The following is a 144,179-nucleotide window of genomic DNA, read 5'->3' as shown; positions in this document are numbered from 1 at the left end:
AATTTGTAGGCCATTTTTTTTATAGGCCCAACCCTTCGGACGCTACAGACGTTTTCATGAGAAGACCAATTTCCGTGATGTCTCCTGGTCCACCTTCCACCGCAGATGCAGAAGGCTGACATCGGCGGATGCGGTATATTGAGACACAGCCCATGCAAAAAACATATCTAGCTTAAACTGATGGATTTTGATGAGCATTCATTTATTATGCTAATTCGATTTCAGCGGGGTGCAGACATCGACTCTAGGGGGACAGATTTCTTTGTCCGACAAGTTGACGTGTTTGGCACTTCAGAGTCAAGAAGTGCGGCTGCGGGTCCGGACTCTGCGCACGCTACGAGTTTGTGTCACAATAGGAGGAGAAAGGCAACTCTAGGTCGGTGTCCTCTTCAGCTTCCCCTCCTTAGAAACGGTCTTGTTTTGAAGAATGTTGTCAGAATCGTATTGTGGACTAACAGCATGAAACTACTAGAGAGTGATATCGAGATGTTAGGAACAGGAAATAACAAATACATATGTTATTAACTGACAGCTATAGTGCTTGCCCGTTTGTAGTCCTAAAAAATAGAAATGAGTTACGGTTTGTTCAGCCATCCCTATGGGGAAAGAATAGGGTTTTGGGATAAATGCAGAAAATAAGGTCTGAGGTTAGTTAACACAGGTTTAGGAGATCTTATACGTTTTGTTCTATGAGATAATGTCCGTCAGTTAACAGGACCTTAATGAATAATGAAGCCTTTATGTGCTTTTTCTGATTACATAAATGCTTAAAAATTCAAAATTGACATTAGCTGATGAATAATTACATCATAAAACAAAAGTATAAGATAACCTATACCTGTGTTTAACACAGGCCTTATTTCGGTGTTTATTATAAAACTGCATTAATTTCCATATAGGCTTTGCCCATCAAACCATGGCTGAGTTAGTGCCTACAAAAAGCCAGGCAGACTAACGTTAGTTAACTAATTAATTTGCTAGCTATCATACAGTAGGCATATAATTAAGAAATACGACACGAGGGGGTGTGGTATATGGCTAATATACCATGGCTAAGGGCTATTCTTTTGCACGCCGCAAAGCGGAGTATTGGCCATATACCACAAACCTCCGAGGTGCCTTATTGCTATTATAAACTGGTTACCAACGTAATTACAGCAGTAAAAATACATGCCTTGTCATACCCGTGGTATACGGTCTGATATACCACGGCTGTCAGCCAATCAGCATTCAGGACTCGAACCACCCAGTTTATAATAATAATTATATAGTTAATATAAGTAGACATGCAATCATAATTGACTGTAGCTCATGTAAAGCACCTACAAGCTACCGGTGGCTGAAAACACAATCGTTGCGGGATGAACGAGTGAGGAATTGCAGGGCAAGGGCGGTCCATTTAAAATTCATTCCTTCCTCCCTCGCACTGCAAGTGTAAACTCGTCAGACGTCATGATAAGTCATCAGAGGTGTCCACTTGATTTGAAGGCTGAGGGTATGTCTTTTAAGCGTTTGGAATGTAACCAGTGTATTGAACAGCGAATGTGTAGGCATTCATAGAACTACGTCACTGTATAGAACGGCGAACGTGTAGCCAAAAACTACAAAGCCCACATGGTAGTGGTACACAAGACGCTGTCTGATGATGCTGCTTTGACAAAAGAACCCACACCCCTCAATACTTACCACAGCCACAAAGTCATAAACCCCTCTATTTCTACAATATTCATAAAATCGGATTTTAAACCTAACCTTAACCACACTGCCAACCTTATACCTAACCTTAAATTAAGACCAAAAAGCACATTTTTGTTTTCATGAATTGTTTTGCATATTTTGGACTTTGTGATTGTGGTAACTAGTGAAAGCCTTAAATCATCCGGAAAAGGAACGCTATTGAGTGAGTTGAATAGCTATTTAGTATTTGCTTTAAACGTTAGTATCGTTTAAATTAATCTGATAGCCATTACATTGGTCAATTATTTAAATGCATGTTGGTTTTGTTCATTCACAACATATATATATTTCTTCAAGAAACATGCCACTGTCGTGGCGGTTTTGCACCAGTTCACGTTAGCTAGCTAGCGTTATTAGCCTTTGATGGCAGTCGGTAGATAAAAGGCAATAGGTGAAATTCTTGCCACTTTGATACTTTCCTCATAGCAGGGAAATAGCGTTCTGTTTAGTAAGCTAGGCAGATAAATGTCATTACTTAATCATTATTACCATATGCTTATTTGCATTCGCCTTAACAAGATACTGACAGCTAGCTAACTCCGTTTAATTTGTGTTTATACCGGTAACTTTGCTGCTTGTTAGTTAACTAACGTTACAGGATCTTGCTATCAGAGCCAAAATGTGCAAGTCGAAGATCTGAATTAAAATTTTGTTGAATGACAGTTTGCAATACATTTTCTTCTGATTTGTTCTCCTTCAAAGCTGTGAAGTTGGCCTACTTGGTGATGGTGGGGTTGTGAGGACCTGGACTACAAGGAAGGCACAAAAGACGACAGGCTGGGAAGCTCTGAAACAACCATCATGCTCAGGAACTGCACTGTCAATGTTAAGGACATTACTGCAAAGCTGTCAAGTGCTCATTGACTAGCTGACCTCTTATAGGGCCCTTATCCCCTACTTTTCGACTTCACGAGTAGACACACTAACAAATGCAGTAAGAGGGAAGTAATATTCACCCACAAACAGACACTCTTGAATTGAAAACATGGTGGATAACCGCTACGCTACGGCCCTGGTCATTGGCTCTGTTCTGAGTCTGCTGGCCACTGTCTATCTCTCCATTGCTGTGGGAACACAGCACTGGTACCAGTACCGAAGTCCGCCCGGCAACCATGAGGCCAGCAATGCTTCGGAGCTCCATGAGGACTTCATCAACGGGGAGTTTGATGAAAAGACCTACAGCGACACGCTGTTCCGCCTCAACGGCACACTGGGGCTGTGGTGGAGGTGTGTGCAGGTGCCAGGCAAGTCATACTGGTTCAAAGAGCCTGGTAAGAACCTACACACACTAGAGTGGAGGAGCGGGGTCACTGAACACATGACTAAGTCACATTGGTTAAAAGCGTCTGCTAAATGGCATTTATTATATTACTATATATTATTATGATTATATATAAATATATTATATTTATTACAGCGTTCATTGCAGGTGTTGGTACAGAAAGGGTGCGCTGGATACACAGGTGGACCAGTTACACATAGCTGTGCCAATCAGTGTTAAACACCATGCTAATATTGTATTATAAAATAAAGGCCTCCTTTTTTCTGATACCCACACAGGAGCAACACTGGGTTTGATAATTGTATATATATTTGGTGCTTACTTCCAATGAGCCTGGGGTTCAATATGATCGCAGGTTGTCGACAATGCAGCTTTTTAAAGGTAATTTCTGATTGAGCGGACATCTGCAGCGTTTAACCGTGAATGCAAACGTGTGAACATTGCCTTTAAAAGCTGCAATGTCGACAACCCACATCCGATTGAATCCCGGCCTAACTCTCTGTCTCTTCTCTTGTATTTTCAGATCCTAAAATGGTAACACAGTGTGTGAGCTTCACTCTGCCTCAACAGTTTGTACCCAAGTACAAAGAACCAGGGAATCACAACACTGGGGAAGACCTGCTTCGGACATGTGAGTCTTGCCTTGCAGCCACACACACATACAGTGCCTTTGGAAAGTATTCAGACCCCTTGACTTTTTCTAAATTTTGTCACGTTACAGCCTTATTCTAAAATGGATTAAAAATAATAATAATAATCCTCAGCGATCTATACAGAATAACCCATAATGACACAGCGAAAACAGGTATTTAGAATTTTTTTGCTAAAAAATGAAATACCATATTTACATAAGTATTCAGACCCTTTGCTACTAGACTCGATATTGAGCTCAGGTGCATGCTGTTTCCATTGATCATCCTTGATGTTTCTACAACTTGATTGGAGTCCACCTGTGGGAAATTTAATTGATTAGACATGATTTGGAAAGGCACACACCTGTCTATATAAGGTCCCACAGCTGACAGTGCATGTCAGAGCAAAAACCAAGCCATGAGGTCAAAGGAATTGTCCATAGAGCTCCGAGACAGGATTGTGTCGAGGCACAGATCTAGGGAAGGGTACCAAAACGATTTCTGCAGCATTGAAGGTCCCCAAGAACACAGTGGCCTTTCTTAAATGGATTAAGTTTGGAACGACCAAGACTCTTCCTAGAGCTGGCAGCCCGGCCAAACTGAGCAATCGGGGGAGAAGGGCCTTGGTCAGGGAGGTGGGACCTTATGGTTACTCTGACAGAGCTCTAGAGTTCCTCTGTGGAGATGGGAGAACCTTCCAGCAGGACAACCATCTCTGCAGCACTCCACCAATCAGGCCTTTATGGTAGAGTGGCCAGACGGAAGCCACTCCTCAATAAAAGACACATGACGGCCCACTTGGAGTTTGCCAAAAGGCACCTAAAGGCTCTCAGACCATGAAAAAAAAGATTCTCTGGTGTGATGAAACCAAGATTTTACTCTTTGGCCTGAATGCCAAGTGTCACGTCTGGAGGAAACCTGGCACCATCCCTACGGTGAAGCATGGTGGTGTCGGCATCATGCTGTGAGGGTATTTTTCAGCGGCAGGGACTGGGAGACTAGTCAGGATTGAGGGAAAGCTGAACGGAGCAAGGTACAGAGAGATCCTTGATTGAAAACCTGCTCCAGAGCGCTCAGGGCCTCAGACTGAGGCGAAGGTTCACCTTCCAGCAGGACAACGACCCTAAGCACACAGCCAAGAAAACGCAGCAGTGGCTTCAGAACAAGTCTCTGAATTTCCTTGATTGGCCCAGCCAGAGCCTGGACTTGAGTCTGATCGAACATCTCTGGAGAGACCTGCAGCAACGCTCCCCATCCAACCTGACAGAGCTTAAAAGGATCTGCAGAGAAGAGCGGGAGAAACTCCCCAAATACACATGTGCCAAGCTTGTAGCGTCATACCCAAGAAGACTCAAGGCTGCCAAAGGTGCTTCAACAAGTACTGAGTAAAGGGTCTGAATACGTATTTAAATGTGATATTTCTGTTTTTTATTTTTCATTAATTAGCCAAAATTAGAATAAGGCTGTAACCTAACAAAGTGGAAAATAGCCAAGGGGTCTGAATGTTTTCCTAAGGCACTGCACATACACACAATGTATAAACATACTGTAGTTCAAACAACGTTCACTACTTTTATTTAGTTTAAGTTTTATAAAACATGTATTTTTCGTTTTTATATTATTTAGAATCCGTTTTAGTTTTAGGGACAGAAAGTAGACTATGTGTGGGAGGCTAGGAAATGCATCAGGTGATGGGTCAGGTCATAGGTTAGGTTTAAAGGTAGACTCAACGAGATGACATAGATGCACGAAGTTAACAGTAGTAGTGGGTCAATTTCCTCAACAACCAGCAGCATTAAAGAGCGAGGCTAAACTTCTCAGCTGTTTTAGTCCCGTAGCTACCACGTTGTAGAAGCGTGAAGTGCACCCGTATACATGCACAGCTACTTTGTGTTAGAGCGAAGTCTTGCATCACGCTCCTTTCGTTGGATGTGATCGAGTAGTAAGGCTAACAAAGCCGACTGTTCGATGAGTGAAGTCTGGGGAGGTGCATCTGTGACATTAGTGGTTTTCAAACAGCAAGGCTCAGATCAACATGATGGCAGTGTCAACAGCCTTCCCTGTGGCTCAGTTGGTAGAGCATGGTGTTTGCAACGCCAGCATGGTGTGTGCAACGCCAGGGTTGTGGGTTCGATTCCCACGGGGGGCCAGTACAAAAAAAAATACAAAAAAATGCATGAAATGTATGTATTCACTACTGTAAGTCGCTCTGGATAAGAGCGTCTGCTAAATGACTAAAATGAAAAAATGTAAATGTAACATAGCTGCGATTGTTTATCTTTTTTTTTTTCTTTATAAATGTTGAAATGAACTTTCTAAACCCCCATATCACACACTCAACAGCAGAAAACATAGGCCTAACTTGTACAATGAATTGGTTAGAGAGGTCTCAAAGATCACTTTGATTTGTATCCCCTGTTCTGCAGTTGCACCTCTGACTTCACTCCTCGACTTTCGTCTACAGTCGGTTGCTTGAACCTTACCACTCAAACCCAATCTGTGACCCACCAGATTCAGAAGCTTGAAAACCCTGTTAGATTTATTTTCCTAAAATTTAGAGAGAAAAAAACACTGATCTTTTTTTGTGTTCTTTTTGGAGTCGTATAATTTTAGTTTTTCAAACAGGTTTGTTAATTATTTTATTTCAGTTTCCAGATTAGTTTTAGTTTGTTTTCATTTACTATAATAACCTTGGTTCAAACTAAGTGTTTCATAGAAATGAGTTGGAAATTTGGTGATTTGTTATTGTTACTGACAGGCATGTGATCTCTTTCCCTTTCTCTCTCAAGCAAACAGACACACAGCCACGCATTCGTAATAAACATTGGTTTGGCATTACAAAGCTCTTTCTTCAGATATTGTTTATCTGTCTACGAAACTATAAAAATAACTTTATTTGTACTGCACTTTTCTGACATTTCTAAATTGGTTTCTCTCGGTGTCTGAGCAGACCTGTGGAGGTGCCAGTTCCTGCTGCCTCTGGTGTCCCTAGCTTTGGTGTTCCTCAGTGGGCTCATCGGTGTGTGCGCCTGCCTCTGCCGCAGCATCACCCCCACCCTGGGTGTAGGAGTGCTCCACCTGTTGGCAGGTTTGAGAACTACATGGATAATCACAATGCCTCTCAACTCCCTTAATCTCACCACACACACAAATTACACCCAACAACACATGTAAAAAGTACTAATGAAAGCTAGGGGATTCATGAAAGTCAAATGTACAATTGAATGAAGTTACATTCATTGTTGTCCTTCCCATCCAGGTCTATGTTCCCTGGGCACAGTGTGCTGCTTCCTGGCTGGCATGGACCTGCTCCACAGGGTCTCAGTGCTTCCCAAAGGTGTGGACGGCTCCCTGGGCTGGTCCCTCTACCTGGCCCTCATCTCCTCACCGCTGCAGATGATGGCGGCCGCCCTCTTCCTGTGGGCCGCCCGGAGCCACCGCCAGAACTACACCCGCATGACTGCCTACCGGGTGGCCTAAAGAGACTGGGGTTTATTTTATATGTCAGGGTTGCTTTCAGTAAGAGCATAACGTTTTGAAATGGAAAATGTGAAGTTGTAGTGTTTCCAGTCACATGCAGACTCCAATTTGTAGAAGGTGAGATTGTTTCTATGAAATGGCTACGTTTCTAAAAATTTTACAAACTGCATGTTTTACTGAATGTGACCCTAAACTAATCCTAAATGGCAGTCTACACAACAATGATTTATACTCCTGAGGGGTATCCTACGAAGCAGACTTGAGTAGTTAGCAAGGTAACTTTGGTCAAGTCCGAGTTCAATTCGGCATACGAAAGTGGCTCACCTTTTAGCCAAATACGTACATTTCTATGGCAACGAACCCTAAAGAACTAACCTGCTCCGGGGCAGACTAACTTGCAGCTAACTCCACTTACCCTGAATAAAATGACTGAGCCTTGAGTTGAGGACCAATGGAATCAGATTCCCCTCTATCAACGATTGCGTTGTCATCCCTTTCATTTGAGGAAGACGAATGATTTAATCAAATGTTTTGTTGGTGTAAAAAAGAAAAAAAATGGTATTTCTTTACACATTTAGTAATGACCAAATGCATTTCAAACTTCAATGTAATGTAACACTTTTGTATATAACGCCCTAAATATTTTGGGGGGGATTGGAGTGGGAAGAAAGTGCTTGTGCGTTGACGAGCACGCCAAAGACGGCATTCACGAGAAGTAATAAAACAAAGATGGCTGGTTAATTTTGGAAAACCCTGAGTAGTTTTAGCTTGCTTCGTTGGACACCCCTCTGCTCTTGGAAGGCCTTTGTATGTTTGCGTCTGTCTTAGCCCAGCGCCAAAGCTGTTAAAGGTCCTGATCTGGGTCTCGTTCAGGGGGGTGCAACGTACTGAAACATTGCGAATAGAAATGTGATAATTAGAGCTGACATTTCTTACTCGTCATGTCAGAGTATCTGAAGGCTCCACAACGTTGCACCCTACTGAACACAACTCGAGTCATTTTGTGCCGGGCTGGGACAAAAGCCTGCGCACTTTGGCCTCGCCAGGACGAGGCATGAAGAGCACATGGTGGCCCAATGATTCACTCTGTAACAGCTACGCATTTAAAGTGTTGTCGTCATGACAATCCTCCCCGTTACTATACCTGAATGACAGATTTTAGGGTGACAACCTTCACAACACCTTAACTACACCCCACAGGGTGGCCTAAACAATCACTCCACCTTAAGCACAACTGTTTGACAGCTGACACTAGCCAATAAAACCTCAAACGAGACATCACCTGTATAAACGTATCCTAAGAGATTCATAGAGACAAGTGGTCAATTTGATTTGATTTTGCGATTAATTTGTCCCCAGCAGCACATACTGTACGGGCATCAGGTAAAACAAAACCTGTGGTTGATTATGAGAAGGTGAGGTGCGTTTTATGTTTTTCTTGAAACCTTTTGTTTGTATGTGCATCTTTAGCGATGCTTTTTTTTTTATTCAAGTAAACAACAGTTGGAGTCATATTTTGCCTTTGCTTCTGTTGCCATCTCTACCATTTATGAATGAAAGCTTTTTGCATCACTGCATGGATGGATAATCCTAGCCTTTTTTGTGGGTTTTCCTAAACTACATTTTTTGTTGTTGTGGTTTTGTATTATGCTATCTATAGCGCGTTGTAGTGACATGACCCCATTTGCCTACATTTAATTTTTTAAATTTTATTTCAGCAGATGACAATTTCCTGCTTAATTTTGTCATATGTTGATTGAATGTCACTTATTGGAATGTAACCACTTCTTTGCCATTGTCATCCATATTTGTTAACTTAAACTTTTTGAATGTAAAGACATTTTGTCCTGTGTTGTTTTGACGCCACTATAGCTAACCTGTGTTTTGATCTTCCTCTTGATGTTTATGATATTTTTTTGGTTATGTTGAAGTAAGTGTAGTTACAATACTTAGGTTTTCTGAAGCCTACAGTGTTTTGAAGCCTGCTTGAAACTACCAATGACAAGACAACTGGCACTAACTCCAAGTACGCTTGGTAAATGAGCACTCAACAGATACGGTTTACTTGGACACATTTTATGAAGGGTGTTTAAATGTGTTGAAACACCTTATGGCTTTTGTGTTTTTATATGTCACTATACCTAAAGCACACTGCTTAATTTTTTTCCATAAGAATAAATTAAACCTTTGCTGACCTCCGGTCTGGTCTGAGTGTTAATATTGTATGTGCGTGAGAGTGTGTTTTAAATAATTAAATGGTGTGTGTGTAACATGAGGAAAGACCACACCTTAAACAATTTACATCTCCTTCCCTCTTGACAATCAAACAATTTACAACTCCCATTCGCCAATCAATGGCTGTATATACTCACCCATTCCAGTTCTTGTTATCGTGATCTTTGATAGTGTTCTGCATCCCTCCACCACCCATCTCCTCCCTTCTCTGCTCTTCTTGTTTTTTCCAGGATACATTAACTTTGCTGAGAAGCAGATACCACCAGGACTCTCACCCCAAACACTGTCTTCATCTCCCGATACCATAACGTCCAAGAAACCATCCTCCCGAACCATCACGCTCTTTCAACCATTCCGAACCATTATGCTCCTTTAATCATCCAGGGTTCTTCTCGATGCTGTGACACTACCTCTGACGATGCCTACCAAGACAACCACCTATCAATCATCCAACTTCATGCCAAACTAAAGCTGATTTTTGCATGACGACATTCTGCGTTGATACACTACATGACCTACAGTATGTGGACACCTGCTCGTTGAAAATCTTCCAAAATCATGGGCATTCATTTGGAGTTGGTCCCCCCTTTGCTATAACAGCCTCCACTCTTCTGGCAAGGCTTTCCACTAGATGTTGGAACATTTCTACGGGCACTTGCTTCCATTCAGCCACAACTGCATTTGTGAGGTCGGTCACTGATATTGGGCAATTAGGCCTGGCTCGCAGTCAGTGTTCCAATTCATTCCAAATGTGTTTGATGGAGTTGAGGGTAAGGCTCTGTGCAAGCCAGTCAAGTTCTTCCACACCGATTTCGACAAACGATTTCTGTATGGACCTCACTTTGTGCACTGGGTCGATGTCATGCTGAAACAGGAAAGGGCCTTCCCCAAATGTATGCCACAAAGTTGGAAGCACAGAATCGTCTAGAATATCATTGTATGCTGTAGCATTAAGATTTACCTTCACTGGAACTAAGGAGCCTAGCCCGAACCATGAAAAACAGCCCCAGACCATTATTCCTCCTCCACCAAACTTTACAGTTCGCACTTTGCAGATTCGTCCATCGGACTGCCAGATGGTGAAGCGTGATTCATCACTCCAGAGAACGCATTTCCACTGCTCCAGAGTCCAATGGCGGCGAGCTTTACAGCACTCCAGCCAACGCTTGGCGTTGCACATAGTGATTTTAGGCTTGTGTGCGGCTGCTCGGCCATTGAAACCCATATCAGGAAGCTCCCGATGAATAGTTATTGTGCTGAAGCTGCTTCCAGAGGCAGTTTGGAACTCGGTAGTGAGTGTTGCAACCGAGGACAGACGATTTTTACTCGCTATGCGCTTCAGCATTCGCAATCCCGTTCTGTGAGCTTGTGTGGCCTACTACTTCGTGACTGAGCAATTGTTGCTGCTAGACGTTTCCCCTTCACAATGACAGCACTTACAGTTGACAGGGGCAGCTCTAGCAGGGCAGAAATTTGACACACTGACTTGTTGGAAAGGTCTCATCCTATGACGGTGCCACGTCGAAAGTCACTGAGCTCTTCAGTAAGGCCAATCTACTGCCAATGTTTGTCTATGGACATTGCTAGCTGTGTACTTGATTTTATATACCTGTCAGCAATGGTTGTGGCTGGAATAGCCAAATCCACTCATTTGAAGGGGTGTCCACATAATTTGTAAATATAGTGTACCTTTAACCTTTTCCTGCATTAAACTATCTCAAAGGTGTCGTCTGTACGTAGAACATTTTTAAATGGAGCAATGAAATGCAACATTACATCACTATGAAGACAACTAATTAAACAGAAAATGTACATGTTTAATTGAAATACTAGGTTATTGCATTGAACCATGCATCCTTTCACATACAGTATTCCTGAGGATATTTGGTGATGACTAAAAACAATAGAATTAAAAATCAATTGAAAATGAGGTTAGACTAGTCAGTGCTTCTTAAGGTTCTGTGCGTGTTTTCCCTTTAATTCTCCCGCTCTTCAAATTGTCTCTTTTCCTCCCCCTCTACCTTCATCAACCTTTCTTCACTTGCAAGGGGGGGATAGTGAGTGTCATCTTTCGTGCCAGGTGGAATGCAATACTCTTCTCATAGTATGCACACTCGTTCACAAAGTAGGGATGGAGGACTTCTACCCCTTCGTACTTCACTATCTCCCCAGAAAACATCAGGAACATGGGATCTCCCGGATGGAGGAGGCAGAAGTCACGGTCCTGGTGAGAAAGATTCACATCAGCATGCTTTGCATTTAGATAATGTACTAGGTCTATGCTGTGAAGTTATACTAAAATGAAAACAATGCCTTCCAACATGGAGAAAGTTATCATTTGTTTTGTTTTGTTTTAAACCTTCTAATAGTGGGGAAAGCAGAATGTTGCTTGAGAGTGATCAGTGTGCATAAGTAGTAGATTGAGAAAGTCTTCCTATTGGGAAGAAGGGAGTCCTAGTTGGAGGAAATTATCAGATTATGGAGACTAGTGAAAGTAACAAAGTGAATGGTAATTGGCTTTCAGATAACAATCCAATAATGCAATATTTTAGTAATTTGAAGAAGATTAAGCATTGGGATTGATATTAAATTAGAGGCCGCTCACTCTTCAAGGCCTGGTCCACTGCTCTCATGTTTAAGTCATCTGTTGTTTGTGATTTAAGATAAGCTTCCTGTGGAACAATAGCTGCCAGTACACACTGAACTCAAACAGGCTGTAAGAGACACAGTGTGGAAATTTGGGACATTTTGTACACCATTGTATGTCAATGCAACAGGTCAAAAAAGATTAAGATTACATGAGAGTTGTTTACTTTAGAAGGTGCCCAATTCAGCTTTACGGGACACCGTATCATCTGATGTGTCTGAAAAGTGCAGCGTGCTATTCAGGTAGGATGCAATTTTGTATTTTTTTTGTATTTTTAAGAATTTATTTTATCTTTACTGCATATCATTGTTATTATTGTAGGCCTATTTATTCATCTAAACCAATTCTTGAAATATGCTAAATGTGTTTTGTTTCATCCTGCTGAGACATTTATGTTGGCTAAATTAAGTTTGATCGGTCTTTTTAATTATGTGCTCTGTATTTAACTTAAGATATGTTAGAAGTAACTTTTGTAAAATAAATATCATTAGCCTATAGCTGTAATGTGTTGAGTATGGTAGGCACTAACCTTTCTTGGTCATTTCTGCAATATAGACTGTTTAAATCTTCTGTGAAGGTTTTGTTTCATTCTGTTGAGCCATTTTCTTTGGCCAAATTAAGTTCCAACTGTAATGTTGTGTCTGCCTTGGTATAATATTCTGCTCATATTTTCCCTATAAACAATGGCTTGACTTACTTTTGATATTGCCCTAATAAAATGTTGAAACGGTGTGGCTATTAACCTATTATACTGCAGGCCTATGATATTAAGGCAGTCCACTACGGCGCTCCAACTGACTCTGACAGTTGAACTTGAGGTGAGGAAGAAAGTTTTAGGCCTACCAGAGTTACTCCTATAATCTAACAATATAATGTTTATCTTTATAAAAAATATTATAATAGAAAAACAACGAATTAGCCTCCTGTACGCCTATATCTGTATAGCAGACACAGTAGCCTGACGCAGTATCTGACAAGGACAAAGAAATGCATGTCGGTGTCGTAGCATGCCGCCAGCATATCTCTCTCTCTCTCTCTCCTCTCTCTCTCTCTCTCTCTTTTCTCTCTCTCTCTCTCTCTCTGGGCTCTGGGGCTAGGCTTAAGATTCTCTTCCTTTATATCTATTTTTAAATATTAATATCATATAGTGGACACCTAAGCCTATACAGTGCCCTGATGCATTTAGCGTACAAACCTCTGACAGCTGAACCGTGAGGTGGACAATTATTGTTTTAGGAAACTAAAAAACAAATAAAACAATATGCTATGAAGTTTTACTTATGCTAAACATGGAAACAAAATGAATAGAGTTTTTGTCATTTGTTATAGGCTGTTTTTAAGGACATGTAAATGTGGCTAATTTGGCCATTATCCATAGTTTATTGTTTGCGTTGGCTGCGTGGGTGGACACTCTAATTGGTTAAGCACCCAATGCATATGGACTACCGGTAAATTTCTCAAATGTCCGATTAAATAAAAACCTTCCCAACTACTTGTCCAGCGTCAAATTGTCATAATCGGAAACCCTGATATGTGTATACTGTATACAGTATATAGTATAGACTACACTAGGGTACAAAATAAACTTCCCAATGACACTGATTCACCCAATGATGAAGGTGAAGCATAGGCTACTCACTGGTGATGGCCGATGAGCTCGTGACAATATCTCAAGATAAGCTACTTTGAAAAACAGTGCTGTTCACTCAGAATCACTCAAAAGTTGTTTCGAATTTTTCAGCAGTAGGCATTTACTTTTCAAACGGTAGGCCTACGTTTTTCTCAAAATTGTATTTTGAAATTTGTGAAAGGCAAACTGGCAGCTGCAACCAACCATAGAAATACAATCCAAAAATGACAGCTCCCACTCATGTCAGAACTGGCAGCCATTGATAGTGTACAAAACTTAATCCACAGCTATTTTTTAGAAGCTAGTTATCCTCTGTCGCTAAATTATACACTCTGGTTTAGTATTTTGAATGATTTAATTTATGTCTTTTCAGACAGGAGTAATATAACTTTAGGAGAAAACATTTTATTTTTGTTGCCTAATTATGGCAAAAGTATTTCAATTTATCAGGGGGTGCTGCAGCTGATTCCAGCAGCTATGCATTGAAGGGTTCATTTACAGGACTTTAACCAACTGCAGGAAGATTCAATTATATACAAGGGCAGAAGGTTCCTGAACCTGTAGTTGGGGATGTATGGCAGCAGTGATTTGATTGGTCTCTGGGTCTCTTGGGTAGTCTACACTCTTCACGAAGGTGTACACATCGTCCACCTCGCCACCTTCAAAGGCACTTCCTGGTAGAGATAAGATGAGAGATGGTTTGTAATTGGTTAATGACTAGAATAGAATCGAAAAATGTAATTTCTCTTGAAAGGAAACTTGTCTTGATACATACATATACGTTATATACAAGAGCACAGGCCAGTTATAGTACACAAGATAGGAAAAAATATGCAAAATACAATAACCACAAATGCCATAAAGACTAACAGCATAGTGTTGAATGGTAGGCACTTGTGCATGAAGAAAATCTAATTGTATCTGTTCCTGGTACGTGGGAGCTAGATGCTTGTAGGTATGAATGATGTTAATGCTATTCTTGTTGTTGACCAAGGCTGTAGGCCAGGTAGCGATGATCAAGGGTTGTTGTGTATTCTGTGTGTAGGGGATGTGAGGGGTCAGCAATGTTTACGGTCGATGGGAGTTCAAGTACCAGAGTTGAAGCACTGGACCCAATCTAGTGTCTGGTCGACTGCCTCCTTCATGATGTTGAAGATGTCGGCTCTGACCACACCATGGGGTTGAGGTCCCACCTCTATCGCTGTGGAGTGACAGCATTAGAATGAACACATTTGTCATGTAAATGTTTCCTATGAACACATAGCACAAGCACAAACACTTACAGAAGCCATGCTTCCCCAGGGAGTCCTGAGAGTAGGCATCAGCTAGTGGTAGATCCAGCAGGATAAACCTCACTGGCGCTGAGGTTATCTTCCTCTGAGAACACAACAGATTAACACTTTACACTCCCATATAACCCAGATTATAGCAGTCAGATGAAGCCCTTCTCCTCATAGAAATCAGGTCAGATGGTGCATGCACATCCCCTTTAAGACAGACATAGAGTCATGTTGAAATTATACTCCAATCAATCCAGCCAGCTAAATTAAGTTTCCATCCAATTGGGAACAGATTTTCATACGAATATTCTAAAATCTGCATTAAGAAAATATGCCAATTTTCCCACCAGTGGTGTGTTTCCACTAAATTAACTTGTTGAGGATAGAAATGAGTGCGTGATGTACTTTTTCGCAATGTGTTTCCATCACATTCTCAACTCTAAAAAAACTGTTGCGTGAAATAGCAAATGTTCTTGGCACTCGCGCTCTAGCAAACCGCAGCGTACAACAGCTCGCAGATACACTGCGGGTAGGCTATGTGGGTAGGCTAGTCTACATTATAAGATTATTATGGGTAAGAGCAAGAATGCTTTTTATTTGTCAAATGGCAGTCAAGCATCGATCATCATGTCACCAGAATAAGGCTCTCGATATTTATTGGAAAGGAGCATCAAGCACTTTCACCATCTGTAACCTAATAAACTCTATAGTTTCCCGAGTCGTAGTGGGAGGACCACACACCATATCACCGTGTGACTCCAAGTTGACTTATACATGATGGTTATTATATCAATATTTGCGCATTAAAGGTGTTTGTAGCGCCATTTCTTTACTATCATAACACATTTTGACACAAAAAGATCCCACCATATCGAATGAACATTGATAAATTGTACCGAAACGTCCTGTTTCCATCGCAGGTGTCATGATTATTTTTTTTTACACAGTGTGACTTTACTCGCATAAAAACTGTGGATGGAAACGTGGTTAAAGACAGCAACAGACAGAATAATGTCCTTCCCCTTCCAGACAGCAATGCTTCCAACCAGCATATTGTCTCAATGACAGTAACAGACAGATTAACCATCCACTTTCCCTTTAAAACAGATTTATTTTTATTTTATTTCACCTTTATTTAACCAGTTAGGCTAGTTGAGAACAAGTTCTCATTTACAACTGCGACTTGGCCAAGAATAAAGCAAAGCAGTTCGACCCTTACAACAACACAGAGTTACACATGGAGTAAAACAAACATACAGTCAATAATACAGTAGAAACAAAAAGGAAAAAAAGTCTATATACAGTGTGTGCAAATGAGGTAAGATAAGGGAGGTAAGACAATAAATAGGCCATGGTGGAGAAGTAATTACAATATACCAATTAAACACTGGAGTGATAGATGTGCAGAAGATGAATGTGCAAGTAGAGATACTGGGGTGCAAAGGAGCAAGATAAATAAATAAATACAGTATGGGGATGAGGTTGTTGGATGGGCTATATTACAGATGGGCTATGTACAGGTGCAGTGATCTGTGAGCTGCTCTGACAGCTGGTGCTTAAAGCTAGTGAGGGAGATATGAGTCTCCAGCTTCAGAGATTTTTGCAGTTCATTCCAGTCATTGGCAGCAGAGAACTGGAAGGAAAGACGACCAAAGGAGGAATTGGCTTTGGGGGTGACCAGTGAGATATACCTTCTGGAGCGCGTGCAACAAGTGGGTGCTGCTATGGTGACTGGTGAGCTGAGATAAGGCGGGGCTTTACCTAGCAGAGACTTGTAGATAACCTGTAGCCAGTGGGTTTGGCGACGAGTATGAAGCGAGGGCCAGCCAACGAGAGCGTACAGGTCGCAATGGTGGGTAGTATATGGGGCTTTGGTGACAAAACGGATGGCACTATGATAGACTGCATCCAATTTGTTGAGTAGAGTGTTGGAGGCTATTTTGTAAATGACATCGCCGAAGTCGAGGATGGGTAGGACGGTCAGTTTAACAAAGGTATGTTTGGCAGCATGAGTGAAGGACGCTTTGTTGCGATATAGGAAGCCGATTCTAGATTTAATTTTGGATTGGAGATGCTTAATGTGAGTCTGGAAGGAGAGTTTACAGTCTAACCAGACACCTAGGTATTTGGTAGTTGTCCACATATTCTAAGTCAGAACCGTCCAGAGTAGTGATGCTGGACGGGCGAGCAGGTGCGGGCAGCGATTGTTTGAAGAGCACGCATTTAGTTTTACTTGCATTTAAGAGCAGTTGGAGGTAACGGAAGGAGAGTTGTATGGCATTGAAGCTCGTCTGGATGTTAGTTAACACAGTGTCCAAAGATGATCGATCTTAATTCCCTCGCACGCAAACAAAATAACATAGAGAGCCTATTTGATGGCCCACATTGGGGGCTGGCAGTACAACTAAGAACAAGAGGACGTTGTTCTTAGTTGTACAAAGATCAGGTCTTGGATCAGTTTCCCTTGTCCTTGATCCTCATTTTATTTAATTGAATTGAAACTCTGGTCACCTGGATTTGTCTATAGATGTGCAGGATGACCCAGTCTTGGTCAGAGTAGGAGATGAGACTGAGGCCCATGTTGGCTGTGGTGTTGTGGAGATCACACACCAGGTCCATGGCCCCCATGCTGCCCTTGGGCCCCAGTAGAGTGTTCAGCTCCTGGGCTCGCCTCATCTCGTACGGAGTGGCGTCCGTCACAGGTGAACTAGGGAGGGAGAGAGAGGGGGAGGGGTGTGGAGAGTGAGAGAGAGAGAATGGAGACAGAGAAAGAGAGAGTGGGAGTGGGAGAGGCAGAAACAGAGAGTGAACGAGTGTGCATACTAGAAGAAAGGTGTATCGCCTTGGCATGGGAGAATGTCAACTACTCATCTTTCCTGGTGAGAAACTGAGAGGAGGAAGTAAATGCCACCAACTCTTTGGGATGTCATCCCTTCAGCTCTGTAGGGTTGAGTAAATCTTGAGTATCAATAAGTACTAAGAATGAATATGAATTATGATATAGTCCCATAAATGCAAAAACTTTAATAGACTGTTCAGATAAGTAGTGGCCTTGGTAGCCAGGCACATAACAGCCCAGGCTGCAAGGTTCAGAATATTCCAAAACAATATCCAAAGTTATCTGGAAATGTTGCCATGACCACATTGTTAATTTACTGACTCCACGGTGGAGGGATATATTATTTGGAAGCTATCTTGTGTATGCTTCCTTGTCTCTTTACAATGCATCGTAAGATCTCATCTTTGATTCACACAGTTCACACCTGAATAGTTAATTTGCCAACAGGTCCGTACTTGTTAGTGGTAAGAAGATAGGATACATTTGTAGTTGTGGTGAACTATCCCTTGATGGATCACACTGATTGCATGTGTAGTTTCATTTGTGCTTATGGCAACCTTTACCTGAGTATGGCGTCGGTGAAACAACGATTGAGGTCCACGTCAGTGTATCGTTTGCACATTTGGACAGCACGCGGGTTGGATATGACTGTGGTCAAGGTCGCCGACCCTACCTTCTCTATCTTCTGCCTCTGCAGCTCCCTCACCAGATACACGCCCGACATCTCGTTGCCATGGGTGCCACCGCAGAGGGCGACGCGGGACTGCGCTGGGAAAGAGACTGGCTCCATCTGCTGGCCAGAGAGCGATAGAGCGAGCGAGCGAGCGAGCGAGAGAGAGAGAGAGAGAGAGAGAGAGAGAGAGAGAGAGAGAGAGAGAGAGAGAGAGGAGAGAGAGAGAGAGAGAGAGAGAGAGAGGAGAGAGAGAGAGAGAGAGAGAGAGAGAGAGAGAGAGAGAGAGAGAGAGAGAGAGAGAGAGAGAGAGAGAGAGAGAGAGAGAGAGAGAGAGAGAGAGAGAGAGAGAGAGAGAGAGAGAGAGAGAGAGATATAGTAAAATAATAACCAAAGTGTAAGCAAATAGTAATCTTTGAGCTCTCTATCCCATTACTCATTACCGGGGCCATGGTAATGTGGTGAGCAGACATTTGCCTCAGCACTTTTCACCAGTTCTGATTTATTTTTATGAACTTAATGATCTGCTGATGAGTATTTTTGTCTTCTCATACAGGAGCAATAAAGGCCTAGTTCATTGTTAAAACACATTTTTTATTTTATCAGCCAGTGCTGCAGCACCCTCAGCACCCCACCCTCAGCACCCCTAGCTATGAATGCCATACATTGTTAATCTTTCACTTAAACAGTGGGTATAAACCAGAAAAATACGTTTTAGGCTAGGCCTACTGTAATTCATTACAGTTTTGTGGTTTTCAGCCAAAATAAATCACCTGGGGCAACATTACAGCAGGCTAAACTTGCCCGGCTGCTCAGTTCACTTGCCCCAGACAAGGTTTACCTGGTTACAATCAGGAAGAAAATAAAATTGAACCACCACTCTGGGACCTGTGGTGCCACCTCTGCTCATTACAGGTACAAGAGTCAGACAATGCCCTAAATAACCCCAGAGGCCCTAAAGGTATTCCCGGCCATTATGTTCACAGTCTACTATGGACAACTCTCTGCAGTAAGACCATTACTTATTCTGGTTCCGATGTCCCCTGGGGTGGTTAAGTGATTCTTCATGGGCTCCTTGGTCCAGGTTTACTGTATGAACTGAGGCTTGGTAGGGTTAAGTTAATTGTTTAGATTTGAGTTAAGGAGCATTGTTAGCATCCAAGCTGTTTACCATTAACCATGGTTGCACTAAAACAGATTAGATACAGACATTTCTTTCTCTCTCTCTGCAAATGCTGTTCATTAACTTTGAATGCACCAACCTTTACAGTTTTCGCAAGCTAGTGAAGGTCGGCGTTGTTATTTGAAACAATGGGTAGAGGAGAGTGGGGTAAGTTGAGCCAAAGGGGTAAGTTGAGCCACCGGTGTTTCTAGGAAACCATACACAAAATGAACAGTTTGACCAAGTATTTAGGAAGAGGTCATAATTTCATGGAGTCTGTGAAGGAAGAAACCACATGGAAAAAGTTAGTTTCAAAAAACGTATTTTTACCAAGTAAAATAAATGTTTTGTGTTAAAGGTTTCATGACGCAATAGTAGATCATTTTAAGATTATTCTATTCATCAGTTGGGGTCTCTATAAGCTTCAATATGAGGTCCGTAAACCTAGCATGAAATGACCATGGGGTAAGTTGAGCCATTGACAAGTTGACCAAATTTAAGTGTTTAGTTCCTATGCGTAATCCAAAGCATTATCACTGGGATATGAGGTAACAATGAGTGTTAAACGTGTTACAATTGTTTGTTAGGTGTTAAGCCTGTGTTAAAAGATACTGAAAATGATTAAAAGACAAAAAAGTGATTATGTTGAATTGTGTTTGGCAAATAAAGATAAATATGGTCTTAAAAAGGTAGTGGTTATATTTCATTCAGTACAGAAATATGTAGGTGGCTTAATTTACCCTGTCCCACGGCTCAATTTACCTCATACCTGTGGTAAATTGTGCCAGGAGACCCCTTTTTTTGGACAAACTGTTTTCAAAACTGTAATGTTTACATGAATTCAATTAAAGTTGCATTTAGGTAACAACCATTGTAAAACTGTTCTATGCAGGAAACTAAGGCCTGACCTAATAGCTTCTATTCATTGTATGTTACTTATCCACAGTTTAAAAATTTGACTCAGGTTTCTGTCTCTATCTCTGTCATACTCTTATCTCTGTCTTTCTCTGTCCGTCTTTGTCTTTCTCCATGTTATTCTCACTTCCCCTCACTCTAATCCCAATCTATCATAAATTATTCTACTCATCAGCTGCTCACCAGGACCTTGATTAGCTGAATCAAGGTTAGCGCAAAAGCCTACATAACCAAGCTCTCCAGAATGGTTGGCCACCTGTGCTCTAATCTATAAGTGGCTTCTCCTAATGTATTTTGTTGCATGGCACACTATGGAAAAGAACTGTGAATAGAATAAAGCTATTTTCATAGAGAATGGTGTTTCTCAAATGTTCTATCATAAATATATAAAATGGCTCTCAGAGCTCATATTGTATAAATCCATCATGGTGTCACCATACACTGACAACAATGTTTACATCCTGAACTTTAACCCTCTGTCATATAACGTGTCCTGAACTTTAACCCTCTGTCATATAACGTGTCCTGAACTTTAACACTCTGTCATATAAACAGACCCACTTCGTTTGTCTTCCCTGTGCCAGAGAGCAAGGGAAATCTAAATTCTGGACAAACAGGCAAGCAGGAAATGTAACAGCTGATATACCAGTATGTGTTTCCGGCCACTCAGTTTCTGCACTTCAAGGCACACATGTAGTATGTATACAAAACACCCCTCCCACAAACTAGTGTGCAGTCACACACAGACACCAGACACCACACTCAATCATTAACATCCAAAGGAATCCATATGAGAGACAGGTAAGAACTCTAGACATGGTATAGAGAAAGGTGTAAGGCTAGCAGTCTTACCGTGTGGTGAAGGGGAAAGTTCCTTCCCTGGCTGGGACTACAGTCTCCCAAGTTATACTGAGCAGTCAGCAACCTTTGAACTTTTCAACTAGCCCGCCCATGCGTGAGCCAAATTTCACAATCTGTAAACAAAGCAAACCAGGCACTACACCAGGACTTTTCAATGCCAGAGGCAAGAAAGACCTGACACACACACCACGCACACACACACACACACGCACACACAACGCAGACCACGCTCTTAGAAAATACTCAATTTTCACAGACGGAACTTTCTTTGATCTATCCCTCCCTTCTTTCCTTTCCCCTCTTCCTGGTGCCTCCTGTCCGTTAATGTTATTCTCAGATCAGATTTCAGTTAGCAACATTTATGATGTAATAGGAACTCCCTCTGCTGGTCCTAGACCACTGCAGTACGAAGTACTGAGTCTCCCAGAGAGAGAGAGAGAGAGAGAGAGAGAGGGGGGGGGTAAGACATTGATTGTGATCTGAGCCATCATCATACATTTTTCATAAGTTGTTAGGTGCAAGGTTTGTGGGGGGAGAGGAAGGAATGGATGAGAAAGAGAAGGTTAGTGGGGGGTGGGGGAAAGGAAGGGATGGATGAGAAAGAGAAGGTTTGTGAGGGTGGGGGAGAGGAAGGGATGGAAGAGAAAGGCCAGTTTCTTGGACGACTGCAGTGCCATACCAAAATGCAAAGTCAGCAATTGACGTATCTTAATCTACTGGTGCTTGTAATTCATAGCTTTTTACTATTTAATTACCTTTTTAATGTCCTTTTGAGTAAATACTTGCTAATGTCTATACCGTAAAAGAAAGTTTTTCCAAAACATATACTTTCCCTGTGTCAACTAATAACATTCTAAAGTGGGTGTGTTGTACCTCTAATGCTTTCTTAATTTTCTTCCTCATTGCCCTCCCTCTTCGCCTGTTTTGTCCTCCTTTTCCATCTTCCTTTCATCTCCACCACTCTCTCTCTCTCTCTCTCGCTCTTTCTCCAAAGCTGTAATTAGCCCACTAATCCTGTTGGGTCAGTCAATCACAGATAAGACTCAAACAGGACAGGAGAGACTAGGAGCAGAGGTGGCAACACCGAGATCTCTTCTTCATGATGTAACTAAGTAAAACTCCAGAACCTACTTGCAGTAGGAACCTTATGGGTTGCCCTATTGCCTGGGGCAAGTGAACTGAGCATTTAGGAAAACAACAAAACTGAAAAGAATTCCAGTAGGTCTAGCCTAAAACTGATCTTTCTGGTTCATCCCCGTTGTGTACGTGAAAGTGGACAATTTATGGCAGCCGGGCAAGCTGAGCCTGCTCTGTGGTTGCCCTATGGAAAGTGAAGAATTGTGGTTGACCCATGGAAACTGTGGTTGACCCATGGAAAGCACTTTGTTTTCTTTGTAGACGTGCGTCATGCCCGGCCCGCGTAACCTGTGATTTCCATGAATCTAATTGGTCTGGACACACACACACACACACAAATAGAGTCAAAGTTTATTGATCGTGTACACAGATTTGCAGATGTTATAACAGGTGCAAAGAAATTCTACTGCTTCTAGTTCCAACGTGCAGTAACAACACCTAGCAATACAAAACAATACACACATACAAGAGTACAAACAAAGAAATTAAGAAATATCAGAAGGAGCAATTTCAGAGTCTGGAATAAAAATAAATAAACATGGGACAACATCCCTGTGGAACGTTTTCGACAAATTGTAAAGTCCATGCCCCAACAAATTTAGTCTGTTCTGAAAACAAAAGGGGGTGCCTACTCAATATTAGGAAGGTGTTGCTAATGATTTGTACACTCAGTGTATATATACAGTACCTGTCAAAAGTTTGGACATACCTACTCATTCAAGGGATTTTCTTTATTTTTACTAGTTTCTACATTGTAACACATATGGAATCATGTAGTAACCAAAAAAGTGTTAATCAAATCAAAATATATTTTACATTTAAGATTCTTCAAAGTAGCCACCCTTTGCCTTGATGACAGCTTTGCACACTCTTGGCATTCTCTCAACCAGCTTCATGAGGAATGCTTTTCCAACAGTCTTGAAGGAGTTCCCACGTATGCTGAGCACTTGTTGGCTGCTTTTCCTTCACTCTGCGGTCCAACTCATCCCAAACCATCTCAATTGGGTTGAGGTTGGGTGATTGTGGAGGCCGGGGCATCTTTGACTGGGCTGAGCGGGAACTGTGCTTCCTCAGAGGTAGGGAGGCGAGCAGGTCAGAGGTGGATGAATGCAGTGCCCTTGTTTGGGTGTAGGGCCTGATCAGAGCCTGAAGGTACGGAGGTGCCGTTCCCCTCACAGCTCCGTAGGCAAGCACCATGGTCTTGTAGCAGGTGCGAGCTTCAACTGGAAGCCAGTGGAGAGAGCGGAGGAGCGGGGTGACGTGAGAAGGTTGAACACCAGACGGGCTGCGGCGTTCTGGATGAGTTGTAGGGGTTTAATGGCACAGGCAGGGAGCCCAGCCAACAGCGAGTTGCAGTAATCCAGACGGGAGATGACAAGTGCCTGGATTAGGACCTGCGCCGCTTCCTGTGTGAGGCAGGGTCGTACTCTGCGAATGTTGTAGAGCATGAACCTACAGGATCGGGTCACCGCCTTGATGTTAGTAGAGAACGACAGGGTGTTATCCAGGGTCACGCCAAGGTTCTTAGCACTCTGGGAGGAGGACACAATGGAGTTGTCAACCGTGATGGCGAGATCATGGAACGGGCAGTCCTTCCTCGGGAGGAAGAGCAGCTCCGTCTTGCCGAGGTTCAGCTTGAGGTGGTGATCCGTCATCCACACTGATATGTCTGCCAGACATGCAGAGATGCGATTCGCCACCTGGTTATCAGAAGGGGGAAAGGAGAAGATTAATTGTGTGTCGTCTGCATAGCAATGATAGGAGAGACCATGTGAGGATATGACAGAGCCAAGTGACTTGGTGTATAGCGAGAATAGGAGAGGGCCTAGAACAGAGCCCTGGGGGACACCAGTGGTGAGAGCGCGTGGTGCGGAGACAGATTCTCGCCACGCCACCTGGTAGGAGCGACCTGTCAGGTAGGACGCAATCCAAGCGTGGGCCGCCCAACTCGGAGACGGTGGAGAGGAGGATCTGATGGTTCACAGTATCAAAGGCAGCAGATAGGTCTAGAAGGATGAGAGCAGAGGAGAGAGAGTTAGCTTTAGCAGTGCGGAGAGCCTCCGTGACACAGAGAAGAGCAGTCTCAGTTGAATGCCCAGTCTTGAAACCTGACTGATTAGGATCAAGAAGGTCATTCTGAGAGAGATAGCAGGAGAGCTGGCCAAGGACGGCACGTTCAAGAGTTTTGGAGAGAAAAGAAAGAAGGGATACTGGTCTGTAGTTGTTGACATGGGAGGGATCGAGTGTAGGTTTTTTCAGAAGGGGTGCAACTCTCGCTCTCTTGAAGACGGAAGGGACGTAGCCAGCGGTCAAGGATGAGTTGATGAGCGAGGTAAGGGAGAAGGTCTCCGGAAATGGTCTGGAGAAGAGAGGAGGGGATAGGGTCAAGCGGGCAGGTTGTTGGGCGGCCGGCCGTCACAAGACGCGAGATTTCATCTGGAGAGAGAGGGGAGAAAGAGGTCAAAGCACAGATTAGGGCAGTGTGAGCAGGACCAGCGGTGTCGTTTGACTTAGCAAACGAGGATCGGATGTCGTCGACCTTCTTTTCAAAATGGTTGACAAAGTCATCCGCAGAGAGGGAGGAGGGGGGAGGGGGAGTAGGATTCAGGAGGGAGGAGAAGGTGGCAAAGAGCTTCCTAGGGTTAGAGGCAGATGCTTGGAATTTAGAGTGGTAGAAAGTGGCTTTAGCAGCAGAGACAGAAGAGGAAAATGTAGAGAGGAGGGAGTGAAAGGATGCCAGGTCCGCAGGGAGGCGAGTTTTCCTCCATTTCCGCTCGGCTGCCCGGAGCCCTGTTCTGTGAGCTCGCAATTAGTCGTCGAGCCACGGAGCAGGAGGGGAGGACCGAGCTGGCCTGGAGGATAGGGGACATAGAGAATCAAAGGATGCAGAAAGGGAGGAGAGGAGGGTTGAGGAGGCAGGATCAGGGGATAGGTTGGAGAAGGTTTGAGCGGAGGGAAGAGATGATAGGATGGAAGAGGAGAGAGTAGCGGGAGAGAGAGAGCGAAGGTTGGGACGGCGCAATACCATCCGAGTAGGGGCAGAGTGAGAAGTGTTGGATGAGAGCGAGAGGGAAAAGGATACAAGGTAGTGGTCGGAGACTTGGAGGGGAGTTGCAATGAGATTAGTGGACGAACAGCATCTAGTAAAGATGAGGTCAAGCGAATTGCCTGCCTTGTGAGTAGGGGGGGAAGGTGAATGGGTAAGGCAAAAGAGGAGATGAGTGGAAACAAGGGGACAGAGACGAATTAGTCAAAGGTAGACGTGGGGAGGTTAAAGTCACCCAGATCTGTGAGAGGTGAGCCATCCTCAGGAAAGGAACTTATCAAGACGTCAAGCTCATTGATGAACTTTCCAAGGGAACCTGGAGGGCGATAAATGATAAGGATGTTAAGCTTGAAAGGGCTGGTAACTGTGACAGCATGGAATTCAAATGAGGAGATAGACAGATGGGTCAGGGGAGAAAGAGAGAATGTCCACTTGGGAGAGATGAGGATTCCAGTGCCACCACCCCGCTGGCCAGATGCTCTCGGGGTATGCGAGAACACGTGGGCAGACGAAGAGAGAGCAGAGTTCGAGAGAATCTGTAGAGAAGAATGGGAGAAACTCCCTAAATACAGGTGTGCCAAGCTTGTAGCATCATACCCAAGATTATTTGTCCTCCTGTTCAATAAAATGGCGCCGGAGAAGAAGGCAGACGCTTTACGTGTCCCCAACAGATTGTGATTTTTGTTCGTTTTTTTGCGTTGTTTGTAACTTGTTTTTTTTTTACTTATTTTGAACATAATGTTGCCGCTACCGTCTCTTATGACCGAAAATAATTTCTGGATATCAGGGCTGCGATTACCAACCACGGACTGGAGGAATCCTTTTTTCCCTTTAACGAGTCTGACGAGCCCGACAAGAACAATATACTGCTTTCTCAGGAACAGGCCCAGATCCCCATGATTTGCGTGAAGATGAGGCGGAGAAAAAGGGGCCAGAGGGCAGGCTGCCTTCTGAGAATTCGTAGGCGATCTAATAAACCGCCACATCCTTCCATTCTGCTAGCAAACGTGCAATCTTTGGAAAATACAATCGATGACCTACATGAAAGATTAAACTACCAACGGGACATTCAAAACTGTAATATCCTATGCTTCACAGAGTCGTGGCTGACCGACGACACTATCAACATACAGCTGGCTGGTTAAACGCTGTACCGGCAGGATAGAACAGCGGCGTCTGGTAAGACAAGGGGCGGCAGACTAGGTATTTTTGTAAATAACAGCTGGTGCATGATATTTAAGAAAGTCTTGTCGTGGACGAATCAGAATTAGTTAGGTAACATAGATAATTAAGATGTTTTATTAGTATAATATGCTTATTTGAGGTACTTGTCATTAGAAAGTGTCCATTGGACTCTGGTGTCTTTTCAGTTGCACGTCTACCTTAGCTGGGGCTCAGACACTTGGGGTCCAGAGAGGGCAGAGGTCAGATTTGTCATCATGGGAATGTGTCTTTACCTATTTCTTAAACCATGTGAAGGGATGGCGTGATTAATGGGGAACCAATGACTTGTCTCCACAATGTCTGTGAGCAAGTCACTCCCTCCTTTTCTTTATTGTGGGGAGGATTATGGCAGTAAATGGACCCTTGTATGTCCTCTCTTAGATCTCACACTTATCCTGGGATATTATATGGCCTAGAGGCTCACTCCCTCCAGTGAGCCTGTCCAGGAGTGGGGTCAAGAGGGGGTTTGCTTGAGATGGGAGTATCTAGAGTTGACAATTGATATATGCCATTGGATGAAATAGTTCTGTTCAATACCGTACCAGGGAGGGACGGTTCTAAGGAGACCAGATACTGGGCTATACCATTAATCCTGTTGACATAGCAGTTACTGTCTGATGTGTTTTATTGATATCTGTCATACAAAACTTAACCTTTGTGAACTGTTACTAAGTATCTGTGGTTTGTCAATGTACGTTGAAGGGGGTGTATCGTTGCTATAAAAAATCCCTGTAGCCATTCTGTAATCACCTTGTTCAATGATTCATTTGAGAGAGTGCATTATTGGGGGTCAAGAACTTTTGCAAAAGTATCTTAATTAAGTATTAAAGATGTAGTTTTAACTCGGACTGGTGTGTTTGTAACTCCTCATTTGGTAATGCAGAAATTAGCCACTACAGTCTCGAGCTATTGCTCGCCTGAGGTAGATTATGTCATGATAAGCTGTAGACCACACTATCTACCTACAGAGTTTTCATCAGTATTTTTCGTAGCTGTTTACATACCACCACAGTCAGAGGCTGGCACTAAGACAGCATTGAATGAGCTGTATTCCGCCATAAGCAAACAAGAAAACGCTCACCCAGAGGTGGTGCTCCTAATACCCGGAGACTTTAATGCAGGGAACTTAAATCCATTTTTCCAAATTTCTTTAAATGTGCAACCAGAGGAAAAAAAACTCTGGACCACCTTTAGTCCACACACAGAGATACATACAAAGCTCTCCCTCACCCTCCATTTGGCAAATCTGACCATAATTCTATCCTCCTGATTCCTCTTTTCAAGCAAAAATTAAAGCAGGAAGCACCAGTGACTAAATCAACAAAAAAGTGGTCAGATGAAGCAGATGCTAAGCTACAGAACTGTTTTGCTAGCACAGACTGGAATATGTTCTGGGATTCTTCCGATGGCATTGAGGAGTACACCACATCAGTCATTGGCTTCATCAATAAGTGCATCGATGACGTCGTCCCCACAGTGATCATACATACATACCCCAACCAGAAGCCATGGATTACAGGCAACATCCGCACTGAGCTAAAGACAAGAGCTGCTGCTTTGAAGGAGCGGGACTCTAACCCGGAAGCTTATAAGAAATCCCGCTATGCCCTCCGACGAACCATCAAACAGGCAAAGCGTCAATACAGGACTACGATCGAATCCTACTACACCGGTCGTCGGATGTGGCAGGGCTTGCAAACCATTACAGACTACAAAGGGAACCACAACCAAGAGCTGCCCAGTGATACGAGCCACCCAGATGAGCTAAACTACTTCTATGCTCGTTTCGAGGCAAATAACACTGAAACATGCATGGGAGCACCAGCTGTTCCGGAAGACTGTGTGATCACTCTCTCCATGGCCGATGTGAGTAAGACCTTTAAACAGGTCAACATTCACAAGGCCGCAGGGCCTGACGGATTACCAGGATGTGTACTGAGAGCATGTGCTGACCAACTGGAAAGTGTCTTCACTGACATTTTCAACCTCTCCCTGTCCGAGTCTGTAAAACCAACATGTTTTAAGCAGACCACCATGGTGCCTGTGCCAAGAACACTAAGATAACCTGCCTAAATGACTACCGACCAGGAGCACTCACGTCTGTAGCCATGAAGTGCTTTTGAAAGGCTGGTCATGGCACGCATCAACACCATTATCCCAGAAACCCTAGACCCACTCCAATTTGCATACCGCCCCAACAGATCCACAGATGATGCAATCTCTATTGCACTCCACATTGCCCTTTTCCACCTGGACAAAAGGAACACCTATGTGAGAATGCTATTCATTGACTACAGCTCAGCGTTCAACACCACAGTGCCCTCAAAGCTCATCAATATGCTAAGGACACTGGGACTAAACACCTCCCTCTGCAACTGGATCCTGGACTTCCTAACGGGCCGCCCCCAAGTGGAAAGGGTAGGTAACAACACATCCTCAACACAGGGGCCACTCAGGGGTGCGTGCTCAGTCACCTCCTGTACTCCCTGTTCACTCATGACTGCACAGCCAGGCACGACTCGAACACCATCATTAAGTTTGCCGTTGACACAACAGTGGTAGGCCTGATCACTGACAACGATGAGACCTGGCCGTGTGGAGCCAGGACAGCAACCTCTCCCTCAATGTGATCAAGACAAAGGAGATGATTGTGGACTACAGGAAAAAGAGGACCGAGCACACCCTCATTCTCAGTGGAGCAGTTTGAGAGCTTCAAGTTCCTTGGTGTCCACATCACCAACAAACTAACATGGTCCATACACATCAAGACAGCCGTGAAGAGGGCATGAAAAAACCTATTCCCCATCAGGAGACTGAAAAGATTTGGCATGGGTCCTCAGATCCTCAAAAGGTTCTACAGCTGCACCATCCTGACTGGTTGCATCACTGTCTGGTATGGAAATTGCTCGGCCTCCGACTGCAAGGCAATACAGAGGGTAGTGCTGAACGGCCCAGTGCATCACTGGGGCCAAGCTTCCTGCCATCCAGGACCTCTATACCAGGCGGTGTCAGAGGAAGGCCCTAAAAATTGTCAAAGACTCCAGGCACCCTAGTCATAGACTGTTCTCTCTGCTACCGCATGGCAAGCGGTACCAGAGCGCCAAGTCTAGGTCCAAGAGGCTTCTAAACAGCTTCTACCCCCAAGCCATAAGACTCCTGAACACCTAATCAAATAGCTACCCAGACTATTTGCATTGACTCCCCCCCCACCCTTTTACACCGCTGCTACTCTCTGTTGTTATCATTTACGCATAGTCACTTTAATAACTCTACCTACATGTGCAACTAACCGGTGCCCCAGCACATTGACTCTGTACCGGTACCCCCCGGTATATTGTCTCGCTATTGTTATTTTACTGCTCCTCTTTAGTTACTTGTTACTTTTATTTGTTATTGTTATCCATATTTTTTAAAACTGCATTGTTGGTTAGGGGCTCGTAAGTAAGCATTTCACTGTAGGTCGACACCTGTTGTATTCGGCACATGTGACTAATAACATTTGATTTGATTTGATTTTGATTTGACTCGAGGCTTTCATCACTGCCAAAGGTGCATCAACAAAGTACTGAGTAAAGGGTCTGAATGCTTATGTAAATGTAATATTTCAGTTTTTTTATATTTATAAATTTGCCAAATTTGATAAACTGTTTTTGCATTGTCATTTTTATTTGTATTTTTTTATTTCACCTTTATTTAACCAGGTAGGCTAGTTGAGAACAAGTTCTCATTTGCAACTGCGACCTGGCCAAGATAAAGCGTAGCAATTCGACACATACAACAACATAGAGTTACACATGGAATAAACAAAACATACAGTCAATAACACAGTAGAACAAAAGAAAACAAAAAGTCTATATACAGTGTGTGCAAATGAGGTAAGATAAGGGAGTTAAGGCAATAAATGGGCCATGGTGGCGAGGTAATTACAATATAGCAATTAAACACTGGAATGGTAGATGTGTAGAAGGTGAATGTGCAAGTAGAGATACTGGGGTGCAAAGGAGCAAGATAAATAAATAAATACAGTACGTAGGTAGATAGATGGGCTGTTTACAGATGGGCTATGTACAGGTGCAGTGATCTGTGAGCTGCTCTGACAGCTGGTGCTTAAAGCTAGTGAGGGAGATATGAGTCTCCAGCGTCAGAGATTATTGCAGTTCGTTCCAGTCATTGGTAGCAGAGAACTGGAAGGAAAGACGACCAAAGGAGGAATTGGCTTTGGGGGTGACCAGTGAGATATACCTTCTGGAGCGCGTACTACGAGTGGGTGCTGCTATGGTGACCGGTGAGCTGAGATAAGGCGGGGCTTTACCTAGCAGAGACTTGTAGATAACCTGTAGCCAGTGGGTTTGGCCAACCAACGAAGCAATGGCCAACCAACGAGAGCGTACAGGTCGCAGTGGTGGGTAGTGTATGGGGCTTTGGTGACAAAACGGATGGCACTGTGATAGACTGCATCCAATTTGTTGAGTAGAGTGTTGGAGGCTATTTTATAGATGACATCACCGAAGTCAAGGATCGGTAGGATGGTCAGTTTTACGAGGGTATGTTTGGCAGCATGAGTGAAGGATGCTTTGTTGCGATATAGGAAGCCAATTCTAGATTTAATTTTGGATTGGAGATGCTTAATGTGAGTCTGGAAGGAGAGTTTACAGTCTAACCAGACACCTAGGTATTTGTAGTTGTCCACGTATTCTAAGTTAGAGCCGTCCAGAGTAGTGATGCTGGACGGGCGAGCAGGTGCGGGCAGTGATCGATTGAATACAGTGCATTTAGTTTAACTTGCGTTTAAGAGCAGTTGGAGGCCACGGAAGGAGAGTTGTATGGCATTGAAGCTCGTCTGGAGGGTTGTTAACACAGTGTCCAATGAGGGGCCAGAAGTATACAGAATGGTGTCGTCTGCGTAGAGATGGATCAGAGTATCACCAGCAGCAAGAGCGGCATCACTGATGTATACAGAGAAGAGAGTCAGCCCGAGAATTGAACCCTGTGGCACCCCCATAGAGACTGCGAGAGGTCCGGACAACATGCACTCCGATTTGACACACTGAACTCTATCAGAAAAGTAGTTGGTAAACCAGGCGAGGAAATCATTTGAGAAACCAAGGCTGTCGAGTCTGCCAATAAGAATGTGTTGATTGACAGAGTCGAAAGCCTTGGCCAGGTCAATGAATACGGCTGCACAGTAATGTCTCTTATCGATGGCGGTTATGATGTCGTTTAGGACCTTGAGCGTGGCTGAGGGGCACCCATGACCAGCTCGGAAACCAGATTGCGTAGCGGAGAAGGTACGGTGGGGTTCGAAATGGTCGGTAATCTGTTTGTTAACTTGGCTTTCGAAGACCTTAGAAAGACAGGGTAGGATAGATATAGGTCTGTAGCAGTTTGGGTCTAGAGTGTCACCCCCTTTGAAGAGGGGGATGACCGCGGCAGCTTTCCAATCTTTGGGAATCTCAGACGATACGAAAGAGAGGTTGAACAGGCTAGTAATAGGGGTTGCAACAATTTCGGCAGACAATTTTAGAAAGAGAGGGTCCAGATTGTCTAGCCCGGCTGATTTGTAGGGGTCCAGATTTTGTAGCTCTTTCAGAAAATCAGCTATCTGGATTTGGGTGAAGGAGAAATTGTGGGGGCTTTGGCGGGTTGCTGTGGAGGGTGCCGGGCTGTTGACCGGTGTAGGGGTAGCCAGGTGGAAAGCATGGCCAGCCATAGAAAACTTCTTGTTGAAATTCTCAATTATAGTGGATTTATCAGTGGTAACAGTGTTTCCTAGCCTCAAAGCAGTGGGCAGCTGGGAGGAGGTGCTCTTATTCTCCATGGACTTTACAGTGTCCCAGAACTTTTTTGAGTTATTACTACAGGATGCAAATTTCTGCTTGAAAAAGCTAGCCTTAGATTTCCTAGCTGCCTGTGTATATTTCCTAACTTCCCTGAAAAGTTGCATATCACGGGGGCTATTCGATGCTAATGCAGAACGCCACAGGATGTTTTTGTGCTTGTCAAGGGCAGACAGGTCTGGAGTGAACCAAGGACTATATCTATTCCTAGTTCTAAATGTTTTGAATGGAGCATGCTTATTTAAGATGATGAGGAAGGCACTTTTAAAGAATAGCCAGGCATCATCTACTGACGGGATGAGGTCAATGTCATTCCAGGATACCCCGGCCAGGTCGATTAGAAAGGCCTGCTCGCAGAAGTGTTTTAGGGAGTGTTTGACAGTGATGAGGGGTGGTCGTTTGGTCGCAGACCATTACGGATGCAGGCAATGAGGCAGTGATTGCTGAGATCTTGATTGAAAACAGCAGAGGTGTATTTGGAGGGTGAGTTAGTTAGGATGACATCTATGAGGGTGCCCGTGTTTACGGATTTGGGGTTGTACCTGGTAGGTTCATTGATAATTTGTGTGAGATTGAGGGCATCAAACTTAGATTGTAGGATGGCCGGGGTGTTAAGCATGTCCCAGTTTAGGTCACCTAGTAGCACGAGCTCAGAAGATAGATGGGGGGACAATCAATTCACATATGGTATCGAGGGCACAGCTGGGGGCAGAGGGAGGTCTATTGCAAGCGGCAACAGTGAGATACTTGTTTCTGGAAAGGTGAATTTTTAGAAGTAGAAGCTCGAATTGTTTGGGTACAGACTTGGATAGTAATACAAAACTCTGCAGGCTATCTTTGCAGTAGATTGCAACACCGCCCCCTTTGGCAGTTCTATCTTAGCGGAAAATGTTATAGTTAGCGGTGGAGATTTCAGGGTTTTTGGTGGTTTTCCTAAGCCAGGATTCAGACACGGGTCAGACATCCGGGTTGGCAGAGTGTGCTAAAGCAGTGAGTAAAACAAACTTAGGGAGTAGGCTTTTAATGTTAACATGCATGAAACAAAGGCTTTTGCGGTTACAGAAGTCAACAAATGAGAGCACCTGGGGAGTGGGTGTGGAGCTAGGCACTGCAGGACCTGGATTAACATCTACATCACCAGAGGAACAGAGGAGAAGTAGGATAAGGGTTCGGCTAAAGGCTATACGAACTAGCCGTCTAGCACGTTCGGATCAGAGAGTAAAAGGAGCAGGTTTCTGGGCACGATAGCATAGATTCAAGGCAGGGTGTACAGACAAAGGTAAGGTAGGATGTGAGTACATTGGAGGTAAACCTAGGCATTGAGTAATGATGAGAGAGATATAGTCTCTAGAGACGTTTAAACCAGGTGATGTCATCGCATATGTAGGAGGTGGGACAACATGGTTGGTTAAGGCATATTGAGCAGGGCTAGAGGCTCTACAGTTAAATAAGACAGTAATCACTAACCAGGACAGTAATGGATGAGGCATATTGATATTAGAGAGAGGCATGCGTAGCCAAGTGAACATATGGGTCCAGTGAGTGGTTGGGCTGACTGGTGACACGGCGATTCAGACAGTTAGCAGGCCGATGCTAACAAGCTAACAGTGGGGTATTATGGGGTATTGTGTGTAGATTGATGAGGGAAAGATTTTTTTGTTGTATCCATTTGAGAATAAGGCTGTAACGTAACAAAATGTGGAAAAAGTCAAGGGGTCTAAATACTGTATATAGCACTGTATATAGCATATACACTGAGTGTACAAAACATTAGGAACACCTTCCAAATATTGAGTTGCACCCCCCTTTGCCCTCAGAACAGACTCAATTCGTCGGGGCATGGACTCTACACGGTATCGAAAGCATTCCACATGGATGCTGGCTCATGTTGATGCTTCCCACAGTTGTGTCAAGTTGGCCAGATGTCCTTTGGGTGGTGGACCATTCTTGATACACAGGGGAAACTGTTGTGCGTGAAAAACCCAGCAGCGTTGCAGTTCCCAACACAAACCGGTGTTCCTGGCACCTACCCCCATACCCCTTTTAAAGGCACTTAAATCTTTTGTCTTGCCCATTCACCCTATGAATAGCACACATACACAATCCATGTCTCAATTGTCTCAAAGCTTAAAAATCCTCCTTTAACCCATCCCCTTCATCTACACTGATTGAAGTGAGTTTAACAGGTGACATCAATAAGGGATCATCGTTCTCACCTGGATTCACCTGGTCAGTCTGTCATGGAAAGAGCAGGTGTTCCTAATGTTTTGTACACTCATTGTATGCCATTTAGCAAACATCCAAATCGACATACATTTATTAACATCCCATTGGTGAGACTAATCTCTACACCTCTACACCTCTCCTACACAGTTCTATAAATGAGGCAGGTCAAAGGCTAAGGTAACAACCTCTTACCAGCCATTCAATTCCAACTCCATTTTCTCCCAAGGCTAGCTATCGTTCTCCCATGATAGATAATTGTATTATGCATTGGAAAAAGAGGGCAAGAGAGGATAGATCGACATTGTGCATCCTAATAGTTTTATTTTATTGCCTTTTTAGGGCTTTTGTGTAAAGTATAGGAATGTGTGAGAGATTTGAACTGTTCCATCTTTCCCTTTCAGAGAATGGAATGTAATAGAATACTATACAATAGAATAGCTTAGATTTTTCTGTTGGGCCGGTGTGTGTGTGTGCGCCTACGTGTGTCTGTGTGTGTGTGTGTGCGCGCAAGTCACCCCACTTTATTTCCACACCACCAGAAGATGGCCCTTTCAGCTCCCCATAAGTAATCCAGCTAGGAAGGAGCGCAGACAGTTATATAACTCATTAAAAGGGGCACATCAGGTGTAATCCTGCCTAATTGCCAGGGGAACCCATCAGGTGTAATCCTGCATAATTGCTAGGGGAACCCACCAGGAGAAGGGGAGAGAGAAGCCTAATTGGCATGACTCCCTCTGCAGCGAACACCTGTGGTCGGGAACATTAATGTCTTAACATCGGTGTGGCGTCATCTTTTCTACTTTTTATACCGAGCATGTGGATTAGTGGATAAAAGGCACTTTCCCACCTGCCCCTGTGAGTGTCCCAAATAGCACCCTATTCCATAGTGCACCACTTTTGACCAGAGCCCCCAAAGTTATGCACTATAATGGGAATAGGCTGCTGTTTGGGATGAAGCCCCTCTGTCCTTTCCACGCTGCTTAGGTGACACAAATGAGGATGCATGGTGGTTTGGATGCTGTTGAATACCGAGGGGGCTGTGTAGTTTTCAGATAATGTAACTTTTATTACGAGATACAAGGTAATAAGTCACAATGGAGCAAGAACTCCAAAGCTGAAGCTTCAAAAATACATATTGGTTTGGTACCTTGAAAGTTAAATTGATTGTTTTGAATGAGTGCATTAGGATCATAGAGTCAGTCCATCCCGAAAAGGTTGACATAGGCCTATTGGGAACTGTATTCATTTTGGTGGTAAGGCCTTGGCAGATCCATCTATTGAAAATCGATCGTGGGAATTAAGAGAGTTATTTAGGGTAAAAACAACACATTTTGGAGATACTAGACACATTTATCAAATATGACTGTTTAATAAACTTAGTTAATAAACTTATATTTTCAATACTTTGATCACGGAGATGTACCATGAGTGAAATTAACGACTCAGTCAATGGAGGCAACAGATGCGGCAGGCCTTTAATCAGTGCCTGATGCGTGCCTGTCGTTCATCATGATTATGTAAGGCATTTATAAGTGACTCGCCATCAAATTCCATGCTTGCCATATGTTTATGTCTCATTTGTATGAAAGCGTAGCTGAATGATCTACAGTTCAAGTGAATGACAGGTTGTTATTAGAAAGGGGAGTGGAGTGTGACTTGAAGAATTTAATGGAACACCACCTGATCGATTCCCTACGCGCAGCGCACGACTCAGCGCAGTCCATCCCTTTGGATCCTACTGCTGCTCAGAGCTCTAGGATACGTTCACTTATGCGTAGCAAAACAAAGGATAATCTCTGTTTCCAAAGAACTGTTCGAATATTATCTGTAGCCTATTTAAGTAGTACTCTATCATATAGATCAGAAGTTCCGCGCTCTTCAAGTGTCAATTATTTATTGGAGTTGTCACTAGACATTTTGTTACGACTGTCTCCCAAACGCGTTGTCCCTGAATTGACGGGAACAGCAATATAAATGAAGAGGGACTTAACGTGACCGTATTGAGCAGAGCACTTTCGCGTTTTGGTGCGCTGCGAAGGTGTGTGCCAATTCAACTGCTGCCACCTCCAGGCATTGAATCCAAGTAAATATCGTCAGGGTGACTAGAGGAATGGCTGCGGCAAACAACGGATCAAACACAACTAGGACCTTTACAAATCAGTTCGTACAACCGCCTTGGCGCATCGTGCTATGGTCGGTCGCGTACAGCCTTGTGCTCGCCGTGGCAGTTTTTGGGAACCTGATAGTGATTTGGATCGTATTGGCGCACAAGAGGATGCGGACCGTGACAAACTACTTTTTACTCAACTTGGCTTTCTCTGACGCCTCAATGGCCGCGTTCAACACGTTGATTAATTTCATATATGCTGCTCACGGCAATTGGTACTTTGGAGAATCATACTGCAAGTTCCACAACTTTTTCCCAGTCACAGCAGTGTTTTCAAGCATCTATTCAATGAGCGCAATAGCAGTCGACAGGTGAGCTCTGGAGACATCAACTTCAATTTCATACATTCTATTACATTTGGTGAATTGATTTGTATTGGCCTATATTAAATTTGTTATTATTTGTTTAATGCTACTCCGGTTTCATGTATAATAGCCTAATGTACTGATTCTATAACCAAAACCCTTAAATCAAATGAGAAAAAGGTAGGCCTAATGGTATAACAAGACACCTGATGTTGCTCAGATGCCATCATTTTCATACATCATCATTATAGCCTGTTATGCATGCTATGTATGGATACAGGTTATTAACACACAAACAAACACACACGGAAAACCAACCCTCTCCTTACATTCTGTCAAAATGAGAATGAACTGAATGTAGCTTTTAATCCACTAATCTAACCAATAAAGATCCTGTGACACAAATTGCATCCCAAATGGCACCCTTTTCCCTATATATTGCACTACTTTTGAGCCCTATGGGTGCTGGGCAAACGTACTGCACTATAACGGGAATAGGGTTCCATTTGGGATGCATTCAACATTAGAAAACACTTGAGGTTCTTGAGGATTTTATCAAGCATTTCATTACTCAGTTGGTGTATAAAAGAGCCAGAGTACTTCTAATGAGCTCCACTGTGCAGCCAACCTATCATTGTGGGGGTACGTTCTGATTAAATAATTAAATTGGAGTACCTGCAGTGAAATAATGGCTTGTAAGTGCCAAGAGTGCTTATATGAAAGCTATACTCACACCAACACACAGACACACATGCAAACGCAAGCAATTGTGTACACACATGCACACTGGATTTACCCTGCTGTGCTTCTTCTCAGGGCAAAACATCGCAGGGCCTCATTTATCAAAGGTGCATTTGGACGAAAAAGATTAAATCTCGCATGTGCCAGTTTTCCTATAAAAGTTGGTATTTATCAATTTTGAACTTGATGGGAAAGTGTGTACAGTTTAAGTCGGAATTTTACATACACTTAGGTTGGAGTCATTAAAACTCATTTTTTAACCACTCCACAAATTTCTTGTCGGTTAGGACATATACTTTGTGCATGACAAAATACTATTTTCCAACAATTGTTTACAGACATATTATTTCACTGTATCACAATTCCAGTGGGTCAGATGTTTACATACACTAAGTTGACTGTGCTTTTAAACAGCTTGGAAAATAACAGAAAATTATGTCATGGCTTTAGAAGCTTCTGATAGGCTAATTGACATCATTTGAGTTGTAGAACTCAGAAAAAGTCTGGTTCATCCTTGGAAGCAATTTCTAAACGCCTGAAGGTACCACGTTCATCTGTACAAACAATAGTACGCAAGTATAAACACCATGGGACCACACAGCCGTCATACGCCTCAGGAAGGAGACGCATTCTGTCTCCTAGAGATGAATGTACTTTGGTGCGAAAAGTGCAAATCAATCCCAGAACAACAGCAAAGACCTTGTGAAGATGCTGGAGGAAACCGGTACAAAAGTATCTATATCCATAGTAAAACGAGTCCTATATCGACATAATCTGAAAGGCCGCTCAGCAAGGAAGAAGCCACTGCTCCAAAACCTCCATAAAAAAGCCAGACTACGGTTTGCAACTGCACATGGGGACAAAGATCAAACTTTTTGGAGAAATGTCCTCTCGTCTGGTGAAACAAAAATAGAACTGTTTGGCCATAATGACCATCGTTATGTTTGGAGGAAAAAGGGGGACACTTGCAACCCGAAGAACACCATCCCAACCAAGAAGCACAGGGGTGGCAGCATCATGTTGTGGGGGTGCTTTGCTGCAGGAGGGACTGGTGCACTTCACAAAACAAATGGCATCATGAGGCAGGAAAATTATGTGGATATATTGAAGCAACATCTCAAGACATCAGTCAGGAAGTTAAAGCTTGGTCGCAAATGGGTCTTCCAAATGGACAATGACCCCAAGCATACTTCCAAAGTTGTGGCAAAATGGCTTAAGGACAACAAAGTCAAGATATTGGAGTTGCCATCACAAATCCCTGACCTCAATCCCATAGAAAATGTATGGGCAGAACTGAAAAAGCATGTGCAAGCAAGGAGGCCTACAATCCTGACTCAGTTACACCAGCTCTGTCAGGTGGAATGGGCCAAAATTCACCCAGCTTATTGTGGGAAGCTTGTGGAAGGCTACACGAAACGTTTGACCCAAGTTAAACAATTTAAAGGCAATACTAACAAATACTAATTGAGTGTATGTAAACTTCTGACCCACTGGGAATGTGATGAAAGAAATTAAAGCTGAAATAAATCATTCTCTCTACTACTATTCTGACATTTCACATTATTAAAATAAAATGGTGATCCTAACTGACCTAAGACAGGGAATTTTTACTTGGATTAAATATCAGGAATTGTGAAAAACTGAGTTTAAATGTATTTGGCAAAGGTGTATGTATACTTCCGACTTCAACTGTATCTCCATGCGTATCTAAGACCATGCATACTCAGAACCTAATGGTTGATCAACTCTTTGCAAGCAAAGATTGTTATTTTGAGGAAAATTCAGGTGTTTGATGCACAGGAATTATAATAATGGTAGGCTAATAAAAACACTAAAACGTATATAAAACAGATGCATTTGCCTTTTGGAAGAAGATTACATAGCAGCATCTCGCCTAATAGCCTATATTTACATCAATTATATAGGCCTAAATCATAATCATATAGCAAGGGCATGTCTCTACTTTTCTAACATAACTCGTTTATTCCCTCTGTACATGTCAGAGTGCTCAAGGAAGCAGGAGGGTTGAAGTCAAAACAGGTAGGGCAGGGCAAAGTCACACAAATGCCCAATAAACAGCCCGAACACAGCATAGGGACGCAGCCCAAAACAAGCTGTCACAAAACCCACAGGCAGAGGGAAAAAACACCTGTACCCCAGACGTACAACCTGACGAAAAATAATCACGCACAAAAAACAAACCTACACAGAAAGACTAAATACCCCCCCCCACTAATGAACTAATACTAAACAGGTGCAACCTAAACTAGACCTGACCAACAGAAAATAAAAGGAGGATCGGTGGCAGCTAGTAGGCCGGCGACGACGACCGCCGAGCGCCGCCCGGGCGAGGACCCCCACTTGATGTGCGGCTCCCACAGCGCGCCGACGACGGCCTCAAGGACGCCCCGGAGGGCGAGGCGCAGGGCAATCCGGATGGAGGCTGTGGAACTCCCGTATCAGCGATGGGTCCAAAATGTCCTCCACCGGTACCCAGCACCTCTCCTCTGGACCGTACCCCTCCCAGTCCACGAGGTACTGCAGGCCCCTTACCTGGCGCCTGGAGTCCAAGATGGACCGGACTGTGTACGCCGGGCCCCCCCCCCCCCGATGTCCAGGGGGGGCGGAGGGACCTGCTGTACCTCAGCGTCCTGCAGTGGACCAGCTACCACCGGCCTGAGGAGAGACACATGAAACGAGGGGTTAATACGATAATAAGAGGGAAGCTGTAACCTGTAACACACCTCATTTATTCTCCTCAGGACTTTAAATGGCCCCACAAACCGCGGACCCAGTTTCCGGCAGGGCAGGCGGAGGGGCAGGTTCCGGGTCGAGAGCCAGACTCTCTCCCCCGGGGAAAACACGGGGGCCTCACTGCGGCGACGGTCTGCGCTCTCCTTCTGTCGTCTCCTGGCCCGTTCAAGGGATTCCTGAACGGCGTTCCAGGTCTCCCTAGAGCGCTGGACCCAGTCCTCTACCGCAGGGGCCTCCGTCTGGCTCTGATGCCAGGGCACCAGGACCGGCTGGTAACCCAACACACACTGAAAAGGCAATAGGTTGGTAGAGGAGTGGCGGAGAGAGTTCTAGGCCATCTCGGCCCATGGCACGAACCTCGCCCATTCCCCTGGCCGGTCCCGGCAGTAGGACCACAGAAATCTGCCCACATCCTGATTAATCCTCTCTACCTGCCCATTACTCTCGGGGTGAAAACCTGAGGTCAAACTGACCGAAACCCCCAGTCGCTCCATAAACGCCCGCCACACCCGGGACGTGAACTGGGGACCTCGATCAGAGACGATGTCCTCAGGCACCCCGTAGTGCCAGAAGACGTGGGTGAATAGAGCCTCCGTGGTCTGCAGGGGCGTAGGAAGACCGGGTAAAGGGAACAGACGGCAGGACTTAGAGAACCGATCCACAACGACGAGGATTGTGGTATTCCCCTGAGACAGCGGGAGGTCGGTGAGAAAATCCACCGACAGGTGGGACCATGGTCGCTGTGGAACGGGGAGGGGCTGTAATTTCCCTCTAGGCAAGTGCCTAGGAGCCTTACACTGGGCGCACACCGAACAGGAGGAGACATAGCGCCTCACATCCTTCACCAAGGTGGGCCACCAGTATTTCCCACTAAGACCCCGCACCGTCCGCTCAATCCCTGGGTGACCCGAGGAGGGTAACTTGTGCGCCCACCGGATCAACTGATCACGGACACAGAGCGGGACGTACTTACAACCCACGGGACCTTGAGGGGGAGTAGGTTCCGCCTGTAACGCCCGCTCGATGTCCGCATCCACCTCCCAGACTGCCGGTGCCACCAAGCAGGAGGCTGGAAGTATGGGAGTGGGATCGGTGGACCGTTCCTCGGTGTCATGGAGACGAGACAGTGCGTCAGACTTAGTGTTTCGGGAACCTGGGATATACGAGATTGTAAACTGAAATCTCGTAAAGAAAATCGCCCACCTGGCTTGACAAGGGTTCAGTCTCCTCTCCGCCCGGATGTACTCCAGATTACGGTGGTCGGTCCAGATGAGAAAAGGGTGTCGCGCCCCCTCAAGCCAGTGTCTCCACACCTTCAGGGCTCTTACCACAGCCAGCAACTCCCTGTCCCCCACATCATAGTTATGCTCCGCCGGACTCAGCTTCTTAGAGAAGAAAGCACAGGGGCGAAGCTTCGGAGGCGCGCCCGAGCACTGTGATAGCACGGCTCCCAAACCCCGCCTTGGACACGTCCACCTCCACTATGAATGGCAAAGAGGGATCCGGGTGCGCCAGCACTGGAGCATCAGTAAACAGAGCCTTCAGCCGACTAAAAGCCCTGTCCGCCTCCGCCTCCGCCGACCACCGCAACCGCACCGGTCCCCCCTTCATCAGTGAGGTAATGGGAGCGGCCACCTGCCCAAAGCCCCGGATAAACCTCCGGTAGTAATTGACAAACCCCAAGAACCGCTGCACCTCCTTCACCGTGGTGGGAGTCGGCCAATTACGCACGGCCGAAATGCAGTCACATTCCATCACCACCCCGGATGTGGAAATGTGATACCCTAGGAAAGAGACAGCTTGTTTGGAGAACTCACATTTCTCAGCTTTGACGTATAGGTTGTGCTCCAACAGTCGCCCAAGCATTTTGCGCACCAGAGACACATGCGCGGCGCGTGTGGTGGAGTAGATCAGAATGTCGTCGATGTATACCACCACACCCTGACCTAGCAGGTCCCGGAGAATCTCGTCCACAAAGGATTGGAAGACGGCAGGAGCATTTTTTTAACCCATACGGCATGACGAGGTACTCATAATGGCCAGATGTGGTACTAAATGCAGTTTTCCACTCGTCCCCCTCTCGGATACGTACCAAATTGTACGCGCTCCTGAGATCCAATTTCGTGAAGAAGCACGCGCCGTGAAATGACTCCACCGCCGTGGCAATGAGAGGTAGCGGGTAACTGAACCCCACCGTGATGGAATTTAGACCTCTATAGTCAATGCACGGGCGAAATCCCCCCTCCTTCTTCTTCACAAAAAAGAAGCTCGAGGAGACGGGTGATTTGGTTGTCCGAATGTGTCCCTGCCTCAAGGACTCAGTGACTTATGTCTCCATAGCCACTGTCTCCTCCTGAGACAGAGGATACACGTGACTCCGGGGAAGTGCAGCGTTCACCTGGAGGTTCATCGCACAGTCTCCTCGTCGATGAGGTGGTAATTGAGTCGCCTTTGTTTTACTGAAGGCGATAGCTAAATCGGCATACTCTGAGGGAATGTGCACGGTAGAGACTTGGTCTGGACTCTCCACCGTCGTCGCACCGATGGAAACCCCTATGCATCTGCCCGAGCACTCCTTCGACCACCCCTTAAGAGCCCTCTGTCTCCACAAAATCTTAGGGTTGTGAGTGGCTAGCCAGGGCATCCCTAGCACCACCGGAAAGGCCGGGGAATCAATGAGAAAGAGACGGATACTCTCCTCGTGACCCCCCCCCCCCCCCCCCCCGCATTACCAAGACCAGTGGCACAGTGACCTCCCTGACCAGCCCTGACCCTAGTGGTCGACTGTCTAAGGCGTGCACAGGGAAGGGTTGGTCTAACTGAACCAGGGGAATCCCTAACTTACTGGCGACCCCACGGTCCATAAAACTCCCCGCCGTGCCTGAATCGACTAACGCCTTAAGCCGGGAGTGAGGGGAAAATTCAGGGAAGGAAACTAACACATACATATGACTGACAGGGGGCTCTGGGTGAGGTTGGTGCTGACTCACCTGAGATGTTGACGGAGTGCTCTGCCTGCCCTCTGGACTCCCGGGCGAGCTCCTCCAGCACCGGTCGACAGTGTGCCCTCTGCGACCACACTGGGTGCAGGAGAGGGCTCCCCCTCCAGTCTTCCTTGCTGCAGCCTATCTCCATAGGCGTGGGAGCAGGAGGGCTGGGAGGTGGAATGAACAGGGCCCGGTTCTGACACCCGCGGGCGGCCAGCAGGTTGTCCAGACGGATGGACAGATCAATCAGCTGGTCCAGGGTGATAGTGGTGTCCAGACAAGCTAACTCCCGGCGGACGTCCTCCCTCAAACTACAACGGTAGTGATCTATCAGGGCCCTCTCATTCCGCTCCAGCCGCCAAGTTCCGGAACTCTAAGGCGAAGTCCTGCGCGCTCCTCGTCTCCTGTCTCAGGTGAAACAATCGCTCACCCGCCGCTTTACCCTCCGGGGATGATCGAACACTGCACGGAAGCGGTGGGTGAACTCCGGGTAGTGGTCCCTGGCTGAGTCCGGACTGTCCCAAATGGCGTTGGCCCATGCCACGGCCCCACCCGTGAGTCACGAGACGAGGACGCTGACACTCTCCTCTCCCGAGGGAGGGGGACGGACGGTCGCCAGGTATAGCTCCAGCTGGAGTAGGAAACCCTTACACCCAGCAGCCGTCCCATCGTACTCCCTCGGGGGCGCGAGTTTAACATCACTGGTACTGGGTGCTGTTGGCGCTGGTGGCGGCACTGGCTGTTGAGCAGCCGCGTTAGATGGGGTGGGAGCACTTCTGTCCAAACTCTCCAGGCATGCCAACACCTGGTCCATGGCGTTGCCCAGACGATGAAGGATGGCGGAGTGTTGGGCAACCCTCTCCTCCATGGACGGGGTTGGCGCTGCGGCTCCTGCTGACTCCATCAGTGGTGAGTGATTCTGTCAGAGTGCTCAAGGAAGCAGGAGAGTTGAAGTCAAGCGCAGGAGACAAGTCCGTGAACACACGTATTTAATAAATAATACACACTTTGCCAAAACAGGTAGGGCAGGGCAAAGTCACACAAATGCCCAATAAACAGCCCGAACACAGCGCAGCCCAAAACAAGCTGTCACAAACCCCACAGGCAGAGGGAAAAAACACCTGTACCCCAGACGTACAACCTGACGAAAAATAATCACGCACAAAAAACAAACCTACACAGAAAGACTAAATACCCCCCCCCACTAATGAACTAATACTAACCAGGTGCAACCTAAGCTAGACCTGACCAACAGAAAAAAAAGGAGGATCGGTGGCAGCTAGTAGGCCGGCGACGACGACCGCCGAGCGCCGCCCGGGCGAGGAGGGGCGCCACCTTCCGTCGATGTTGTGACAATACAACAAATACAAGGCTACCATTTATTCATCGCTCATTTAATAGCCGACCATGCTCAAAAGTAAATAGACCAGTAGCCTATGACAGTAACGTTAGGCTGCAATATTGCTGTGCGATAGGAGCGCGACATATACTATTTAATCTCAGAGCCTATACCAAGGCAGGAGATAGAAACACAATCATGTATTGACAAACAAAATGTTGAACAACAATTCGTCTTTTGCATAGAAGCGTGGGCTGTAGGTAGAAAGTACTTTTAAATTGTTCAATATACGATCTTGCAGAATGTGCAGCCATTGTTTGGCAACTGCTAGGCATGCATTTTATTGTTTAAAAAAGTCAACGCTAAAGATTAAAACATTCTGCCCACACCTCAACAGAAGCATCTGAGGATTTCAGAAAATGTATCATGTGTTGGATAGATGTCTGAAGAGGTTACAGAAGACGGAAATGCAAAGTGTCCCACTTTTTCAGAATTTAATCAAATAACGGTAGCCTGCTAATAATTTGGCGCAGTGCATTATTTATGACAGTTTTATAACCTTAACATCAAAACAGAAATAAATGAGGCCCCAGGTGTCTGGAGGTCAACTCTATACCTTTACAAGTTGTGTTGCACAGTAGGACTACAGTCCAACATCTCTTTTCATCTGACTTTGAAGTTAGTCAAAGGAGTTAATCTGCACCTGCATGGGCATGACCACGACCTGACCACTTATAGGCCTACTGTGGGCCTTTGATACACAGAATCAAAGACAGAGCACAAACACACACATACAGCACAGGTATACTCTCATGCACGCACATACACACACAAACACATACACACACACACATAGAGACAAGCAGACAGACAGAGAGGAAAGGTAAGATCTGAGGATGAAACCTGACAGTCTAGCAGTAAATTCTGGGGAAATGGAATCTTTGTTTGCTGGAAACCAAACAAACAGCACTGTTGGATCCAATTAAAAATAGAACGGGAAGAGTCAAAGAGTCAATCAAACATAACTAGCTCCACATGGGGCATCCTTTGTTTTGAGTACCTGAGATACTGCATTTTAAAGCAATCCGAAATTGGGCACAGACACACACACACACATTACTATCCTAATGGTGGCCACTCCAGAGAAGATTGGTATTTTATTTACTGTTTGATTTGACATCGTAGTATTTCAACCTGGTCTCTGGCTTTTGTCAAGATGAGCTTGTTTAACTCACATTCGGAAAATGGAGGCCTCAATGTTTGACAATACTTAGAACTCTCCAGTGAGACAGAAACAATACTCGCATCTCATCCTCTTTTTTGTCGCTTTTATATTTGATCAAACACAGCCACCCCCAAATATTTTTGTAAATGAGAGCTTATAAAGAATGCAGTTGTACAACAAGACATTTCCCACTGGGCACAGATGTCAATTCAACGTCTATTCCACATTGGTTCAACGTAATTTCATTGACATTATGTGGAAATTACATTGATTCAACCAGTGTGTGCCCAGTGGGTCCTGCATACTAAATTGTATGCATTAACTGTAGTTATGGTGTTCGCTCTATTCAAAATAAAAAAAGTCTAACCTCTAAAGCAAGCAGTGTATGGAGGAACAAAATACCAAATCAACCATGACCTTTGACCTAATATCCTTTCACCGGAGACGGAAGAGGAAGCGAGACATATCACTGGGTCCTTATACAGTCACTGAACTAAGTAGACCAGACCCAGCTTCGGTCGTATTGGTGTCTATGGGAGACACACACAGTTAAGTAAACTGTGACAACGTTTTTCAATGGTAAACGGCCTGAGTAAAACATCTTCATTTATCCACCATCTTTGCTTTCACCCCCTGACTGACCTCTTGACCTCTTGAATGATTATAGAGACTGTTTTAGAGACTGATGGACAGGGTCTGGTAGTGCTCCAGTCCTCCCTGTCAGAATAAGCAACAGAGGACTTCGAAAGTATATCAAGTCCTGTAGAAATGGCTCCATAGTTATTGTGTGTAACCTAATGTATGTTCCTCTAACACCGCGTGTCATATCTTACCATTCTGATAGATTGGAGGAAAAAAGTGGTTGTAACGTTAATCATTTGGTTGTTATTTCATTGGTTACCTCACTGCAGATGCCCCAGGGGCAGAGTGGCCATACTCATTGAATTTGGCACATTTAAATCTTAGAGCAATCACTAGTAGAACCTTTCTCGTGAATTACCTCATTACTGAGCGCAAAGTTGATTGCATTTTTCTCACTGAAACACGGCTGTCTTCAGACTGTAGTGCCGCTCTTGTTGAAGCCTCCCCCTACAGCTTTTCATACTCTATCAGAAAAGGAGAAAAGGGTGGGGGGGTTCAGCCTCCCTTTTTTACTAATGCTCTCAGCTGTAATGACATTTCATTTGACGACTTTGGGTCTTTTGACCATCCTGCTATACTGTTTAAATGTCAGCCACCAGTTCTGGCTATAACCCTGTCTAGGCCACCAAAGCACTGCCCCACATTTTTTTTACTGATTTCTCTGAAGAATTATCTGTTGTCCTTGAGAACTATGATAAAATTATTGTGTTGGGCGATTTTCATATTCATGTTGACAAAGAGACTGACTCCAAGGCCATTAAATGTATTAATCTTTTGAGCTCTACGTACTTTATCCAACATGTTACTGGGCCCACCCATAACTGTGGCCTTACTCTGGACCTGATTATTACCGAGTGGCTTTCTATTGACAAATCCTCTATTGTTTATGTTACTTTATCTGATCACCACGGTGTATTTTGTTATGTTTTTGTTGCCCATAGCACAGGGTAATACTGAACACATTATAAAAAATGTTAACTTACCTCCGAAGTTTATTGAGTGTATGAACAATACACCATCCCCTATTCTGCCTTCCTCTTGCGATGATTTAAAGTTTACATACACCTTAGCCAAAGATATTAAACTCAGTGTTTCACAATTCCTGACATTTAATACTAGTAAAAATTCCCTGTCTTCGGTCAGTTAGGATCACCACTTTATTTTAATAATGTGAAATGTCAGAATAATAGTAGAGAGAATTATTTATTTCAGCTTTTATCTCTTTCATCGCATTCCCAGTGGGTCAGAAGTTTACATACACTCAATTAGTATTTGGTAGCATTGCCTTTAAATTGTTTAACTTGGGTCAAACGTTTCGTGTAGCCTTCCACAAGCTTCCCACAATAAGTTGGGTGAATTTTGGCCCATTCCTCCTGACAGAGCTGGTGTAACTGAGTCAGGTTTGCAGGCCTCCTTGCTCGCACACACTATTTCAGTTCTGCCCACAAATGTTCTATAGGATTGAGGTCAGGGTTTTGGAATGGCCACTCCAATATCTTGACTTTGTTGTCCTTAAGCCATTTTGCCACAACTTTGGAAGTATGCTTGGGGTCATTGTCCATTTGGAAGACCCATTTGTGACCAAGCTTTAACTTCCTGACTGATGTCTTGAGATGTTGCTTCAATATATCCACATAATATTCCTGCCTCATGATGCCATCTGTTTTGTGAAGTGCACCAGTCCCTCCTGCAGCAAAGCACCCCCACAACATGATGCTGCCCCCCCCCCCCCCCCCCCCGTGCTTCACGATTGGGATGGTGTTCTTCAGCTTGCAAGCATCCCCATTTTTCCTCCAAATATAACGATGGTCATTATGGCCAAACAGTTCTATTTTTGTTTCATCAGACGAGAGGACATTTTTCCAAAAAGTACGATCTTTGTCCCCATGTGCAGTAGCAAACCGTAGTCTGGCGGTTGCTTCTTCCTTGATGAGTGGCCTTTCAGGTTATGTCGATATAGGACTCGTTTTACTGTGGATATAGATACTTTTGTACCTGCTTCCTCCAGCATCTTCACAAGGTCATTTGCTGTTGATCTGGGATTGATTTGCACTTTTCGCAACAAAGTACGTTCATCTCTAGGAGACAGAACGTGTCTCCTTCCTGAGCTGTATGACAGCTGCGTGGTCCCATGGTGTTTATACTTGCGTACTATTGTTTGTACAGATGAACATGGTACATTCAGGCGTTTGGAAATTGCTCCCAAGGATGAACCAGACTTTTTCTGAGGTCTTGGCTGATTTCTTTTGATTTTCCCATGATGTCAAGCAAAGAGACACTGAGTTTGAAGGTAGGCCTTGAAATACATCCACAGGCACACTTCCAATTGACTCAAATGATGTCAATTTGCTTAGCAGAAGCATCTAAAGCCATGACATAATTTTCTGGAATTTCCAAGCTGTTTAAAGGCACAGTGAACCTAGTGTATGAAAACCTCTGACCCACTGGAATTGTGATACAGTAATTTATAAGTGAAATAATCTGTCTGTAAACAATTGTTGGAAAAATGACTTGTGTCATGCACAAAGTAGATGTCTTAACCGACTTGACAAAACTATAGTTTGTTAACAAGAAATCTGTGGAGTGGTTGAAAAACTAGTTTTATTGACTCCAACCTAAGTGTATGTAAACTTCTGACTTCAACTGTAGTTGATAACTTGAATAGCAAATTAAGGGCAATCATTGATGCCATAGCTCCAGCAAGGTTGAAAAAGACCACATCCAAACGGAGTGAGGAAACGTTCAAATTTAAGAAAAATTGCAGAAAGGCAGAGCGGAAGTCGAGACAGTCAAAGTTGCAGGTACATTGTTCTGAGAGAGCAACTTGGCATATATAACAAGACAATTTGGAATGCCAGACAAGCTCATTTTTCTAACCTGATCACTAATTATCAGAATAATTTGAGAGTGCTATTCTTGACAATTGATAGGTCGATAAATCCTACCCCCGCAAAACTATATGAACTTTCCTCCACATCTAAATGTGATGCGTTTGTGGCATATTTCAGAGATAAGATAACAAAACATTGGGTTGGGTATCAATCAAGCGAGACCAAATGAGAAGTGTGACAATATGTGCCCTAGCCTACCACGCAAAGGCACTATGGAGTATTTTCCCTGGTTGACACAGACATGCTCAGGAAAGTGATATCACAACTTAAGCCTTCTACCTGCCTTATCGATCCTATAACCACCACATTCTTCAAAACAGTTTTTCATTACATATCTGAAGTACAAGCTATTGGTAATCACTCACTGCACTAAAAACTGCTATGGTGAAACCCTTCTGAAGAAAAGTCATCTAGATTCTTCAGCTCTTAGCAATTTTCAGCCAATCTCCAACCTTCCATTATTAAGCAACATTCTGGAGAAATTGTTTTTTTAAACAGCAAAAAAAAAAAATCTAATCTGGTTTTCTTGCCCACCACAGCACAGACAGCCTAAGATAAAGTGGCAAATGATCTGAGAGCCAACACAGACGCTGAACAGCTCTCTGTCCTTGGGGTGTGGGTTGGTCTCTCCGGTTCAGTTCTAAATTGGTTTAGGACCTCTTTAACCGGTCAAGAGTTTTTTGTCAACCTTAGTGAACATAACTCAGAGAAAATACATATCCCACGTTGCGTTCCACAAGGTTCGATTTTCAGTTCAGTACTGTTCTGTTTATATGTTGCCCCTTGGCGCTGTTATCAGAAAGAACAACATTGGTTTTCACTGCTACGCAGACGATACACAGCTTTACACTTCTGTGTCACCAGAGCATTTTAGCTCCACAGATAAATTATTAGACTGTATTAGTGATTTAAATACTTGGATGGTTCACAACTTCCTCCAGCTAAATCAAGATAAGACCGAGGTACTTATTATTGGAGCCAAAGCACACAGAATCTGGCCGCATATTTTAAATAACGGTCAAATAAGATAAAACACCAGGTAAAAACGTAGGTGTCATTTTAGATTCTGAACTAAATTTCGAATCACACATTAGGAATGTGACCAAATAGCTTTTTACCACCTGAGGAACATTGCCAAGGTATGGCCGTTTCGCTCTCAGGCTGATACCGCGAGACTCATCCATGCTTTTATTAAAAGCAGGCTTGACTACTGTAATGCTCTCCTGTCTGGTCTGCCAAAGAAAGCCATTGGCCAACTGCAAAACATGCAGAACGCTGCAGCATGGCCAGATGGAGAGCACACATTACAGCGGTTTTAAAGTCTCTGCACATGCTGCCTGTGAGTTTAAGAATTCATTTTAAGATTATTCTATTGGTTTTTAAATTAATCCACAATTGTGCACCCCAATACATATCAGACATGCTTTTGAGTTATGTACCCAGTAGGTCTCTCAGGTCCTTTGGCACTGACCTTTAAACTATCCCAATGTCCAGGACCAAGAGGCATGGAGAGGCAGCCTTTCGTTACTATGCCCCCAGCCTCTGGAATAGCCTGCCAAAGAACCTGAGGGGGGCTGAAACTGTGAACATACAGTACCAAAGTTTGGACACACCTACTCATTCAGGGGTTTTTCTTTATTTTTACTATTTCCTACATTGTATAATAACAGTGAATTCATCAAAACTATGAAATAACACATATGAAATCATGTACTAACCAAAAAAGTGTTAAACAAATCAAAATATATTTTATATTTGAGATTCTTCAAAGTAGCCACCCTTCGCCTTGATGGCAGCTTTGCACACTCTTTGCATGCAGTCCAGCTTTACCATGAGAGTGCTTTTCCAACAGCCTTGAAGGAGTTCCCACATATGCTGAGCACTTGTTGGCTGCTTTTCCTTTACTCTGCGGTCCAACTCATCCCAAACCATCTCCAGGTCATTTGATGCAGTATGCCATCACTTTCCTTCTTGGTCAAATAGCCTTTACACAGCCTGGAGGTGTGTTGGGTCATTGTCCTGTTGAAAAACAAATTTGGACTCATCAGACAATAGGACAGATTTCCACCGGTCTAATGTCCATTGCTCGTGTTTCTTGGCCCAAACAAGTCTCTCCTTCTTATTGATGTCCTTTAGTAGTGGTTTACTTGCAGCAATTCGACCATGAAGGCCTGATTCACTCAGTCTCTCTGAACAGTTGATGTTTGAGGCTGGTAACTAATGAACTTATCCTCTGCAGCAGAGGAAACTCTGGGTCTTGCTTTCCTGTGGCTGTCCTCATGAGTGCCAGTTTCAACAAAGCGCTTGATTGTTCTTGCGACTGCACTTGAAGAAACACGCTATCGGAGTCGATACAGCCAGCTGGTTTCTTCGCGCATCACACCGACAGAAACAAGCATCTTTCTGGTAAGAAGAAGGGTGGGGGTGTATGCCTTATGATTAACGAGACGTGGTGTGATCATAACAACATACAGGAACTCAAGTCCTTCTGTTCACCTGACTTAGAATTCCTCACAATCAAATGCTGACTGCATTATCTACCTAGAGAATTCTCTTCGATTATAATCACAGCTGCATATATCCCCCCCAAGCAGACACATCGATGGCCCTGAACGAACTTCATTTGACTTTATGTAAACTGGAAACCACATATCCTGAGGCTGCATTTATTGTAGCTGGGGATTTTAACAAGGCTAATCTGAAAACAAGGTTCCCTAAATTCTATCAGCATATCGATTATGCTACCAGGGCTGGCAAAACCCTATATCATTGTTATTCTAACTTCCGCAATGCATATAAGGCCCTCACCCGCCCTCCTTTCGGAAAAGCTGACCACGACTCCATTTTGTTGCTTCCAGCCTATAGACAGAAACTAAAACAGGAAGCTCCCACGCTCAGGTCTGTTCAACGCTGGTCAGACCAATCGGATTCCACGCTTCAAGATTGCTTCGATCACGTGGACTGGGATATGTTCCGCATTTCGGCGAACAACAACATTGATGAATACGCTGATTCGGTGAGCGGGTTTATTAGCAAGTGCATCGGCGTTGTCGTACCCACAGCGTCTATTAAAACATTCCCAAACCAGAAACTGTGGATTGATGGCAGCATTCGCGCAAAACTGAAACCGCGAACCACTGCTTTTAATCAAGGCAAGATGACCGGAAACATGACCGAATACAAACAGTGTAGCTATTCCCTCCGCAAGGCAATCAAACAAGCTAAGCGTCAGTATAGAGACAAAGTAGAGTCGCAATTCAACGGCTCAGACATGAGAGGTATGTGGCAGGGTCTAGAGTCAATCACGGACTATAAAAGGAAAACCAGCCCCATCGCGGACCAGGATGTCTTGCTCTCAGACAGACTAAACAACTACTTTGCTCGCTTTGAGGACAACACAGTGCCACTGACACTGTCCGCCACCAAAACCTGTGGGCTCTCCTTCACTGCAGCCGACGTGAGCAAAACATTTAAACGTGTAAACCCCCGCAAGGCTGCAGGCCCCGACGGCATCCCCAGCTGCGTCCTCAGAGCATGCGCAGACCAGCTGGCTGGTGTGTTTACGGACATATTCAATCAATCCTTATCCCAGTCTGCCGGCCCCACATGCTTCAAGAGGGCCACCATTGTTCCTGTTCCCAAGAAAGCTAAGGTAACTGAGCTAAATGACTACCGCCCCGTAGCACTCACTTCCGTCATCATGAAGTGCTTTGAGAGACTAGTCAAGGACCATATCACCTCCACCCTACCTGACACCCTAGACCCACTCCAATTTGCTTACCACCCCAATAGATCCACAGACGACGCAATCAGAAATCACACTGTACACTGCCCTAACCCATCTGGACAAGAGGAATACCTATGTGAGAATGCTGTTCATCGACTACAACTCAGCATTTAACACCATAGTACCCTCCAAACTCGACATCAAGCTCGAGACCCTGGGTCTCGACCCCGCCCTGTGCAACTGGGTCCTGGACTTCCTGACTGGGGCCCCACAAGGGTGCGTTCTCAGCCCTCTCCTGTACTCCCTGTTCAACCACGACTGTGTGGCCATGCACGCCTCCAACTCAATCATCAAGTTTGCAACCGACACTACAGTGGTAGGCTTGATCACCAACAAAAACGAAACGGCCTACATGGAGGAGGTAAGGGCCCTCGGAGTGTGGTGTCAGGAAAATAACCTCACACTCAACGTCAACAAAACAAAGGAGATGATCGTGGACTTCAGGAAACAGCAGAGGGAGCACCCCCCTATCCACATCGACGGGACAGTAGTGGAGAGGGTAGAAAGTTTTAAGTTCCTCGGCATACACATCACGGACAAACTGAAATGGTCCAACCACACAGACAGCATGGTGAAGAAGGCGCTGCAGCGCCTCTTCAACCTCAGGAGGATGAAGAAATTCAGCTTGTCACCAAAAACACTCACAAACTTTTACAGATGCACAATCGAGAGCATCCTGTCTGGCTATATCACCGCCTGGTACGGCAACTGCTCCGCCAATAACCATAAGGCTCTCCAGAGGGTAGTGAGGTCTGCACAACGCATCACCGGGGGCAAACTACCTGCCCTCCAGGACACCTACACCACCCGATGTCACAGGAAGTCCAAAAAGATCATCAAGGACAACAACCACCCGAGCCACTGCCTGTTCACCCCGCTATCATCCAGAAGGCGAGGGCAGTACAGGTGCATCAAAGCAGGGACCGAGAGACTGAAAAACAGCTTCTATCTCAAGGACATCAGACTGTTAAACAGCCATAACTAACATTGAGTGGCTGCTGTCAACATACTGACTCAACTCCAGCCACTTTAATAATGGAAAAATCTATGTAATAAATGTATCACTAGCCACTTTAAACAATGCCACTTCATATAATGTTTACATACCCTACATTACTCATCTCATATGTATATTCTGTACTCTATACCATCTACTGCATCTTGCCATCTTGATGTAATGTATCACTAGCCACTTTAAACAATGCCACTTGTATATGTTTACATATCCTACATTACTCATCTCATATGTATATACTGTACTCTATACCATCCACTGCATCTTGCCTATGCCATCACTCATTCATATATTTTTTTTATGTACATATTCTTATTCATTCCTTTACACTTGTGTGTATAAGGTAATTGTTGTGAAAGTGTTAGGTTAGATTACTCGTTGGATATTACTGCCTTGTCAGAACTAGACGCACAAGAATTTCGCTACACTCGCATTAACATCTGCTAACCATGTGTATGTGACAAATATTATTTTTTTTTAATTAAAATTTGTTTTGATAAAAGTTCCTGAAATGTTCCATATTGACTGACCTTCATGTCTTAAAGTAATGATGGACTGTAATTTCTCTTTGCTTATTTGAGCTGTTCTTGCCATAATATGGACTTGGTCTTTTATCAAATAGGGCTATCTTCTGTATACCAACCCTACCTTGTCACAACACAACTGATTGGCTCAAACGCATTAAGAAGGAAAGAAATTTCACAAATGAACTTTTAACAAGGCACACCTGTCAATTGAAATGCGTTCCAGGTGACTACCTCATGAAGCTGGTTGAGAGAATGCTAAGAGTGTGCAAAGCTGTCATCAAGGCAAAGGGTGGCTACTTTGAAGAATCTCAACCATAAAATATATTTTTATTTGTTTTTTTATTAATTTTTTTTCCTGTGAAGCGCATTGCATCACATTCATGTCTGGAATGTGTTGTATAAATAACGCTTGATTTGATTTGACATCCTTGCAGGTACATGGCCATCATCCACCCGCTGAAACCCCGGCTGTCGGCCACAGCCACCAAGGTGGTGATCTTGTGTATCTGGGCGCTGGCCGTGGTGCTGGCCTTCCCCCTCTGCTTCTACTCCACCATCCGCATCCTGCCCCGCCGGACAATCTGCTACGTGGCTTGGCCCCGTTCATCAGATGACTCCTTCATGTGAGTGAGACACTCTGGGTGCATCTCAATAGTCTAAAGTGTCTTCCTTAACTCACCTCCTCTTGTTCATCTTTGCTGATCTGGAAACAGCTTTGGGTTGATTGGTAATGAAACTGTATATTGAGGTGAACATGCTGCTGGTGGTTTGATGTGGGCTACCGTGGTTGTGTATTGATAAGAACACTGGGAGTTGGAGGTACACTTCAAACGGGCTAATTCCCGGTGTATTCATATATTAAAGAATGTTGCTAGGATAAGGATGGTTTTCTCTAGGAATCAACAATTAAATCACTTTATATATCAATGTAAGGCAGGGCTCTTTACCTAATTCCTGGAGAGTTACCGTCCCGTAGATTTTCACTCCAACCCTAATCTAGCGAACCTGATTCTAATTATTAGCTGGTGGAAAAACTGAATCAGGTTAGTTACAACTGGGGTTGGATTGAAAACCTACAGGAGGGTAGCTCTCCAGGAACAGGTTTGGAGAGCCCTGATGTAAGGCAAATAACTTGGCCAATTATACAGGCACTAGTCAAAAGCACATACATCCAAATATACTCAAAACTCAATAGTATCTACAATATGAAAAAGGATCTAAGTAATATCTACACAAACAAACCTACTTAGGCAATGGAGTTACTTAGATACCAACAAATAATACGATCAATAATGGCGCATAGACAATCATATAAAATGTGCTCAAATCAAAGGTACACGATAAAGGAGCACAAACATATACTGAACAAAAATGCAAACGCAACATGTTAAGTGTTGGTCCAAGGTTTCATGAGCTGAAATAAAAGTTAACAGAAATGTTCCATTTGCACAACAAGTGTATTTCTACAAAACAATGTACATCCCTGTTAGTGAGCATTTCTCCTTTGCCAAGATAATCCATCCACCTGACAGGTGTGGCATATCAAGAAGCTGATTAAACAGCATGATCATTACACAGGTGCACCTTGTGCCGGGGACAATAAAAGGTTACTCTAAAATGTGTAGTTTTGTCACACAACAAAATGCCACAGATGTCTCAAGTTTTGAGGGAACATGCAATTGGCATGCTGACTGCAGGAATGTCCACCAGAGCTGTTGCCAGATAGTTAAATGTTAATTTCTCATAAGCCACCTCCAACGTTGTTTTAGAGAATTTGGCAGTGAGTCCCACCGGTCTCACAACCGCAGATCATGTGCAACCATACCAGTCCAGGACCTCCACATCCTGCTTCTTCACCTACGGGATTGTCTGAGACCAGCCACCTGGAAAGCTGATGAAACTGTGAGTTTAAACTCATCTGCGTGCTCGTCGTCCTCATCAGGGTCTTGACTTGACTGCGGCGTCCTAACCAACTTCAGTGGGCAAATGCTCACCTTCGATGGCCACTGGCACACTGGAGAAGTGTGCTCTTCACGCATGAATCCGTTTTCAACTGTAGATGGAAGACAGTGTGTATAGCATCATGTGGGAGAGCAGTTTGCTGATGTCAATGATGTGAACATAGTGCCCCATGGTGACGGTGGGGTTATGGTATGGGCAGGCATAAGCTACGGACAAAACACAATTGCATTTTGTCGATGGCAATTTGAATACACATAGATCCTGAAGCCCATTGTCGTGCCATTCCTCCTCTGCCATGACCTCATGTTTCAGCAGGATAATGCATGGCCCCATGTCCCAATGATGTGTACACAATTCTTTGAAGCTGAAAATGTCCCAGTTCTTCCATGGCCTGCATACTCACCAGACATGCCACCCATTGAGCATATTTGGGATGCTCTGGATTGACGTGTATGAGCGTGTTCTAGTTCCCACCAATATCCAGCAACTTCTCACAGCCATTGAAGAGGAGTGAGACAACATTCCATAGGCCACAATCAACAGCCTGGTCAACCCTATGCAAAGGAGATGTGTCGTGCTGCATGAGGCAAATGGTGGTCACATCAGATACTGATTGTTTTTCTGATCCACGGGTATACCGTTTTTTCAAGATATCTGTGACCACAGATGCATATCTGTATTTCCAGTCATGTGAAATCCATAGATTAGGGCCTAATGAATTTATTTCAATTGAATGATTTCCTTATATGATCTGTAACTCAATTAAATCGTATAAATTGTTGCATGTTGCGTTTATATTTTTGTTCAGTGTACTTTGAATAAACTCATCCTTGAATAATTGTTTGTATCAACTGGAATTAACTGAAAGTTTGTCAGGTTGCCACATTGATTGCATACAGGTTAATATAAGGTGGTGAGTGTCCCGCTTCTGGAGAAGTGGGTGGTGATTGGGTAATTGGAATGTCAGTCCGTATGAGTAGGGGAATTTCATACACACAGGATAGCTAGCTAGCCTAGATAGATAGATAACCAGTGCAGACTAGTTAATGATGAGAGCAAACTAGACTACTGAATATAAATGTGAATTAGATTAAATATAATTTGCAGAATTACCATGTTTTCCATTACATTCACAGGAATGCTCTGCTTTTCCTTCCCCTGACAGCGATCTATTCTGCTCTGGTATACAGGTATCATATCATTGTGACGGTGCTGGTGTATGTGCTGCCCCTAGTGGTGATGGGTATCACCTACACCATTGTGGGTGTGACGCTGTGGGGAGGAGAGATCCCGGGGGAAGCATCAGATAACTACCACAGCCAGCTCACAGCCAAGAGGAAGGTAACGCAAAAATACAACTCCATTATACACATAAGGTCCTTTGGTAAAGCATGTGTTTTCCATTTGTAAACCAATGTGTCAACCATTAATTGAATACAGTAGATTCAGCCATTCATTTTAACTGGCACAGTCATGAGACGTCCCAATTGTCTGTTTCATTCACTCCAGTTCATTTGGTGTGAGAAGTAGAATACTGTAGGCCTTTTAAAAATATGGATCTGAAAAGAATTTCAGCAAACAATAATAATAATAATAAACTGAATATGCGCTTCTGGTGGATTTGAGGGTTTTTCCGTGTTTGACCCAATACATTGTCATTACAATAATTGATGTAGCTATACCATTGAAATGAATGACTGACGCTGTACATGGCACAATGATCTCTCTGTATTCCCCACTGGATTTGGCTACCCATCAGGTAATCCAACATTATGCAGGCAAACATCAGAGATTGGTCTCCTCATTCATTGTGATCTAAAAAGCAAAACTGGTCATAAATCAGCACTTCTATTCGGAGATGCTTGATATATATGGCCCCTGGTCCCCACAGTTATCCATAAGGATTCAGGTAATTTGAACGTGTATGACTAACATCTATTAGGCCAGATGTGGGTTTAACAGATGTGGGTCAGATTATAGAAAGGCAACGGCCAATCCGACAGGTCTAGATATGGGAATTATTGGGATTATTCCAGGACACCCTGTGAGGTAAACCAGACTATTTCAGGGTTGTTATTGTTTTATTCATGAGGATTACACTCAGATTACAGGGGATCAGCACACCTGGTTCTTTGTTTTGGACAGATAGCCGAGGTGTAAGGCTCGGGCATCGTAGTGAGGAATCAAACGCAGGAAGCAGCGACCACAGGGTAGTGGCTTTTAATAGTTGCAACAGGCGAGCACACACAAGCCACCCCAAACAGCGAAATAATGCGCACACAAAATAATGTGTCCCAAACACAGGGGAAATAACATGCGGCGCAAAAACAAACGCACAAGCGTAAACCCAAGCCCAACAGGAAAATAATCCCGCACAATGAACAAGCGGACCAGCTAACACTAATAGCCCCGCTAATCACCCCCACTAAGAACAGGTGCACACAATCACAAACAGGGGGAAAACAAAAAAGGGAAACAGTGGCAGCTAATAGGCCGGTGACGATGACCGCCTAGCGCCACCCGAGCAGGAGGGGGCGCCACCGTCGGTGGGAATCGTGACAGTACCCCCCTCCTGACGCGCGGCTCCTGCAGCGTGCCGACACCGGCCTCGAGGACGACCGGAGGGCGAGGCGCAGGGCGATCCGGACGGAGGCGATGGAAATCCCTCAACATGGATGGGTCCAAGACGTCCTCCGCCGGCACCCAGCACCTCTCCTCCGGACCGTACCCCTCCCAGTCTACGAGGTACTGCAGGCCCCTCACCCGGCGTCTCGAGTCCAGAATGGCCCGTATGCTGTACGCCGGGGACCCCCCAATGTCCAGAGGGTGCGGAGGGACCTCCAGCACCTCACCTTCCTGCAGGGGACCAGCTACCACCGGCCTGAGGAGAGACACATGAAACGGGGGGTTAATACGGTAATAGGAAGGAAGTTGTAACCGATAACACACCTCGTTTATCCTCCTCAGGACTTTAAAGGGCCCCACACACTGCGGCCCCAGCTTCCGGCAGGGCACGTGGAGGGGCAGGTTCCGGGTCGAGAGCCAGACCCTGTCCCCCGGTACGAATACGGGGGCCTCACTGCGGTGGCGGTCAGCGCTCCTCTTCTGCCGTCCACTGGCTTGCTTCAGGGATTCCTGGACGGCTCTCCAGGTCTCCTTGGAGCGCTGTACCCAGTCCTCCACCGCAGGAGCCTCGGTCTGGCTCTGGTGCCATGGTGCCAGGACCAGCTGGTAACCCAAAACACACTGAAAGGGTGACATGTTAGTAGAGGAGTGACGAAGTGAGCTCTGGGCTAACTCCGCCCAAGGAATGTACATCGCCCACTCCCCTGGCCGGTCCTGGCAATACGACCTCAGAAACCTGCCCACCTCCTGGTTTACCCTCTCCGCCTGCCCATTACTCTCGGGGTGATAACCAGAGGTCAAACTGACCGAGACCCCCAGCCGCTCCATAAACGCTTTCCAGACCCTGGATGTGAACTGGGAACCTCGATCAGAGACAATGTCCTCCGGCACCCCGTAGTGCCGGAAGACATGGGTAAATAGGGCCTCCGCAGTCTGCAGTGCAGTAGGGAGACCGGGCAACGGGAGGAGACGGCAGGACTTTGAAAACCGATCCACAACCACCAGAATCGTAGTGTTCCCCTGAGACGGGGGGAGATCTGTCAAGAAGTCTACAGACAGGTGCGACCATGGCTGTTGCGGATCGGGGAGAGGCTGTAACTTCCCTCTCGGGAGATGCCTAGGAGCCTTACTCTGGGCGCACAGCGAACAGGAAGAGACATAGAACCTCACGTCCTTAGCCAAGGTGGGCCACCAGTACTTCCCCCTGAGACTCCACACTGTCCTCGCAACACCAGGATGGCCCGAAGTGGGTAGCGTGTGCGCCCACCGAATCAATAGATCACGAACACCGAGCGGCACGTACATGCGACCCACGGGACACTGTGCAGGCGCAGGTTCCAATACTAATGCCCGCTCGATGTCCGCGTCCACCTCCCATACCACCGGTGCCACCAGCCTAGACGCTGGAATGATGGGAGTTGGATCTATGGGCCGGTCCTCTGTGTCACAAAGACGGGACAGTGCGTCGGCCCTCGTGTTCAGGGAGCCTGGTCTGTAGGAGATCGTAAACCTAAACCGGGCGAAGAACATGGCCCACCTTGCCTGACGCGGATTCAGTCTCCTAGCTGCCCGGATGTACTCCAGATTTCGGTGGTCGGTCCAGATGAGAAAGGGGTGCTTAGCCCCCTCAAGCCAGTGTCGCCACACCCTCAAGGCTTTTACCACCGCTAGCAACTCCCTGTCCCCCACATCATAGTTATGCTCCGCCGAACTGAGCTTCTTCGAAAAGAAAGCGCAGGGGCGGAGTTTCAGTGGCATACCCGAGCGCTGTGAAAGCACGGCACCCACCCCAGCCTCGGATGCGTCCACCTCCACTATGAATGCTAGAGACGGGTCCGGGTGCACCAACACGGGTGCGTCGGTGAACAGCGTCTTCAACTTCTTGAAGGCTCCGTCCGCCTCCGTCGACCACCGCAAACGCACCGGCCCCCCCTTCAGCAGTGAGGTAATGGGAGCCGCTACCTGGCAAAAACCCTGGATAAACCTCCGGTAGTAATTGGCAAAGCCTAAGAACCGCTGCACTTCCTTCACCATGGTTGGAGTCGGCCAATTACGCACGGCCTTAACGCGGTCACACTCCATCACCACCCCCGTGGTGAAATGCGATAACCCAGGAAGGAAACGGCTCGTTTGGAAAACACACATTTCTCAGCCTTAACGTATAGGTCATGCTCCAGCAGTCTACCAAGCACCTTGCGCACCAGGGACACATGCGCGGAGCGGGTGGCGGAATATATCAGAATATCATCGATATAGACAATCACCTTGTTACCTGTATAAAAGACACCTGTCCACAGAAGCAATCAATTAATCAGATTCCAAACACTCCACCATGGCCAAGACCAAAGAGCTCTCCAAGGATGTCAGGGAAAAGATTGTAGTCCTACACAAGGCTGGAATGGGCTACAAGACCATCGCCAAGCAGCTTGGTGAGAAGGTGACAACAGTTGGTGCGATTATTCGCAAATGGAAGAAAGACAAAAGAACTGTCAATCGCCCTCGGCCTGGGGCTCCATGCAAGATCTCACCTCGGGGAGTTGCAATGATCATGAGAACGGTGAGGAATCAGCCCAGAACTACACGGGAGGATCTTGTCAATGATCTCAAGGCAGCTGGGACCATAGTCACCAAGAAAACAATTGGTAACACACTACGCCGTGAAGGACTGAAATCCTGCAGCGCCCGCAAGGTCCCCCTGCTCAAGAAAGCACATATACATGCTCGTCTGAAGTTTGCCAATGAACATCTGAATGATTCAGAGGACAACTTGTGAAAGTGTTGTGGTCAGATGAGACCAAAAAATGGAGCTCTTTGGCATCAACTCAAATCGCCGTGTTTGGAGGAGGAGGAATGCTGCCTATGACCCCAAGAACACCATCCCCAACATCAAACATGGAGGTGGAAACATTATGCTTTGGGGGTGTTTTTCTGCTAAGGGGACAGGACAACTTCACCGCATAAAAGGAACGATGGACGGGGCCATGTACCGTCATTGAAAATGGGTCATGTATGGGTATTCCAGCATGACAATGACCCAAAACACACGGCCAAGGCAACAAAGGAGTGGCTCAAGAAGAAGCACATTAAGGTCCTGGAGTGGCCTAGCCAGTCTCCAGACCTTAATCCCATAGAACATCTGTGGAGGGAGCTGAAGGTTCGATTTGCCAAACGACAGTCTCGAAACCTTAATGACTTGGAGAAGATCTGCAAAGAGATGTGGGACAAAATCCCTCCTGAGATGTGTGCAAACCTGGCGGCCAACTACAAGAAACGTCTGACCTCTGTGATTGCCAACAAGGGTTTTGCCACCAAGTACTAAGTCATGTTTTGCAGATGGGTCAAATACTTATTTCCCTCATTAAAATGCAAATCATTTTATAACATTTTTGACATGAGTTTTTCTGGATTTTTTTGTTGTTATTCTGTCTCTCACTGTTCAAATAAGCCTACCATTACAATTATAGACTGATCATTTCTTTGTCAGTGGGCAAACGTACAAAATCAGCAGGGGATCAAATACTTTTTTCCCTCACTGTAAATGTCACAATCAGTTCATGGAATTCACAGGATTTTTGAAGTGAATTGCTTCCTTCTTGATGGCTCTAGATTGTCAGGTTATGGAATACACCTAATTCTATTGTGTCTCTACCATCTCAAATGTATGTATGCACCGTTGGACCACCGTTGGACCATCAATGGTAGTCCTGACCACCAAACCTGGCATGAAGTGGCCGACCAAATGTTGATTTTTGATCGACATCTTGTCTCAGAACTACACAGAATAAAGACAATGTACTTTCTTTTTCCTCTCTTTCTCCCTCTCACTCCTATTTTCTTATTCTCTCCTCTCTTTCTCTCATTGCTTTCTCCCCCTCCCTCTCTTCCACCCTGTCTCCCCAATCCCTGTCGCTCTATTCCTCCCATCCTCCCACTATCCCCTTCCTAACCCCCAGGTGGTGAAGATGATGATCATTGTGGTGGTGACCTTCGCCCTCTGCTGGCTGCCGTACCACGTCTACTTCATTGTGACGGGCCTCAACAAGGCTCTGATGAGGTGGAAATCCATCCAGCAGGTCTATTTGTCAGTGCTGTGGCTGGCCATGAGCTCCACCATGTACAATCCCATCATCTACTGCTGCCTCAACAGCAGGTAGGATCCAGCACCTGGGTACTGTTAAGTAGGTACCAAAACATACGATGAAGATAAGCCTTACCCATAACTAATTTCTATGTTCCATTTTTAAAAAAAAATCTTTGTTCCTACTGAACACACCCTAGGTAACCACATGCTAGATGGATAAGACCAGATGAGAAACTACCAGTGTACCTTTTTAGAATTCATAAGCCACCTCTCAAATGTTAAAAATCTAACAATGCACTCATCTGTCTGGTTTGGGTTGTGGTTTGGATACAGGTTCCGGGCGGGCTTCAAGCGGGCGTTCTGTTGGTGCCCGTTCGTCCGGGTATCCAGCTATGACGAGCTGGAGTTGCGCGACAACAACATCCGCAACCGATCTGGCCACCAGGGCAGCATGTGCACCCTCTCCCGCGTGAACACTGGGACCAACAGCACCAACGATCGCCACCACAGCATCAAAAAGGCAGTCTCCAGCTGCCATGGCAATGCCATTGTTAACAGAGATAACAATGGTAACCATGGCAACCAACTGGTGGTAGCCAAGGCCAACCTTTACAGTGACCCTGATGATGTGGCCGACGATCAGTTCTCCTGAGATGTTTATGATGACCACGACCACCTTCTAGAATGTTCACGAGTGGTTTGGAAAGTCATTGTCAACATTTCGCCTTCCAAACTGTCCCTCAAACATTCCAAGCAAGCCTTTACATTTTTATTTTATTTTACCAAGCATAAGTATTTCTTGTGAGTTTGTTGCAAACACGGTTGTTCCGTATAAAGTATTTTCTGCTGGCTTGATGCAGTGAGATTCATTCGATTTTATTTGTATTTTGCTTAGCTTTCGAAAGCATTTGTTTCTGCCTTTTCTCAATTCCAAACCCCCCCTCACGACACTGACTGGACATCTGGTAGGCTGCTGTCTCGACGGGCAGATTTGTGGGCAGATTTGTGACATCTGGACTAAGCAATGAAGGCAGAGCTTACCAGTAGTTTACCAATGTGGGCATACATCTATTACTCAGACAGGCTCCCCTTGAAAGATTGTTAGGAGGGGTTGGTGGTTGGGCATATATATATAAACACATAATAATGAAAAGGGAAGGTTGTTCCACACAGATTGTTTATTAATGTGTCTTTCTGTACCATAATCATACATCCTTTATCAGCTTGTCATCAGTTCTGCAGACTGATACCCCACAGATTGAAATAACTGTGGGCTGTATGTCCTGAAATGATATTGTTTTTAGAGAGAGAGAGAGAGAGAGAGGCACCTGGGGCAAGATAGATTATTCAGTGTTTCTCTTTCAGCCTGCAATTTCCTGAGGATAAATGAGAATGATAGGATGTTTCATTTTGTTATTGAAATTTCTCTCATAAGCTGCTTTTATCGTTATAGGAATTGTACAGTGCCATTTCTTTTTTAAATGTATGAGATATATGTCTTATGTAAGCAGAGGATTGGTTTTTGCTTTTGTGATATACCGTGGTGTATACTTACTGTGGTTAGGGAATTTTTAGCACTTTAATCATTGAGGGATAAACGCAGACAAACACATGCACAGACACACACATACACACGCACGCACACACACACACACACATTCAGCCATCAACATGAAAGTATTTCACGGAGACGTACTGTGAAGTACTGTTCACTGTGTACTAAAACTAATCATCATGGGAAATAGTGCAGTATTAAAACACAATCTGAGAGCTTTTTTTGATAAAAACCCACCCATCCATCTCTTTGATTCCATGAAGACCTTTAATCCAGAGCTCAGGGCTCTTACATAAACATGCCAGTACTCGCTCTCCCTCTCTCTGATAAGCGTCTCATCACCTTATCACACACACTCGCGCACACACACGCATGCATGCACACACGTGCGGTCGCATGCACACACTCGCACGGGCAAGCACACACACACACACACCCACGTGCGGGTGCACGCACCCACATACACACACACACACACACACACACACACACCACACACACACACACACACACTAATCCCAGTGAAAGGATACTGCAGTTATTTATTGTGTAGTGGGATTATCACTGTAATGTGAATTGGCAATATAGGTCCTTCTGGCATAGTACTACAAAATATTGCAAGTTATTCCTGACATTTAATCCTAGTAAAAATTCCCTGTCCTAGGTCAGTTAGGATCACCACTTTATTTTAAGAATGTGAAATGTCAGAATAATAGTACAGAAAATGATTTATTTCATCACATTCCCAGTGGGTCAGATGTTTACATACACTCAATTAGTATTTGGTAGCATTGCCTTTAAATTATTTTACTTGGGTCAAATGTTTCGGGTAGCCTTCCACAAGCTTCCCACAATAAGTTGGGTGAATTTTGGCCCATTTCTCCTGACAAAGCTGGTGTAACTGAGTCAGGTTTGTAGGCCTTCTTGCTCACACACGCTTTTTTAGTTCTGCCCACAAATATTCTATGGGATTGAGGTCAGGGCTTTGTGATGGCCACTCCAATGCCTTGACTTTGTTGTTCTTAAGCCATTTTGCCACAACTCTAGAAGTATGCTTGGGGTCATTGTCCATTTGGAAGACCCATTTGTGACCAAGCTTTAACTTCCTGACTGATGTCTTGAGATGTTGCTTCAATATATGCACATAATTTTCCTCCCTCATGATGCCATTTATTTTGTGAAGTGCACCAGTCCCTCCTGCAGCAAAGCACCTCAACAGCATGATGCTGCCACCCCCGTGCTTCACGGTTGGGATGGTGTTCTTCGGCTTGCAAGCATCCCCCTTTTTCCTTCAAACATAACGATGGTCATTATGGCCAAACAGTTCTATTTTTGTTTCATCAGACCAGAGGACATTTCTTCAAAATGTCTGATCTTTGTCCCCATGTGCAGTTGCAAACTGTAGTCTGGCTTTTTTATGGCGGTTTTGGAGCAGTGGCTTCTTCCTTGATGCGCGGCCTTTCAGGTTATGTCGATATAGGACTCGTTTTACTATGGATATAGATACTTTTGTACCTGTTTCCTCCAGCATCTTCACAAGGTACTTTGCTGTTGTTCTGGGATTGATTTGCACTTTTCGCATCAAAGTACATTCATCTCTAGGAGACAGAACATGTCTCCTTCCTGAGGCGTATGACAGCTGCGTGGTCCCATGGTGTTTATACGTGCATACTATTGTTGGTACAGATGAACGTGGTACATTCAGGCGTTCGGAAATTGCTCCCAAGGACAAACCAGACCTATGGAGGTCTACAATTTTTGGCTGATTCCTTTTGATTTTCCCATGATGTCAAGCAAAGAGGCACTGAGTTTGAAAGTAGGCCTTGAAATACATCCACAGGTACACCTCCAATTGACTCAAATGATGTCAATTAGCCTAGCAGAAGCTTCTAAAGCCATGACATAATTTTCTGGAATTTCCAAGCTGTTTAAAGGCACAGTGAACTTAGTGTATGTAAACTTCTGACCCACTGGAATTGTGATACAGTGAATTAGAAGTGAAATAACCTGTCTGTAAATTTTTTGGGGAAAAATGACTTGTGGCATACGCAAAGTAAATGTCCTAACTGAATTGCCAAAACTATAGTTTGTTAACAAGAAATTTGTGGAGTGGTTGAAAAAGGAGTTTTAATGACTCCAACCTAAGTGTATGTAAACTTCCAACTTCAACTGTACACTGCACAGGAGTTTGATGGCACCTTAATTGGGGACGACAGGCTCGTGGTAATGGCTGGAGCGGAATCAGTGAAATGGTATCAAATACACCAAACAAATGGTTTCCGTGTGTTTGATGCCATCCCATTTGCTCCGTTCCAGCTATTTGTATTAGCCGTCCTCCCCTCAGCAGCCTCCACTGATACATTGACTACACTAAATATTAGGTACACCTACCGAATACTGAGTTGAACCCTTTAAAAGGCCACAATAAAATGTGCCGTTTTTTCACATCACACAATGCCACAGATGTCTCAAGTATTGAGGGAGCATGTAATTGGCATGCTGACTGCATGAATGTCCACTAGGGGTGTTGCCAGAGAATTCAATGTTCCTTTCGCTACCAAAAGCCACCTTAAAGGTAATTTTATGGAATTTGGCCTCACAGAGGCTGGTGCATGGCGTTGTGTGGGCGAGCGGTTTGTTGACATCCGCAATCATCACCTCATGTTTCAACATGATAATGCATAGCCCCATGTCGCAAGGATCTGTACACAATTCCTGGAAGCTGAAAAAGTCTCAGTTATTCCATGGCCTGCATATACTCACCAGATATGTCACCATTGAGCATGTTTGTGATGCTCTGGATTGATGTGTAAGAGTGTTACAGTTCCCGCCAATATTCAGCAACTTTGCATAGCCATTGAAGAGGAGTGGGACAACATTGCCTGACCAACTCTATGTGAATGAGATGTTGCGCCGCATGAGGCAAATGGTAGACACATCAGATACTGACTGTTTTTCTGATCCATGCCCCTACTTTTTTTTGTACACTATATACACAAAACCCCATAAAATGTGTGGATTCTGCTATTTCAACCACACCCGTTGCTAACAGGTGTTACCATCCAGCACACAGCCATGCAATCTCCATAGACAAACATTGGCAGTGGAATGGCCTTACTGAAGAGCTTAGTGACTTTCAACATGGCACCGTCACACAATGCCACCTTTCCAACAAGTCACTTCGTCAAATTTCTGCCCTGCTAGAGCTGCCCCTGTCAACTGTAAGTGCTGTTATTGTGATGTGGAAATGTCTAGGAGCAACAACGGCTCAGCTGCGAAGTGGTAGGCCAAACAAGCTCACAGAACAGGACCATCGAGTGCTGAAGAGCCTAGCGTGTAAAACACCTCTGTCCTCGGTTACAACATTCGCTACCAAGTTCCAAACTGCCACTGGAACCAACGTCAGCGCAATCATGATATGGGTTTCCATGGCCGAGCAGCCACACACAAGCCTAAGATCACCATGCGCAATGCCAAGCATCGGCTGGAGTGGTGTAAAGCTCACCGCAATTGGACTCTGGAACAGTGGAAACGTTCTCTGGAGTGATGAATCACGCTTTACCATCTGGCAGTCCGACGGATGAATCTGGGTTTGGCGGATATCAGGACAACGCTGTCTGCCCCAATGATAGTTCCAACTGTAAAGTTTGGTGAAGGAGGAATAATGGTCTGGGGCTGTTGTTCATGGTTCGGGCTAGGCCCCTTAGTTCCTGTGAAGGGAAATCTTAACGCTACAGGATACAATGACATTCTAGATGATTCTGTGCTTCCAACTTTGTGGCAACAGTTTGTAGAAGGCCCTTTCCTGTTTCAGCATGACAATACCCCCGTGCATAAACTAAGATCCATACAGAAATGGTTTGTCGAGATCTGTGTGGAAGAACTTGACTGGCCTTTGGGATGAATTGGAACACTGACTGCGAGCCAGACCTAATCGCCCAACATCAGTGCCCGACCTCACTAATACTCTTATAGCTGAATGGAAGCAAGTCCCCGCAACAATGTTCCAACATCTAGTTGAAAGCCTTCCCAGAAGAGTGGAAGCTGTTATAGCAGCAAACGGGGGGACCAACTCCATATAAATGCCCATGATTTTGGAATGAGATACTCAATGAGCAGTATAGATATGAAGGTTCTTTCTCCATCTTCCTCACATTCCTTTCTCTCTGACTCTCTCTCTCTCTGACTCTCTCTCTCTCTGACTCTCTCTCTCTCCATATGAATGTACAGTAATGCTTTAAAAAAAAGTATTAAAATGTGCGTATATTTGCCAAAACTTAACAGCGGTAAAAACGTTATTTTCAAGGTTATTAAAAATAAAAATAAATACATTGTTTACCTCAATTATAGTGAATATTTTAGGTTCAGCTACTGCAATGCATAGTCAGAAATGTTCAGGTTTATGTTGTGCAGCTTTGATGGGTGCAAAGTTCAATCACATGTACAAAAAAATACCTGTTTTATCTCCATGGAATAGTGTTTACTGGCTTTTTAAGGCGGTGTGCATATTGCAATGTTTAGATTAATTTATAGATGCTCACTCACACCACAATCAAACTACAGCATTTTGGATAATATTTGTATTTTCTCATAATTGTCATTTAGTACCAATCAATTTATTTTCATACACAGACACTTGACGTAAAACTCATGCTAGCTTGCATATTCATGAATGTACCAAAGTATATAAATTGTGCAAATAATTGTTAAAACTGCCATTTTTCAATTACAGAATGCCTCTAGTCTATTTGCCTATTCTGGCTACTGTGTGAGTATGCATTGATTGAATAAAGGTGTTTGCTGTCCAATGCTTGTGATTTAACACTATCTTCAATCCCTACTTTAAACATTTGCACCATTTTTCAGGGTGTTCACTGTTCAAGAAATGACAGCAACATGGGTGATGTTTCTCCAAACTGCCCCAAATGACATATCTGAGAGTTCCGTTTGGACTGTGAAGAACTACTAGTTTTTGAGATCTGTTACGAGAAGCTCTTAAGTGCAAAGGCAAGGCTACTGTATTTCAACACCAGTCTATAGATAATCATTGCTCACGCTATTGTGGCCCTCAACAAGCTCTCCCCTATAATCATTGCTCACGCTATAGTGGCCCTCCAACAAGCTCTCCCCTACACTAATACACCACTAGAGAGTGTCAGTGTGTCATCCATGACTACAGCCTGATGTCGGGTATGCTTCTATCTCTCCATCTGGAGACAGATTGGCATTGCTGCACAGGAAAGGGAAAGGGAAAGGAGGGATACCTAGTCAGTTGTACAATGGAATGCATTCAACTGAAATGTGTCATCAGTGGTCTCATCAAGTTCTTCTGACTGTGTGGATGAACGATGAATGTGTCTCAGTGGTTTTCAAAAAGTAACTTTTCCTCCCTAACAACTGTTGGATGAAGGGACTGAAAATAAGAAACTCACGTACAGTGTGTGTGTGTGTATGTGTTCGTGTGTGTGCCTGTTTATGTGCATGCTGTTTGTCTCTGTGTGTGCGCATGTCTGCAAACTCATATGTGTACAAATGTTCCTGCAATAATTCAGTAAACCGGCGGTGCTATCTGGACGTCCGCGCAGTCGTCACCACTTATTGACCTCCTGTCAGGCTGAGCATACCTCAGACAGGAAAAGACAGCTGGGAAAACAGAGGAGTCTCATCTGGCTCTGAAACACCTCTACAGGGTCATTTCCATGTGTCAATGTAATTTACTTTCTTTACACCTCTGGAAGAAATAGTGCCCTGGAGAAACAGTTTCACGTACAAATAGTGCCCCAGAGAAACTGTCATGGACAAATAGTGCCCTGGAGATATGGATGGTGTTAACAGATACACTACCGTTCAAAAGTTTGGGGACACTTAGAAATGTCCTTGTTTTGAAAGAAAAGCACGTTTTTATGTCCATTAAAATAACATCAAATTGATCAGAAATATAGTGTAGACATTGTTAATGTAAATGACTATTGTAGCTGGAAACGCCAGATTTTTTATGGAATATCTACATAGGCGTACCGAGATCCATTATCAGCAACCATTACTCCGATGTTCCAATGGCACGATGTGTTAGCTAATGAAAGTTTATCAGTTTAAAAGGCTAATTGATCATTAGAAAACCGTTTTGCAATTATGTTAGCACAGCTGAAAACTGTTGTTCTAATTAAAGAAGCAATAAAACTGGCCTTCTTTAGACTAGTTGAGTATCTGGGGCATCAACATTTGTGGGTTCAATTACAGGCTCAAAATGGCCAGAAACAAAGAACTTTCTTCTGAAAGTTGTCAGTCTATTCTTGTTCTGAGAAATTAAGGCTATTCCATGCGAGAAATTGCCAAGAAACTGAAGATCTCATACGACACTGTGTACTACTCCCTTCACAGAAGAGAGCAAACCGTCTCTAACCAAAATAGAAAGAGGAGTGGGAGGCCCCGGTGCACAACTGAGCAAGAGGACAGGTACATTAGAGTGTCTAGTTCGATAAACAGATGCCTCACAAGTCCTCAACTGGCAGCTTCATGAAATAGTACCCGTAAAACACCAGTCTCAACGTAAACTGTGAAGAGGCGACTCTGGGATGCTGGCCTTCTAGGCAGAGTTGCAAAGAAAAAGTCATATCTCAGACTGGCCAATAAAAAGAAAAGATTAAAATGGGCAAAAGAACACAGACACTGGACAGAGGACCAACACTTTGGATGTTACGTTTATATTTTTGTTCAGTATAACAACAGACTTTCAGCACACTTATAGGGAAAGGGAATTCAACACACTTAGACAAAGAAATTGATAATATGATTATTGTGGCTGCTGTTTTGTTAGACTTCAGTGCAGCTTTTGACATTATCAATCATAATCTGCTGCTGGAAAAACGTATGTGTTATGCAGTGGCGATTTTAGCATGACAATCTTGGTGGGGCAAAAATATAAAAAAATTGTGGGATGCATGCCAGCAAAGCCACTACACAACACAACACTAAATATCACATTAGCTGCACTATAACGGTGACAAACGGTGCCCACAAACTGCTAGGGCCTACATAAAGCTGTCCCAACAGCAAAGCTTGCTTTTCAGCACCATGGAGTGAATCGTTACCACTGCTACACCTGGCTATCAGCGGAGTCTGGCAACGAAACAGTTAATTCAGGCTCATTTACTGCCTTTTTAAAAAACATATGGTATAGTGCCACAAAGAGGGACATATGCTAATTACAATTGGCCTAGAAGAGAGCAGCACGTCTGGCCCTTCGATGTACACGGAGAGCCAACATTGATAATATGCATGTCAATCTCTCCTGGAAAAAATTTGAAAAAAGATTGACTGCATCAGTGCTTGTCTTTGTGAGAGGTATAGACATGTTGAAATCACCGAGCTGTCTGTTTAAGCGACTAACGCACAGCTCAGACACCCATACATGCCCAAGACATGCCAAATCATCAAAATCAAATCAAATGTATTTATATAGCCCTTCTTACATCAGCTGATATATCAAAGTGCTGTACAGAAACCCAGCCTAAAACACCAAACAGCAAGCAATGCAGGTGTAGAAGCACGGTGGCTAGGAAAAACTCCCTATAAAGGCCAAAACCTAGGAAGAAACCTAGAGAGGAACCAGGCTATGAGGGGTGGTCAGTCCTCTTCTGGCTGTGCCGGGTGGAGATTATAACAGAACATGGCCAAGATGTTCAAATGTTTATAAATGACCAGCATGGTCAAATAATAATAATCACAGTAGTCGAGGGTGCAACAAGTCAGCACCTCAAGAGTAAATGTCAGTTGGCTTTTCATAGCCGATCATTGAGAGTAACTCTACCGCTCCTGCTGTCTCTAGAGAGTTGAAAACAGCAGGTCTGGGACAGGTAGCACGTCCGGTGAACAGGTCAGGGTTCCATAGCCGCAGGCAGAAGAGTTGAAACTGGAGCAGCAGCACGGCCAGGTGGACTGGGAACAGCAAGGAGTCATCATGTCAGGTAGTCCTGAGGCATGGTCCTAGGGCTCAGGTCCTCCGAGAGAGAGAAAGAAAGAAAGAAAGAAAGAAAGAGAGAATTAGAGAGAGCATACTTAAATTCACACAGGACACGGGATAAGACAGGAGAAATACTCCAGATATAACAGACTGACCCTAGCCCCCCGACACATAAACTACTGCAGCATAAATACTGGAGGCTGAGACAGGAGGGGTCAGGAGACACTGTGGCCCCATCCGATGATACCCCCAGACAGGGCCAAACAGGAAGGATATAACCCCACCCACTTTGCCAAAGCACAGCCCCCACACCACTAGAGGGATATCTCAACCACCAACTTACCATCCTGAGACAAGGCCGAGTATAGCCCACAAAGATCTCCGCCACGGCACAACCCAAGGGGGGGCGCCAACCCAGACAGGAAGACCACGTCAGTGACTCAACCCACTCAAGTGACGCACCCCTCCTAGGGACGGCATGGAAGAACACCAATAAGCCAGTGACTCAGCCCCTGTAATAGGGTTAGAGGCAGAGAATCCCAGTGGAGAGAGGGGAACCAGCCAGGCAGAGACAGCAAGGGTGGTTCGTTGCTCCAGAGCCTTTCTGTTCACCTTCACACTCCTGGGCCAGACTCCACTCAATCGTAGGACCCACTGAAGAGATGTCTTCAGTAAAGACTTAAAGGTTGAGACCGAGTCTGCATCTCTCACATGGGTAGGCAGACTATTTCATAAAAATGGAGTTCTATAGGAGAAAGCCCTGCCTCCAGCTGTTTGAACATAATGCCACCAGAACAGACTACGGGAAATGCACAGTACTACAAAGTAGAGCCATGACTACATCATGTAACTCAGTCAAGCAGTAAAATCAGATTTAAAAAACTGATAACACGACACCTTATGGAACAGTGCGGACTATGAAGAGACACACAATGGCACACACAGCATTCTCAAACACATGCTAACACACCTGCCACTGGCACTGAGTAAAGCCTGTCTATGTATGCTGATGACTGAACACTGTACACACACACATTTTAATAACGTTATTTTGCTGTATTATTGATTTTGTATTGTAGATATGTTATGGTAGAGTTTCGTGTAATAATGTGTTGTGTTATGAATCGTTTTATTGTATGTAATTGTGATTGGACCCCAGGAAGAGTAGCTGCTGCCTTGGCAACAGCTAATGAGGATCCAGAATAAATACAAATTCAAACGTGAATTAGTACCTAAGCTACTGTACATACATGGAATTGTTTGTTTGTGTGTGTGTGCATGCATGCATGTCTTGCAAACCTTCAGTTTGTTAGAGGTCAGTCCCGATGGTCAGGAAAACCGAGAAATGCAGCCATTGCTCAGCAACCTATTAGAGGAGCCTTCAGAGGTTAAAGAAGACCCGGTGTAAGAGATAAAAAGAGAGAACGAGAGGGGGAGAGAGAGAGGGAGAGAGAGCCAGGGGTTGTGGAAGGGGGTTCATTTCCAATCAGCAAGATCGCTGTACATGCTGAACAGAGTTGAGTCTGAACATTTCACACACTAGAATCGAAGCCGGGCCTAACCTGGAGAAGAGGTAACAGTCGTGATTGCCGTGAATCCTTGAATTTGTCGAAACGTTCTCGCTGTACTCCTCATCCTCATTGTTCACTCCCTCATATACTTCAGCCATACTAAAGACCTCTGCTGGAGAAAACAGCTGCTCAATGCTTTCTGAGTCACAAGTGCGGGCATCCACATTGACTACAGTGCAGGAAGTGATGTTGAAAAGGGTCCCATTGTTTGTAGCAGCTTCCTGCGAGTTGGAACGTTTGGCCCTGGTTGAGGTAAACCTCCCAAATCGCACTTCTGAAACTGCTTGTGCCTCATACTTTTTGCTTGAGCCACGAAACACAGTTTGGCACTTCTCTGTCCTCAAAAGCCTCATGGCAACCATCATCAGGAAGTGGAGGGATTTTAACCGGAAGTCACCGTTGTAGACATTGACATTCCCCCCGAGTCTCCACTCAATCGTTGAAAGTCTTTCGGAAATCCTCTCCCCCATGTCCATAAGCCACCAATGCAGCCGTCTGTTCCTTGACACTTCCTGGGATTAACTTTGTACACTGCTTTGCCTCCCATGCCGCATGATATGCCATACTGGCATTCAGCTCTGCTTTCAATAGACCCCCTTCTTTAGCATCTGCTTTAGACATTGAATATACTGGTCATCCACTGCATTAGGAGCCATGTCCATTTTCTTTACCACAGCAGTAACCTAAAGAATAAAGTAAAAATATTATTTCAACCCAGAGAAACTGGCAAACGACCCATGTGGGACCCAACTTTTCAATACAACAATCTAATTTAGCAATTTTGTGCCATCTGACCTTTTATCAATATTTTCCATGACCTGTTGATTTTCAGAAAAAAATATAACTTCTTAGCCTTGTATACATTTTTTATCTTAATAATTGAAACTGTTTATAATCGGGAATTGGCCTATATGGCGAGGGCCAAATTGAAATGTTTCTCACTGAAGAAATATGAGACGCCTATGCATAGCCATTGGTAAAACTGAAATGGAACACTTTGGAGATTATGAGGAAATGATCAGAACAAAGGTGAGGACACAACAGTCAACCTGACACAATACAGAATACAACATTTTACTGAGGAAAGATTTTGGGACTTTCAGTGCCACATATCACCGATAAGAATTACACTTCAATCCAAACTCTGCATAGCTTGTCCCACTTGTGATGAAGTGATAACTAAAACTTACCCTGCAGCAAGGAGGACCAATGTTAACACCATCATTCTCTGAACTCACATGTTCTTGTTTCCTTTGTAGAGCAGTGAATGTAAATCTTAGTGGGGCAAACAAAACAAAAAGTGGGATGCGTGCCAGCAAAGCCACAACACAACACTAAACAATACATTAATTGCACTATAACGGTGACACATGGTGCCCACAAATGTTAGGGCCTACTGTACATAAAGCTGTCTCACCAGCATTCCAAACACCTTACCACTGCTATACCTGGCTATCAGGGAAGCCTTGTCTGGCAGCGAAACAGTTCATTCAAACTCATTTAGTGCCCTTTAAAAAAATATAGCCGATATGGCTGACTTGCTTAAACAAATGTGGTTTCTATTGACAATTGAGATGTACAAACTATGGCATAAGGGGACGACAAGCGGATAAGAGGCAATCCGTAATTTCGATTAAGACATTAATGAGTGAGCTAGGATGGACGTAGTCAAAATAACTATTTGTTCAGCACTTTTGAAATGTACAGCAACAGAATTCAGTGTTCTCTTACAGTGTTCTCCCTGCACACGAAGTCAGAACCGTAGGATAAATAAAGGGGGCATATAAGCAGACAATTAAAGCTCTTACAATATCCGATGATTATATTTCTCAAAAACAGGTTATAGGCTACATGTGCACCACCAAGTCAGAACAGTCGGCGACATTAAGAGGTGAAAATATAACTAATTATTAGGGTGAGGTACTAGACAACATACACTTAGTATTACCTTCTTAGCTACAGTATACATATCCCCCTGGCATATTACATAATTTATGCAACAGCATACAAGACATTTTTGGACTCACCTTGTTGTGCTGTGCTCACTTGAACAGGAAGGTGCCGCGGGGCCGGGGCATGCACAACTTTGTCATCAAAGTCTGGCCTTCTCTGGATTTAAGGTGCTTTCAAGACAACTGGGAACTAGAAGGAAAAAAATGGTTGAATCATGATGACGTCAATGATCTTCAGGTTGTAGCTCTAGAAAGAGGCCCAAGTTCCGGATTTACAATTCCAAGTTGGTTGAAAGTTCAAAACGTATTTTCCCAGTCGTAGCTCGTTTTTCCCGAGTTCCCAGTTGTCTTGAATTCACTAAAGTCAGATTTTGTAGGTCCGAGTTAACAGTTGTTTTGAGAGCGGGACAAGTCATGCTTCATTGACGGTTTATAATTTTAAATTAGGAAAAGAGACCCTTAATCTTAGACTTGGTACAACACAGCCACTCCACTGAATAGCAGGCTAACGATTTATTTGCAAGGCTTGCAGTTAGCCACTGATTCCTTCCAAACCACTCATTGTTGAATTTGCGATTTCCAACTTGTTGTGAAATGTTTATGTCCAATGGCTGATGAGCACCGATACGTTTTATCTACAATTTCATTATTTCTCGAAATATGACAATGATTAAAAAGGATTTGCCGATAGATTGTCGACTTGATTTATGAGGATGACTGCTATTATTAGAAAAAAAGGGGTGAAAAGTTGAAACCATAATTCAATTCAAATCACATCTAATTTTATTAGTCACATACGCTGAACACAACAGGTGCAGACCTTACAGTGAAATGCTTACTTATGAGCCCCTAACCAACAATGCAGTTTTTAAAAAAAGTATATATATACGCGAGTAAGAATAAGAAATAAAAGTAACAACTAAAGAAAATTCTCAGAACAGTCTAAGTTAAGTCAGTTATACAATTAAAGAAACTTCTTAGAACAGTGTAAGTTACGTCAGTTATACCAGGACCTCTGCGTATTGATATTTGCACCACAGTTGTAAGGCAGGCTTGACCTCAACTCTTCTTTGCAGAAACCCCCATGTGCTTCAATGAGACAACACTCAAATGAATTGTTCTTCAATTCTGGTCCAGGGGACACACAGTGTGTGCAGGTTTTAGTTCCAGTCCAGTACTAAAACATCTGATTCAACTAATCAAGGGCTTTATGATCGGTTGATGAGTTGTATCCAGTGAGCTGGAGCTGGGCTGGAACAAAAGCCTGCACAACATGCAGGTTCCAGGATAAGGATGAAATATTAGCCAAAACATGTGTGGCTCCAGCTGTGATTGAGTCAGTGCAAACACCTTGTAACTAAGACCTAAAGGCTAGTGCTACAGGTGATTTTGAGCATGGCTTGAGCTTGGAGAAAGGGCACTCTCTGTCCACATCCCTCATAGGTATGACAGTCATTTCCCCTCACACATATTACACAACCTAAATAATACGAGGTCATACTGTTTGTCTGGACTGTCAGGTTATGAGCCTTACATCATTAATTCAATGTACATACTTATCACCCCACTGTATGTAAAGTTGTCTACAGCTAGAAAAGCTTGCTACTTTTAATTATCTAATACATTTAATAAATCAATCACTCCTTCCCACCCCATCTCAATGCATATATACCAAAGGTGTCCTATCCAACACTCAAAAATGCTCAACTTGTTTCTTTATTCAATAACAAAACAAGAGGAAAATTCAATTACATCTATGAAAACTGGACACCACTCACTCAATTGTTGTGATACCAAAATATTTGCTAAATGCATACCATATTGTTTAAAACGTCTTATCAAATATTATCTATTGACCATTATCTTTTTTTTTTACAAAAAAAATGAATTGCAAAGAAATACATTTTTCAAGAGAATATCATTATGCTAAGAGGGATTTGGCAGGGTTAGCGCTTTGTCACATTTGATGAATATCTATGTGTCTGCATGCACTGATATTACATACATGCAATTGTGTGTGTGTGTGTGTGTGTGTGTGTGTGTGTGTGTGTGTGTGTGTGTGTGTGTGTGTGTGTGTGTGTGTGTGTGTGTGTTTGTCCTTTTCAATAGATGCAGTCAAGAGGTCAATGGAACGCGACCAAAACAATGGAAATGCCATGGAAACGCATGGGGTAAAAGTTGTCGTGGGGGAAAGATCCAGAATCTCCTCAATGGCCACCAGCAAAATTAGCCCATATTTAGGCTATTGTTTATGTGTGTTTCACACTATGTTGAGGTAAAAATCTGAGAATAATGCTGGTATGGATGTCAACCCGAATACATGTTGATGTCATCATCACCAAGAAACTGCATTACAGTTAAAACCGACTTTGACTACCACCATCGATTTCTATATGCTAGCTATGCTACCAGTCTATATGAATGGGAGTTAGCCTTTAGCAGTCACTTCTTCCAAACCTGAAAAGGGACTATTTCTAAATGTTATGCCGCGAAAACAGACAAATATATCCAAATCAGACTTTAGTAACCACATTCTGGGCATGTTACAATATATAAAAAAATTACGATTTAACAAATATCTATTTTGTTAGATCAGATTGGTTGAATGTGCGTCCTTCTATCCCCCACGGTCTGCGTTCCATTGACTTCATTACCGCATCTATTAGCATTCAACACTTTAGTTTATCAGAGACGATCAGTCCTGGTGATCAGGGAGATAGAGAGAGATACAACCACAAGAACAGAGAGGCTACTGCCAAGCCATTGAGTAGAGGAGCCTTTGGGGGTGATTGATGGAGGACTCGTACTTGTAGGAGATCTGGTGAGACAAACAGACAAAGACAGATGTTCATTCTCCAAAGAATAAGGTAGACATTTTAAAACCACTTGACTCTTGTGTCGTCTACACCTGTTTGGTAGTCTAATGTTTTCATATCTTTTCGCTTACATAACCTGGCCTCACCTGGGGAAGAGGTAACAGTCGCGGATGCTGTCAATGCTGTGAGTCCTTGAACTTGTCAAAACGATCTCTCTGTGCTTGTGATCTGTATTTCTTACATTCTTTACCTCAGCCACCCTAAACACCTCTGCTGGGGATATCAGCTGATCAATGCTTTCTGAGAAGCAACTGTACTCATCCATGTTGACTACAGTGCAGGAAGTGATGTTGAAAAGGATCCCATTGTCTGAAACATCTTCCTCCGAGTCGGAACGTTTGGCCCTGGTTGAGGTAAACCTCCCAAACCGCACTTCTGACCCTACTTCTGCCTCATACTCTTGGTTTGTGCCACGAAACACAGTTTGGCACTTCTCTGTCTTCAAAAGCCTCATGGCATCCATTAGAAGGAAGTGGAGGGATTTGAACCGGAACTCTCTGTTATAGACATTGACATTCCCACCCTGAGTCTCCACTGCATTGTTGAAAATCTTTCTGAACACGTTTCCCCCATGTCCATAAGCCACCAATGCAGCCGTGTGTTGCTTGACGCCTCCCGGGATTAACTTCGTACACTGCTTTGCCCCCCAGGCAGAACTATACTCTATACTGCCTTTCAGTTCTTCTTCCAGCAGACCCCCTTCCACAACCTTCTTCAGCATCTGCACCCGACAGTGAGTGTACTGGTCATCCACGGCATTAGGAACCATGTCCATTACCTTTGCCTGAGTCACCTGTAATAGTAAAGAGAATTGTTACCCTTTTTAATACAGGTAGTATCACAGTGTAACAATGTGTAGGCACTCAACATTTTATGACAATACAATTCTAATTTGCCAAGTTCAAATTCAAGCATTTGCCAAATTAAGTACATCAAGGCCAGTTTCCCAGACCCAAAGTAAGGCTAGTCCTTGACTAAAAAACATGCATAATGGAGAGTCCAGGAATAGGCTCACTCTGGATCTGGGAAACCGGCCCAGAAGTCTATAATTACAGTATGGCTGTTTCAATCAGTGGTGTAAAGTACTTAAGTAAAAATACTTTAACATACTACTTAAGTAGTTTTGGGGGGTATCTATAATTTACTTTACTATTTATATTTTTGACTACTTCTACTTCACTACATTCCTATAGAAAATATTGTACTTTTTACTCCACACATTTTCCCTGACAAACAAAAGTACATTTTGAATGCTTAGCAGGACAGGAAAATTGTGAAATTCACGCACTTATCAAGAGAACATGTGGTTATCCCTACTGCCTATGGTCAGGCATATTCACTAAACACAAATGCATCTTTTGCAAATAATGTCTGAGTGTTGGAGTGTGCCCCTGGCTATACGTACATTTTAAAAACAAGAAAATGGTGCTGTCTGTTTTGCTTAATATAAATAATTTTTTATTATTTATACTTTTACTTCAACTTTTGATACTTAGGTATATTTTAGCAAATACTTTTACTTGTGATACTTAAGTATATTTAAAACCAACTACTTCTAGACTTTTCCTCAAGTAGTATTTTACTGGGTTACTTTTACTTGACAAACTTTCTATTACGGTACACTACCATTCAAACGTTGGGGTCACTTAGAAATGTCCTTGTTTGTAAAACAAAAGCTAATTTTTTGTCCATTAAAATAACATAAAATTGATCAGAAATACAGTGTAGACATTGTTAATGTTGTAAATTACTATTGTAGCTGGAAACGGCTGATTTTTTATGGAAAATCTATATAGGGTACCGAGGCCCATTATCAGCAACCATCACTCCTGTGTTCCAATGGCACATTGTGTTAGCTAATCAAAGTTTATCATTTTCAAAGGCTAATTGATCATTCGAAAACTGTTTTGCAATAATGTTAGCATAGCTGAAAACTGGTGTCTGCTGATTAAAGAAGCAATAAAACTGGCCTTCTTTAGACTAGTTGAGTATCTGGAGCATCAGCATTTGTGGGTTCGATTACAGGCTCAAAATGGCCAGAAACAAATAACTTTCTACTGAAACTCATCAGTCTATTCTTGTTCTGAGAAATGAAGGCTATTCCATGCGAGAAATTGCCAAGAAACTGAAGATCTTGTACAACGCTGTGTACTACTCCCTTCACAGAACAGAGCAAACCGTCTCTAACCAGAATAGAAAGCGGAGTGGGAGGGCCTGGTGCACAACTGAGCAAGAGGACAAGTACATTAGTGTCTAGTTTGAGAAACAGATGCCTCAGAAGTTCTCAACTGGCAGCTTCATTAAATAGTACCCGCAAAACACCAGTCTCAACGTCAACAGTGAAGAGGCGACACCGGGATGCTGGCCTTCTAGGCAAAGTTGCAAAGAAAAAGCCATATCTCAGACTGGCCAATAAAAAGAAAAGATTAGCAAAAGAACACAGACACTGGACAGACGAAGATTGGAAAATATTGTTATGGACAGACAAATCTAAGTTTGAGGTGTTCGGATCACAAAGAAAAACATTCGCGAGACGCAGAAAAAAATGAAAAGATGCTGGAGAAGTGCTTGACGCCATCTGTCAAGCATGGTGGAGGCAATCTGATGGTCTGGGGCGACTTTGGTGGTGGTAAAGTGTGAGATTTGTACAGGGTAAAAGGGATCTTGAAGAAGGAAGGTTATCACTCTATTTTGCAACGCCATGCCATACCCTGTGGACGGCACTTAATTGGAGCCAATTTCCAAGGCTATAATTGCTGCAAACGGAGGATTCTTTGACGAAAGCGAAGTTTGAAGGACACAATTATTATTTCAATTAAAAATCATTATTTATAACCTTGTCAACGTCTTGACTATATTACCTATTCATTTTGCAACTAATGTCATGTATGTTTTCATGGAAAACAAGGACATTTCCAAGTGACCCCAAACGTTTGAACGGTAGTGTATCTATACTTTTACTGAAGTATGACAATTGGATACTTTTTCCACAACAATCAATTCAATCTTACAAAAAATGTATGTGTTTGGTCAAAACTCTTACCCTGTGAGAGAGCGCAGCAAAGAGGATCAATATGAATATCTTCTCTCTCTGACACTGCATTTTCTCAGCAACGGCTGCCTTGTGTGTTCTGGTGACCAATGAATGAGGGATTGAGAGGAGATGGGACCGATCTGAGATGAGAAACAAAATGCAATTGAGAGTAAATTACATTGTGAGGTTATAAATCGCAAACAATAATCTTAAACTTACACAGACACAATTTTACTGTATGTTTACAACATTTAGGGGTCTTTCATCACAAAATGTCCAGGCAATGTTTAACTACACAACTACTTCCTATTCTCACAGGTATTATTCTGAAAGTTGACGCATCTACTACATAGATATTTTCAGTGTGGTATGTTCCTAGACTCAAGTGTAAGTAGCCTACATTTGTTTTAATTAAGTTATACTATTAATGACTCAAACTATAGGCCTACAATTCACTGTTATAAAAGGCCCTCAAAACCTAACAAGCATAACATGGGACAATCAAAATAATGCATGAAAGATAAGATTTGGACACATACCTTCAGAGTCGTGTGGTGCTCTCCTTGGGTAGACTAAATAACAGAATGAGAGAATATCAGTGTGCCTCTCTTCGGGGTCGTTTGCAAATATTTTCCACTCACTCCCTGATGACCAAAAATGGAAGGAAACCGAGGCCCTTATCTTTACAGAGCAACTCCTTTTCCTTCCTCCTGACTGGAGGAGGAAATAACAAACCAAACAAAGTATCATTTTTTCCCCGTCATACCATAGTTTGGGTTGGCAATGGGCCTAGTGCAGTTTTACCAAGCCGTGCAATGGTTGTCAGTAGTGATTTTAGGGTTTTGGTGTTTTGCCTGATACAAAAAATCTAAATGTAATGAACAAACATACAGAGTCAGACTCTGGAAGTTAGACAGATAAGAGTTGTGTAACATTGGCACTGCATAGGGCTACAATATGCAATAGACATTTTACTAATCAGTTTTGGATTTTATCAGAGTAGATGGGAATGAAATAGAATTGACTGAGTTGTTCGACTGAATCATGAATCAAGGCATCTCTATCTATGACACAGTCGGCCAGTGATACCTTAACTGGGGAGGACGGGCCCATAGTAATGGCTGGAACGGAATTAATGGAATGCTATCGAACACATCAAATACATGGTTTTAATGCGTTTGATACCATTCCATTCACCGCATTCCAGCCATTATTATGAGCCGTCCTCCCCTCAGCAGCTTCCTGTGATGCTATGGCATTTCTGTCTGCAACGTTCCACAACATCTGCATACTGATCATGGCCTGGTATGTAGCCCTTAGCCCTTAATAATGTCCTTAACAAGTCATATAATAAGTTACATGGATTTTCGTTGTGTGCAATAATAGTGTTTAACATGATTTTTGAATAACTACCTCATCTCTGTATCCCACACATACAATTATCCCTCAGTCAAGCAGAGAACTTCAAACACAGATTCAACCACAAAGCAGGGATGCAAACCGGTGAGGTCCCAAAAAGGTGACACTTTTTTTGTTGTTGCATTGAAACACTCAAAAAATCCCTGCTAGGGGGAAATGCAGGTTTTAAATAAATAAACAACAAAAATTATGATCTACATGATCAGTCTCTGTGTGTAAAATAAAAAGTGGTCAATGTGAACCTAACTACCAGCTAAAAAATGTAAAGAAAGCAATCCAATGTTATTTGTTACCTAAACTTTACTGCAAATGACACTCAAGTCTTGAGAAAAAAACAACACATTAATAGTCCAGTTAGCCATGACAGCCTTTATAATAGAACGCTTGTGACCACACACATAAATGTTGCACTTGGGGGAGAAAAAAACCAATCTTAAAGTAGAAATAGAATGAAACAAACAGGCATTCTATTTTTGCTCTATTATAGTGGCTCTATAGACATCAATCAAATGCACAAGGCTACATGTGTGCAAAAATAAAGTTCACTGAGTAAAAAAAAGTATAATCCCCCTCACTCACACATGTTACTGTCAAATTCAACACAACAAAAACAATATCTTTGGGCTACGCTGCACATTATTACATTGTACACTTTCTGCCGGTGGACATCTGTTCTACAATATGCCAGCAAAAGTGAGAAAGAGGATAAGGGTGTGGTGTTCCTTCCACATCTATAGTGGCATCCAGTTTAAACCAGGCCCAGCTCCAGCTACACTTAATCCCTGAATCCACTTGTTTAACAAGTAATGCCCCATTCTCACCTAATTCTCTCATTCTGAAAATTAACCACATAATGTAGAGGGGAAACCTTAGTTAACATATAGTGGTTAGTTCGTTAGTTAGTTAACTAGTTAACATTTCACACAGATTGCCAGGGTCCAGTAAGCAACTAACGCGTTATAACTTGAGGAACGGTGTTGTGTCGAAAATCTAGTGAAGAGCAGAAATCTCAACTAGCAAGCAAGTCGCAGCAAGCAAGTCGCAGCAATGAAGAAAGCGAAGGGGATGAATTCTTCATTGCTGCGACTTGCTTGCTGCGACTTGCTTGCTAGTTGAGATTTCTGCTACTCACTCCGTTGTCAGTTTAGCCTACATTTCACTGATCTTGGTGGCAGTTTTCGGTTTGACAATTTGTTTCAAGTGTATGTGGCTGTTCTAGCTTGTATGGCACCCTGGGAGAACCCCCCCCCCCCCCCCCTTCAGCGCCCGCACTCGGGGGCGCCCCATGTCGCCCATACCTCTATGTTTAATATAACACACATACATTAATTATTCATTTCGGTTGCCTATCCTGACGTGAAGTTTGTTCTATTGAAAGTATTTGACTCTGATGTGGAGAATTCTGGCAGGGGGGAGATTTTCGGCACAACGGCAAGGAGTCGTATACCAGTTAATACTACAGCGAATTGGTTAGGTTACTAATGTTAGCTCACACGATGTTAGCTGTCTGACTTTATTAGCAAGCTAATTTTCACACCATCAACTCAATTATTTATCAGATAAGTTGGCTAATGTTGCTCAACATAAATTGGCTAATGTTGCCCAACATTTCTCTAGCTAGCTAACGGGTCCAGCTAGCAAGATACTTAACAGTGCTAATAGTTGTTCACCACACTTTCTCCCTCACCTCAAACTTTCCAAAAGCCAGTCGTTTTTCGGTTACAGCTCATGAAGTACGCTTCATCACCTTCTCACCCCGGTCTCCGTGGTCAGGCTTCTCACCTAAAGTTACCTCTTCGTTATCGTTCAGGGGACGCGCTGCTGTAACTGACAAGCTGACTTTCCAGAGGCGCGCTGACGCTGTAAGTAGTAAATTGGTTGTCTCCTCTTTCTTCAGTAGCGTGCTGCGCTGCATTCTGCTGTTATGTATTGTAAACGATTGGCTGAGCCTTCGTCGGTAGTGAACATAAAGTGTTATGTTTGGGGAACATCGAATACAACACATTACTAAGTACCACTCTCCATATTTTAATGTTATGGGTATGCTTGTAATCATTAAGGACTGGGGAGTTTTTCAGGATTAAAAAGAAACAGAATGGAGCTAAACAAAGGCAAAATCCTAGAGGAAAACCTGGTTCAGTCTGCTTTCCACGAGACACTGGGAGATTAATTCACCTTTCAGCAGGACAATAAGCTAAAACACAAGGCCAAATCTACACTTGAGTTGCTTACCAAGAAGACAGTCAATATTCCTGAGTGGCCGAGTTACAGTTTTGATTTAAATCTACTTGAAAATCTATGGCAAGACCTTAAAATGGTTGTCTAGCAATGATCAACAACCAATTTGACAGAGCTTGAAAAATGTTGAAAAGAATAATGGGCAAATGTTGCACAATCCAGGTGTGGGAAGTAGAGGTCGACGGATTAATCGGAATGGCCGATTAATTAGGGCCGATTTGAAGTTTTCATAACAATCGGTAATCGGTATTTTTGGCTACCGATTTTCTGAATTTTTTATTTTTTTTTATAAATATATTTCTTTTAAAAGTCAGTTAAGAACACATTCTTATTTTCAATGACAGCCTAGGAACGGTGGGTTAACTGCCTTGTTCAGGGGCAGAACGACAGATTTTTACCTTGTCAGCTTGGGGATTCAATCGTGCAACCTTAGGGTTAACTAGTCCAACGCTCTAACCACCTGCTTTACATTGCACTCCACGAGGAGCCTGCCTGTTATGCGAATGCAGTAAGAAGCCAAGGTAAGTTGCTAGCTAGCATTAAACTTATCTTATAAAAAACAATCAATCAATCATAATCACTAGTTAACTACACATGGTTGATGATATTACTAGTTTATCCAGCCTGTCCTGCGTTGCATATAATCGATGCAGTGCGCATTCGCGAAAAAGGTTGCTCCAACTTCTACCTAACCATACACATCAATGTCTTTCTTAAAATCAATACACAAGTATATATTTTTAAACCTGCATATTTAGTTAATATTGCCTGCTAACATGAATTTCTTTTAACTAGGGAAAATGTGCCACCTCTGCAACAGAGTCAGGGTATATGCAGCAGTTTGGGCAGCCTGGCTCGTTGCGAACTGTGTGAATACTATTTCTTCCTAACAAAGACAGCCAACTTCGCCAAACGGGGGATGATTTAACAAAAGCGCATTTGCGAAAAAAGCACAATCATTACACGACTTTACCTAACCATAAACATCAATGCCTTTCTTAAAATCAATACACAGAAGTATATATTTTTAAACCTGCATATTTAGCTAAAAGAAATCCAGGTTAGCAGGCAATATTAACCAGGTGAAATTGTGTCACTTCTCTTCCGTTCATTGCACGCAGAGTCAGGGTATATGCAACAGTTTGGGCCGCCTGGCTCATTGCGAACTAATTTGCCAGAATTTTACGTAATTATGACATAACATTGAATGTTGTGCAATGTAACAGGAATATTTAGACTTATGGATGCCACCCGTTAGATAAAATACGGAACGGTTCCGTATTTCACTGAAAGAATAAACGTGATAATTTCCAGATTCGACCATATTAATGACCTAAGGCTCGTGTTTCTGTGTGTTATTATGTTATAATTAGGTCTATGATTTGATAGAGCAGTCTGACTGAGCGATGGTAGGCAGCAGCAGGCTCGTAAGCATTCATTCAAAACAGCAATTTACTGCGATTTGCCAGCAGCTCTTCGCAATGCATTGCGCTGTTTATGACTTCAAGCCTGTCAACTCCCAAGATTAGGCTGGTGTAACCGATGTGAAATGGCTAGCTAGTTAGCGGGTGCGCGCTAATAGCGGTTCAAACGTCACTCGCTCTGAGACTTGGAGTAGTTGTTTCCCTTGCTCTACATGGGTAACGCTGCTTTGAGGGTGGCTGTTGTCGATGAGTTCCTGGTTTGAGCCCAGGTAGGAGCGAGGAGAGGGACGGAAGCTATACTGTTACACTGGCAATACTAAAGTGCCTATAAGAACATCCAATAGTCAAAGGTATATGAAATACAAATCGTATAGAGAGAAATAGTCCTATAATTCCTATAATAACTACAACCTAAAACTTCTTAGCTGGGAATATTGAAGACTCATGTTAAAAGGAACCACCAGCTTTCATATGTTCTCATGTTCTGAGCAAGGCACTTAAACGTTAGCTTTCTTACATGGCACATAATGCACTTTTACTTTCTTCTCCAACACTTTGTTTTTGCATTATTTAAACCAAATTGAATATGTTTCATTATTTATTTGAGGCTAAATTGATTTTATTGATGTATTATATTAATTTAAAATAAGTGTTCATTCAGTATTGTTGTAATTGTCATTATTACAAATCAATGGGTAAAAAAAATCGGCTGATTAATCGGCATCGGATTTTTTGGTCCTCCAATAATCGGTATCGATACTGCCGTTGAAAAATCATAATCGGTCGACCTCTAGTGGAAAGCGTTTTTTATTATTATTATACCTTTATTTCAACAAGGAACCAAGGTCTCTTTTACAGCTGGGCCCTGCATATACATGTTTACACATACAGTTTAACTACAATGATTAAAAAACTAAACAAGACAAACAAAACAATCACAGATAATACACAAAAAAAATAGATCAACAGATTTAATTTACACATAGGTTATTCTACTAACAGCACAAGAACTTGCATTACCTGAAACAGTTACAAGCAATACAAAAATAATAATGCTCCAATAAATATTTAAAATGAGCAAGGGGGACAAGAGTCTCAAGTTTAAGTTTAGTCTGCAGGCTATTCCATAGGCAAGGAGCGTAACAGGAAAAGGCAGCCATACCCAACTCTGTGGAAATCGCATGGGCCTCAAGTGTAATCCATGCTTTGAGACCTGGTTTTAGGAATTATAATTCTAATATTGATGAGTGACGATAAATAAGAAGGTAGCTTATTCAGAAGTGCTTTATAGACAAACACGAGAGCATGTTGTTCTCGTCTCACGGACAGCGAAGTCCAACCAACATTATGATATAAAACACAGTGGTGAGTTCTGTAGCAAGCACCCGTAATAAACCTAAGTGCTCAATGATAAGTAGCATCCAGCGATTTACGACTTGATGCCGTTGCATGCATGTAAATAATATCCCCATAATCTATAACAGACATAAAAGTAGCTTGCACAATTTGTCTTCTATTTGTAGAGGACAAGCATGTCCTGTTTCTATAGAGGAAGCCTAGCTTGATTTTTAGCCGTTTACAAAGTTCGTCGATATGCATTTTAAAAGACAGTTTATCATCCAACCATATCCCTAAGTATGTATATGCAGAGACCTGATTAATTCGAGAACCATCTAAGCTCGTAAGTGCAAGTGTATTTTCAACCAACTTTTTGAACCTATTAAAAATCATAATGTGTTTTCTTTGCATTTAAAACAAGTTTCAGCTGTATAAAAGAACCTTGTAATATCTTAAAATCTGTCTCCAATAGTGATAATGCTTGGTCAGCCGTTGAAGCGATAGAGTACATGACAGTGTCATCAGCATATAAATGAATTTGCCACTTTCTTATCTCATCACCCATATTGTTTATGTAGAGAGTGAACAGTAATGGACCAAGTATAGAACCTTGCGGGACCCCTTTAACCAACTCCAATGGCTCTGACTGGATGCCGTCGACTCTAACAGCCTGAATTCTATCCTTTAGATAGTCATGAAACCAACGACAGGCATCCAGTCCCAGTCCTATTGACGACAGCTTACCCAAAAGTATCGCATGGTCTACAGTGTCAAAGGCTTTAGATAAATCTATGAACAAGGTGGCACAGTACTTTCTATTATCTAGGGCATTAGTAATAGCATTTACAACACATACAGTGGCCGTAATAGTACTGTGTTTAGGTCTAAAGCCAGATTGATTAGTAGAAAGAGTATTATTAACAGTTCAAAAAGATTGTAGTTGCCTATTCACCAGTGACTCTAGAATTTTAGCCAAACAGGAGAGCTTAGAGATGGACCGATAATTATCCAATTCACTACCATATAGGGCACTGCGTTCATCCACCTCTGGCCTGCTCGCCTCCCTACCTCTGCGGAAGCACAGTTCCCGCTCAGCCCGGTCAAAACTGTTTGCTGCTCTGGCACGCCAATGGTGGAACAAGCTCCCTCACGACGCCAGGACAGCGGAGTCAATCACCACCTTCCGGAGACACCTGAAACCTCACCTCTTTAAGGAATACCTGGGATAGGATTAAGTAATCCTTCTAACCCCCCCCTTAAATAAAATGCTTATTAAAAACATCACAAATTTCAGTTTGGTCACTGATGATCCCAGATTCCGATGTAATTTGCTTCGGCAGGGAAGTCAAGGAGTTTCCTTGTTTAAGTGAGTTGACAGTTTTCCAGAATTTAGTGGGATCACCAGCAGACTTTGTCATAGCATCAAGAAAATACCTAGATTTTGCCTTTTTTATTCCTCCGGTCCATTTATTTCTCAATTGCCTAAAAAGCAGCCAATCAACTGTTTCACCTGTTTTCCTCGCCAAGGCCCATGCTTGATTCTTTTGCAGGAAAAGGATTTTCAAATCAGAGGAGAACCAAGGATTAGTTCGATTGTTTACCCTAAGTCGCTTTAACGGGACGTATTTATCAGCCATGATGGTAAAAATTTATGAAAAGAAAGAGAACGCTAAAACTGGGTCCATTATGCAGTTTACGGATAAAAGCTCTGAATAATAAAGGTCATGGATAAAGGCTTGCTCTGAGAAGTGTTTATAATTTATCTTTAGAATTATACGTGGGTCAGGGTTTTTTAGCCTAGTATCTCTGATACATGCAATAGGGCAGTGGTCACTGATGTCATTAGCAAATAACCCACTAGCTATATATTTGTGAGGTGTATTTGTTAAGATAAGGTCTATTAATGTAGATTTTTGGGGGTCTTTTGGATTAGGACGGGTAGGTATAGTTATTAGTTGAGTAAGATTTAGTACGTTACAAATATCTTTTAATTTAAACGATGCTGGCATCAGCCAGTCCAGATTGAGATCTCCGATAATCAATAATTCAGAGTTTACATAATTAGACATTAACTCAAACAATTTGCTTAGTGCAGATACCGGAGCTGAGGGTGGGCGATAAACTCCCGCTAGCGTTAATAGTGCATTATGACCAAGGACCACACTTAGAACTAAGCATTCATACTGTTTCTGAACAGAAGTTGAAATGGACACAGTGACATCTAGGTTGCATTTAACATATAGGGCAATACCTCCTCCTCTACCCATTCTGTCTGCTCTGAAGATATTGTCTGGAACAGGGACACAGAGCCAGGATTCAGATATAATCATTATGTCAGCATGTGATTGTGAGACCAGTATTTCAATCAAATCTAGCTTTTGGATCAAGCTTCTAGCATTCAACTGAATAAGTCCTTAGAGACTTATCCAGAAAGACTCACAGCTGTAATCGCTGCCAAAGGTGATTCTACTAAGTATTGACACAGGGGTGTGAATACTTATGTAAATGAAACATATCTGTATTTCATTTTCAATAAATGGGCAATAAAATTCTAAAAACATATTTTCACTTCGTCATTATGGGGTATTGTGTGTAGATGGGTGAGAGAAAACAAATATTTAATACATTTTCAATTCAGGCTGTAACACAACAAAATGTGGAATAAGTCAAGAGGTATGAATACTTTCTGAAGGTATTGTAGCCTAGCCAGAATCCGACTGGACGTCATTCCTTGGAAAAATCCAGGAGAGCTTCATAAAAAAAACAACTAATGCCAACAGTTTTATCTGAGTGCACAAATCAGTATGCCTACCTACCAAAGTCCAGCACTACTACCACCCTTGTTAAAGCCACACACTCCTGGCTGACAGCTACCGACTCCACAAAAACAACAATGGTGAGGGTGTTACTTGCTGATATGTCAAAAGCCATTGATCGAATAGATCACGCAAAGCTCCTGCAACATCTGTCTGCACTTTTAGCCCTTGGTCAGAGGTCACCTCTGGTGTGCCACAGGGGGCGCGGTTGCACCATAGCTGTTTCACCTTCACATGTCCACCCGAAAAGTTGTCTTCAGTGACACTCTGGACACTGGACGATGTAGGGCTGTCCCGAGCCATACCATTAACCAGCATCAAAGAGGACATTTCCATGGGCTTGGAGGCAAAGCAGCTGGAAGAGTGGGCCACATCCAACAACATGCTTCTGAATGGGAAAAAGTCTGTGGAAATTCGGACATGTTATTTCAAGAGATCATCCACCACCCGCACCACTAATCCTAGAAGGACAGGAAGTACCAGTGGTAACAACAACTAAGTATCTTGGTTTTCATCTAGACTCTAACCTCAGTGGTGACACACGTGGAGCAGTCAGTGAGGAAGGCCTCAAAATGCCTGCACTTTTTGAATGGTCTTGCCAGAAATGGCCTATCCACTGAAGATCTGGTCAGTCTATACTATACTGGTTAGACCTTGTCTGGAATACGATGGAGTGATGTTAGTTGGATGCAGTAAAAAGAAGCAGGCCCAACTAGACAGGATGCAGAGGAGGGCCTTGAGGACCATCTCCAGAGTTGGAGCAGTCCAACCACAGCTCCCCTCACTGCAGAGCAGGCGAGAGCAGACTGCAGTGCATCTGGTGAAGGACATGCACACTCTTGACTATCCACTGAATGACCTGCTCCCTCCAAAAAGAGGTAACTGCACCACCAGGCTCCTGAGAAACAGCCATCAACTGTCCTGCATAACTGCACAAACGAACCGCCTGTGAAAACGCCAATCTACCCACTGCTATCAGACTGTATAATAACTCTTAAATGGTTCTCCCAAAAATTATATATTTTTTTTAATCCGATTTTAGTATTTACATTGCCATCATGAAAAATGTCCTGTAATGTTTTCAATTGTTCAATATTCTATACATGTCACGTATTATGTATTATGTATTTTAAATTAGTGTTTTGCAATGATTAATAATGTAAATTCTGCATTTCTTCAGTTTCATCTGTGAGCAAGAATAAATCAACTCAAACTCTTCATTAAGTTCTCTCTCTAGTCAGAATGCTGCTATGACACGATCAAGACTGCACGGAGCCAGCGAGAGATATGGCTCGGAAAAAGTACCTCAATCCAGGAATGGAATACAGCGGTGTACTCCTAATTATCCCAACTGACAAATTGAGAAGATTGAAATACTGCTAGTTGTTAATGAATGTTACTTTTTCGTCAGCATGCTAGGCTAGCTAATCCTTTAGCAGCCCATTGGATTCCATGAAAAGGCGATGCCTAGCGTTGGGGTGAGTAGCTACAGGAAGTGTTGTCGAATCCAATAGGCTACTCCAGTCAATATAGACACTGTTATATGGGGTGATAATTTTTATTTTTATTTTTTTATTTCACCTTTATTTAACCAGGTAGGCAAGTTGAGAACAAGTTCTCATTTACAATTGCGACCTGGCCAAGATAAAGCAAAGCAGTTCGACACATACAACAACACAGAGTTACACATGGATTAAAACAAACATACAGTCAATAATACAGTAGAAAAATAAGTCTATATACAATGTGAGCAAATGAGGTGAGATAAGAGAGGTAAAGGCAAAAAAGGCCATGGTGGCAAAGTAAATACAATACAGCAAGTAAAACACTGGAATGGTAGATTTGAAGTGGAAGAAAGTGCAAAGTAGAAATAAAAATAAAGGGGTGCAAAGGAGCAAAATAAATAAATACAGTAGGGGAAGCGGTAGTTGTTTAGGCTAAATTATAGATGGGCTATGTACAGGTGCAGTGATATGTGAGCTGCTCTGACAGCTGGTGCTTAAAGCTAGTGAGGGAGATATGAGTCTCCAGCGTCAGAGATTTCGTTCCAGTCATTGGCAGCAGAGAACTGGAAGGAGAGACGGCCAAAGGAGGAATTGCCTTTGGGGGTGACCAGAGAGATATACCTGCTGGAGCGCGTGCTACAGGGGGGTGCTGCTATGGTGACCAGTGAGCTGAGATAAGGGGGGACTTTACCTAGCAGCGTCTTGTAGATGACCTGGAGCCAGTGGGTTTGGCGACGAGTATGAAGCGAGGGCCAGCCAACGAGAGCGTACAGGTCGCAGTGGTGGGTAGTATATGGGGCTTTGGTGACAAAACGGATGGCACTGTGATAGACTGCATCCAGTTTATTGAGTAGGGTATTGGAGGCTATTTTGTAAATGACATCGCCGAAGTCGAGGATCGGTAGGATGGTCAGTTTTACGAGGGTATGTTTGGCAGCATGAGTGAAGGATGCTTTGTTGCGAAATAGGAAGCCAATTCTAGATTTAACTTTGGATTGGAGATGTTTGATGTGAGTCTGGAAGGAGAGTTTACAGTCTAACCAGACACCTAGGTATTTGTAGTTGTCCACATATTCTAAGTCAGAACCGTCCAGAGTAGTGATGCTGGACGGGCGGGCAGGTGCGGGCAGCGATCGGTTGAAGAGGATTGCATTTAGTTTTACTTGTATTTAAGAGGAGTTGGAAGCCACGGAAGGAGAGTTGTATGAAATTGAAGCTTGTTTGGAGGGTTGTTAACACAGTGTCCAAAGAAGGGCCAGAAGTATATAGAATGGTATCGTCTGTGTAGAGGTGGATCAGAGACTCACCAGCAGCAAGAGCGACCTCATTGCTGTATACAGAGAAAAGAGTTGGCCCAAGAATTGAACCCTGTGGCACCCCCATAGAGACTGCCAGACGCCCGGACAACAGGCCATCCGATTTGACACGTTGAACTCTATCAGAGAAGTAGTTGGAGAACCAGGCGAGGCAATCATTTGAGAAACCACAGCTATTGAGTCTGCCGATGAGGATGTGGTGATTGACAGAGTCGAAAGCCTTGGCCAGGTCAATGAATACGGCAGCACAGTATTATTTGTTATCGATGGTGGTTACGATATCGTTTAGCACTTTGAGCGTGGCTGAGGTGCACCCATGACCAGCTCTGAAACCAGATTGCATAGCGGAAAAGGTGCGGTGGGATTCGAAATGGTCGGTAATCTGTTTGTTGACTTGGCTTTCGAAGACCTTAGAAAGGCAGGGTAGGATAGATATAGGTCTGTAGCAGTTTGGGTCAAGAATGTCCCCCCCTTTGAAGAGGGGGATGACCGCAGCTGCTTTCCCATCTTTGGGAATCTCAGACGACACGAGAGGTTGAACATGCTAGTAATAGGGGTTGCAACAATTTCGGCAGATAATTTTAGAAAGAAAGGGTCAAGATTGTCTAGCCCGGCTGATTTGTAGGGGTCCAGATTTTGCCGCTTTTTCAGAACATCAGCTGACTGGATTTGGGAGAAGGAGAAATGGGGAAGGCTTGGGCGAGTAGCTGTGGGGGGTGCAGTGCTGTTGACCGCGGTAGGGGTATCCAGGTGGAAAGCATGGCCAGCCGTAGAAAAATGCTTATTGAAATTCTCAATTATAGTGGATTTATCGGTGGTGACAGTTTCCTATCCTCAGTGCAGTGGGCTGCTGGGAGGAGGTGTTCTTATTCTCCATAATAAATAACATTGTCGCTGCTGCAAGTTAGCTAGCTAGTGTTGGCTGTAGCGGAGTTGTCTTGGCGTCTCTCTCTCCCTCGGTCTGCTCACTCCCATCTCTCTTTCCTGTTCTTCCACAGCTGCAACAATAAAGTACCATCTTCTCCCTCGCATAGCTGGGTTCAGGTTTCAAACGTAGGTTTTTAAAAACCACATGTATTTCAAATATCCGGATATCAGACAAAAATGAATGTTACTATTCGAATAGTAAAAGTATTTCAAACTCCCATCCCTACTTTCTGCATAGGTTATTATATACCTATTTACCTGTTCAATTGTCATTTTAACTAATGATGGACATTGATTATTTTAGAACTTTTATGCCTTAGTAGTTTAGTACAACTGCCACACTGGTGTATAGTATAATAACCCAACAATTTAACCAATTTTAGTATTTTCTTTACTCTGCCTGGTTAAGTCAGTGTGCACCCTCCGAAAAATACTGCTGACAGTTATTTTTTGAAAAAATAATGATAAACGTGAGCTTAAAAATGAAGATTGGTAATTAATTTAAAATCTTTTTTTTTTAATACAGGGCAAATATGAGGGACGTCTCTGGGGCATGGGTCTTTTCAAACTCCGAAACAATTTTCAGTTGAGCATTTAGCAGTCATGCATGACACAGCATAAAGTAGGCGTTGCAGCCAGTTCCACTGAAATGCATCTAGGGAGGAATCGACTGGGTGGTAATGTTTCAAGCATTATCATGTGTGTCAAATACGTCAGTTTATTGTAGGCTATTTCCAAGATAACTGGGCTGTTATTGTCAATAGACGTTCACTTTCGTTTTCGGCCTTGCGCCATAAGTAACTATTCGAAACTGTATTTATATTTGCTTGTAGGCGTGTTTTCTTTTATGCCCTCTATAAATACAGTTTAATTTAAGATTCATTTTAGTTTCCTGTTTTGTTGATGATAATGATGATGATTAGTCTTTCTGTATGTCATGGTTGGTTGCGGTCATATAAACCAATCATTGAGTCGGACACATCGGCAGGTGTCTCTCCTTCAAGTGTTAGAATCTGTATGGACTTGTTTAAGAATATAACACAACAATGATTTCATGGGGAGAGGATAGTCGTAATGGCTTTGGTTTAGTGAAGCCGAATGGTTTAGATACGACAAAAACGGATATTAGTTGCGTTAATTTGATACACCTTAAATCTAAAATTCAAGGTCTGTCTGCAGGTAACAGTGTGGTCGCGTTTATCAGAAATAATGGGAGACTAGTGTCTGTCGCACAGATTCAAGAGGACCAAGATGGGAGAAGATTCACAGGGAAACTGAGTAGGTCTAATCTCCTTTCCAATCAATTTTTATAATATATTTTCTTGAGTTGCCCAATCATATGTTTTATGTGCTTTAGAGAGTGTGAAACGTAAGGAGACGATTCGGGCTCTGAGTTGTGGAGATTCTCATGCTGTTTTACTGTCTGAAGAGGGCCGGGTTCTCTGCTAGGGGACACAACAAGTACATTATACATTACACAATAGCATATGTGTTGACTTTTGTTAAATATATTGAAATAATCAAGGTCCAGACCGAAGACCCTGAACAGTACATTATTTGAAACAGGTGTGTTAGTGTTGGGTTTAAACAAAAGTCTTCACACTCAGTAGCTCTCTCAGGCTGTAGCTGGAGACTCCTGATTTATCTATTATCAACCACATTTTTTGGTGGTTTTATGTGAAAAAAATTAAGAAAAGTACAGAAATGTGCTTTTTCTGTCTAAAAACTATTTTAACCAGGATGAGAGAGAACAATGTGACATGTGTTTGAGGGTTATGTGTTGTAAATAATTATAAAAAATAATATATAAGAATAACAATAAAACAAACCCAATTTTCTGTAGACAGACATGCCCCAGCTCCTGTTGATTGCCTGAATCTGAAGAAGACTGTTTTGATTTCATGTGGAGGAGAACATACTGCCGTTCTGACAAAGGTTGTATATCTGTCTGACATAATTACACTTTTCCCTATCATTTGAACTAAATGTTGTTTGGACCATACAATATGTCTACATTTTATGTGCGTTTATTTATATTGGTGTCTCAATGTTCGCTGCAGCCAGCAACTGGAACAAGCTGCAACAAGCACTCAAACTGGACAGTTTTATCTCTTCATTCAAAGACTCGATTATGGACACTCTTACTGACAGTTGTGGCTGCTTTGCATGATGTATTGTTGTCTCTACCTTCTTGCCCTTTGTGCTGTTGTCTGTGCCCAATAATGTTTGTACCATGTTTTGTGCTGCTACCATGTTGCGCTGCTGCCATGTTGTGTTGCTACCATGTTGCTGTCATGTTGTGTTGCTACCATGCTGTGTTGTCATGTGTTGCTGCCATGCTGTGTTGTTGTCTTAGGTCTCTCTTTATGTAGTGTTGTCTCTTGTCGTGATGTGTTTTCTCCTATATTTTTATTTAATTAATTTATATTTTTAATCCCAGACCCCGTCCCAGACGGGGGGACCTTTTGGTAGGCCGTCATTGTCAATAAGAATTTGTTCTTAACTGACTCGCCTAGTTAAATAATGTTGAAATAAAAAAAGAAATGAAATGTTTTAGTTTTTAGTTCCCTGGAATTTTGCATTGAAACATCCTCATTAACTAGAGGAAAACACTGTATGATAACTGTCTGGGTTGATTTTGTTCTAGGGAGGTGTGGTGTTCACATTTGGCTCAGGCCGCTATGGACAGCTTGGACACAACTGTCTCCGAGATGAACTACGTCCTCGAGTGGTGGGGCAACTCTGGGGGTCAATGGTGACCCAGATAGCCTGTGGAAGGTAGGCTACACTTATTACACATGATCTGGAATTGACAAAATGTTGTGACACAACAAAAATTGTGATGTAGAACCTGTTTGGTTATTTTCATCTTAGCATAAGACCTTTTTAGAAGTCATTGTTGATTTGAGAAATGTTTTCTCTGTCCGTTTGCCACATTAGACACCACACATTAGCATTTGTGGGGCCCTCCAATAAGATCTACTCATTTGGGTGCGGAGAGCAAGGGCAGCTGGGAAATGGAGTAAAGATTGATCAGTCTGTGCCCCTTCCAGTACAACTGCCAGGTAAAACATTCATTTATGGTATACCATTAGCCAGAGTACACGCATTTTCAGAACAGATCAAACTTGAATAAAAGTCAACTCAACAAATGCTTATTTGACAATACTCAACTAAAATAACATGAAGTAAAACATGAAATAGCATTAACTTGATCATCAACTATTTTTGTCAACATTTCAGACCAGATTGATGACCAGAAAATGGAACACATTTTTGCTGGAGGAAACCATTCCTTTGCATTGTGCACTCTTGGTCAGGTATGGACACAATTTGGTTTGAAACAATGAGTTAGCAAAACAGGACATAGTTTGTCCTTTGTACTTAACATTGCTGTGATACGTTGCATCACTTTGTCATCTTCCCAGGAGTCTGAAGAAAGGTCTAACAATCTCAGGTCAAGTGTGGGCAAAGTGACACAACAAACTATAGATGAAGAAATCATTGACAAATGGATCTCAGAATGTGATTCAAAATCATGGAAAAAAGGACAGAAGTAAGTATGATATAAGTAACTATCATTTACTGTTGTTATTTCCTTATTTTGTTTATGTACGGTCACATACTGAACTGAAAGATTACTCAAACTTGTATTTGCAGGGATATCACCAAAATGTTTTCTTCTGCATCATGTTTAAATGGGAGTTTTCTTGATAAAAGGTAACAGTATATAATATTGGTTCAAATGATTGACTTGTGTTTGAAATATTACATTATCAAAGTATACTGATTTAAATATGGCATATATATTGACATTTTTTTCTTGCTTTTATTAGTTGTGACAAACATTACCAAACCTCACCAAAACAGTCTGGCCTGGATTTTTCACTTGTCCAAGGCGCATTCCGGAAGCTGGCGAAAAAGGACAAAGTTTTGACTGAGGTATTCTGTCAACATATTTATATAATATACCGGTATACATGTAATCTAATTCCTAGTTGTCTTTATCTTGCCATAGCTGTTCAATAGCACATCGAATTGCTGAAATACTTGTCATTATCATTTGAATGACATACACCACTTTCATTGCACTAGGTTGAAGCTGTTGTCCAGCACACACTGCTTCCCTCCCTGTATGAGGAGCCCATTGGAGTGGAGGGCTTGAGGGTCTACCTGGTTCTCCCTGAGCTCCTGAGGGTCCTTCACAAACAGCACAGAAGGACAGATCTCACCAAAGCCGTTGCTGCTGCTATCCTCAGACTGCACCCCGACAAGCTGCAGGTCCTCGGTAATGTTTCCGTCCATTTAAAATGTTAAGTGTGTCACCCCAAATTCAACTAATCAACAATAACATTGTCGCAGATCTGTTTATGCTTTAAACAATTAAAGCAACTCTTTACCTTGGTCATTCGTTGCCATGCCAAATATGTTGACATAGCATGGCAATGATAGTCAGAGGAGTTGGCTAAAGTGCAAACAAATCTGGATCTGGGTAAATGACAAAGTTCTTGATGATTTGAAATAGTTTTGTTTGTGCTGAGCTAAAACGCACGTGCACACCCTGAAGGATTAATTCTATGCCCTCAGTGAATGTTTTGAGAAGAAATTGCATAATTCATCTCTTCTTTAACATGTCCTGTAGTTGACTGGTGGTCCTCACTGAAGCTCTCTGTCGCGACCAAGCACATTAGGATGTGGAAGAAGGCCCTATCGGTGATTCTGACAACTACCCATCTCCGCACCCCTGGCCTCAAACACCTGTTCCAGGTCCTCGACCATCTCCACAGAGTCAGTGTCCATGCATCTCTGCCCTTACAATCAATTTGATAAAGTTGTTGACCATTTTGAACAGGCAACATCCGGTCCCAACATGGTGCCAGGGTCATTTTAATGGAGCCTATGTATTTACTTTATTGCACAAATCAATGAAACCGTAACTGAGAGTTGATGAAATAACATTTTGCTGATACACAATTATATTTTGCTAATACACTTAATTTATTTATAAAGTATTTTCTTGTCATATTAAAGCTCCTTGACTTTTGTATATTATTTAAAAGGCAAACCAAAAGGCTGGTGGGACCCAGATTGTTCCCGACAGTTCTTTTTGTTTGGAGGATACTGAGTTCCATCCCATGTTCCTAGAGGAAGATGTGAAGCTTTGGCGTTCATTGTCAAAGCAGGTAAGAAAAGTAAAGTTATCTAGTCTCAGTCTTGAGGTGTTTGTTTGTTGTTTTGTTAAGATTTAGTGTCAAAGGCTGCATCTCAATAGAAGCTTCCTATGCTTCATCAACAATGATCTGAAAAAACAGACAATGGTGGTTTCCTACTAGAGAATCTGTCTGTCTCTTGAATTTTTTGTTTTATCAGTGCAGACGAATGAAATAAGATGGAGAGGAAGCTACTTTAGGCTTTTGAGATGCATTGTATGTTTTCTTTTACATCACTTTCAGGATCAGACAACTGCCATCTTTTGTCGTTACCCATTCTTGATGAATCTGCAGAGCAAGATAAACGTTTTTAACATCAATGCTGCACTCACAAAGGTAATGAATCTTGCTTCTCAATATATAGTATTATAATATACAGCAGATACTATAAATCAGGGTGGCTAAACCCCCTACTAGAGACCAACTGACTGTGTATGCAGGCTTTTGCTCTTGCCCTGCTCTAACACACCTGGTTCTACTAATCAGCTGCTCACCAGGATCTTGATTAGCTGAATCAGGTGTGTTAGAACAGGGCTGGAGCAAAAGCCTGCATTCCAAGTAGCTCTGGAGTGTTGACCATCAATACTGAAGAAACCAACCATATTTCTTAACCTTGTTGATGGGAGAAACTGGTTGAAATTAATACTAGAAAAGCACTAACTGAAGACTTAGTATTGCACTGTATTGCAGAATCCCCCTAACAATCGCCAAAGGACTGGCATGTGGCCTTTTGACATGTTCCCCGTGGCGGCTCCTGCTCCGTTCTTTGAGCTGAGGCTGAGGAGAGCATCACTCATCGAAGACACTTTCCATCAACTGAGTGTAGCATATCACAGTACCTTCAAGAGGTCCATTGTGGTAAGTCCATATTTTTAAATATGATGAGACAATGTTTTGAACAGAGAAGGGCTATGCCAAAATGTACTGCTTACCTCTCTCAGGTGTATTTCGACGAGGATGCGACGCTGACAGCTGTCTACAAAAGGGACTACTTCCTCCATTTGTTTGATAAGCTGTTGGTTCCCGAATCTGGGATGTTCATGTACAACGACACCAACACGCTGGCCTGGTTCCCTGCAATGGTGAGGCACGTTTAGGGAAGTTACACTTGAATTATGAGGTTTTCTGCTCCTCAACACATTATTTTATTTCTATATCGATAATCATTGTACTTTCAAAAAGCTTCAAATGTGCTGGTAGTGAAACACTATAATTATATGTTCCTGGAGAGGATCTACTACTGTATTACTACTGTATTACTAGCCTACTGCTGTATTGTAGAAACCACAGTACCTTCCCTTTACTGTATATTAAGCTATCATTTTCCCCAGGTTATCAACAGCATGTCCTATATTTTCACTCATGGCGTATTTCTTGTCTCTTGTCCAACACATCCTTACTAACAGCCTAGAGTGGAGGAGAAGCGTTATTTCCTGTTTGGGGTTCTGTGTGGGATGGCCCTGTACAACAACAACATGGTGCACCTCCCCTTCCCCATGGCCTTCTTCAAGAAGCTGGTGAACATCAAGCCCTCTTTAGAGGACCTGAGAGAGTTTAGCCCCATTGAAGCTGGGTAAGTTCAGACCATAATATATTGTTATCCCTTAGTCAGTAATGTATTACAGTACAGGCAGTTGTATTTGTTATAAGGACACCAAGGACAGATTAAGAAATTGCATCTCAATGCATTTTATTGCATCTCAGGGGCAGGGCACTTGCTCTGTGTGGATAAGCAATTATTCATTATTTGGATAAATAGTTTTTAATTTATGAAAGCATCATGATTTATTGATTGCAGATTTTATAATTGTCACATATTATTTTCAATGCTTTTGAAGGAGTTTGCAGTACATCTTGGATTACCCTGATGATGATGTTGAAAACATGGACATGACTTTCTCAGTATGTATTGCATTTGTCACGGCTGTTGTCGGTGAATGAGGACCAAAACGCAGCAGGTACGTGAATGCTCATCTTGATTTTTAATTATCTTTCAAAACGAACATACAAAATAACAAAAACACGAACGATCAACAAAAACAGTCTGGTAAGGCACAAGGCGAAACACAGAACAATCACCCACAAATCACACATACAAACACACCCTAATATATGGAACTCTCAATCAAAGGCAGATAGACAACACCTGCCTTCAACTGAGAGTCCCAACCCCAATCAACCAAACATAGAAACACACAACCTAGACTAACCATAGAATTACTAAACATAAACCAAAACCCGGAATTACTAAATCAAACACCCTTTACACAAAACACACCACCCCGAACCACAGAAAACAAATACCCCCTGCCACGCCCTGACCAAACTACAGAACAATTAACCTTATATACTGGCCAGGACGTGACAGTACCCCCCCCTTAAAGGTGCTACCCCAGAAGCACCTTAACAAAAAATAACCCCAAGCAACACCAACAAAAAGTCCCCTTTTCTAAAGGGAGGGAAGGGAGGGTGGCTGCCGTCAACGACGGCACTGTGCTACACCCCCCCTCCCCAACCCACCTATTTCTGGAGGTGGCTCTGGCTCCGGCCGTTCCAGGCTGTCGGGCCACTCTGGCTTCGCCGGGGGGCAGTCGGGCCACTCTGGCTTCGCCGGGGGGCAGTCGGGGCAGTCTGGCAATTCGGGACAGTCTGGGCAGTCTGGCAATTCGGGACAGTCTGGGCAGTCTGGCAATTCGGGACAGTCTGGGCAGTCTGGCAATTCGGGACAGTCTGGGCAGTCTGGCAATTCGGGACAGTCTGGGCAGTCTGGCAATTCGGGACAGTCTGGGCAGTCTGGCAATTCGGGACAGTCTGGGCAGTCTGGCAATTCGGGACAGTCTGGGCAGTCTGGCAATTCGGGACAGTCTGGGCAGTCTGGCCACTCCGGCAGTTCAGGGCAGTCTGGCCACTCCGGCAGTTCAGGGCAGTCTGGCCACTCCGGCAGTTCAGGGCAGTCTGGCCACTCCGGCAGTTCAGGGCAGTCTGGCCACTCCGGCAGTTCAGGGCAGTCTGGCCACTCCGGCAGTTCAGGGCAGTCTGGCCACTCCGGCAGTTCAGGGCAGTCTGGCCACTCCGGCAGTTCAGGGCAGTCTGGCCACTCCGGCAGTTCAGGGCAGTCTGGCCACTCCGGCAGTTCAGCGCAGTCTGGCCACTCCGGCAGTTCAGCGCAGTCTGGCCACTCCGGCAGTTCAGCGCAGTCTGGCCACTCCGGCAGTTCAGCGCAGTCTGGCCACTCCGGCAGTTCAGCGCAGTCTGACCACTCCGGCAGTTCAGCGCAGTCTGACCACTCCGGCAGTTCAGCGCAGTCTGACCTCTCTGGCGACTGTTGACTGGCGGGCAGCTCTGACGACTGTTGACTGGCGGGCAGCTCTGACGACTGTTGACTGGCGGGCAGCTCTGACGACTGTTGACTGGCGGGCAGCTCTGACGATGACTGTTGACTGGCGGGCAGCTCTGACGATGACTGTTGACTGGCGGGCAGCTCTGACGATGACTGTTGACTGGCGGGCAGCTCTGACGATGACTGTTGACTGGCGGGCAGCTCTGACGATGACTGTTGACTGGCGGGCAGCTCTGACGATGACTGTTGACTGGCGGGCAGCTCTGACGATGACTGTTGACTGGCGGGCAGCTCTGACGATGACTGTTGACTGGCGGGCAGCTCTGATGATGACTGTTGACTGGCGGGCAGCTCTGATGAAGACTGTTGACTGGCGAGGCTGGGTTGACGCACTTGTAGCCTGGTGCGTGGTGCTGGTACTGGGATTACCAGATTATGTACACGCACCTCCAGGCTAGTGCGGGGAGCGGGAACAGGACGAGTCGGACTGGGTTGACGCACTTCCGGGTCCGCACGAGAGACAGGAGCTGGAAACCCAGGGCTATGGAGGCGCACAGCCGGTCTAGATCTTACCTCCTGCACAACCCGCCTTGGCTGGATGGAACTAGTAGCCCTGTACGAGCGGGGTGCTCGTACAGGGCAGACTGGGCTGTGCAGGGGCCTGATGGTAGCCGTGCGTAGAGCGGGAGTTGGGTAGCCTGGTCCTCGGAGGCGTACCGGCGACCAGATGCGCTGCGCAGGCATCCTCCTACCAGGCTGGATGCCCGCTCTAGCACGGCACCTGCGAGGGGCTGGAATAACGCGCACCGGACTGTGCGTGCGTATGGGTGAGATAGTGCGCTCCTCAGCGAAACATAGCGCTCTCCACCCCATACGCTCCTCCATATAACCACGAGTAGCTGGCTTCCGGCTCTTCTTACGCCTAGCCAAACTACCCGTGTGCCCCCCCCCAAAATTTTCTTGGGGGTGCCTCTCGTGCTTCTCCTTCAGCGCGTACTTGGCCTCGTACCACCGCCTCTCTGCCTTGGCTGCCTCAATTTCCCCCTGCGGGCGTCGATAATCCCCAGCCTGATGCCAGGGTCCGGCCCCGTCCAGAACTTCCTCCCAAGTCCACTTCTCCCGCCAGTCCAACTCGAACTCCGTCTGCTCCTTCCTCTGCTGCTTGGTCCTTTGGTGGTGGGTGATTCTGTCACGGCTGTTGTCGGTGAATGAGGACCAAAACGCAGCAGGTACGTGAATGCTCATCTTGATTTTTAATTATCTTTCAAAACGAACATACAAAATAACAAAAACACGAACGATCAACAAAAACAGTCTGGTAAGGCACAAGGCGAAACACAGAACAATCACCCACAAATCACACATACAAACACACCCTAATATATGGAACTCTCAATCAAAGGCAGATAGACAACACCTGCCTTCAACTGAGAGTCCCAACCCCAATCAACCAAACATAGAAACACACAACCTAGACTAACCATAGAATTACTAAACATAAACCAAAACCCGGAATTACTATATCAAACACCCTTTACACAAAACACACCACCCCGAACCACAGAAAACAAATACCCCCTGCCACGCCCTGACCAAACTACAGAACAATTAACCTTATATACTGGCCAGGACGTGACAGCATTCAAACAGTTTGATCGATGAACAAATAAAATCTAACATAATACAGATGTAGGATATTAATTTGATCACTCTTTTGTTGCTGACAATTTTCCTGCACAGCAGGAAATACAAACTTGTAGTGTATTCAAGGTTTTATAAGGCTTCTAAAGTTAGTAATTTACACTTTAAAATGACAGACTTGATTTGCCCATACGAGAAATGTGTCAACCCCTACAAAAAATGTCCATTCATTATAATACACATAATAATTCACATTTCCTGTTGCTGCAGGATTATTTTCCAGCTGTATCATTTTGGCTCAAATTAAGATCTTACATCTGTAGTTAATTGAAGTGAAGTGGTATGAATTACTGAACATAAGATCAATTATATTATTTCAGTGTGTATTTCTTTCCCAGATCACTCCCATCTATTTTTCCATACCCTCAGTCTGAAGTGTTATCATTGTTCATTTACCTCACTATTTTCATTACTCACTATTATAGGTGATGTGGGGTGACGTAGTGGTGGAACTTGATCCTAAAGAAACTGGAAAACTCGTCACAAGTGCTAACAAGTAAGATTATAGCAATATTTACTACTGACAAAATACAAGGTTTACAAAATGACAAGTTTTTCCATTGCTACAGCTACCAGGATTGGGGTCAATTCCATTTCGGCAATATCATCTCAAATTGAAATATAATTGTATGAATGGAGAAATCATAATGGAAAGTAAATGATGCTTCTCATTCCTTGAATTGACATCAACTGGAATTGACAGCAACCTATACTATCTACAACTCAATGGATATCTGACTCTGTCATTCTTTTGACAGGAAGGAGTTTGTTGACACCTATGTGAACTACATCTTCAACCAGTCAGTAGAGGTGGTGTTTGAAGAGTTCAGGAAAGGCTTCTTCAAGGTGTGTGACATGGATGTGGTGGAGTTCTTCCAGCCAGAGGAACTGAGGGGAGTGATGGTTGGGAAGGAGAACTTCGACTGGGAAACGCTGAAACAGGTCAGAACCATGTTTTGTTACTACATGACTGAAGCTCAATCACAAATCTACCCCAAGCCAATTGTCTACATCTGAGAGCATTAGACAAGTAAAAACATATAATATATGCAGAAATGTCACCTAGCCTTTCAGAGGGCAAGATGGAGCCTTAAAAACAAGTGTCCTGGGGTTGATTTGGGATTCATGGTGAACATGTTCTGCAACCTAGCTAAAATGTTGTTTTGATACATTGATTTGACAAATGGTTTGAATGTTGTTAAGTGTCTATTGCTTCACCATATTAATTGATGGCATTTCCCCCCCAAACTAGAACACTGTGTAGGAGAGTACCATGCTGGGCATCCCAACATCGTCACATTCTGGGAGGTGTTTGAGGAACTGACAGAGGATCAAAAGAAAGCGTTCCTGTGTAAGTATGGAACATTTTCATTGTAACAGATGAACCAATAACGTAGGCTACTGAGAATAACGTTCTGTTCTGTCATTCACTGCCCTCTCCCTTTTACCACCTTTGCCCCTTCAGTGTTCCTGACTGGCTGTGATCGTGTGCCCATCCTGGGTATGAACCAGATCAGGATGAGGGTCCAAACCCTTCTCAACTCCTCCCAACAGCATTTTCCAGAGGCGCTGACCTGTCACTCTCTGTTGCAGCTGCCCATCTACCCCTCCAAAGAGACACTACAGAGCAGGCTTATAGAGGCTGTTGGCCACAACAGAGGCTTCTGGAATGAATAATGGGTGTATAGTGTTGCTGCTGTATATACTCCTCTCCTGAGTTCATCTTTTCATTGTTCTATAGTTGGGTTTAAGATTTGGATTGTTTTAATGTAGGGTTGTATTTCAAATCCTAACTTGAGATCTGTGTGGTACTATGACATTATCATATTGCATTCATCAAATGTTATTAAAATATTTATAAATCAACAAGTACAGCATGGTTTGTGCCTGCACATTAAACAGATTTTAAAAAATGATAACAACCAAGATACAAGGAAATCCCAAAGTAATTGAAATAATCAAATTGTTAATAGAAGCATCAGGTTTTCAGTTGAACACAAGAACTATTCTTTTACAAGACCCACCAAATGGTTCATTACAGAAATCAATGAAAACATAATATCCCTGCAGTTAGGTGGCACACAATAAGACACGGATCATTTGGCACACATCCTTCTCAATCATCCTTCCCCAATTCACAATATAGGGCAGGATTTAACTCAAGGCGCTCTATAGCGCAGCGCACTATAAGATACATTTAAAGGTCATTTACACTTTAGCAGACATGCCAGCATTTACCATGAACGTGATCTCAGTGAACATCGGGAACAAGGCCTTTAAAAGGCGTATTTTCGGTTGTGTAGTGCCTTGACATAAAAATAAAACCTCCAGGCTCATGATTTGAGCACCACTGACCTCGACTTATATTTAGAGTACTACTCAAGTTCATAGCACTTCTAAATGAGTAATTTTCCTTCGTGAACTTGATTCCATTTCCAAAAAGACATACATACTGTTCAAATGACGCATACTTAATTCCCTTTGAAAAGAGACGCACGTGTAAACAAAGTCGTATCGGATTTTAAGACACTATATAGAGGTCATGTTAAAGGTACCCGTGATTAAATTACAAACATTCCTCTTTGATTTTTAAAAGATCAGTGCAAAATAGATCACTTCCAGATCAGTGGAGGCTGCTGAGGGGAGGACGGCTCATAATAATGGGTGGAACGGAGTGTTTGATGTGTTTCATACCATTCCACTGATTCCGCTCCACCAATTAAGGTGCCACCGACCTCCTGTGTTCCAGATAAATGCAGTAAGTGCATTTTTGATCAGCGATCATCATAAGAGATCTTCTTTATGTAACAGCGCCCTCTGGTGTTTGTGGTCAGACTTAACAATGGCGTTAAGGACCGGGGGTGTTTGTGAACTCCACCGTACAGCGCCTGGGGTTGCATGGGTCCCCCTCCAGCTCCAGGGTGGTCACATTGTTGGATGCACGTACAAGGTGAACTGTGGGCCGCGAGCGGGCCAGTAGCGGCCCAGGTTGAAACCGTTGATCCGCACCTGGCCCTAGTTATAAAAACAAAACAAAGTGAAAGCATAAAAAAAAAGGCTAGAAATAACGTACGTGTTCAGGATTCAGTAGTGTCAGGGACCATGAACAAATATGCTGCACCAGGGTATATGAAACTGACGTGATTCAGTAAACCAAGCTTATGTGATGAGTAACCTTGCCTGAGCTCTGAAGAGGTGAGTCTAAGGTTAATGCCTAGGCTTTAGCTCAGAGGGCTAACACACCAGTCTTGTCAGGGCACAGAAGACACAGATCAGTTATACTGACCAAAACTATAAACACAACATGCAACAATTTCAACCATTTTACTGAGATACAGTTCATGTCATGAAATCAGTTAATTTAATTCATTATGCCCTAATCTATGTATTTCACATGACTGGTCACAGATACCTTAAAAAAAAGTGTGGGCGTGGATCAGAAAACCAGTCAGTATCTACTGTGACCACCATTTGCCTCATGGGGTACTCTGTTCACAACTTGCCCACACAACGCCATACATGTGATCTGCAGTTGTGAGGCAGGTTGGACATATTTCCAAATTCTCTAAAACGATGTTGGAGGCGGCTTATGGTAGAAATATGAACATTCAATTATCTGGCAACAGCTCTGGTGGACATTCCTGCAGTCAGCATGCCAATTGCACGCTCCCTCAAAAATTGAAGCAAAAGTGGCATTGTGTTGTGTGACAAAACTGCGCATTTTAGGACAGCTCATAATAATGGAATGGAATGGCATCAAACACATGGAAACCATGTGTTTGTTGTGTTTGATACCACTCCACTAATTCCGCTCCAGCCATTAACATGAGCCCGTCCTCCCCAATTATGGCGTCACCAACCTCCTGTGTTGCGTTTATATTTTTGTTCAGTAATAGATGACCTGGTTAAGAAGCTAAGATTTTTCTACAGAAACAGATCGTTCCTTTCTCTAAGCAGTTGGAAGCAGATTATTCAGTCAACCTTTTTATCTGTTCTTGATTATGGTGATATTATTTATCAGCTGCTACTACTCTTAAACCTTTGGATGCCATCTCCCATATAACCCTTCGTTTTGTTATAGATGACAGTTTTGAGACTCATCACTGCATCCTGTATCAAAAGGTTAATGTATATCTATCTATATATTTGTTTGGGTATAAAGTATATATTTATGTTGTATATACAGGGCAAATTTGTAAAAGAGGCCTAGGTCTCAATATGTCCTCCCTGTTAAAATAAAGGTATAAAAATAAAAATATTATAAAAGTTTGGGTTGGCATTGGGCCTAGTGCAGATTTACCAACCCTTGCAATGGTTTTGTTGTTTTACCATGGTACAATAAATAAAAATGTAATGAACAAAGATACAGAGTCAAACTCTGGAAGTTGGACAGATAAGCGTTGTGTAACAATGGCACTGCATAGGGCTACAATATGCATTACATATTTTACCAATCCGATTAGTTTTTTTATCAGAGTAGATGGGAATGAAATAGAATCGACTGAGTTGTTCGACTGAGTCATGAATCACCACATCTCTATCTATGACATTTATGTCTGCAACTGACCGTGGCCCTTTTATCTCCGTCCCAGTTTATGCACTTTATAGACCACTAGAGGGTAACGCGACCAAAGAAATCTCCACCGACAGTATTGCTGCCTTCATCCAATCTTTTTTGACATAAAATACCAACAGGTTCATCAACAGCATGTAAAAAAAAAATCTGTAATATGTCGATGTACACATTTCCTACTTTCACAATTTGCTTCGCAAAACAAGCTTTATTGGGTTATAGATTCATAGCAATAGGCATTCACAAAGACGTGGTTGCACAACTCTGTGTGATCAAACAAGCAAACTAATTATAACAAAGAATACGTTTTGAAATTGTAATACATTTTATCCACAAATTTGATCAATAGGATAATATTTATGGTCAGGGATTTGTTTAAAAATTCTGATGTAGCCTACGTCAGGGGTTTTCAAACCTCTCCTTGGGAACCCCCAGCCATTCCATGTATTTTACGGGGTATGGTAGTAGGTGCCAGGCGCACCAGTTTGAGTGTGTCAACAACCAAATCAAATCAAATGTATTTGTCACATACACATGGTTAGCAGATGTTAATGCGAGTGTAGCGAACTGCAACGCTGCTGGGTTTTTCACACTCAGCAGTTTCCCATGTATATCAAGAATGGTCCACTACCCAATGACACTCTCTGTCCACATCCCTCATAGGGATGACAGTCATTTCCCCTCACACACATTATACAAGCCAACTATTAAAGAGGTTATACATACTGTATGTCTGGACTGTCAGGTTATGAGCCTTACATCATTCATTCAATGTACTTGCTTATCTCCCCAATGTATGTAAAGTTGTCTCCAGCTGGAGAAGCTTACTACTTTTAATTATCTAATACATTTAATAAGTCAATCATTCCTTCCAATCCCATCTCAATGCATATATGCCAAAGCTGTTCTGTCTAACACTCAGTTTATTGCTTTATTTGTGTAGTAACCTGGTATATTTATGTTTACCAATAGATGGCAGTATTGACTCAAGACGGGGGGTTTCTTTCCGCTATCCGTAGCCGTTTTCTACGTCTGCCTTATATAACTAACTATGCTTGAGAAAGCCTAGTTTACGTCAGGTCGTACCCAGATGCATTAGGGAAAGTTATTCTAAGTAACCATGAAATACTAAAACGTACTTACGTGTCCAGTGTCATCAATCTAAGAAGCCTCTTAAAATACTACATATTTGGTGACTAGGATGACTGCGTTGGATTTGTTTGCCACGAATTCAACGGAGTGTTTGGCGTGTAACGCTGGATGTGGTGAAGATTCTGAAGAATTGATTCCCAGGATACGTGTAGGAAAAAATATTGACTGTGTGAGGCGAGAGAGAATCGGAAAAGATGGCTTTGGAAACAATAGGTTCGCTACCACCATTTGATCCTAAAAATCAGGAATGGGAGGAGTACTGTGAAATAATGGAACATTTCTTTGCTGCTAATAAAATAACTGATGCAGCTATGGAAAGCCATACTCATAAGCGTTGTCTGTGCACAGACATACAGTTTACTGAGAAACATGTTGAGCCCAGATAAGCCAGGAGAAAATACATTCATACATCTAGTCCTTCTATTAAAATATCACTTCAACCCCAAACCCAGTGAAATAGTGCAACGATTCACGCATGAGTTAACCTACCGAATCAATTGGGAACATGTGGCTGAGCTGAGAACTAGCACTGGACTGTAACTATGGGAATACATTATCTCTAATGCCACGCGATCGGCTGTTGTGTGGGATTAATTATGACAGGATACAACTACGCTTGTTAACAGAGCCTAATATCCCATTTGAGAATGCACTCAAACTGGCCCAGGCCACAGAGTCCGCGAATAGAAATGCACTGGATTTACAGGCAAGGTGCGCAACTATGTGCCATACAGTAAAGGTGAGTAGCTCTGAGCGCGCTGAATTTCAAAGAGGGGAAAGCCGCGGGGCAGCAGCCAATAATAAATAGACTGTTATAGTTGCAAAGGCAAACACGCAGCGCTTGACTGTAAATTCAAACATGAAAAGTGTTATGCCTGTGGGATAATGGGACACATGCGAGGGCGTGTCGCATTAAGAAAAGCCACCATCTACAGAAAACAGAATACCTCGCCACGCTCAAATCAAGTGATAGAAAATGAAAGTGAGTGCGTAGAAGCAGAGCAAGCGTTCTCACTGTACAGTGTACAGGAGGCGATATGAAAAAGGTGACGCCTTTCATTGTGGAAATTGGATTAAATGGATTTAAGGTACCGTTTGAAATAGACACAGGATGTAGCGTCACACTGATGAACAGGTCCCAATTCAATGAGAAGTGGAAAAAAGTTGAAGTGCCTAAACTGAGAGACACACCCATTAAACTCAGCATACACAGGGGAGAAGATCACTGTGATTGGAGTTGCTGATGTTCAAGTGGAATATCAAGGTTTGCCTCTTGTAGTGGAAGGTACTGGCCCCAGCTTACTAGGGAGAGGGTGGTTGGAGGGGAAAAAATTTAACTGGGATGAAATCAAACATGTTACCACAGAGACATTGTCCCTGCAGCAAGTGCTTTCAAAGCATGAGTGTGTTTTCAAAGAAGAGCTAGGGACATTAAAAGGTGTCCATGCTACCATTCAAGTTGCTGCAGATGCTGCTCCCAAATTATGTAGGCCAAGATCAGTTCCATATGCTATGAAGCCTAAAGTGGATGTGGAAATTGGCAGACTCTTAGCAGAGGACAGAATTATTCCTTTCAAGTTCTGAGCTTACCTTTCGGGGTGTCTTTTGCACAAGCTATCTTTCAAAGAACCATGACATGACCCTCCAGCATGACAATGCCACCAGCCATACTGTTCGTTCTGTGCGTGATTTCCTGCAAGACAGGAATGTCAGTGTTCTGCCATGGTCAGCGAAGAGCCCAGATCTCAATCCCATTGACCACATCTGGGACCTGTTGGATCGGAGGGTGAGGACTAGGGCTATTCCCCCAGAAATGTCCGGGAACTTACAGGTGCCTTGGTGGAAGAGTGGGGTAACATCTCACAGCAAGAACTGGCAAATCTAGTGCAGTACATGAGGAGGAGATGCACTGCAGTACTTATTGCAGCTGGTGGCCACACCAGATACTGACTGTTCAGGGACACATTATTCCATTTCTGTTAGTCACATGTCTGTGGAACTTGTTCAGTTTATGTCTCAGTTGTTGAATCTTGTTATGTTCATACAAATATTTACACATGTTAAGTTTGCTGAAAATAAACGCAGTTGACAGTGAGAGGACATTTCTTTTTTTGCTGAGTTTAGTAGTGATGTCAACCTCAATACATGTTGATGTCATCATCACCAAGAAATTGCATTACAGTTAAAAAGCGACTTTGAGTACCATCATCGATTTCTCTATGCTAGCTACAGTGCCTTGCAAAAGTATTCACCCCCTTGGCTTTTTTCCTATTTTGTTTCATTACAACTTGTAATTTAAATAGATTTTTACTTGGATTTCATGTAATGGACATACACAAAATAGTCCAAATTGGTGAAGTGAAATGAAAAAAATTAGTTGTTTCAAAAAATTCTAAATAATAAAAACGTTAAAGTGGTGCGTGCATATGTATTCACCCCCTTTGCTATGAAGCCTCTAAATAAGATCTGGTGCAACCAATTACCTTCAGAAATCACATAATTAGTTAAATAAAGTCCACCAGTGTCACATGATCTGTCACATGATCTCAGTATATATACACCTGTTCTGAAAGGCCCCAGAGTCTGCAACACCACTAAGCAAGGGGCACCACCAAGCAAGCGGCACTATGAAGACCAAGGAGCAAGCCAAACAGGTCAGCGACAAAGTTGTGGAAATGTACAGATCAGGGTTGGGTTATAAAAAAATATCTGAAACTTTGAACATCCCATGGAGCACCATTAAATCCATTATAAAAAAATGGAAAGAATATGGCACCACAACAAACCTGCCAAGAGAGGGCCACCTACCAAAACTCATGGACCAGGCAAGGAGGGCATTAATCAGAGAGGCAACAAAGAGACTAAAGATAACCCTGAAGGAGTTGCAAAGCTCCATAGCGGAGATTAGAGTATCTGTCCATAGGACCACTTTAAGCCGTACACTCCACAGAGCTGGGCTTTATGGAAGAGTGGCCATAAAAAAGCCATTGCTTAAAGAAAAAAGTAAGCAAACACATTTGGTGTACGCCAAAAGGCGTGTGGGAGACTCCCCAATCATAAGGAAGAAGGTACTCTGGTCAGATGAGACTAAAATGTTGCTTTTTGGCCATCAAGGAAAACGCTATGTCTGGCGCAAACCCAACACCTCGCATCACCCCGAGAACACCATCCCCACAGTGAAGCATGGTGGTGGCAGCATCATGCTTGTGGGATGTTTTTCATTGGCAGGGACTGGGAAACTGGTCAGAATTGAAGGAATGATGGATGGTGCTAAATACAGGGAAATTCTTAAGGGAAGCCTGTTTCACTTTTCCAGAGATTTGAGACTGAGACATAGGTTCACCTTCCAGCAGGACAATGACCCTAAGCATACTGCTAAAGTAACACTCGAGTGGTTTAAGGGGAAACATTTAAATGTCTTGGAATGACCTAGTCAAAGCCCAGGCCTCAGTCCAATTGAGGATCTGTGGTATGACTTAAAAATTGCTGTACATCAGCGGAACCCATCCAACTTGAAGGAGCTGGAGCAGTTTGCCTTGAAGAATGGGCAAAAATCCCATTGGCTAGATGTGCCAAGCTTATAGAGACATATCCCAAGAGACTTGGGGGGGGGGGAATAGTTACACACGCTCAAGTTTTTTTTTTTTTTTTTTTTCACAAGAAAAAATATTTTGCATTTTCACAGTGTTGTGTAAATCAAATGATACAAACCCCCCCAAAAATCAATTTTAATTCCAGGTTGTAAGGCAACAAAATAGGAAAAATGCCAGGGGGGTGAATACTTTCGCAAGCCACTGTATGCTACCAGTTATATGAATGTGAGTTAGCATTTAGCAGTCACTTCTTCGAAACCTGAAAAGGGACCACTTCTAAATGTTATGCCGTGAAAACAGACAAATATATCCAAATCAAACTTTAGTAAGCACATTCTGGGCATGTTACAATACCTCAAAATGACGATTTGACAAATATCGATTTTGTTAAAACAGATTTGTTGAATGTGCGTCCTTCTATCCCCCACGGTCTGCGTTCCATTGACTTCATTACTGCCTCTATTAGCATTCAACACTTTAGTTTATCAGAGATGATCAGTCTTGGTGATCAGGGAGATAGAGATACAACCACAAGAACAGAGAGGCTACTGCCAAGCCATTGAGTAGAGGAGCCTTTGGGGATGATTGATGGAGGACTCGTACTTGTAGGAGATCTGGTGAGACAAACAGACAAAGACAGACGTTCATTCTCCAAAGAATAAGGTAGACATTTTAAAACCACTTGACTCTTGTTTCGTCTAAACCTATTTGGTAGTCTAATGTTGTCATATCTTTTCGCTTACATAACCTGGCCTCACCTGGGGAAGAGGTAACAGTCGCGGATGCTGTCAATGCTGTGAGTCCTTGAACTTGTCATACGATCTCTCTGTACTCGTGATCTTCATTGCTTACATTCTTTACTCAGTAGCCCTCTTTGTGGTAGCAGTCCAATACAACCCATTAATATATTACTGGTATTCTAGGCTACCGCTATTTAGTCTGAAATTGCAATGTACTAAATAGTACCTTCTAGTGCTATATTGTTAATTTGTGAGCAGATACTTTAGCAGAATATTTCCTTAAGTGTATACCTTGATTGCATGACACATTAGTATTGTTTTTTAATGAAGTTGCCACTAGCCTATTTAATTTCCTTGTTTGAGGTAGTTTTTTTCTGTGCTCGATAGAGAGAACTTTAGGCTATTGCATCGATTTGTAAATGACCATAAGAAATTGAATATCCAAATAATAATTTGCTAGATTTTCACTCTCACCTTCTGAACTTGTTTAACAGTCCGTTGAATTGTCTCACTCCCTTAGAGGTCTGTAGCATAAGAGTAAACACTTCCTGTTACTATCTAGATACTGTACATCATCTCTTTCTTTCTCTCTCACACACGCACACACACACTTTGTCTTGCAATCTAGAGCCATAATCTTTACGCTTAATTCTATGCAAAAAAAAAGGTTTATTTTTCTGCTAGGGATGTGCAGTTATTCGAATATCCGAACGAACGTTAGTATTTGAATACTTGTGAGTTTTCATTTTTTCGACAACATAAAAAATATACAGGCGTCTTTTTAACTTTTCAAAACTTTTTCTAAATTAAATTAAAATATCCATGTTACATACCCGGATATGCCATGACATTTCAAATTATACATTTAATAATGTAGTTTTTATGAAGTGCACGTGCGCCCCCCCCAAAAAAGACCAGTAGCCAACCAGAAGCCTTCAGGTGTGTAGCTTGTTGTTTGTGTTGGCCAATCAAAGTGGCTCAATGTCAAGCAAGTGGCGTGAGAGTTCACTGATGCAATGCAAGTTGGAAAAAAATACAGAGTCCATGCCCTGACGAATTGAGGCTGTTCTGAGGAAAAAAGGGGGTGAACAAGTTGAAACCGTAATTCCCAGAACAGTGTAAGTTACGTCAATTATACCAGGACCTCTGCATACTGATATTTGCACCACAGTTGTAAGGCAGGCTTGACCTCAACTCTTCTTTGCAGAAACCACCATGTGCTTCAATGAGACAACACTCAAATGAATTGTTCTTCAATTCTGGTCCAAGTCACACAGTGTGCAGGTTTTAGTTCCAGTCCAGTACTAAAACATCTGATTCAACGAATCAAGGGCTTTATGATCGGTTGGTTAGTTGTATCCAGTGAGCTGGTGCTGGGCTGGAACAAAAGCCTGCACAACATGCAGGTTCCAGGATAAGGATGAAATATTAGTGAAAACATGTGTGGCTTCAGCTGTGATTGAGTCAGTGCAAACACCTTGTAACTAAGACCTAAAGGCTAGTGCTACAGGTGATTTTGAGCATGTCTTGAGCTTGGAGAAAGGGCACTCTCTGTCCACATCCCTCATAGGTATGACAGTCATTTCCCCTCACACATATTACACAACCTAAATAATACGAGGTCACACTGTTTGTCTGGACTGTCAGGTTATGAGCCTTACATCATTAATTCAACGTACATGCTTATCACCCCACTGTATGTAAAGTTGTCTACAGCTAGAGAAAATTACTACTTTGAACTATTTAATATATTTAATACATCAATCACTCCTTCCCACCCCATCTCAATGCATATATACCAAAGGTGGACTATCCAACACTCAAAAATACTCATCTTATTGCTTTATTTGATATCAAAACAAGAGGAACATTTAATTACATCTATGAAAACTGGACACCACTCACACTCAATTGTGATACAAAAATATTTGCTAAATGCATACCATATTGTTTAAAACGTCTTATCTAATATTATCAATTCACCATAATCTTATGTTTGACAAAAACAATAAAATGCAAAGAAATACATTTTAAGAGAATATCATTATGCTGAGGGATTTGACAGGTTTGCACTTTGTCACATTTGATGAATGTGTCTGTGTGCATTGATATTACATACATGCAATTTTGTGTGTGCGTGTGCGAGTGTGTGTGACCTTTTCAATAGACGTGGTAAAGAGGTTCATGGAACTCGACCAAAACAATGGAAACGCATGGGGGAAAGATGCCTCATTGCCCACTAGCAAAATTAGCCTACATTTAGGCTATTGTTTATGTGTGTTTCACACGATGTTGAGGTAAAAATCAGAGTATAATGCTGGAATGGATGTCAACCCGAATACATGTTGATGTCATCATCACCAAGAAACTGCATTACAGTTAAAACCGACTTTGACTACCACCATCGATTTCTATATGCTAGCTATGCTACCAGTCTATATGAATGGGAGTTAGCCTTTAGCAGTCACTTCTTCCAAACCTGAAAAGGGACTATTTCTAAATGTTATGCTGACAAAACAGACAAATATATCCAAATAAGACTTTAGTAACCACATTCTGGGCATGTTACAATACCTAAAAAAAAATGACGATTTGACAAATATCTATTTTGTTAGATCAGATTTCTTGAATGTGCATCCTTCTATCCCCCACGGTCTGCGTTCCATTGACTTCATTACCGCATCTATTAGCATTCAACACTTTAGTTTATCAGAGATGATCAGTCCTGGTGATCAGGGAGATAGAGAGAGATACAACCACAAGAACAGAGAGGCTACTGCCAAGCCATTGAGTAGAGGAGCCTTTGGGGGTGATTGATGGAGGACTCGTACTTGTAGGAGATCTGGTGAGACAAACAGACAAAGACAGATGTTCATTCTCCAAAGAATAAGGTAGACATTTTAAAACCACTTGACTCTTGTGTCGTCTACACCTATATGGTAGTCTAATGTTGTCATATCTTTTCGCTTACATAACCTGGCCTCACCTGGGGAAGAGGTAACAGTCGCGGATGCTGTCAATGCTGTGAGTCCTTGAACTTGTCAAAACGATCTCTCTGTACTCGTGATCTTTATTTATTACATTCTTTACCTCAGCCACCCTAAACACCTCTGCTGGGGATATCAGCTGATCAATGCTGTCTGAGAAGCAAGTGTACTCATCAATGTTGACTACAGTGCAGGAAGTGATGTTGAAAAGGATCCCATTATCTGTAGCAGATTCCTCCGAATCAGAACGTTTGGCCTTGGTTGTAGTAAACCTCCCAAATCGCACTTCTGACCCTACTTGTACCTCATACTCTTTGCTTGTGCCATAAAACACAGTTTGGCACTTCTCTGTCTTCAGAAGCCTCATGGCATCCATTAGAAGGAAGTGGAGGGATTTGAACCGGAACTCTCTGTTATAGACATTGACATTCCCACCCTGAGTCTCCACTGCATTGTTGAAAATCTTTCTGAACACGTTTCCCCCATGTCCATAAGCCACCAATGCAGCCGTGTGTTGCTTGATGCCTCCCGGTATTAACTTCGGACACTGCTTTGCCCGCCAGGCAGAACTATACTCTATACTGCCTTTCAGTTCTTCTTCCAGCAGACCCCCTTCCACAACCTTCTTCAGCATCTGCACCCGACATCGAGTGTACTGGTCATCCACGGCATTAGGAACCATGTCCATTACCTTTGCCTGAGTCACCTGTAATAGTAAAGAGAATTGTTACCCTTTTTAATACAGGTAGTGTCACAGTGTAACAATGTATAGGCACTCAACATTTTATGACAATACAATTCTAATTTGCCAAGTTCAAATTCAAGCATTTGCCAAATTAAGTACATCAAGGTCAGTTTCCCAGAGTAAGGCTAGTCCTTGACAAAAAAACATGCTCAATGGAGAGTCCAGGAATAGGCTCACTCTGGATCTGGGAAACTGGCCCAGAAGTCTATCCTTACAGTATGTCTGGTTCAATCAGTGGTGTAAAGTACTTAAGTAGTACTTTAAAGTATTTTTTACTTAAGTACAGATACCCCAAAAAACGACTTTACTATTTATTGTTTTGACAACTTTTACTTCACTACATTCCTATAGAAAATATTGTACTTTTTACTCCATAGATTTTCCCTGACAAACAAAAGTACATTTTGAATGCTTAGCAGGACAGGAAAATTGTGAAATTCACACACTTATCAAGAGAACATGTGGTCATCCCTACTGCCTATGGTCAGGCGGACTCACTAAACACAAATGCATCTTTTGCAAATGTCTGAGTGTTGGAGTGTGCCCCTGACTATACGTACATTTTAAAACAAGAAAATGGCGCTGTCTGTTTTGCTTAATATAAGGAATTTTTTTGACTTTTGATACTTAAGTATATTTTAGCAATTACATTTACTTTTGATACTTAAGTATATTTAAAGCCAAATACTTTTAGACTTTTACTCAAGTAGTATTTTACTGGTTGACTGTCACTTTTACTTGAGTAACTTTCTATTAAGGTACACTACTGTTCAAAAGTTTGGGGTCACTTAGGAATGTCCTTGTTTTTAAAAGAAAAGCACCTTTTCTGTCCATTAAAATAACATCAAATTGATCAGAAATGCAGTGTAGACATTGTTTATGTTGTAAATGACTATTGTAGCTCGAAACAGCTGATTTTTTACGGAAAATCTACAGTTGAAGTCGGAAGTTTACATACACCTTAGCCAAATACATTTAAACTCAGTGTCTCACAATGCTTGACATTTAATCCTAGTAAAAATTCCCTGTCTTAGGTCAGTTAGGATCACCACTTTATTTTAAGAATGTGAAATGTCAGAATAATAGTAGAGAGAATGATTTATTTCAGCTTTCATTTATTTCATCACATTCCCAGTGGGTCAGAAGTTCACATAGACTCAATTAGTATTCGGTAGCATTGCCTTTAAATTGTTTAACTTGGGTCAAATGTTTTGGGTAGCCTTCCACAAGCTTCCCACAATAAGTTGGGTGAATTTTGGCCCATTCCTCCTGACAGAGCTGGTGTAACTGAGTCAGGTTTGTAGGCCTCCTTGCTCGCACAAGCTTTTTCAGTTCTGCCCACAAATTATGTATAGGATTGAGGTCAGGGCTTTGTGATCGCCACTCCGATACCTTGACTTTCTTGTCCTTAAGCCATTTTGCCACAACTTTGGAAGTATGCTTGGGGTCATTGTCCATTTGGAAGACCCATTTGCGACCAAGCTTTAACTTACTGATGTCTTGAGATGTTGCTTCAATATATCCATATAATGTTCCTTCCTCATGATGCAATCTATTTTGTGAAGTGCACCAGTCCATCCTGAAGCACCAGTCCATCCTGCCACCCCCGTGCTTCACGGTTGGGATGGTGTTCTTCGGCTTGCAAGCCTCCCCTTTTTCCTCCAAACATAACGATGGTCATTATGGCCAAACAGTTAGATTTTTGTTTCATCAGACCAGAGGACATTTCTCCAAAAAGTACGATCTTTGTCCCTATGTGCAGTTGCAAACTGTAGTCTGGCTTTTTTTATGGCGGTTTTGGAGCAGTGGCTTCTTCCTTGCTGAGCGGCATTTCAGGTTATGTCGATATAGGACTCGTTTTACTGTGGATATTGATACTTTTTTTACCTGTTTCCTCCAGCATCTTCACAAGGTCCTTTGCTGTTGTTCTGGGATTGATTTGCACTTCTCGCACCAAAGTACGTTCATCTCTAGGAGACAGAACGCGTCTCCTTCCTGAGCGGTATTATATTTACATTACATTTAAGTCATTTAGCAGACGCTCTTATCCAGAGCGACTTACAAATTGGTGCATTCACCTTATGATATCCAGTGGAACAACCACTTTACAATAGTGCATCTAAATCTTTTAAGGGGGGGGGGGGGGGGTTTAGAAGGATTACTTTATCCTATCCTAGGTATTCCTTAAAGAGGTGGGGTTTCAGGTGTCTCCGGAAGGTGGTGATTGACTCCGCTGTCCTGGCGTCGTGAGGGAGCTTGTTCCACCATTGGGGTGCCAGAGCAGCGAACAGTTTTGACTGGGCTGAGCGGGAACTGTGCTTCCTCAGAGGTAGGGGGGCCAGCAGGCCAGAGGTGGATGAACGCAGTGCCCTTGTTTGGGTGTAGGGCCTGATCAGAGCCTGAAGGTATGGAGGTGCCGTTCCCTTCACAGCTCCGTAAGGCAATCACCGTGGTCTTGTAGCGGATGCGAGCTTCAACTGGAAGCCAGTGGAGAGAGCGGAGGAGCGGGGTGACGTGAGAGAACTTGGGAAGGTTGAACACCAGACGGGCTGCGGCGTTCTGGATGAGTTGTAGGGGTTTAATGGCACAGGCAGGGAGCCCAGCCAACAGCGAGTTGCAGTAATCCAGACGGTATGATGGCTGCGTGGTCACATGGTATTTATACTTGCGTACTATTGTTTGTACAGATGAACGTGGTACCTTCAGGCGTTTGAAAATTGCTCCCAAGGATGAACCAGACTTGTGGACGTCTACAATTGTTTTTCTGAGGTCTTGGCTGACTTCTTTTGATTTTCCCATGATGTCAAGCAAAGAGGCACTGAGTTTGAAGGTAGGCCTTGAAGTACATCCCTAGGTACACCTGCAATTGACTCAAATGATGTCAATTTGCCAATCAGAAGCTTCTAAAGGCATGACATAATTTTCGGGAATTTTCCAAGCCGTTTAAAGGCAGTCAACTTAGTGTATGTAAACTCCTGACCCACTGCAATTGTGATACACTGAGTTATAAGAAAATAATCTGTCTGTAAACAATTGTTGGAAAAATGACTTGTGTCAAGCACAAAGTAGATGTCCTAACCGACTTGCCAAAACTATAGTTTGTTAACAAGAAATTTGTGGAGTGGTTGAAAAACCAGTTTTAATGACTCCGACCTAAGTGTATGTAAACTTCCAACTTCGACTGTACATAGGCATACAGAGGCCCATTATCAGCAACCATCACTCCTGTGTTCCAATGGCACGTTGTGTTAGCTAATCCAAGTTTATCATTTTAAAAGGCTAATTGATCATTAGAAAACCCTTTTGCAATTTTGTTAGCACAGCTGAATGCTGATTAAAAAAGCAATAAGACTGGCCTTCTTTAGACTAGTTGAGTATCTGGAGCATCAGCATTTGTGGGTTCGATTACAAGCTCAAAATGGCCAGAAACAAAGAACTTTCTTCTGAAATTAAGGCAATTTCATGCGAGAAATTGCCAAGAAACTGAAGATCTTGTACAACGCTGTGTACTACTCCCTTCACAGAACAGCGCAAACTGGCCCTAACCAGAATAGAAAGAGGTATGTGAGGCCCCGGTGCACAACTGAGCAAGAGGACAAGTACATTACTGTCTAGTTTGAGAAACAGATGCCTCTCAAGTTCTCAACTGGCAGCTTCATTAAATAGTACCCGCAAAACACCAGTCTCAACGTCAACAGTGAAGAGGCGACACCGGGATGCTGGCCTTCTAGGCAGAGTTGCAAAGAAAAAGCCATATCTCAGACTGGCCAATAAAAAGAAAAGATGGGCAAAAGAACACAGACACGGGACAGAGGAAGATTGGAAAAACAGTGTTATGGACATACAAATCTAACTTTGAGGTGTTCGGATCACAAAGAAGAACATTCGTGAGACTCCGAAAAAAATGAAAAGATGCTGGAGAAGTGCTTGACGCTATCTGTCAAGCATGGTGGAGGCAATGTGATGGTCTGGGGGTGCTTTGGTAGTGGTAAAGTGGGAGATTTGTACAGGGTAAAGGGGATCTTGAAGAAGGAAGGCTATCACTCCATTTTGCAATGCCATGCCATACCCTGTGGACGGCACTTAATTGGAGCCAATTTCCTCCTACAACAGGACAATGACCCAAAGCACAGCTCCAAACTATGCAAGAACTATGTAGGGAAGAAGCAATCAGCTGGTATTGTGTCTATAATGGAGTGGCCAGCACAGTCACCGGATCTCAACCCTATTGAACTATTGTGGGAGCAGCTTGACCGTATGGTAACGTAAGAAGTGCCCATCAAGCCAATCCAACTTGTGGGAGGTCCTTGAGGAAGCATGGGGTGAAATCTCTTCAGATTATCTCAACAAATTGACAAATACAGTTTTGTAAGGCTTTGTCTGCAAGGCTGTAAGTGCTGCAAATGGAGGATTCTTTGACAAAAGCAAAGTTTGAAGGACACAATTATTATTTCAATTAAAAATCATTATTTATAACCTTGTCAACGTCTTGACTATATTACCTATTCATTTTGCAACTAATGTCATGTATGTTTTCATGGAAAACAAGGACATTTCTAAGTGACCCCTAACGTTTGAACGGTAGTGTATCTATACTTTTACTCAAGTATGACAATTGGGTACTTTTTCAACATCTGGGTTCAATCAATTCAATCTTATGACAAAAAAAAATGTGTTTGGCCAAAACTCTTACCCTGTGCGAGAGCGCAGCAAAGAGGATCAATATGAATATCTTCTCTCTCTGGCACTGCATTTTCTCAGCAACGGCTGCCTTGTGTGTTCTGGTGACCAATGAATGAGGGATTGAGAGGAGATGGGACAGATCTGAGATGAGAAACAAAATGCAATTGAGAGTAAATTACATTGTGAGGTTATAAATCGCAAACAATAATCTTAAACTTACACAGACACAATTTTACTGTATGTTTTACAACTTTTAGGGGTCTTTCATCACAAAATGTCCAGGCAATGTTTAACTACACAACTACTGCCCCTTCTCACAGGTATTATTCTGAAAGTTGACGCATCTACTACATAGATATTTTCAGTGTGGTATGTTCCTAGACTCAAGTGTAAGTAGCCTACAGTTGTTTTAGTTGAGTAACTTCTACTATTAACGACTCAAACTATAGGCCTACTGTTATAAAAGGCCCTGAAACCTAACAAGCATAACATGGGACAATCAAAATAATACATGAAAGATAAGATTTGGACACATAGCTTCAGAGTCATGTGGTGATCTAAATGTAATGAACAAACAGAGAGTCAGACTCTGGAAGTTGGACAGATAAGCGTTGTGTAACAATGGCACTGCATAGGGCTACACTATGCAATAGACATTTTACTAATCAGTTTTGGTTTTTATCAGAGTAGATGGGAATGAAATAGAATCGACTGAGTTGTTCAACTGAGTCATGAATCGAGGCATCTCTATCTATGACACAGTCGGCCAGTGATACCTTAACTGGGGAGGACGGGCCCATAGTAATGGCTGGAACGGAATTAATGGAATGCTATCGAACACATCAAATACATGTTTTAATGCGTTTGATACCATTCCATTCACCGCATTCCAGCCATTATTATGAGCCGTCCTCCCCTCAGCAGCTTCCTGTGATGCTATGGCATTTCTGTCTGCAACGTTCCACATTTGCATACTGATCGTGGCCTGGTATGTAGCCCTTTAATACTCCAGGGTTTCACAAACTTGGTCCACGGACCCCCAACCATGTAACATTGTTGCATACCTGGATATGCCATTAAATTTCAAATGATGAATTTAATAAAAGTTCAATTCTTTAATGTAGTTTCTATGAAGTGCACGTGCACCCCATAAAAAGACCAGTAGCCAACCAGAACCTTCAGGTGTGTAGCTTGTTGTTTATGTTGGCCAATCAAAGTGGCAAAGAGGCTCAATGTCAAGCAAGTGGAGTGAGAGTTCACTGATGCAATGCAAGTTGGAAAAAAACATGGAAATAAAAGTTAACGAAATGAGAAGGAGTAGGCTACAATGAGTAGGCTGTTGTTTTATCTGAATTGGTTTGGGGAGAAAGCGCAGCATGTGGCCTCAATTACAGATGCCTTCAGAAAGGTTGACTTTTTCCAAATTTTGTTGTGTTACAGCCTGCATTTAAAATGTATTAAGTTGAGATTGTTGGTCACTAGCCTACACACAATAACCCACGATGGCAAAATGGAATTGTGTTTTTTGATTTAAAAAAAATATATAACTATACGAAATTAAAATAAATATTCAACCCTTTTGTTATGGCATGCCTAAATAAGTTCAGAGTTAAAAATGTCCTTAACAAGTCATATAATAAGTTACATGGACTTTCTCTGTGTGCAATAATAGTGTTTTACCTTCAGGCTCTGATCAGGCCCTACACCCAAACAAGGGCACTCCGTTCATCCACCTCTGGCCTGCTCGCCTCCCTACCTCTGAGGAAGCACAGTTCCCGCTCAGCCCAGTCAAAACTGTTCACTGCTCTGGCACCCCAATGGTGGAACAAGCTCCCTCACGACGCCAGGACAGCGGAGTCAATCACCACCTTCCGGAGACACCTGAAACCCCACCTCTTCAAGGAATACCTGGGATAGGATAAAGTAATCCTTCTAACCCCCCCCCTTAAAAGATTTAGATGCACTATTGTAAAGTGGTTGTTCCACTGGATATTATAAGGTGAATGCACCAATTTGTAAGTCGCTCTGGATAAGAGCGTCTGCTAAATGACTTAAATGTAAATGTAAATGTTTAACATGATTTTTGAATGACTACCTCATCGCTGTATCCCACACATACAATTATCCCTCAGTTGAGCAGGAAAGTTCAAACAGAGATTCAACCACAAAGCAGGGATGCAAACTGGTGAGGTCCCAAAAAGGTGACACTTTTTTTGTTGTTGCATTGAAACACGCAAAAAAATCCCTGCTAGGGGGAAATGCAGGTTTTAACTAAATAAACAACAAAAATTATGATCTACATGATCAGTCCCTGTGTGTAAAATAAAAAGTGGTTAATGTGAACCTAACTCACAGTTAAAAAAATGTAAAGAAAGCAATCCAATGTTATTTGTTGCCTAGACTTTACTGCAAATGACGCTTGAAAGAAAACGCATTAATATTGCAGTTAGCCATGACAGCCTTTATAATAGAAAGCTTGTGACCACACATAAATGTTGCACTTGGGGAAAAAAACATCTTAAAATAGAAATAGAATGAAACAAACAGGCATTCTATGTTTTCTCTATTATAGTGGCTCCTATAGACATCAATCAAATGCACAAGGCTACATGTGCGCAAAAATAAAGTTCAGAGTAAAAAAAAGTATTAGAAGGGTGGGGAGAATTCTGGCAGGGAGATTTTTGGCACAACGGCCAGGAGTCGTATACCAGTTAATACTACAGCGAATTGGTTAGGTTACTAATGTTAGCTCACACGATGTTAGCGGTCTGCCTTTATTAGCAAGCTCATTTTCACACCATAAACTCAATTATTTATCAGATAAGTTGGCTAATGTTGATCAACATAAATTGGCTAATGTTGCCCAACATTTCTCTAGCTAGCTAACGGGTCCAGCTAGCAAGATGCTTAACAGTGCTAATAGTTGTTCACCACACTTTCTCCCTCACCTCAAACTTTCCAAAAGCCAGTCGTTTTTCGGTTACAGCTCATGAAGTACGCTTCATCACCTTCTCACCCCGGTCTCCGTGGTCAGGCTTCTCACCTAAAGTTGCCTCTTCGTTATCGTTCAGGGGACGCGCTGCTGTAACTGACAAGCTGACTTTCCAGAGGCGCGCTGACGCTGTAAGTAGTAAGTTGGTTGTCTCCTCTTTCTTCAGTAGCGTGCTGCGCTGCATTCTGCTGTTATGTAACGATTGGCTGAGCCTTCGTCAGTAGTGATCCAAACCCACACCCAAACCGTTCTCATCGGATCTACACGAATTACGTAGGGCACCTATTTTGGTTTAAAAACGGCGAATTTCGCCGAAAAGTGACTAGTTTGCATCCCTGACAAAGACCAGTGAGATTTTCCAATGTCTTGCAAAGAAGGGCATCTATTGGTAGATAGGTAAAAAATAAAAAGAAGCGGACAATTAATATCCGTTTGAGCATTGTGAAGTAATTAATTACACTTTGGATGGTGTATCCATACAACCAGTCACTACAAAGATACAGGCGTCCTTCCTAACTCAGTTGCCGTAGAAGGAAGGAAACCACTCAGGGATTTCAGCATGAGGCTTTAAAACAGTTATATAGTTTAATGGATGTGATAGGAGGAAACTGAGGATGGATCAACAACATTGTAGTTACTCCACAATACTAAACTAATTGGCAGAGTGAAAAGAAAGAAGCCTGTACCGAATAAAAAATATTCCAAAACATGGATCCTGTTTTCAACAAAGCACTAAAGTAATACTGCAAAAAATGTGGCAAAGCAATTACATTTTTGCCCTGAACACAAAGAGTTATGTTTGGGAAACATCCAATACAACACAACGTACCACTATCCATCTTTTAATGTTATGGGTATGCTTGTAATCATTAAGGACTGGGGAGTTTTTCAGGATTAAAAAGAAACGGAATGGAGCTAAGCAAAGGCAAAATCCTAGAGGAAAACCTGGTTCAGTCTGCTTTCCACCAGACACTGGGAGATGAATTCACCTTTCAGCAGGACATTAAGCTAAAACATAAGGCCAAATCTACACTTGAGTTGGTTACCAAGAAGATAGTGAATTTTCCTGAGTGGGCGAGTTACAGTTTTGACTTAAATCTACTTGAAAATCTATGGCAAGACCATAAAATGGTTTTCTAGCAACGACCAACCACCAATTTGACAGAGCTTGAAGAATTTTGAAAAGAATAATGGACAAATGCTCTTAGAGACTTACCCAGACACACAGCTGTAATCGCTGCCAAAGTTGACTCTACAAAGTATTGACTCAGGGGTGTGAATACTTATGTAAATACAACATATTTGTATTTCATTTTCAATAAATGTGCAATAAAATTCTAAAAACATATTTTCACTATGGCATTATGGGGTATTGTGTGTAGATGGGTGAGAGAAAACAAATATTTAATACATTTTGAATTCAGGCTGTAAAACAACAAAATGTTAAGTCAAGAGATATGAATACTTTCTGAAGGTATTGTAGCCTAGCCAGAATCTGACTGGACGTCATTCCTTGGAAAAATCCAGGAGAGCTTCATCAACAACAAAAAAACGAATGCCAAAAGTTTTATCTGAGTGCACAAATCAGTATGCCTACCTACCAAAGTCCAGCACTACTACCGCCCTTGTGAAAGCCACACACACTCCTGGCTGACAGCTACAGACTCCAAAAAAACAACAATGGTGAGGGTGTTACTTGCTGATATGTCCAAAGCCATTGATCGAATAGATCACGCAAAGCTCCTGCAACATCTGTCTGACATTGAACTGTGTCCAAGGTTACTAGCCTGGCTCCACAGCTACACCACAGGAAGAATGCAGAGGGTGATGGCAAATGGCACTTTTAGCCCTTGGTCAGAGGTCACCTCTGGTGTGCCACAGGGGGCGCGGTTGCACCATATCTGTTTCTCCTTCACATGTCCACCCGAAAAGTTGTCTTCAGTGACACTCTGGACACTGGACAATGTAGGGCTGTCCCGAGCCATACCATTAACCAGCATCAAAGAGGACATGTCCATGGGCTTGGAGGCAAAGCAGCTGGAAGAGTGGGCCACATCCAACAACATGCTCCTGAATGGGAAAAAGTCCATGGAAATTCGAACATGTTATTTCTAGAGACCACAACCCTCACCACTAATCCTAGAAGGACAGGAAGTACCAGTGGTAACAACAACTAAGTATCTTGGTTTTCATCTAGAATCTAACTTCAGTGGTGACACACATGTGGAGCAGTCAGTGAGGAAGGCCTCAAAATGCCTGCACTTTGTGAATGGTCATGCCAGAATTGGCCTACCGACTGAAGATCTGGTCACAGTCTATACTATACTGCTTAGACCTTGTCTGGAATACGGTGGAGTGATGTTAGTTGGATGCAGTAAAAAGCAGCAGGCCCAACTGGACAGGGTGCAGAGGAGGGCCTTGAGGACCATCTCCAGAGTTGGAGCAGTCCAACCACAGGGCAGGCGAGAGCAGACCGCAGTGCATCTGGTGAAAGACATGCACACTCTTGACCATCCACTGAATGACCTGCTCCCTCCAAAAAGAGGTAACTGCACCACCAGGCTCCTGAGAAAATGCCATCAACTGTCCTGCATAACTGCCCAAACGAACCGCCTGTGAAAACGCCACTCTACCCACTGCTACCAGACTGTATAATAACGCTAGCTCTTAAATGGTTCTCCCAAAAATTATATATATTTTTTAAATCACATTTTAATATTACATTTCCATCATGAAAAAATGTCCTGTAATGTTTTCAATTGTTCAATATTCTATACATGTCACGTATTATGTGTTATCTATTTTAAATTAGTGTTTTGCAATGATTAGTAATGTAAATTCTGCATTTCTTCAGTTTCATCTGTGAGCAAGAATAAATCAACTCAAACTCTTCATTAAGTTCTCTCTCTAGTCAGAATGCTGCTATGACACGATCAAGACTGCTCGGGGCCGGCGAGAGATATGGCTCGGGAAAAGTACCTCAATCCAGGAATGGAATACAGCGGTGTACTCCTAATTATCCCAACTGACAAATCGAGAAGATTGAAATACTGCTAGTTGTTAATGAATGTTAGTTGTTCGTCAGCATGCTAGGCTAGCTAATCCTATAGCAGCCCATTGGATTCCATGAAAAGGCGATGCCTAGCGTTGGGGTGAGTAGCTACAGGAAGTGTTGTCGAATCCAATAGGCTACTCCAGTCAATATAGACACTGTTATATGGGATGATAATAAATAACATCGTCGCTGATGCAAGTTAGCTAGCTAGTGTTGGCTGTAGCGGAGTTGTCTTGGCGTCTCTCTCTCCCTCCGTCTGCTCGCTCCCATCTCTATTTCCTGTTCTTCCACAGCTGCAACAGTAAAGTACCATCTTTTCCCTCGCATAGCTGGGTTCAGGTTTAAAACGTAGGTTTTTAAAAACCACATGTATTTCAAATATCCGAATATCAGACAAAAATCTATGTTACTATTCGACTAGTAAAAGTATTTCAAACTCCCATTCCTTCTTTCTGCATAGGTTATTATATACCTATTTACCTGTTCAATTGCCATTTTAATTTTTAGTACAACTGCCACACTGATGTATAGTATCATAACCCAACAATTAAAGCAATTTTAGTATTTTCTTTACTCTTTGCCTGGTTAAGTCAGTGTGCACCCTCCGAAAAATACTGCTGACAGTTATTTTTTGAAATAATAATGATAAACGTGAGCTTAAAAGTGAAGTTTGGTAATTAATTTAAAATATGAAGAAGAAAAAAAAATTATGCATTTAGCAGTCATGCATGACAGAGCATAAAGTAGGCGTTGCAGCCAGTTCCACTGAAATGCATCTAGGGAGGTATCGACTGGGTGGTAATGTTTCAAGCATTATCATGTGTGTCAAATACGTCAGTTTATTGTAGGCTATTTCCAAGATAACTGGGCTGTTATTGTCAATAGACGTTCACTTTCGTTTTCGGCCTTGCGCCATAAGTAACTATTCGAAACTGTATTTATATTTGCTTGTAGGCGTGTTTTCTTTTATGCCCTCTAAAAATACAGTTTAATTTAAGATTCATTTTCGTTTCCTGCTTTGTTGATGATAATGATGATGATTAGTCTTTCTGTATGTCATATGGTTGGTTGCGATCATATAAACCCATCATTGAGTCGGACACATCGGCAGGTGCTCTCCTTCAAGTGTTAGAATCTGTATGGACTTGTTTAAGAATATAACACAACAATGATTTCATGGGGAGAGGATAGTCGTAATGGCTTTGGTTTAGATACGACAAAAACGGATATTAGTTGCGTTAATTTGATACACCTTAAATCTAAAATTCAAGGTCTGTCCGCAGGTAACAGTGTGGTCGCGTTTATCAGAAATAATGGGAGACTAGTGTCTGTCGCACGGATTCAAGAGGACCAAGATGGGAGAAGATTCACAGGGAAACTGAGTAGGTCTAATCTGCTTTCCAATCAATTTTTATAATATATTTTCTTGAGTTGCCCAATCATATGTTTTATGTGCTTTAGGGAGTGTGAAATGTAAGGAGACGATTCAGGCTCTGAGTTGTGGAGATTCTCATGCTGTTCTACTGTCTGAAGAGGGCTGGGTTCTCTGCTTGGACAAAGCCAATATTCTCAGGTGGGTTCCATTCCATAATGATACATTTATATGTAGTTTACCCAAAGAAATGGTCACCCCCTCATTCAAATAGCTAAAGTATAAAAACAATTTGTCATTTAATTGAAATGGGCCAACTAATCTTATTTATCTTTCTTCTTTTTCCCCCAGACCATTGGATAAGAAGCTATTTAACCGAAAGGTAACTCAGGTTGCATGTGGAGACCAGCATTCAATTTCACTAACACAGGGTAAATGACCATTAACACACCACTAATCGCTGTTTCACAATGCAACTTAACCAAAACAGTCTAACCTTTCAAAACTGTAATCCTGTACAATGTTCTCACTGTATGGTTGCTTACTTCTGATTTCTGTTCAGATGGTCAGGTGTTCACATGGGGTCAGAACACCAGCGGTCAGCTGGGTTTGGGGTGGGGCAATCCCAGCGCCATGTCCCCAACACCCCTGAAGTCTCTATCAGGGATCCCCCTGGTTCAGATCACTGCAGGGGGAGACCACAGCTTCGCTCTGTCCCTTTCTGGAGCTGTGTTCGGCTGGGGCAAGAACACAGCCGGGCAACTGGGACTAGGGGACACAACAGGTACAGTATACATTACACAATAGCATATGTGTTGACTCTTGTTAAACATATTTAAATAATCAAGGTCCAGACCGAAGAGCATAAATTGTACATGATTTGAAACAGGTGTGTTAGTGTTGGGTTTAAACAAAAGTCTTCCCACTCAGTAGCTCTCTCAGGCTGTAGCTGGAGACTCCTGATTTATATATTATCAACCACATTTTTTGGTGGTTTTATGTGAAAAAATATAGAGAAGTACATAAATTAGCATTTTCTGTCTAAAAACTATTTTAACCAGGATGAGAGCACAATGTGTCGCGTGTTTGAGGGTTATGTGTTGTGAATAAATAATTATAAAAAATTATATATAATAATAACAATAAAACAAACCCAATTTTCTGTAGACAGACATGCCCCAGCTCCTGTTGATTGCCTGAATCTGAAGAAGAGTGTTTTGATTTCATGTGGAGGAGGACATACTTCCGTTCTGACAAAGGTTGTATATCTGTCTGACATAATTACACTTTTCCCTATCATTTGAACTAAATGTTGTTTGGACCATACAATATGTCTACATTTTATGTGTGTTTATTTATATTGGTGTCTCAATGTTCGCTGCAGCCAGCGACTGGAACGAGCTGCAACAAACACTCAAACTGGACAGTTTTATCTCTTCATTCAAAGACTCGATCATGGACACTCTTACTGACAGTTGTGGCTGCTTTGCATGATGTATTGTTGTCTCTACCACCTTGCCCTTTGTGCTGTTGTCTGTGCCCAATAATGTTTGTACCATGTTGTGCTGCTACCATGCTGTGTTGTCATGTGTTGCTGCCATGCTATGTTGTTGTCTTAGGTCTCTGTTTATGTAGTGTTGTGTTGTCTCTCTTGTCGTGATGTGTGTTGTCCTATATTTTTATTTAATTAAATAATATTTTTAATCCCAGACCCCGTCCCCGACGGGGGGACCTTTTGGTAGGCCGTCATTGTCAATAAGAATTTGTTCTTAACTGACTTGACTAGTTAAATAATATTAAAATAAAAAATAAACCAAAAAAATGAAATGGTTTTTAGTTCCCTGGAAATGTGCATTGAAACATCCTCATTAATGTAGAGGAAAACACTGTATGATAACTGTCTGGGTTGATTTTGTTCTAGGGAGGTGTGGTGTTCACATTTGGCTCAGGCCGCTATGGACAGCTTGGACACAACTCTCTCCGAGATGAACTACGACCTCGAGTGGTGGGGCAACTCTGGGGGTCAAAGGTGACCCAGATAGCCTGTGGAAGGTAGGTTACACTTATTAGACATGATCTGGATTTGACAAAATGTTGTGACACAACAAAAATTGATGTAGGACAGTTTTGGTTATTTTCATTACATTTATATTTTAGTCATTTAGCAGACGCTCTTATCCAGAGCGACTTACAGTAGTGAATGCATACATTACATACATTTTTTTTTTCTTCCCCGTACTGGTCCCCCGTGGGAATCGTACCCACAACCCTGGCGTTGCAAACACCATGCTCTACCAACTGAGCCACACGGGACATTTTCATCTTAGCATAAGACCTTTTTAGAATTCATTGTTGATTTGAGAAATGTTTTCTCTGTCCGTTTGCCACGTTAGACACCACACATTAGCATTTGTGGGGCCCTCCAATAAGATCTACTCATTTGGGTGCGGAGAACAAGGGCAGCTGGGAAATGGAGTAAAGATTGATCAGTCTGTGCCCCTTCCAGTACAACTGCCAGGTAAAACATAAATTTATGGTATAACATTATATATGGTATATGGTATAACATTACTCAACTAAGATAACAGGAGGTAAAACATGAAATAACATTAACTTGATAATCAACTATTTTTGTCAACATTTCAGACCAGATTGATGACCAGAAAATTGAACACATTTTTGCTGGAGGAAACCATTCCTTTGCATTGTGCACTCTTGGTCAGGTATGGACACAATTCGGGTTTGAAACAATGAGTTAGCAAAACAGGACATAGTTTGTCCTTTGTACTTAACATTGCTGTGATACGTTGCATCACATTGTTATCTTCCCAGGAGTCTGAAAAAAGGTCTAACAATCTCTGGTCAAGTGTGGGCAAAGTGACACAACAAGCTATAGATGAAGAAATCATTGACAAATGGATCTCAGAATGTGACTCAAAGTCTTGGAAAAAAGGACAGAAGTAAGTATGATATAAGTAACTATAATTTACCGTTGTTGTTATTTCCTTATTTTGTTTATGTACGGTCACATACTGAACTGAAAGTTTACTCAAACTTGTAATTGCAGGGAAATCACAAAAATGTTTTCTTCTGCATCATGTTTAAATGGGAGCTTTCTTGATAAAAGGTAACAGTATTTAATATTGGTTCAAATACATGATTGTCTCATGTTTGAAATATTACATTATCAAAGAATACTGATTTAAATATGACATAAATATTGACAATTATTTCTTGCTTTTATTAGTTGTGACAAACATTACCAAACCTCACCAAAACAGTCTGGCCTGGATTTTTCACTCGTTCAAGGCGCATTCCGGAAGCTGTCGAAAAAGGCCAAAGTTTTGACTGAGGTATTTTGTGAATATATTTATAAATTGATATGTAATCGATCCTATTCTGACATGTATCTTGAACGAGGGACGATTCACACACCTCTTTCATTGCACTAGGTTGAAGCTGTTGTCCATCACACACTGCTTCCCTCCCTGTATGAGGAGCCCATTGGAGTGGAGGGCTTGAGGGTCTACCTGGTTCTCCCTGAGCTCCTGAGGGTCCTTCACAAACAGCACAGAAGGACAGATCTCACCGAAGCCGTTGCTGCTGCTATCCTCAGACTGCACCCCGACAAGCTGCAGGTCCTCGGTAATGTTGCCGTCCATTTAAAATGTTTAAAGTGTGTCACCCCAAATTCAACTAATCAACAATAACGTAGTTGTAAATCTGTTTGTGCTGTAGACAACTTATTTTGTCCTTGTTCATTCGCTATCGGGCAGATTTCGACTAGGCTAAATTTACAAAACCATTGATAATTTGAATCGAATGTGGTTTGCTGGGCTAAAACAAGACTTGTGCACATTGGGGGTGCCCCTGGAATGATTGTGAAGTAGAGCAAATTCTACTTCTATGGTTTGAGAAAGTAATCTGTGTGTTATCATGTCCTGTAGGTGACTGCTGGTCCTCATTGAAGCGGTCTGTCATGACCAAGCACATTGGGGTGTGGAAGAAGGCCCTGTCGGTGATTCTGAGGAGTGAACATATTCTACGCACTCGTGACCCTGGGATCAAACACCTGCTCCAGGTCCTCGGCCATCTACACAGAGTCAGTGTCCATGCTTCTCTGCTCGTACTGTCAATCCATTTATAATGCTGTTTTCCCATTTTGACCAGTCAACTTCGAGGACCAATCTGGTGGCAGTTATTTCAATGCAACCTATTTAGAATCAATGAGACTGTAACTGAGATCTGATGAAATAATATTTTTCTGACAAACATGGAAAATATTTAGCTAATACTTGCTAATAATTGTTTATTTATTATCAATGTATTTTACTTTTCTATATTGTTTCAAAGGCAAACCAGAAATCTGTAGAAACCCAGACAGTTCCAGACAGTACCTTTTGTATGGAGGAGGTTCACTTCAATCCCATATTTCTAGAGGAGGATGTAAAGCTTTGGCGTTTATGGTCAAAGCAGGTAAGAAAAGTTATTTTGCCTCAGTCACTGATTGCTAACCATGCTAGTTGCTGTCAGTCTTCAAGTGTTTTAATGTTTGTTGTTTGGGTCTTAGAAAGTGTCCTACAGCAGGCTGCATCTCAATAGAGGCTATAGATTTCCTCTACCTGAAATGGTCTGGAAAGAGAGAGTGAAGGAAACATGTTGTTTTCCTACTGGAGAATCTTTCTCCCCTACTAAAGTTCCTTCTTATCAGTGCAGATGAACATAATTAGACAAAGAAGCTCCTTAATTGAGATGCATTGTACGTTTTCCTTTACATCACTTTCAGGATGTGGATCAGACACCTGCCATCTTTTGTCGTTACCCATTCTTGATGAATCTGCAGAGCAAGATAAACGTTTTTAACATCAACGCTGCACTCACAAAGGTAATGAAACTTGCTTCTCAATATATAGTATTATAATATACAGCAGATACTATAAATCAGGGTGGCTAAACCCCCTACTAGAGACCAACTGACTGTGTATGCAGGCTTTTGCTCTTGCCCTGCTCTAACACACCTGGTTCTACTAATCAGCTGCTCACCAGGATCTTGATTAGCTGAATCAGGTGTGTTAGAACAGGGCTGGAGCAAAACGCCTGCATTCCAAGTAGCTCTGGAGTGTTGACCATCAATACTGAAGAAACCAACAATATTTCTTAACCTTGTTGATGGGAGAATCTGGTTGAAATTAATACCTGTCTTGTACTAGAAAAGCACTAACTGAAGACTTAGTATTGCACTGTATTGCAGAATCCCCCTAACAATCGCCAAAGAACTGGCATGTGGCCTTTTGACATGTTCCCCGTGGCGGCTCCTGCTCCGTTCTTTGAGCTGAGGCTGAGGAGAGCGTCACTCATCGAAGACACTTTCCATCAACTGAGTGTAGCATATCACAGTACCTTCAAGAGGTCCCTTGTGGTAAGTCCATATTTTTAAATATGATGAGACAATGTTTTGAACAGAGAAGGGCTATGCCAAAATGTACTGCTTACCTCTCTCAGGTGTATTTGGACGAGGATGCGAAGCTGACAGACGTCTACAAAAGGGACTTCTTCCTCCATTTGTTTGATAAGCTGTTGGTTCCCGAGTCTGGGATGTTCATGTACAACGACACCAACACGCTGGCCTGGTTCCCTGCAATGGTGAGGCACGTTTAGGGAAGTTACACTTGGATTATGAGGTTTTCTGCTCCTCAACACATTATTTTATTTCTATATCGATAATCATTGTACTTTCAAATAGCTTCAAATGTGCTGGTAGTGAAACACTGTTAAAGATATGTTCCTAGAGAGGATCTACTACTGTATTACTACTGAATTACTAGCCTACTGCTGTATTGTAGAAACCACAGTACCTTCCCTTTACTGTATATTAAGCTATCATTTTCCCCAGGTTAACAACAGCATGTCCTATACTCTTACTCATGGCGTATTTCTTGTCTCTTGTCCAACACATCCTTACTAACAGCCTAGAGTGGAGGAGAAGCGTTATTTCCTGTTTGGGGTTCTGTGTGGGATGGCCCTGTACAACAACAACATGGTGCACCTCCCCTTCCCCATGGCCTTCTTCAAGAAGCTGGTGAACATCAAGCCCTCTTTAGAGGACCTGAGAGAGTTTAGCCCCATTGAAGCTGGGTAAGTTCAGACCATAATATATTGTTATCCCTTAGTCAGTAATGTATTACAGTACAGGCAGTTGTATTTGTTATAAGGACACCAAGGACAGATTAAGAAATTGCATCTCAATGCATTTTATTGCATCTCAGGGGCAGGGCACTTGCTCTGTGTGGATAAGCAATGATTCATTATGTGGATGAATAGTTTTTCATTTATGAAAGCATCATGATTTATTGATTGCCGATTTTATAATTGTCACATATTATTTTCAATGCTTTTGAAGGAGTTTGCAGTACATCTTGGATTACCCTGATGATGATGTTGAAAACATGGACATGACTTTCTCAGTATGTATTGCATTCAAACAGTTTGATCGATGAACAAATAAAATCTAACATAATACAGATGTAGGATTTTTATTTGATCACTCTTTTGTTGCTGACAATTTTCCCACACAGCAAGAAATGCAAACGTGTAGTGTATTCAAGGTTTTAAAGGGCTTCTGAAGTTAGTAATTTACACTTTTTAAAATGACAGACTTGATTTGCCCTTATGAAAAATCTATCAACCCCTACAAAAAATGTCCATTAATTATAATACACATAATTCACATTTCCAGTTGCTGCAGGATTATTTTCCAGCTGTATCAAATTGGCTCAAATTAAGATCCTACATTGAAAAGACCCTACATTGAAGTGAAGTGTTATGAATTACTGAACATAAGATCAATTATATTATTTCAGTGTGTATGTCTCTCGCAGATCACTCCCATCTATTTGTCCATCCCCTCAGTCTGCAGTGTTATCATTGTTCATTTACCTCACTATTTTCATTACTCACTATTATAGGTGATGTGGGGTGACGTAGTGGTGGAACTTGATCCTAAAGAACCTGGAAAACTCGTCACAAGTGCTAACAAGTAAGATTATAGCAATATTTACTACTGACAAAATACAAGGTTTACAAAATGACAAGTTTTTCCATTGCTACAGCTACCAGGATTGGGGTCAATTCCATTTCGGCAATATCATCTCAAATTGAAATATAATTGTATGAATGGAGAAATCATAATGGAAAGTAAATGATGCTTCTCATTCCTTGAATTGACATCAACTGGAATTGGCAGCAACCTATACTATCTACAACTCAATGGATATCTGACTCTGTCTGTCATTCTTTTGACAGGAAGGAGTTTGTTGACACCTATGTGAACTACGTCTTCAACCAGTCAGTAGAGGTGGTGTTTGAAGAGTTCAGGAAAGGCTTCTTCAAGGTGTGTGACATGGATGTGGTGGAGTTCTTCCAGCCAGAGGAACTGAGGGGAGTGATGGTGGGGAAGGAGAATTTCGACTGGGAAACGCTGAAACAGGTCAGAACCATGTTTTGTTACTACATGACTGAAGCTCAATCCCAAATCTACCCCGAGCCAATTGTCTACATCTGAGAGCATTAGACAAGTAAAAACATATAATATATGCAGAAATGTCACCTAGCCTATCAGAGGGCAAGATGGAGCCTTAAAAACAAGAGTCCTGGGGTTGATTTGGGATTGATGGTGAACATGTTCTGCAACCTAGCTAAAATGTTGTTTTGATACATTGGTTAGACAAATGGTTTGAATGGTGTCAAGTGTCTATTGCTTCACCATATTCATTGACGGCATTTTCCTCCAAACTAGAACACTGTGTATGAAGGAGAGTACCATGCTGGGCATCCCAACATCGTCACATTCTGGGAGGTGTTTGAGGAACTGACAGAGGATCAAAAGAAAGTGTTCCTGTGTAAGTATGGAACATTTTCATTGTAACAGATGAACTAATAACGTAGGCTACTGAGAATAACGTTCTGTTCTGTCATTCACTGCCCTCTCCCTTTTACCACCTTTGCCCCTTCAGTGTTCCTGACTGGCTGTGATTGTGTGCCCATCCTGGGTATGAACCAGATCAGGATGAGGGTCCAAACCCTTCTCAACTCCTCCCAACAGCATTTTCCAGAGGCGCTGACCTGTCACTCTCTGTTGCAGCTGCCCATCTACCCCTCCAAAGAGACACTACAGAGCAGGCTTATAGAGGCTGTTGGCCACAACAGAGGCTTCTGGAATGAATAATGGGTGTATAGTGTTGCTGCTGTATATACTTCTCTCCTGTGTTCATCTTTTCATTGTTCCATAGTTGGGTTTAAGATTTGGATTGTTTTAGTGTAGGGTTGTATTTCAAATCCTAACTTGAGATCTATGTGGTATTATGACATTATCATATTGCATTCATCAAATTTTATTAAAAGATTTATAGATCAAAAAGTACAGCATGGTTTGTGCCTGCACATTAAACAGATTAACAAAAATGATAACCAAGATACAAGGAAAGTATTTGAAATAATCAAATTGTTAATAGAAGCATATCAGGTTTTCAGTTGAACACAAGAACTATTCATTTACAAGACCCACCAAATGGTTCATTACAGAAATCAATGAAAACATAATATCCCTGCAGTTAGGTGGCACACAATAAGACACAGATCATTTGGCACACATCCTTCTCAATCATCCTTCCCCAATTCACAATATAGGGCAGGATTTAACTCAAGGCGCTCTATAGCGCAGCGCACTATAAGATACATTTAAAGGTCATTTACACTTTAGCAGACATGCCAGCATTTACCATGAACGTGATCTGTGAACATCGGGAACAAGGCCTTTAAAAGGCGTATTTTCGGTTGTGTAGTGCCTTGACATAAAAATAAAACCTCCAGGCTCATGATTTGAGCACCACTGACCTCGACTTATATTTAGAGTACTACTCAAGTTCATAGCACTTCTAAATGAGTAATTTTCCTTCGTGAACTTGATTCCATTTCCAAAAAGACATACATACTGTTCAAATGACGCATACTTAATTCCCTTTGAAAAGAGACGCACGTGTAAACAAAGTCGTATCGGATTTTAAGACACTATATAGAGGTCATGTTAAAGGTACCCGTGATTAAATTACAAACATTCCTCTTTGATTTTTAAAAGATCAGTGCAAAATAGATCACTTCCAGATCAGTGGAGGCTGCTGAGGGGAGGACGGCTCATAATAATGGGTGGAACGGAGTGTTTGATGTGTTTCATACCATTCCACTGATTCCGCTCCACCAATTAAGGTGCCACCGACCTCCTGTGTTCCAGACAAATACAGTAAGTGCATTTTTGATCAGCGATCATCATGAGATCTTCTTTATGTAACAGCGCCCTCTGGTGTTTGTTGTCAGACTTAACAATGGCGTTAAGGACCGGGGGTGTTTGTGAACTCCACCGTACAGCGCCTGGGGTTGCATGGGTCCCCCTCCAGCTCCAGGGTGGTCACATTGTTGGATGCACGTACAAGGTGAACTGTGGGCCGCGAGCGGGCCAGTAGCGGCCCAGGTTGAAACCGTTGATCCGCACCTGGCCCTAGTTATAAAAACAAAATGTGAAAGTGAAAGCATTAAAAAAAAGGCTAGAAATAACGTACGTGTTCAGGATTCAGTAGTGTCAGGGACCATGAACAAATATGCTGCACCAGGGTATATGAAACTGACGTGATTCAGTAAACCAAGCTTATGTGATGAGTAACCTTGCCTGAGCTCTGAAGAGGTGAGTCTAAGGTTAATGCCTAGGCTTTAGCTCAGAGGGCTAACACACCAGTCTTGACAGGGCACAGAAGACACAGATCAGTTATACTGACCAAAACTATAAACACAACATGCAACAATTTCAACCATTTTACTGAGATACAGTTCATGTCATGAAATCAGTTAATTTTATTCATTATGCCCTAATCTATGTATTTCACATGACTGGTCACAGATACCTTAAAAAAAAGTGTGGGCGTGGATCAGAAAACCAGTCAGTATCTAGTGTGACCACCATTTGCCTCATGGGGTACTCTGTTCACAACTTGCCCACACAACGCCATACATGTGATCTGCAGTTGTGAGGCAGGTTGGACATATTTCCAAATTCTCTAAAACGATGTTGGAGGCGGCTTATGGTAGAAATATGAACATTCAATTATCTGGCTACAGCTCTGGTGGACATTCCTGCAGTCAGCATGCCAATTGCACGCTCCCTCAAAAATTGAAGCAAAAGTGGCATTGTGTTGTGTGACAAAACTGCACATTTTAGGACAGCTCATAATAATGGAATGGAATGGCATCAAACACATGGAAACCATGTGTTTGTTGTGTTTGATACCACTCCACTAATTCCGCTCCAGCCATTAACATGAGCCCGTCCTCCCCAATTATGGTGTCACCAACCTCCTGTGTTGCGTTTATATTTTTGTTCAGTAATAGATGAGCTGGTTAAGAAGCTAAGATTTTTCTACAGAAACAGATCGTTCCTTTCTCTAAGCAGTTGGAAGCAGATTATTCAGTCAACCTTTTTATCTGTTCTTGATTATGGTGATATTATTTATCAGCTGCTACTACTCTTAAACCTTTGGATGCCATCTCCCATATAACCCTTCGTTTTGTTATAGATGACAGTTTTGAGACTCATCACTGCATCCTGTATCAAAAGGTTAATGTATATCTATCTATATATTTGTTTGGGTATAAAGTATATATTTATGTTGTATATACAGGGCACATTTGTAAAAGAGGCCTAGGTCTCAATATGTCCTCCCTGTTAAAATAAAGGTATAAAAATAAAAATATTATAAAAGTTTGGGTTGGCTTTGGGCCTAGTGCAGATTTACCAAACCTTGCAATGGTTTTGTTGTTTTACCATGGTACAATAAATAAAAATGTAATGAACAAACATACAGAGTCAGACTCTGGAAGTTGGACAGATAAGCGTTGTGTAACAATGACACTGCATAGGGCTACAATATGCATTACATATTTTGCCAATCCGATTTGGTTTTTCTCATTGTAGATGGGAATGAAATAGAATCGACTGAGTTGTTCGACTGAGTCATGAATCACCACATCTCTATCTATAACATTTATGTCTGCAACTGACCGTGGCCCTTTTATCTCCGTCCCAGTTTATGCACTTTATAGACCACTAGAGGGTAACGCGACCAAAGAAATCTCCACCGACAGTATTGCTGCCTTCATCCAATCTTTTTTGACATAAAATACCAACAGGTTCATCAACAGCATGTAAAAAAAAATTCTGTAATATGTCGATGTACACATATCCTACTTTCACAATTTGCTTTGCAAAACAAGCTTTATTGGGTAACAGATTCATAGCAACAAGCATTCACAAAGACGTGGTTGCACAACTCTGTGTGACCAAACAAACAAACAAGCAAACGAATAATAACAAAATATATGTTTTGAAATTTTAATACATTTGATCCACAAATTGTATCAATAGGATAATATTTAAGGTCAGGGATTTTTAAAATGTATTCTGATGTAGCCTACGTCAGGGGTTTTCAAACCTCTCCTTGGGGTGCCCTATTCACAACTGTCTTGGTGTGCTTGGACCATGTTAGTTTGTTGGTGATGTGGACACCAAGGAACTTGAAGCTCTCAACCTACTCCACTACAGCCCCGTCGATGAGAATGGGGCGTGCTCGGTCCTCCTTTTCCTGTAGTCCAACTATCATCTCCTTTGTCTTTCATCACGTTGAGGGAGAGGTTGTTGTCCTGGCACCACACGGTCAGGTCTCTGACCTCCTCCCTATAGGCTGTCTCATCGTTGTCGGTGATCAGGCCTACCACTGTTGTGACATCAGCAAAATTAATGATGGTGTTGGAGTTGTGCCTGGCCATGCAGTCATGAGTGAACTGGGAGTACAGGAGGGGGCTGAGCACGCAATCCTGAGGGGCCCCCGTGTTGAGGATCAGCGTGGTGGATGTGTTGTTACCTACCCTTACCACCTGGGGGCGGCCCATCAGGAAGTCCGGGATCCAATTGCAGAGGGAGGTGTTTAGTCCCAGGGTCCTTAGCTTAGTGATGAGTTTGAAGGCACTATGGTGTTGAATGCTGAGCTGTAGTCAATGAATAGCATTCTCACATAGGTGTTCCTTTTGTCAAGGTGGGAAAGGGCAGTGTCGAGTGCGATAGAGATTGCATCATCTGTGGATCTGTTGGCGCGGTATGCATATTGGAGTGGGT

General features: G+C 42.9%; 7 protein-coding genes and 2 long non-coding RNA genes across 18 annotated transcripts; 5 read left to right on the top strand and 4 right to left on the bottom strand.

Moving 5' to 3' along the window:
* The first annotated feature begins 1,671 nt into the window (after window positions 1-1,671).
* On the top strand, window positions 1,672-9,325 carry cldnd (claudin d). 2 transcript variants are annotated; one of them, XM_014195405.3, is made up of 5 exons: window positions 1,672-1,900; window positions 2,440-2,981; window positions 3,543-3,650; window positions 6,602-6,739; window positions 6,911-7,493. In XM_014195405.3, exons 2-5 carry the CDS (start codon window positions 2,723-2,725, stop codon window positions 7,129-7,131), a joined length of 726 nt encoding a protein of 241 aa, XP_014050880.3. In that variant the 5' UTR covers window positions 1,672-1,900; window positions 2,440-2,722; the 3' UTR covers window positions 7,132-7,493.
* A 1,837-nt stretch (window positions 9,326-11,162) lies between these two features.
* On the bottom strand, window positions 11,163-21,633 carry acy3 (aspartoacylase (aminocyclase) 3). 5 transcript variants are annotated; one of them, XM_014195403.3, is made up of 8 exons: window positions 21,362-21,633; window positions 19,695-19,802; window positions 18,326-18,555; window positions 17,435-17,630; window positions 14,927-15,020; window positions 14,737-14,844; window positions 14,202-14,317; window positions 11,163-11,590 (listed from the first exon to the last, which is right to left on the bottom strand). In XM_014195403.3, exons 3-8 carry the CDS (start codon window positions 18,550-18,552, stop codon window positions 11,393-11,395), a joined length of 939 nt encoding a protein of 312 aa, XP_014050878.2. In that variant the 5' UTR covers window positions 18,553-18,555; window positions 19,695-19,802; window positions 21,362-21,633; the 3' UTR covers window positions 11,163-11,392.
* A 15,006-nt stretch (window positions 21,634-36,639) lies between these two features.
* On the top strand, window positions 36,640-70,251 carry LOC106602667 (neuromedin-K receptor). Its single transcript, XM_014195422.3, has 5 exons — window positions 36,640-37,318; window positions 55,655-55,843; window positions 58,373-58,523; window positions 63,761-63,957; window positions 64,222-70,251. Exons 1-5 carry the CDS (start codon window positions 36,951-36,953, stop codon window positions 64,538-64,540), a joined length of 1,224 nt encoding a protein of 407 aa, XP_014050897.1. The 5' UTR covers window positions 36,640-36,950; the 3' UTR covers window positions 64,541-70,251.
* Window positions 70,252-72,126: 1,875 nt separating this feature from the next.
* LOC145878622 (uncharacterized) lies at window positions 72,127-77,038 on the bottom strand. Its single transcript, XR_014392123.1, has 2 exons — window positions 74,969-77,038; window positions 72,127-74,785 (listed from the first exon to the last, which is right to left on the bottom strand). It is a non-coding gene; the product is annotated as an uncharacterized LOC145878622 (long non-coding RNA).
* A 656-nt stretch (window positions 77,039-77,694) lies between these two features.
* Window positions 77,695-83,531, bottom strand: LOC106602664 (T-cell ecto-ADP-ribosyltransferase 2). The gene is made up of 4 exons (XM_014195418.3): window positions 83,379-83,531; window positions 82,849-82,979; window positions 79,892-80,598; window positions 77,695-79,747 (listed from the first exon to the last, which is right to left on the bottom strand). The coding sequence occupies exons 2-4, from the start codon at window positions 82,906-82,908 to the stop codon at window positions 79,615-79,617; spliced, it is 900 nt and encodes a 299-aa protein (XP_014050893.3). The 5' UTR covers window positions 82,909-82,979; window positions 83,379-83,531; the 3' UTR covers window positions 77,695-79,614.
* A 12,870-nt stretch (window positions 83,532-96,401) lies between these two features.
* On the top strand, window positions 96,402-98,881 carry LOC145878621 (uncharacterized). The gene is made up of 3 exons (XR_014392122.1): window positions 96,402-97,100; window positions 97,666-97,757; window positions 98,470-98,881. It is a non-coding gene; the product is annotated as an uncharacterized LOC145878621 (long non-coding RNA).
* A 607-nt stretch (window positions 98,882-99,488) lies between these two features.
* LOC106602661 (putative E3 ubiquitin-protein ligase HERC3) lies at window positions 99,489-107,942 on the top strand. The gene is given in 15 exon segments (XM_014195415.3): window positions 99,489-99,542; window positions 99,659-99,764; window positions 99,918-100,110; window positions 100,465-100,610; window positions 100,883-101,005; window positions 101,276-101,368; window positions 101,723-101,890; window positions 101,974-102,114; window positions 102,439-102,605; window positions 102,871-102,934; window positions 106,499-106,569; window positions 106,832-107,015; window positions 107,326-107,332; window positions 107,335-107,424; window positions 107,539-107,942. Coding segments are annotated over 15 exon segments (1,812 nt in total). The 5' UTR covers window positions 99,489-99,495; the 3' UTR covers window positions 107,751-107,942.
* A 10,016-nt stretch (window positions 107,943-117,958) lies between these two features.
* LOC106594550 (T-cell ecto-ADP-ribosyltransferase 2) lies at window positions 117,959-127,748 on the bottom strand. 2 transcript variants are annotated; one of them, XM_014185919.3, is made up of 4 exons: window positions 127,495-127,748; window positions 124,557-124,687; window positions 119,118-119,824; window positions 117,959-118,973 (listed from the first exon to the last, which is right to left on the bottom strand). In XM_014185919.3, exons 2-4 carry the CDS (start codon window positions 124,614-124,616, stop codon window positions 118,841-118,843), a joined length of 900 nt encoding a protein of 299 aa, XP_014041394.3. In that variant the 5' UTR covers window positions 124,617-124,687; window positions 127,495-127,748; the 3' UTR covers window positions 117,959-118,840. The 2 variants fall into 2 exon arrangements, with proteins under 2 accessions (XP_014041394.3, XP_082830391.1); XM_082974265.1 differs by lacking the exon at window positions 127,495-127,748 and adding an exon at window positions 126,303-126,461.
* A 3,663-nt stretch (window positions 127,749-131,411) lies between these two features.
* LOC106602650 (putative E3 ubiquitin-protein ligase HERC3) lies at window positions 131,412-140,381 on the top strand. 4 transcript variants are annotated; one of them, XM_082974263.1, is made up of 24 exons: window positions 131,412-131,704; window positions 131,877-131,975; window positions 132,055-132,166; window positions 132,317-132,396; window positions 132,528-132,749; window positions 133,133-133,224; window positions 133,887-134,017; window positions 134,359-134,483; window positions 134,612-134,688; window positions 134,798-134,925; window positions 135,033-135,092; window positions 135,213-135,318; window positions 135,418-135,610; window positions 135,913-136,067; window positions 136,319-136,441; window positions 136,752-136,850; window positions 137,199-137,384; window positions 137,468-137,608; window positions 137,934-138,100; window positions 138,366-138,429; window positions 138,931-139,001; window positions 139,268-139,451; window positions 139,761-139,863; window positions 139,978-140,381. In XM_082974263.1, exons 1-24 carry the CDS (start codon window positions 131,647-131,649, stop codon window positions 140,187-140,189), a joined length of 2,988 nt encoding a protein of 995 aa, XP_082830389.1. In that variant the 5' UTR covers window positions 131,412-131,646; the 3' UTR covers window positions 140,190-140,381. The 4 variants fall into 4 exon arrangements, with proteins under 4 accessions (XP_082830389.1, XP_082830387.1, XP_082830388.1 ...); XM_082974261.1 differs by having other exon boundaries at window positions 131,415-131,975; XM_082974262.1 differs by having other exon boundaries at window positions 131,420-131,975; window positions 137,217-137,384.
* The last annotated feature ends 3,798 nt before the right edge of the window (window positions 140,382-144,179 follow it).

This window comes from Salmo salar, chromosome 04 (assembly GCF_965601325.2).
Source record: "Salmo salar chromosome 04, fSalSal1, whole genome shotgun sequence".
In the NCBI taxonomy this organism is placed as follows: Eukaryota; Metazoa; Chordata; class Actinopteri; order Salmoniformes; family Salmonidae; genus Salmo; species Salmo salar.
The sequence above is the reverse complement of the archived record's forward strand: the minus strand, read 5'-3'. Positions and strand labels throughout refer to the sequence as shown.

Bases quoted from the DNA above. Each gene is read 5' to 3' on its own strand.
- cldnd (XM_014195405.3), top strand. From the start codon at position 2,723: ATGGTGGATAACCGCTACGCTACGGCCCTGGTCATTGGCTCTGTTCTG. The intron at 3,651-6,601 runs GTGAGTCTTGCC...GTGTCTGAGCAG, and splicing joins GGAAGACCTGCTTCGGACAT to ACCTGTGGAGGTGCCAGTTC. The intron at 6,740-6,910 runs GTTTGAGAACTA...CTTCCCATCCAG, and splicing joins AGTGCTCCACCTGTTGGCAG to GTCTATGTTCCCTGGGCACA.
- LOC106602650 (XM_082974261.1), top strand. From the start codon at position 131,762: ATGATTTCATGGGGAGAGGATAGTCGTAATGGCTTTGGTTTAGATACG. The intron at 132,750-133,132 runs GTACAGTATACA...AATTTTCTGTAG, and splicing joins GGGACTAGGGGACACAACAG to ACAGACATGCCCCAGCTCCT. The intron at 138,430-138,930 runs GTATGTATTGCA...TCACTATTATAG, and splicing joins ACATGGACATGACTTTCTCA to GTGATGTGGGGTGACGTAGT.
- LOC106602667 (XM_014195422.3), top strand. From the start codon at position 36,951: ATGGCTGCGGCAAACAACGGATCAAACACAACTAGGACCTTTACAAAT. The intron at 37,319-55,654 runs GTGAGCTCTGGA...ACATCCTTGCAG, and splicing joins AGCGCAATAGCAGTCGACAG to GTACATGGCCATCATCCACC. The intron at 63,958-64,221 runs GTAGGATCCAGC...GTTTGGATACAG, and splicing joins TACTGCTGCCTCAACAGCAG to GTTCCGGGCGGGCTTCAAGC.
- acy3 (XM_014195403.3), bottom strand. From the start codon at position 18,552: ATGGAGCCAGTCTCTTTCCCAGCGCAGTCCCGCGTCGCCCTCTGCGGT. The intron at 17,631-18,325 runs GTAAAGGTTGCC...CTCCCTCCCTAG, and splicing joins TTCACCGACGCCATACTCAG to TTCACCTGTGACGGACGCCA. The intron at 14,318-14,736 runs GTACTTGAACTC...TATCTCTACCAG, and splicing joins GGTCCAGTGCTTCAACTCTG to GAAGTGCCTTTGAAGGTGGC.
- LOC106594550 (XM_014185919.3), bottom strand. From the start codon at position 124,616: ATGCAGTGCCAGAGAGAGAAGATATTCATATTGATCCTCTTTGCTGCG. The intron at 119,825-124,556 runs GTAAGAGTTTTG...TTACTATTACAG, and splicing joins TTGCTGCGCTCTCGCACAGG to GTGACTCAGGCAAAGGTAAT. The intron at 118,974-119,117 runs GTGAGGCCAGGT...TTGTCTCACCAG, and splicing joins GACTGTTACCTCTTCCCCAG to ATCTCCTACAAGTACGAGTC.
- LOC106602664 (XM_014195418.3), bottom strand. From the start codon at position 82,908: ATGCAGTGTCAGAGAGAGAAGATATTCATATTGATCCTCTTTGCTGCG. The intron at 80,599-82,848 runs GTAAGAGTTTTG...TTACTATTACAG, and splicing joins TTGCTGCGCTCTCTCACAGG to GTGACTCAGGCAAAGGTAAT. The intron at 79,748-79,891 runs GTGAGGCCAGGT...TTGTCTCACCAG, and splicing joins GACTGTTACCTCTTCCCCAG to ATCTCCTACAAGTACGAGTC.